At 41.6% G+C, this 144,179-nt stretch overlaps 2 protein-coding genes across 7 annotated transcripts; both read left to right on the top strand.

Annotated features, from left to right (window-relative positions):
* The first annotated feature begins 14,032 nt into the window (after window positions 1–14,032).
* TCP11X2 (t-complex 11 family, X-linked 2) lies at window positions 14,033–25,572 on the top strand. The gene is given in 11 exon segments (XM_054472438.1): window positions 14,033–14,199; window positions 14,564–14,701; window positions 16,705–16,837; window positions 20,487–20,607; window positions 21,336–21,556; window positions 22,317–22,453; window positions 22,700–22,771; window positions 22,774–22,919; window positions 23,018–23,199; window positions 23,961–24,124; window positions 25,281–25,572. Coding segments are annotated over 11 exon segments (1,554 nt in total). The 5' UTR covers window positions 14,033–14,192; the 3' UTR covers window positions 25,514–25,572.
* A 30,537-nt stretch (window positions 25,573–56,109) lies between these two features.
* LOC129025009 (nuclear RNA export factor 2) lies at window positions 56,110–128,966 on the top strand. Of its 6 annotated transcripts, XM_054472433.1 has the most exons (24): window positions 56,153–56,222; window positions 56,325–56,422; window positions 64,810–64,917; window positions 109,265–109,360; window positions 119,185–119,374; window positions 119,601–119,751; window positions 120,054–120,137; window positions 120,249–120,353; window positions 120,469–120,549; window positions 120,701–120,770; window positions 120,927–121,015; window positions 121,136–121,243; window positions 121,423–121,532; window positions 123,239–123,275; window positions 123,665–123,733; window positions 123,820–123,875; window positions 124,016–124,123; window positions 124,244–124,302; window positions 124,441–124,556; window positions 124,652–124,694; window positions 125,311–125,383; window positions 125,918–126,100; window positions 128,510–128,570; window positions 128,717–128,966. In XM_054472433.1, exons 4-24 carry the CDS (start codon window positions 109,318–109,320, stop codon window positions 128,759–128,761), a joined length of 1,881 nt encoding a protein of 626 aa, XP_054328408.1. In that variant the 5' UTR covers window positions 56,153–56,222; window positions 56,325–56,422; window positions 64,810–64,917; window positions 109,265–109,317; the 3' UTR covers window positions 128,762–128,966. The 6 variants fall into 6 exon arrangements, with proteins under 6 accessions (XP_054328407.1, XP_054328410.1, XP_054328408.1 ...); XM_054472432.1 differs by lacking the exon at window positions 56,325–56,422 and having other exon boundaries at window positions 56,110–56,195; XM_054472435.1 differs by lacking the exon at window positions 56,325–56,422 and having other exon boundaries at window positions 56,118–56,222.
* The last annotated feature ends 15,213 nt before the right edge of the window (window positions 128,967–144,179 follow it).

Raw genomic sequence — 144,179 nt, 5'->3', positions numbered from 1 at the left:
ATTGTTAACATTTCATATAAATAGAATCATACAATATGTGGCTTTTTATGACTGGCTTCTTTCACTTGACATATAATTTTTTAAGGTTCATCCATGTCGTAGCATGTGGCAGAATTTCATCCCTTTTATGGTAAATAATATTGCATTGTATGGATATATGACATTTTAATTATAAAATCATTAATTAATGGTTATTTGTGTTTGTTTCAGTTTTAGATTATTATGAACAATGTTACGGTCAACATTCATGTACAAGTTTTAGTGTAAACATATGTTTTCAGTTCTGAATATATACCTATGAGTGAAATTGTTGGGACATATGGTAACTCTATGTTTAATCATCTGAGGAACTTCCAGACTGTTTTCCTGAGTAGCTGCACCACTTTACATTCCTACCAACGGTATATGAGGGCTCCAATTTCTCCACATCCTCATCACTATGTGTCATGTCTGTCCTTTTGATGATAGCTGTCCTAGTGGGTAAGAAGTAGTATTTAGTTGTGGTTTTCATTTGCATTTCCCTAATGAATAATGATACTGATCCTCTTTTATGTGCCACTTGTGTATCTTCTTCATAGAAATATCTATTCAAATCATTTTCTCAGCTTTAATTGGGTTTGTTTTTATTATTGAATTTTAAGGGTTCTTTATATATTCTGGATACTAGATTTTTATTACATAAAATATTTGCAAATATTTTCTCCTGCTCTGTGTTATCTTTTCATTATATTTTTTAAATTTAAATGTTTATTTTAAGTTCTGGGGTACATGAGCAGGATGTGCAGGTTTGTTACATGGATAAACGTGTGTTATCTTGATAGTGTCCTTTGATGCACAGAAGTCTTAAATTTTGATGATGTCCAGTTTACTTTTTCTTTGGTTGTTGCATTTTGATGTCATATCTGTTATGGACTGAATGCTTGTGTCCTCCCAAATTTATATGTTGAAATTCTAATTCCCAGTGTGATGTTATTGGGATGTGGGGCCCTAGGGGGTAATTAGCTCATGAGGGTGGAGCCCTGATTAATGGGATTATTCCCCTTGTAAGAAGAGACACAAAAGCTTGCTCTCATTCTCTCTGCTCTCTCCCATGTGATGATACAATAAGAAATTGGCAGTTTCCAACCCACAAGAGTGCCTTTGCCAAAATCTGATGATGCTGACACCCTGATCTTAGACTTCCGGCCTCCAGAATTGTGAGAAATAAATTTCTGTCGTTTATAAGCCACCCAGACTATGGTATTTGTTATATAAGCCTGAACTGACTAACAAAATATCAAAGAAACCATTTCTTAGTCCAAAGTCACAAAGATTTACATCTTTTTCTTCCAGTAGCTTATAAATTTAATTCTTGCATTTAGGTCTTCCATCCATTATAATGTTTTTTTTTTTAATGCAATGTGAGGAATGTGACCAAATTCATTATTTTGCAACCACTATGTGTATATCCATTTGTCCCAGGACCATTTTTGAAAAGATTATTGAAAACCAATTTACCATAGATGTATGGGTTATATCTGGGCTCTCAATTTTATTGTACTTATATATATCCTTATGGAAACATCAGTATCACACTGTACTGATTACTACACTTTTGAAATCAAGGAGTGCAAGTTCTCCAAATGTGTTCTACTTTTTAAAGATTGTGTTGGTTATTCAGGGCACCTTCTATTTCCACACTGAGATGATTTGGCTCTGTGTCCCCACTCAACTCTCATAGAATTGTTCAGTGTTGGTGAGAGGTGATTGGAGCTGGGGGTAATTTCTAATGGTTTAGCACCATCCCTCTAGTGCTGTCTCATGAAAGAGTTCTCACGAGATCTGGTTCAAAGTGTATAGCACCTCCCCCTTCCCTCTCTCTCTTCCTCCTGCTCCAGCCACGTAGGGTGTGCAGGCTTCCCCTTCACCTTCCGCCATGACTGTAAGCTTCCTGAGACCACCCAAGCTATGCTTCCCATACAGGCTGTGGAACTGTGAGCCGATTAAATCTCTTTTTTTTATAAATTACCCAGTCTCAGGTAGTTCTTTATACTAATGTGAGAACAAACTAATACAAACATGAATTTTAGCTTTCCCATTTCTGTGAAAATGCAGTTGGAATTTTGAAAGTTATTTTATTAGATCGGTAGATCAATTTAGGGGAGTAGCAACATCTTAATATTAATTTTTCCAATTAATGAACACAAATGCCTTTTCACTTATTTAGGCCTTCTTTAATTTCTTTCAGCAATGGTTTGTACTCTTTGGTGTGCAAGTTTTTACCTTCTTTTCTAAATTTTTTAGTGATTTTATTAATGTGATGCTATTTTAAATAAAATTGGTTCCCTAATTTCATTTTTAATTGATTATTTCTAGTGTACAGAAATACAACTGATTTTTGTATGTTAATTCTGCAACCTTACTGAACTCGTTTATTAGCACTAATATATTTTTGTGGATTTTTTATATAAAATCACGTTATCTGCAAATAGAGATAATTTTATTTCTTCCTTTACTATCTGGATGACTTTTACTTTTTTTCTAGTCTAATTTCCCTGGTTAGAATTTCCAGTACATTATTGAATAGAAGTGGCGAAGGTGGACATCTCTGTCTGGTTCCTGATGTTAATGGAAAAGTATCCAGCGTTTCATTAAGTATGAAGTTAGCTATTGGATTTTTACAGCTGCCCTTTATAATGTGGAGAAAGTTCCCTTCTAGTCTTAGTTTGTTGATTATTTTTATTATAAAATAGTGTTGGATTTTGTCAAATGCGTGTATTGAGATGATCATGTCATTCTGCCTTTGTGTTATTTATATTGTGTATTACACTGACTGATTTTCAGATGCTGAAACAACCTTGCATTCTTGGGATAAACTGCACTGGGTCAGAGTGTATACTTATTTTTCTATGATGCTGGATCTGTTTTGCTATAATTTTGCTGAAGAATTTTTATCTATATTCATGATACATATGTCTTTTACTTCTTTTCTTGTAATGTCTGTCTGGCTTTGATACAAGAGTGATACTTGAATCATAGTATTCCCTCTTTTTTTATTTTTGGAAAAGTTTGTGAAGTATTGGTGTTATTTCTTTTTAGAACTTTTGGTAGAATTAACCAGTGAAGACATCGTGTCCTGGGCTTTTTTTTTTTTTTTTTTTTTTTTTTTTGTGGTAAGGTTTTTGAGGAGTGACACAGTCTCTTTACTTGTTCTATGTCTGTTCACATTTTCTATTTCTTCTTGAGTTAAACTGGCTGAGCCAGGGGGTGGAGCTGTGGGAAGTGCTTGCACTTTAGGCATTGCTGTCTGGAGCCCCCAGGGAACTAGCGTCTGCTGGGTCCCATCAGCTTTTAGAAACACGAGAGATAGAAGCCAGTCCTTTGGGTAATACCCGGGAAAATTGGAAATCCAGATGTGTGGTGTGACTCCTTTGCTCTTTGAGGAGACACTAAGAGCCTGGAGTTCCCTCATGTCATACGATGCTGTGCCTAGAGTGGGGATTATGGTGAGAGGCTCTCCAATTTTCCTTCTCGTTTTGATGTGGCTGGTTTCAAACTCACTCAGGGTGCAGGAGCCTGTCAACTAGTTTCTGGATTTCTCACAAAAGAAATTGATCCATTTCTCACGAAAGAAATTGATCAATCATCTTGCTATTGAATCAGTGTGTCTATTGGGGAAGGAGAGTCCAGGACTTCTTATTCCACCATCTTGCTAACGTCATCCCTTGATAACAGGATATTTTATTTTATTTCTTATTGTATATGTTGAGGATGTGCAACATAATATTTTAACAGGTGTAAGATGACATCTTGTTGTGGTTTTAATTTGCGTTTCGCTGATGATTAGTCATGTTGAGCACCTTTACATATACTTACTGGCCACTTTTATGTCTTCTTTGGAAAAATGTCTATTCAGGTCCTTTACTCATGTTTTAAAGGGACTATTTGTATTTTTTTTTGCTATTGAGTTGTGTGTTTTCCTTATATATTTTGTATATTAACTCTTTATCAGATATATTGTTTGCAAATATTTTCTGCCAATCCGTAGACTGCTTTTTCATTTTGTTGATGCTTCCTTTGCTGTGCAGAAGCTTTTTAGTTTGATGTAGTCCCACTTATTATTATTCTGGTTGCTTGAGCTTTTGGTGTGATAACAAAAAAAAAAAAATCACTGCCAAAGCCAATGTAAAGGAAGTTTTCCTATATGTTTTCTTCTGGGAGTTATATGGTTTCCTGTTTTACATTTCGGCCTTTAATCCATTTTGAGTTGATTTTTGTGTATGATGTAAGAGAAGGGTCCAAGATAACTGGACATTGTAAATTATATAATTGTGGGGACCTTGGAAATCAGATTCTCCTTTCTTTCCAGGATATTCTTTTGTTCTGTTTGTTTTTATTGCTTGTTTAGGGACTTTCTTAAATTAATTCTGTTGTGTGTGTGTGTTGTTTGTCATTTGTGGCCACTAAAGTCTCTACTTGGTTAGCTTAATGGTCAGGTAATGATTGGACATAGATTTCCTTAAAAGCCATTAACCAACAAGTCTCCCAGACTTGCTTTCAAGGGACCCTGTATGTATTGTGGATAATTCCTTCAACGTTCAGGCAAACAGTTTACAACTCTCTCTTAGCCTTCAACTTGTGCTGGGTCTCAAGATCACCCAGAGGCGAAAATTTGGAGCCTTCTTGGATCTTTTGTAGATGTGCACACAGCCCTGCACATGTGAGTGGCCTCCTAGATTCATGGGTATTTTAAAGGCCTAAGCTTTTCAGAGTCCCCTATAAGTATGTTATTCCCCAGTTTTACCTTTTAAGCTTTTGTTCAGCTTCTTGTTTGTCTTAACTCTTATTGCCACCTTAGGGAGCTATTGTGTTATATGATTGCTATCATTTTCTTTAAATCAAATGCCCCTGTGAAAAAGAGTGTTCATACGGAGTGAGATCTGGGTCAGGTGAAATAAAGACAAGACTTGAAATGAGTGTTTCCAGGAAGCTGCCAAATAGTTCCTATGATGATGTTCCTCTAAGAATGATGTTTTGGACAGGTTCAAACCCTCTGCTCCCTCCCTTGGCTGTTGGTTTTCACAGTGATTATATAGCTGTTGAGTTTTATGACAACTTTGGACCTGAAGAAAAAGTGGTGGAAATAGAACAAGTTGAAATACCACAATGCTTGCTGTTGTCTCTGAAATTCAAACATTTTTCTTTAATAAACTCACCTTGAATTTTTCAAAGCCTTGGTTAATTTCCAGAGTTCTGAAAAAGTTGACTTTTACAATACTTGCCAGTGTACTCACTGTTCTTATGCAGAGAAGAATTTTCCAAGGTCCTTCCTCTGCCATTCTCACTAACATCATCCCATATTGGCCTTTTATGACAAGTGTGTCTTTACCGGAGTCAAGAAAAACGAGAAAATCTACAGACCACCACCTAAAAGGGTCTTTTTTTAGGAAAATCTGCTATGTAAAATCTTAGGTTTAGGAAACAAATTGGTGAATAATTATTTGCTTTATGAAAGAAGATTTGCTCAATTAAAGAGCTAATTTAAAAGTTCCTTTAAGTTGTGAATCCCATGGTTCATTTAATGAAATTATTGGAGCAAAAAAAATGTCCCTCGCCTTTCAAGAATACCCACTCTGTAAATGTATAAATGCATTACATTGTGTTTTAAGAGTGAAAATTGGTCGGACATGGTAACTCACGCCTGTAATCCCAGCACTTTGGGAGGCTGAGGCAGGTGGATTGCTTGAACCCAGGAGTTCAAGACAAGCATGGGCAACATGGTGAAACCACATGTCCACAAAGAATAAAAATTAGTCAGGCATGATGGCATACGCCTGTAGTCCCAGGTACTTGGGAGGCTAAGATGCGAGGATATTTTGAGTCCAGGAGGTTGAGGCTGCAGTGAGCCATGATTGTGCCACTATTCCATCCTAGCTGACAGAGAGAGGCCCTGTCTCAGAAAAAAAAAAGAGTAGAAATAAAGGAGATGGGAATTAATAAGTGGGAATTAAAGGAATTTATCCACTGACAAATGGATAGTTTTAGATTAGTTAACACAGAGGTAGCAAGTGAGTTTTCTTGGCTTTAACCCCCAAACAACTTTCTTCAAGAGCTCCCAGGGTTCATATGATTTATTTAAGACCAGAAAAGCCTGAGGCCTTTGATGTACTTATTTTGAGAAAAGGCATATACCAGCTTTGAATCAAAATTCTAACTTCTCCAACACCTTCCATAATTATGAAGGCATTCAGATATGTACAGTTGACCCTTGAACAACAGAGGTTTGAACTTTGTGGGTCTACTTATGTGCAGATTTTTTCAACCAAACGTGGATTTAAAATGCCATATCACAGGATTCAAAACTTGCATATATATGGAGAGCCGACTTTTAGTATAGTCGAGTTCTGCAGGACCAACTGCTGGACTTGAGTATGTATGGATTTTGGTATACGTGGGTGCTGGGGGAGGTCCTGGAATTAATATTCCATGGATACCAAGGGAATACTGTACTTAATTCCATTATGAGATGTCAGAAAATATTACCTGCTGCCAGAAAGTGGATTTTCTTTGTTTTCTAAGTAAAGATATTTTTAAAAATTTTTGGCCAGTAAAGATGCATTCTGGGGTCCACAAAAAATCTCTCTAGTTAAAAACAAACAAACAAACAAAAACCACAAATAAGCTACCAACTTTTGCCAGAATTCAAAACCAACTGAGTGTATTTTTGTTGAAACTGCTTTAAGTGTGTAACTCATTCATGTCCTGGAGCACCAGGTACGATTGTGGTGATGCAGCTCTTGGTAGGGCTTTAAAATCAGCCTAGTATCTTTGGGCTGAGGTCGCCTCTAACACCATCTTATAAACAAGCAGGACAGCGAATGAGAAAGAGCAAGAGTGAGGGTAATAGTGAGCGATCCCTTACCCAGGAATAGGCCTCTCTGAGTCGCTTCTGGGATGCTGCTGCCCTCTGCTGCCACGTGTCCTGGGAAAACCCCTGTGGTCTCAGGACCTAAAATGTTCTCTCTTTTTTCTCAAGCTGATGCTTTATTGGTTCTCGGCTTTAAAGACACTTGCTGGCATGGAAATAAATGAAAAGCAACCAAATGAGAATAAGCGAAGACTGTTTATTCGGAACTTACTATAGCAAATGAGTCAGCCGTCATCACTTGTGTTTTGGCAGAGACTCAAAGGCAGGCAGAGAAGTGGGAAAACTTTATAGTGGAAAAAAGGGAAGACTTCAGGTATTCCCTGATTAGAGGTTTTTCGCATAGGGAAGCTGTAGGTGGGCTAACTAGAAGCAGAACAATTTATGTGATTGGTTAGGAGGTTCATATTTAGTTTGTTAGGTGGATGCAGGAACAAAAATTGGAAAAGCTGTCAATTATTAATAAAGTACTTGCCATTTGGGGCCAATTGTTACAGAAGTGGTTTAGTTTCTTGGATTGTTACTAGAGAGAGCAATCTGACTTCCTGCAAATCTGATTTACAGCATGCTGTCTTCTTTGGTAATTATAGATAAGGGGATTAGTTTCCTGGGAAAGTTGTGGATCAGAGTTCTGAAGCCAAGAACTGAAAGAGACACAGAGAGGAAACGTTTGTAACACAAAGAAAGAAAGGCTGACTCTGGTAACTAAGATGAGTCCAGCACATTTGGCAGGGAGGGATGTTCCATTTTATGTCATTCTCCCAACAGTGTTGTTGCCCTGTGGGGTTAGGGCATTTATTCATATTCCACACTTTATTTATTGAGTATCCATTATGTTCTAGGCACAGTGAAGAGCCAAATGCACAGCCCCTGCCCTCAGAAAGCTTAGACTCATGGTGAAGTTCAATATTCAGTAAATACTAATTATGCAAATAAATGTATAATTACAAACTGTGGTAATTCCTATTATTAAAAAGTACAGAATGTTAAGAGAGGGGTTAATAGGGAACTCTTGTTTAGATTGGAGAACCATAGAAAGTTCTCTGAGGAATTTAGAATTTGAAAGCTGAGACTTGAGCAATGAGGAATCAGTTAGTCCTGGAAAAGGGGGTAAAGAAGGAAGAAAGCATCATAGGGGGAAAAAGTAGCGTGATTAAGATCTTGAGGTAGGAAGGCACGTGGCCTGTTAAGGAATAGGAAAAAAGGTCAGTATTGCCATATGCTAGGAATGAATGGCGTGAGATGTGAGTGTAGAAGTAGACACTAAATGCTGCTGTCAGAAGTTTCATCTTCCATTGCTTTGTATCTCCTTTCCTTGAAGATCTACACTGGTTTCTCCACCCATCATGCCTCACTTTTAGCTTGGAAGCCCCCAGATTACCTAGAACCTTCTCATACTCCTTTTGTGTTCTGTGAAGAAAACACATTGGTAAAAGATTAACATGGATAATGTTGATATGTAGTTTTGTACTGTAAAGGAGAAGTGTAATGAAATAAATCTATTTTATGACTCTGTGTGGTTTTATTTAAAGCTGGATATGGTGGTGTGCATCTGTGGTCCCAGCTACTTGGGAGGCTTCAGCCCAGTAGTTTGAGTTTAGCCTGGGCAACATAGCAAGACTTTCATCTCTAATAAGACAAAATAAATAAAGGTGCCATCCTGTATTTATGTGCCCCCACCACTTTAGTTAGCTGTTTATCTTCCACTACACTATACTGTATCTTGGGCCCCATGATAGTTAATATCAGGTGTGAACTTGATTGAATTGAAGGATGTGGCTGCTAAAGTATTGTTTCTGTGTGTGTCTGTGAGGGTGTTGCCAGAGGAGACTGACATTTGAGTCAGTGGACTGGGAGAGGAAGACCCACCGTTAATGTGGGTGGGCACCATCCAATTGGCTGCCAGCATGGCTAGAACAAAGCAGCCAGAAGAAGCTGGGATAAGTTTGCTTGCTGAGTCTTCTGGCTTCCCTTTCCCATGCTGGAAGCTTCCTTCCACTCCTACTGCCTTGGACATCAGACTCCAGATTCTTTGGCCTTTGGACTCTGGGACTTGCACCAGTGGCTTGCTGAGGGCTCTCAGGCCTTTAGGCACAGACTGAAGGCTGCACTGTTGGCTTCCCTGGTTTTGAGGCTTTTGGACTTGGACTGAGCCAGTACTGCCTTTTTTCTTCCACAGCTTGCAGGCAGCCTATTGTGGGACTTCGTCTTGTAATTATGTGAACCAATTCTCCCTAATAAACTCCCTTTCATGTATACATATAGCCCATTGGTTCTGTCCCTCTGGAGAATCTTGACTAATAAGGTCCCATTTAACTTCACCTCTTGATTTTACAATACATTGTGTATCACTTTATCATTTACATTTTTTTCTTTAGCAAATGTATATACTTAGTTAAATTGCTCTTGCATGGCTCTATATATTGTGGAATAAACAATCTGAGATATGGTTTCTAGTCCTGACTTTTCTGTAAACTGGTGACAGAGAAGTGATTTAAGTTCTCTGAGCCTCAAATGCTTCTTTCTGAAATGAAAGGTTTAAGTTTTTTATGTGTTAACTAAATTATTTTTACCCAGTATTCCTCTTAAATTCTGTAATTTTATACCACTTATGGACATCTATGAATATCTCTCTTTTACGTAGTCTTCTTTTGTGTCCTTATGGATAAGATTGACTCTCAGGATAATTTTCTTTTTTGGAGTAGTATACATAAAGTATAATTTAACAAATGGTAATTGATCACAGTATTGAGGTAGAGTTAAGGCACATCTGAAGGGTAAAAATTCCCTGCTGAAGGCATAAAATTCTCATAAATGACTTTGCAAACCGTGATATGTGTACTCAGAGTGGGTAACCCCAAGTGCGCCAAGAAATAAAAGAAGCCAACAGATATATATTGAGGAGTGCAGATATCTCTTCAATATACCAATTTTCTCTCTTTTAGAAATATACCCAGGAGTGGTATTGGTGGATCATATGGTAGCTCTGTTTTTAGTTTTTTGAGGAACTTCCAAGTGTTCTCCATAGTGGTTATACTAATTTACATTCCTGCCGACAGTGTACAAAGGTTCCCTTTTGTCCACAACTTTGCCAGCATTTGTTATTGTCTGTCTTTCGGATATAAGCCATTTTAACTGGGGTGGGATGATACCTCATTGTAGTTTTGATTTGCATTTCTCTGATGATCACTGATGTCGAGCACCTCTTCATGCGCTTGTTTGCCATTTGTATGTCTTCTTTTGAGAAATGTCTATTCAGATCTTTTGCCCATGTTTTAATTGGATTATTAGATTTTCTCCTATAGAGTTGTTTGAGCTCCTTATATATACTGGTTATTAATCTCTTGTCACGTGGGTAGTTTGCAAATATTTCTCCCATTCTGTGTGTTGTCTCTTCATTTCGTGATTGTTTCCTTTACTGTGCAGAAGCTTTTTACTTGATGTGATTCCATTTGTCTATTTTTGCCTTGGTTTGCCTGTGCTTATGGGATATTACTCAATAATTTTTTGCCCAGACCAATGTCCTGGACAGTTTCCCCAATGTTTTCTTGCAGTAGTAGTTTCATAGTGGTGAAACAATGGGGGTGAAAGTGGGTATCCTTGTTGTATTCCAGATCTTACAGGAAAGACTTTCACTTTCTACTCATTCTTATGATACTAGCTGTGGGTCTCTGTTTTTTATGGCTTTTATTATGTTGAGGCGTGTTCCTTCTATACACAGTGTTTTGGGGGCTTTTATGATAAAGTAATGTTGAATTTTATCAAATGCTTTTTCAGCATCACTTGAAATGATAATATGGTTTTCGTCCTTCATTCTGTTGGCATGATGTATCACACTGATTTATTTGTGCATGTTGAACCATCCTTGCATCCCAGGGATAAATCCTTCCTGGTCATGATTAAAGATCTTTCTAATGTATGGTTGAACTGGGTTCGCTAGTATTTTGTTGAGGATTTTTGCATCAATATTCATCAGAGACATTGGCCTGTAGTTTTCCTTTTTTGATGTGCGTTTGTCTGGTTTTGGTATCAGGGTAATACTGGCATTGTAGGGTGAGTTTGAAACTACTTTCTCCTCCTCTATTTTTCAGAGTAGTTTGAGTAGGACTGGTATTAGTTCTTCTTTAAATGTTTGGTAGAATTTAGCAGTGAGGTCATAAGGTCTCGGGCTTTGCTTTACTATGGACGGAGACTATTTATTAAGGCTTTACTGTGTTACCTGTTATTGGTCTGCTCAGGTTTTGGATTTCTTTGTGGTTCAATCTTGGTAGATTGTATGTGTCTAGAAATTTATCCATTTCTTCTAGATTTTCCAATCTATTGGCATATACTTGCTCATAGTAGCCACTGGTGATTCTTTGAATTTCTGTAGTATCAGTTGTAATGTCTCCTCTTCCATCTCTGATTTTATTTATTTGGGTCTTCTCCATTTTGTTCTTCTTGAGTCCGGCTAAGCATTTGTCAATTTTGTTTACCTTTAACAAAAAAGCAACTTTTTGTTTCATTGATCTTTTGTATTGTTTTCTTCATTTCAAATTGATTTATTTCTGCTCTGATCTTTATTGTTTCTTTTCTTCTAATTTACTCTTATTTTTATAGTTCTTTATGATGCATCACTAGGTTTTTTATTTGAAGTTGTTCTTCTTTTCAATGTAGGCATTTACAGCTATAAATTTTGATATCAGTACTGCTTTTTCTGTATCCCATAGGTTTTGGTATGTTGTGTTTCCATTATCATTTGTTTCGTAAAATTTTTCAGTTTCCTTTTTAACTTCTTTTTTGATCCACTGTTCATTTACGTGCATATCGTTTAATTTCCTGTGAGTTGCCTAGGAATTGCAGTCTTTGTGTCCTAGGCTTCCCTTCAAGTTTACCTGGGACCCCAGAGCACTTTGGCCTGTAGTGGCGTGGATTGCCGAGAGACTCAAGTTCTCCACCCTGGGATGGGTGAATCCCCTCTAGCTAGGTCTGGTCCAGATGCTCCCTCTGTGAGTGGGCACTGGCTGAGCCCAGCACGGCTTTGCTCTCTGGTATGGCAGGGTAGCACTGAGTTCAATGTGAAGTTCCCCAGTCACTGCCCTCTTCTTCTCCCAAGGGTACAGACTCTCTGGGCTGCACAGCTGCTGCCAGGATATGGGGGAGGGGTGGCATCGGCGATTTAAGACTGTCTCTGACCTCTTGAATGCCTGTTTCAACAATATGAATTTAAAACCAGGCACTGTGATTGCTCACCTGATTTTTGGTTCTCATGATGATGCTTTTCTGTATGCAGATGGTGGTTACAATTTGGTGTTCCTGCAGGGGGTACACAAGGTATAGCCTTCTGTTCCACCATCTCTCTCTGTTCCAATAGTTGGTTCTTGACAACTATTGATAATACGTATTATTAAATACAGTATCTGGGCCATCCCTAGGCAAAATGTGATTTGCTGTTTTCCAGTAGTTCTCTCCCTTTATTTTTCCCACACTTCTATTTCCCCTCATTACCTCTCCCAGGGGATTTCAATATTAAAAGACACTTCAAAAGACTATTTCACCATTTGAATGAAGTGCTAATAGAATTTTAGGTATCACTGGGTAGAGTTTTTTTTTTTTTTTTAACAATGCGGTTTTGTGAGAAGATGAATTGGTGTCATTCTGGAAGGTTTTTCTTAGAAAGAAATACGATAGAATTCTGAGTTTTTAAATGAGAAATGAACTTCTAGTATAGTGAAACATATGCCTTATGAATGTATAATTTTATGTTCAAATCAAGAAAAATATATTTAAACATTTATCCTGGGGTTGATGTGAGAGCAATTTGTTTCACAGCTGATATTACTGAAGGAAATACTAGGAGAGGATGAGGAGGAAATTCAGATTTAGTATTCATTAGTAAAATAAACTCTTTAGCTAAGCGCTAACTTTACTAGCCAAGTCCCCTCATATCCTCCTGTGCCTGGAAGTTAAGGTGGATTTTTCCTAGGCTGGAAAGTTCTTGGACCTCTTCCCCATAACTTTCTTCTTCAAAATCCCCATGTTGTGCAAGATATTCACACTGTACTATTGCCACTAACAAGGCAAGGATTGTGGTGAGAATCTGGTCAAAGTATAGTCTTGATTTATGAAAGAAACAAGTTAATGTGTTAAGAAATTAAGTCAGGGTAAGAGAGGGATCAACTAGTACAGTGTGGAAATGTATATATGCTGGAAATAGGCCAATCCAGGGGTCCTCATATCACTGTGGTGACTGGCCAGTGGAGCGACAAAGTAGACTAGGACTGAAGAGTGAACAACATGAGGCCCCTTAGGATCGTCCGTTCCCGTGCCCTGAGTTTACAGATGAGCTCCAAAGCTCACAATTGGATTGCAATGAAGAACATGCCAAGAATTGAGCTGAAAGAACCCAAACCAAAATGTAGGATTCCTCTCAGGCCTATGGTCTTGCCCCTTTACCACACAGCTTCTGTGGCTAGCCCTTTAAAATGATTCTTGATTTCCATATTTGTAAAATGAGAGTTTAACAGTTCATGTGTCTCTCCTTACTTTGTGTGGAGGATTCACTTATACAAAAGATAAAAGAAAACCCAAAACAGACTTCTGGAATTTTGTAGCCCTGTTGGTTCTTCATTTGTAGGGGCTGTATGAACAGCATGAAGTGAAACAAATAAACAACAAACGCTTATTTTTTCCCCCTAAATAGTTGTTTAAATGCTATTTTTGTTTCTGGGTCATTAGGGATAAAAGCTTTGAACAGTTCGTTCATGAGGAGCAGGGCTTGAGAAGATGACTTCCAAGCTCCTGAGGGGCTCCGAGCCTGGGCGGGAGGGTATGGACATGAAGCCTCCTTACGTCTATCTCAGCCTCCTGCCTTTATCACCCAATGGTGAGGCTCTGCTTGCCTTTTCTGCTCTCTTGGTTTCCAAGGCACCCTGGGCAAGTGATACCACCCCGCTACCCTGGAAACGGATCACCCTTTGTTTTCATGTTTGGACTCTCCTATCTTGTGTCACAGGTAGGGGTGCACTCCAGGTGGACCTCATAGTCTCCATGGTTCCGTCCTACTCCTCCCTGATGATCTCCCCTCTCTTCCTGGCTACAATGGTACTTCCCAGGACCAGGTTGGGGAGGCAGAGGGGCTTTGCTAGCAGACGCAGAGGCGAGGCCGCCAGTCGAGGACGAGGAGGAAGTGAGGGACCGGGGTCGCGAGGGCTGTGGGGGATACCCTGCTGCCTGAGTCCAGGCCGGCAGAGCCCCTTCAGGAAGGTCTGGAGCAGTAGCTAAGGAGTTAGAAGGTATTCCAGGACCAATGAAAGGTAGCCAGAGCCGAGGAAGATTGCTTTCCTAGCTTGGTCAGTAATGTGCAGTGTGCCCCGCTTCTGGCGAGTTATTGTCCATCTCTGGGCCTTCTTTTCCTCTTCTGCTTGCCCAACACCAAATCAAGCTTCTTTGATTTCAGTAAAGGAAGTGCCGCTAATTTCCCTTCCCCTCGAGGCTTGTTTGAAGACCCTAGTTGTTCCTTTGAGAGCCTTTGAGCCCTGGTACTTAATCCTTTCAACTGACGGCAGCGGATTCAGTCACCAGGACACACAATTGTAGTTGAAGAGGGCTCTTTCTTTTTGTCCCTGGGCCAGAGTCAGGTCTTACACAGCTTGCCTCTTCTTTTCTCTCCAATTCCAGATAACATCAAGATGCCAAAGACTGAGGAAACTGTGCTCCAGAGTGATGCCAGTGTAGCAGAGAATGGGGCCCCTGAGCCTAAAACACCAGGGCAGAGCCAGAAAAGCAAGAGTTTCTGTTTAGATGACCAGTCTCCTGGTAGGTCTAGAATCATGTCATCACTTCTATGGACAGCAATTAGGCTAAAGGAATAGACAGCCTGTGATTTAAGGGCCTTTAAGGGATATAGAAGGCTCTTGCAACCTTGCATTTTTCCTTACTAATCCTTCTGTTAGTCCTCTTTTGGATTATTCTTTCTCTTGTCTTTCTGCCCCCTCTAATTTTTACATGCAGGACTTAGGCCCCTAATTGGTAAGTAAAATTAAAAGAGTTTGGTTTTAGAGAAAGAGACAGACAAAGCAAGTTACTTGTGTTTGACAATAGTCGAGAGTGATTTAGTCAGTTCAAAGCCTGGGAAATAAATAGCATTCTTGTATTTTGAATTTGCAAAGTGTAAATGGTAGATCTAGGACAGATCAGAAGTGATCCAAATTATCTGTTGCTTCAGTTGTGTTCTGTCCTTTTCCAGGGGTGCTTTGTTGACATAAAAATTACCGCTGCTCTGGGGTAAAATTATTTAGGTCTTTAATAATAGCATTTTTATGTGAACATTGGGACTTTAAGTCTTTTTCACACCTTATGTTAGGCATTTGAAGCTTTGGCTTGACTAGTCCAACCTCACAGGAACTCAAATTGCAGCTCTTTTACAATAATCTCCAGTGAATTTAACCAAAGGTTAATCTGCAGACCTCTCCAGATGTAGCAATTTGATCTAACCTCTTGAACACTGAAACGGGAAAAAATATGAAGTTGAATCACGTGTGTTTCTCTGGTGGCCACTTGGGGTCACTGCTAGTAAGCAGAATGGCACAATTCATACTTCATAGTATCTCTCAAATAAATTATGTCTTAATGAATTAATTAGATGGTATATTTTAACATATGTAGCTTTTAGTTAGGATAGAAAGGAAATATCAGGATATTTCTATAGGATAGAGAGGAAAGATGAGACCAACTTTTCAACAAAAGTCTCATCAACTGTTTTTTAAATGAAAAATAAATGGGCATAAATAGACCATCTTCTTGGAGTGAGTTTTAGAATTCTTATATGTGAGTTTTATTGTATCTTAAGGATAAATCGTTCTCTCTGACCACGTTATGAAACTACATTGAAATTGAGTTACGAAATAGTTTTATTGCATATTTTATTTTACATATCAAGTAATAATTGTGGCTACTATATATACTTTGTTTCACTACTGAAAGTACTCTGTATGATGAATTTAGAACATTGGTTCCCAAATTCGAATGCTGGGCTATGACATAGTTCTTACCAATATTGAATGAAATAAAACGATAAAGACGTTGTAATGAGTTTTTAAAATAATATTAAATTGATTCAATTTAAAAGAGTACTCTTAATGCTGACTGTGTTTTCTTTATACTTTCTGAGGTGTTAAAATATGTTTTCTTTTTATGAAGTGATTATTTTGATGATGGTAGGGTAGTTTCATTGCTTGTTTGTTTGCTTTCATGTCCATATGTGGAAAAATAAAAATTGTCAAATCATTATCTGTCACTCATGTTGTTTTGAAATGTTGTCTGTTGAACACCCAGATTTGGAAACTACTGTTTTAGGAGCAGGATTCAGCTTTAGAGCCATCTAGTAAGATTCGTGTGGTATCTATAAGGAGATTTTAGCCTTCATCTTGTGTGTAGCCCCTGAGGTAGGAAGAGAACAGTGGGAACACAATAACTTTTAGATACACATTAATTTTACAAATCACAACTTATTCATTGTTTGCTGTGTTTTGCTTATGGTTTTACATTTGAAGTGGAAGGTTTTCAAAACTGTTTTATGTTTTTCAAAAACTAATTTCTTCCTCCCATGTCTGACTTCTCTGAGATGTTCAGTGTTACTGAAGAGCAAAGAGTTTAGAAAACTTCTGATAGTAAAATGATTCAATGAGTCTGTGTAAGATCCGTTTGATGAATCTAAACTTGGGGGCCTTACTTGGCAGAGTGAATCTCTAAATAAAATAAAAATTCTCTTTGTGTGGGTTCCCTGTTGATGATGGCTATGCTTTTTTTTTTTTTCCCAGAGAGCAGACCTGATGTCTTTTCTGTCACAGATCTGATAGAGACAGTTAATGAAGTTTCCAAACTGAGCATTTTGCACGAAATTGTAGTAAACGAAGATTTCTATGTGGAAGAGACCATTTTGCCTCCAAACAGGTACAGATTATTCAGTTTTTTTCCATTTTACTCTTCAGGGCGTAGGTACATAGCACAAATGACTTTTGGTCAGACTTGAAGCATCTTATTAATAAATTTAATGGTTGAGTGTGTCTTATATAGTACCAACAAATTAGTGTAATTATTACTTTAAAAGTGTCAAAGCAGCAAATTATATTTAAACAGGTAATAAACCAATGCAGTTACAGGTTGAACATCCCAAATCTGAAATCCACGATGCTCCAAAATCCAAAACATTTTGAGCGCCAACATGATGCTCAAAGGAAATGCTCATTGCGGTATACAAGTATGCTGCAAATATTCCAAAATCCAAAAAATCCGTAATCTGGCTAGGCGCAGTGTCTCACGACTGTTAAGTTCCAACACTTTGGGAGGCCAAGGCAGGTGGATTGCCTGAGTCCAGGAAGTCAAGGCCAGCCTGGGCAACATGGTGAAACCTTGTCTATACAAAAAATACAAAAATTAGCCGGGCATGGTGGTGCATGCCTGTAGTCCCAGCTACTCAGGAGGCTGAGGTGGGAGGATCCCTTGAGCCTGGGAAGCAGAGGTTGCAGTGAACTGAGATCGCGAACACGCCACTGCACTCCAGTCTGGGCGACAGAGTAAGACCCTGTCTCAAATAATAATAATAACAATAATAATCCGTAATCCAAAATACTCCCGTCCCAAGCATCTTGGAAAAGGGGTATTCATTCTGTATTGCAAAATGTTCATTTCAGGATCTTAGTTAATAATGAAACATAGAGTGATTTTCAGATCTTTTCAGACAGACTTGGAAGAAGTAACTCCTAGCCGTTCAACTTTTAATTGTCTGCAGATTAAACAGGCACAGATGAGCAGATTTTCTAATAGTGGTTTTGTTCACTCTTCAGGAGTAGGAAATTTCAGGGGACATTTCTGCTTCATAATCAGTGTAATAAAGATTCTGCAAATCAAGATTAGAACCCCATCGATAAATAGTGTGCTTCTACAATTAGGCTTTATATTGGTTTCTCTTAATTATATTGATATAACAATATATGATTAAGAATCATCCAGCATTTATGGATTGAATGCTTCTAGTGTTTATTAAGAGTTAAATGGGTTGATTTCTTTGTCAGAATCTGTATTTTGTGGTATTTCTAATTTCCCACCTTAAATGCTTCTGTTATTTTGCCACTTTTGGGATTCTGTTACATAAAGCAACTTGCTTTGTCAGTGGTTCTCTTGATCTTCACACTTCTTAGATTTTCCTTTGTCTGTTGCCAAGGATGCCTTACCTGAAGGAAGTTTTTACCAAAACACAGGTCTCGTAGCATCTCCCTCATTGCCTTTATAGTCCCTGCGGCCCGAGTTAGATTTGTTTTTCTCCTGGTAGGGGTGCAGAAAAAAAGTGAAACTAAGAGAATGAAGGTCTGTTAAAGTGGCTAGGGATCTCAGGGGGTGGATAGATGAAGCAGGAGGAATAATATTATTTAGGGCTTGGATTTCACTGTGTTTTTTAAATTAACAGGCTTTTTCAAATGTAGTAATACAAAATGTATACTGGATAAGAGGTTGAAATAGAGTTTGGGGTTATCCATTATCTACAGATAATTGACAATTAGTTTTCCCTTTGGACTTATAAAATTACACAGTTATCGGTTTTTAGGGGAAATCTCATAATCAGACATTTATTCAACAAACATTTATTGAGTACTTATTAGGTGGAAGGCAGAATGCTGAAAGCTGAAGACATATAGTTGAGTGAGTCACTGTCTTTGCCATCAAAAAGCTTCTGTAGGGAAGATAGTCAAATAGCTACTGTGCAGAGTGATAAGTTATCTCATATCTAGTGTGTGGAGTTCGATGCACTGCTCAGCTACCTGGGGAAGGTCAGTGAAGGCTTTCCTAATAAGGTAACACTTGAATTGAGTCTTTTCAGGTGGTTTAGGGGAGAAGGGACTCTTCTGGAAGAGGAAATGTCATTTCAGAGCCATAGAGGGATGGAAGACAATTATATATTATTTATAAGTGGACTTTTATTGTTAGAGCACAGGATGTAGGAGGAGAAAGAAGGTTAAGGTAGGAGAAGTGGCAGAATAGGATCGTGAAGGGACTTAAAGGCCACGTACACTGCTAGAGATAGGTAGCTTCTGAAAAACTTTAAATGAGTATGCTATTATGATCCGATTTGTGTCTTAGAAAACTCATTGATTTTATCAAAAATATGTACCATTGTTGGGGTAAGGTTTTGTGGGTGTAAGGTGGCCATTTAATAGACTATCGCAATAGTTCAGGAAAGAGATGACAGTGGGTGGGGACTGATTCCAGAGATATTTAGGAAGCAAAATCTCTGGAATTGGGTGACTGAGTGGATAAAAGACATGAGGGGAAAGGAATTAAGAAGGACTACAGTACACACCAGATAGATAATAGTTGAACTTTCACAGGTTAGATTGTTGTGTTGGAGGAGAAACTTTGAATTTTTGTTTCATATATTTTTTAATCACTTGTATTTTTGTAAACAGAAAGCATACATTACTATTATATACATACGTGTATATACACACACATATACATATATACAATGCATGTATACATATATACACATGCATGTATACATATATACACATGCATGTATACATATATACACATGCATGTATACATATATACAGACACATATATGCATGTATGTATGCATGTATGTATGCATGTATGCGTGTATACATACACGCATACATGTATACATGCATATACATATATACATATATGTGTATATATATGCATATATATGTGTGTGTGTGTATATATATATTTTTTTGTTTTGTTTTTTGGTTTTTTTTGAGACCGAGTCTCACTCTGTCACCAGGCTGGAGTGCAGTGGCACTATTTCGGCTCACTGCAAACTTTGCTTCCTGGGTTTAAGCAATTCTCGTGCCTCAACCTCCCGGGTAGCTGGGACTATATGCACCCGCCACCACGCCCAGTTAATTTTTGTGTTTTTAGTAGAGACGGGGTTTCTCCATGTTGGCCAGGATGGTCTCAAACTCCTGACCTCGTGATCCGCCCGCATCGACCTCCCAAAATGCTGGGATTACAGGCGTGAGCCACCGCGCCCGGCCTACTATTATATTTTTTAAAGAGAAAAAGTCTCAGATTTCTGGTTACAGAACTAAGTATACATGAGGAACAAATTTAATGAAGGAAGATAAGGCATTCAGTTTTGGGCTTGCTGAATTTAAAGTGTCTCAAAAGACCTTCAAGTATTATCAAGAGGTAAAATCCTTTCCTAGATTTCAGGCCTGAAGGAAAAATAGCATCTGGTTCAAAGTTTTAAGTCTATGGCAGTGGAAACTAAGTCACACATGCAGGCTAGGTGCAGAACTAGGGTTAGAAGTCGGAGTCTCAACTCCTAGTTTATGGTTCTTCCTGCTGCAGAAAGAGAGCGTCTCTGGAACCTTGAGGTACCCTTCTGAGAGAATTTAGCCAGTGCTTTTCCATCTGAGACTACCTTCAGTTTAGTCAGCCCTTCTCAAGTCTAAACATAGGTCCTCCTAGCCTGTCAATTTAATGGTCTTTCATAATTTTAAATGCTGTTTGGGAAATTATGATCCCGTATCAATTCTCTAGGTAAAAGAGCAATCTGCTCATTTAACCCTTCTTATAGTGTAGAAGGCAGGTTTGCGGAGGCAATGTACAATGCTTTTTGGAACCATCTGAAGGAACAGCTATTGAGTACTCCTCCTGACTTCACTTGTGCTCTTGAACTTCTAAAAGATGTTAAGGAGGTGAGTAACCAACTCCCATTCGTGGATGGGAAGTTCCTGGGCATCTCAGAACCTTGGATTGTCAATGGCTATTAATATATCAAGTAGCATACTTTTTTTAATGTGACCTACTACTTAAATAGATAGGATGGGGCAGCTTCCATTTTATTTGTATAAGATGAAACTTGACCATTGGGCGATGACTATAACAATATATAACTCAATTAAATTCTTACTGAAACCCCACTATGGTCTATGTGTTTCAGAATCCCGGAGATGAATAGGCGAGCCCTTGCCCACAAGGAACTTACATGTTTGAGTCAAAAGGCTATTTCAAGGGAACCTTAAAGATTCCAAATTTGCTGTTTTATCCTCACACTTTGGAGTAAAACAATCTAAAAGTGTCCTTATCCTTTATTAAGAATGCCTCATCTCCTTGCGGTGGTGTGTATTTCATATTTCTTATATCCCACACATTTAAAACCACATTCTTATTTTTATTCATATTTTTACCTCATTCTACCTAAAAAATAATAATGACTACTACTATAACTGATCCCAGTGAAACCTTGAATGGTAATTGTCTTCCAAACAGAAAGAAATAATACTCTCTAAGAAACGTAGAGACTCAGTTTTCTGCCCCCCAGAAGACATAATCTGGGATGCCTTTGGCCTAAGAGCATAGTTCATTGGAGAAAGTTTGAGGTTCTAAACAGAACTTGGCTTCTTTGATTTCCTTTGTTGGGCAGACCTTGCTATCACTGCTATTACCATGGCAGTACCGCCTAAGAAATGAGATAGAAGCAGCTCTGGACACAGATCTCCTCAAGCAGGAAGCAGAACATGGGGCCCTGGATGTCCCTCATCTTTCTAACTACATTCTCAATTTGATGGCTATTCTATGTGCACCAGTTCGAGATGAAGCAATACAGAAACTAGAGACCATAAGAGATCCAGTGCAGTTACTGAGGTGAGAGTCTAGATGTGCTGTCCCTCAAATCTGCCTTAGACACTGTGTCGGAGAACTCTGAGCCAGCTACTGTGATATAGCCCCTGTCTTATCTAGCTCTTGTGTACTGACGACCTGACTAACATACCTTTTCTCCTTTCTGGATTATTGGCTTTCGTTTTCCAAGGACAGTCTCTCAGGGTTCCTTTGATGATCTTTAGATCAGTTGGATCTCCTTTATGTCATGATACTGTTAAGACATTAAGGTACAGTAATTCTTTCTCCTATAGATTGCAAATTGCCTTTTCCCAGATGTTGTCCTGTTTGTCCCAACTCAAACCTTGTGAGGGGACAGGAAAGAGGATTATCCGTGTTTCACAGCTAGAAGTACCAGGACCAGGAAAAGTAAAATGATCTGCTCAATGAGTTAGAAATTCAGTCACCCACATCCCAGCTACCCACATATAATTGTTAACACCTTGGTGTTAGTCAGTGGACTACCCTTTTTTCAAGGTGACAGAATGACTACAGGCAAAAGAGCTCTCATCTGGTTGTTAAAGTGTCAGGAGGTATAACTGTCCTTAGTTTTGCCATCAACTCACTCTATGGCCTTGGGTCACTGGCCACAGTACCATTATTCATAAGTTGAAGTAGGACTGTTTGTTTTTAAGGCTTCTTCTGACTCTCAAATACTCTGCTTTTATGGCTCCTTGCTTGGATTCCACCCTTTCAGAATAGATTTCCTTTAATAGTGTAAATGTTCTGTTTCTCCCTATGGCAGGGGCATCTTCCGTGTTCTGGGCCTAATGAAAACGGACATGGTGAACTATACCATCCAGAGCTTTCGACCCTACCTGCAGGAACATTCCATCCAGTATGAACAAGTTAAATTCCAGGAACTCCTTGATAAACAGCCCAGTATGTTTAAAATTTAAGGGCAGGAGAGGGGAGATTTGACCTCGGGTCTGCCTTCTTATAGCAATAGAGGCTATTTTCTATTTTTTGAATAGAAAGTTTCTTCCTTGGGCAAGGGGTAGGGAGAAGGAGTGTTTCTCTAAGATAGAAAGATCTACAAAATCACTTCTTTATAGACCAAGAGTATGTCTCAGAGCCGTCATTTTCAAGTCTTGGAATTTTAAGATGCATATTCCCTTCTCGTCGTAGGTCTCCTCGATTATACCACAAAATGGCTAACCAAAGCAGCCACAGACATCACTACACTATGTCCGAGTTCTCCGACTCACCTAGCTCCTCCTGCAGCATGGCGTGTTCACTTCCAAACGGGGCAGGTAACAACTCAGAGCCCCCCAGTCCAACAGTGGTGCTATACCAAGGCTACCTGAACTTCCTCCTCTGGGATCCTGAAAACGAAGAATTCCTGGAGGTAGGGATGTGTGTTTGGGCATTGCCTTGTTCTGTGGTATTCAGTGCCTCCATTCAAACCCTCCTCTTCTGATGGGCTGTCCTTCGCTCCCTCACCAGACTCTGCTGATGGACAGAATCCGGCTCCAGGAACTGGCGGTCCAGTTGCACCAGTTAACTGTCCTGGCCTCAGTCTTGCTAGTGGCCAGAAGCTTCTCTGGTGAAGTTTTATTCAGCTCACCTGAATGTGTGGATAGACTGAAATGCATCACCAAGGCCCTAACTGAGGAATTTATCTCCAGGTAAGATTCATAGATCTCTGTTAGAGAGGGAAATGTGTGGTATTTGGGACATAGGTAATATCAATACTATTATTGCTTATTCTTCATCACAAATGACACAAAGGCCCTTGGAAATGATCTGCAAAGATTTTGGTATCTTTGATAAGTTGCATTGGGGTTTGGGATACAGAAAATAAAACTTATTTTCCAAAGACGAGAGTGTGGAAGCCAGTTTGCTACAAATATTCCTCATGTGTTTGCTAAAAATGAGTCATTATATACTTGATTGAATGACAGTGGATTTGTGCTATGTATATCCAGAAGTTGATCAGTTGGTCAGTGATATTGACCATTCACTGCATGTAGGGGCAGGGATGTTATACCAAAGTACAAGGAGGAGTAGGAAGTCCAAGCCTCTTAATATATTTGCAATTTAATTGGTGGGGTAGGAGAAAAACCATGAAAAATATCCAATAGACTCTTAAAACAATATTTAAATACAGTTGATGGGACTGGAAAATGCTGAGTGGATCCAAGGATGGAGCCGAACCCTTGCCCAATTCACATTGTTTTCGTCGAAGTGGCATATGGTACTGTATGTCGGGATCAGGTGGTACCTTGCGGGTAACAATGAGTGTATTTCATCTGCCCAGTGGCTAATGCTGTCTTCTGGTGGCAGAGAGCCAGAATTCTTCCTGGAATAGGCCTAGCTTGTGGTATGAGGCTCTCTGGGCTTTGCCCCTCTGCCAGGCCCACTCTGCATTCTATCCCTTATTATGAAGGCCTGAAGAGACTATGCTGAGTGTGAGTGAACAGGTGTCTCAGGAAGTCCATCAAGGCCTTAAGGACATGGGCCTCACTACTCTGAGCAGTGAAAACACAGCATCTCTTCTAGGCCAACTCCAGAACATCACCAAGAAAGAGAACTGCATTCGTAGCATTGTTGGTAAGAATCTCCATGGTCGTCGTGCAGAAAAGTGGCAAGAATGTGGGGCGTGGGTGGGTAGACCTTACCCTGAATGTGAGTTACCTAACCATTTAAAAATGAAAAGGCATGATCATTTGGAAAGTTTTTTAGCTTTAGTTTCCTCGTCTATAATGTGCACTGTTCAAATAGATCTTTCTCAATTTGGAGAATGCATGTATGGTTTGAAGACAGCTCTGCACCCAAGATATGTCACTCACAGGTGTTGGATACTGTCACACTAACCCTATGAAATCATTCCTGGTATTTTCTTTTTTCTTTTCTTTTCTTTTTTTTCTCCTTTTGAGACAAAGTCTCACTCTGTTGCCCAAGTTGGAGTGCAGTGGCGCGATCTAGGCTCACTGCAACCTCCACCTTCCGAGTTCAAGCGATTCTACTGCCTCAGCCTCCCGAGTAGCTGAGACTACAGGCACGCGCCACCATACCTGGCTAATTTTTTTGTATTTTTAGTAGAGATGGGGTTTCACCATGTTGTCCAGGCTGGTCTCGAACTCCTGACCTCGTGATCTGCCTGCCTCAGACTCCCAAAGTGCTGGGATTACATACGTGAGCCACCACGCCCAGCCCGTTCCTGGTCATATTCTAAATGTCGGCCAAGATATATGGAGAAACCCTTTCTCTATCCTATGCTTGAAGCTACCATTTGGGCCCCTACGCCTCTCCATGGAAGTGATGCTGAGTTGGGCTGTAGGACATGTTCCATGCTGGAATGGAAGCAGTGAACTTGGCCAGCTTGCTTTGAACTTTACCATCTGATCATAGCCTGGATTGGGTGTACGGGACTGAACTTGGTGCACTGGCTGCAACACGTGTTGTTACTTTCAGGTACCGGGTCTACCCTAGGATCTCACGTACAGCTACATAAAGTAATCTTATGAACCCCCAGAAATTTACTACCTCAGCATCTTTTGATCATGCATTGTCCTTTGGGAGCTTGATGGCATTCCATTCCCCCAAACAAACAAAAATCTCATGTATACGGTTTACCCAAATGAGCAGAGAGGTCAGTGAATGACTCGGTTAATGCAAAACTTTGGTGAGCAGATAGAGCAAAGGCATTGTGAATTTGTTCTGTACCATCTTTGTTCCTCTTTTCATTGTTTTTCCCTGCTCACAGATCAGTGGATCCGTTTGTTTCTCAAATGCTGTTTGCTTCATGGCATGCAGGAGTCTCTGCTACACTTTCCTGGAGGCCTCATTCTCATTGAAAAGGAGTTGGCAGAACTGGGCTGGAAGTTTCTCAATCTGATGCATCATAATCAGCAGGTATTTGGCCCATACTATGCGGAGATCCTAAAAAACATCATCCATCCAGCTCAAGCACAAGAAACAGATGTGGAGCCTAACTGATAGTGCTGGACCCCAGCTATGGCGACAGGGACTCAGGAGAGAGAGGTCAGCATGTTCCTGGGAGGACATCACCTGCAGTTAGTCGAACAGTCAGCCGTCTTCCTCGCTATAGCCAGGACACAGGGATGCAGGGGTCAAGCATGTAAACACCAACTGGCCCAATCCCCTTCACTAATAAACTTCTGAGCTGCAATAAAATTTCAGTTCCTCCTGTGTTCTAGCTGAAGTCAGGTTCTGCAGCCTCATCCCCTAACTAGCTGAGTGAGAATCCAGTGGGCCCTCTGTTTTCCCTTCATTGGCTGATCATTCTTCAGTATGCTTGCCTGAGCCGAATCTGAGCATCAGGTACTGATAAGGGAGAGTCCTGGGACTGTATAGAATAATGCCCCCTGAAAACTGGGAAGGAGCTAAGAGACCAAAGAATGACCCGGACAAGTCCGGCTTGATAAGCAGATGAATTTATTGGGACTTACGTATAGGGCATTCCTGGGTGGCAGCAGGACAGCTCTGGGGATCTGCCCTGACACTCCTGTGCAAGCTGCTTTTAAGCTAATTTTCTGGCTCTTTGCATTCCGTATGCAATGAGACTCTTTTTCTTGGTATGTTTCCCAGTATGCTCTGGGATGTTTTGGTTCTCACAGACACCTCGGCTCCTAAGCTGGGCACCATGCATGGCCTTAGACCACCACCTGGCCTTCACGGTTCAGGCAGCAGATGTACAGCCTTAAGTAATCTGGTGGGGGAGGGGGGAACTCATTAACCTACAGTCACTAGCGTTATTTTCTCCAGTGAAAAATCATTTCCTTGAGGGCTTTGAAAACTCTTTGTGAGATTATCCAGAGAATGAATATAAGGGCTTCTGGAAGTCAGAAATTCACTGAATTGCAGATGAAGAGAAGACATAGAACTCCATTTCTAGCACCACATTTCCCTATAATTTTCAAGGATACAGCAATAGCAAGAGTTCCCAACTCCCGTTCTAGTGTCTGGTTTGAAGCAGTATGAAAACTGGGGATTGGTTGAAAGTTGATATTGTGAATATCAACTTTGTGCCAACAAGCATTCGGCTAAGGACAGGTCTCAGCTTCCATGGGATTTCTCTTTCTTTTAAGTGATTCTAGGGGTCAGGCTTGGAATCTCTGATAATGACAGTAAACTGAAGCAATTAGGTCAGTGAGTATCATATCAAGTTCACCCCAATCCTATTTCTATAGCTGAATTAATCTTATCTTTCCACATCTCTAGGCTTAGAACGTCTCATTCTTCTTGACAGAATCGTTGTGCGTATTCAAGCGTGGGGCAGCTGCCATGCTTTTTCCCACTCCTAGTCTGGGACTCCAACTGCCAAGTTATGAATATTAGCTGACTTGGCTGATATTCACAAATGATAAATGTTCTTGGTCCACAAGGACTTGGGCTTGTTTTTAGAGACTGCAGAGGTTCATCCCATCATTCTCAGGCCAACTGCAGCAGACAAGCAGCAATCTAGAAAATTAGGAGAAAATTTAGGTTTGGATTTGGACTAGGTTTGGATTCAGAATGGACAGGGGACAATAGAAAGTTACTTATGGGACAGACCCAAACTGGGTGAAAAAAATCATGTCCTCATTATTTCGGCAGATGGAAGGAGCTGAGTACAATTTACTCAGCCCAAGAAAAATAACAGATGAGATTGGAGTTCCATTAGTCCCAGGGGAACCACGTGATTGATTTCCCTAGAGGGCAGATACCAGATGGGTGACATAGCTGGGTAAACAGAGTTCTACTTTTACTTTGGCTGGAGATGAGGCACACAGAAAAGCTGTGGAATGGATCATTCAAGTGTTCTAATCTCGTGACTAGATAGTCTCCGGACAGAGACCATGGCAGATGAATGTTTTATAATTAATAAATAGGCAGTGAGCCTGGCCTAGTTAAATTTTCTAATCTGATTAGACAATACTAATACAATTTTTTTAAAAAAATATTGATTTTGGGAGCCAGATTATCTTACAGACAAGTGCGTTCTGAAGTGATCCCTGTGAAGATGACTGAGTAGTTGACAGATACTGACTTCGGGCTGCAATGAAACTTTGCTTTATACTTTATAATTAAAATCTGACTTGTGCTGATTTCTTGGAGATTTTGAGTTTATTGATTCTCTTGTGCTTCTACATGGAGGAAATGGGAATCCTGATCCTAAACAAGGAAAGATAGCTCCACTCAATTCTGTTCACCATTTAGGGATGGATGGATGCACATGATTAAAAATGACATGCAGTACAGAGAAAATTCGTTTTTTTCCCCACCCCTGTATCTCATTTATCCTACTTAGAGGAAACTATATCCAGGTTTTTGTGCATACTTCTAAAGATATTCTGTGCATATGCAAGTACATATTATAATTATAACTAATATTTGTGAGTGTGTATGCACCAGGCACTCTTTTAAGCACTCTACATATATTATTTCAATTATTCCTTAACAATTTATCTCCAATCTACTTTTCCAATTCTAGAACAATGTTGTACAGAAAGCTGTAACTGAGGGTAAGAACTGGTGTTTGTTTGTTTGTTTGTTTATATATTTATTTATCTGGTCTTCTTTGAGTGAGTAAATCATTTCACTTTCTTGGGCTTTGTCTTCATCTATAAAATTCTATACTTGACTAAATTACTGATTTTCTTGTTCAATTCTATAGAGTCATTTTTCAAAAAATGAAATCTTTCCGGAAGATCACGAATAAGAGAGATCAAAGCTAGGCAGCTTGAGTTGAAGTAGAGCTGGAAGAAGGAGTTTTGAGGACTGTTTCAAAACCCCTGGACTAGATGATCTCTAAAGGTTCCTGTATTATTTTCTTCTTTTCTTATGGCTGTTGTAACAAATTACCCCCTGAACTTTGTGGCTTAAAATAACATGCATGTATTCTCTTATCATCCTGAGCGTCAGAAGACCAAAATCAGTTTCAGTGGGTGAAAATCAGGGAGTCAGTAGGGCCAGGCTCCCTCTGGAAGCTCTAAGGGAGAATCCATTGCCTTGCCATTTTTAGCTTCTGAAGCTGTATTCTTTATTCCTTGGCAAGGCAATGGATTCTTCCCTGGAGCTTCCAGAGCTCCCATTCCTTTATCATCCAAGCCAGCATCATAGCGTCTTGTGTCAGTCATCACATTGCCTCCTTCTATGTGAAATGTCCCTCTCCTTCCCTCTTAATAAGGAAACGTTCTTACATTTAGGGCCAGGCAGGATAATCTCCCCACCTCAAGATCCTTAGTCACATTTGTAAAGTCCCTTTTGCCATATAAGGTGACAGTCAGGGGTTCCAGAGACTACAACATGGATATCTTTGGAGGCCATTATTTAGCTTACCACAGCACACCCTCTAACTCCCCAAAATTCATGTTCATTCTACATGCAAAATATATTTGCCTCACCTCAATATCCCCAAAAGTCTTAACACCAACTCGAGTTGAAAATCTCATCTGTAAATCATCTAAACCAGGTGTGAGACAGACGCTGGGTATGATCCTTCTTGAGGCAAAATTTCTTTTCATCAGTGGCCCTGCGAACTAGAAAAAAAAGTTACCTCTTTTTTATTACAGTGGTGACATGGACATAGGATAATGGTTATAGACAGTCCCCCTCCCAACGGGAAAAAATGAAAGCAAGCAAAAAGTTACCAGCTCCAAGCCAACTTGAAATCCAATCAGGTAAACTCATTTAGGTTTCAAGGCCTGGGAATATTCCTCCGTGGCTAGAGGCTCTGCCCTCTATGCCCGAGGCTCCACCCTTTAAGTGAACAGAGCCAGGCTCTGTCCTCAGAGTCATCTTTTTTTGTTTTTGTTTTTGTTTTGAAGAGTAGTACATGTTTGCAGCAGAATACTTTTAACTGCCTGTTTCCTGCCTGTAGAACTTTGGAAGTCCAACAGCCTTCTTTTATTTCATCCTCTCTCTGTCACTTTCAGTTCAAGTTGGCAGTGTTTCTGCTGGCATGGCATTCTTTGAAAACCTCATGGGTCTACTCTATGTGTTGAGGATTCTCTCCATTGGACAAGAGGTTACTTGACAGATCTTTCCCGGATAATCTTATCTCTATTGCTGGATTCTGCTGAGAAGATCGAGGGGATCCATGAGTCACATGCATAATTTCATTGAGCCCTGCGAATATTCTGATCTTTTCATCCTTTCAAAGCTTTAGCAAAAGATTCTCCAGCCATATCCTTGGCTTTCTCCTTAGTGCATGTTTTCCTGAGAGTAAATCTCCTAATTTTAGCATTTTGTGCGGTCTGAATAGGCTGAGAATTTCCCACATCTTAAAGTCTTGTTTCCTTTTTGCTTAACAGCTCTCATCCCTCAATTTCTCCCTTTATTCTCGTATTATACTGTAAGCGCCACTAAGAAACCAGGCCACAGCTTCAACATGTTACTGGGAAATCTACTCAGATAAATAGTCAGGTTCATCCTTTTTAAGTTCTGCTTTCCACACAAATGCAAGGCACAATTGAGCTGAGCTTTCTGCCCCGATGTGACAAGAATACCCTGTCTCCCAGTTTCCAAAAACATGTTTCTTACTTCTTTCTGAGCCCTCAACAGCAGTGCCTTTTATCATCCATATTTCTACCAACAGTCTGTGATAATTTAGGTATTCTCTAAGACAGTATAGGCTTTCTTTGCTGCACGAGTCACTCCCTTCTGCTACATTCTTTATTGAGATATAATTTACACAACAAGTTTCCTATTTTAAAAGATACAATTCAGACTTTTTTTTTCAGTGCGCTGGCTGTGTTGTGTGCGATCATTCCCACAATCTATTCTGATAACATTTCCATCATCCTAAAAAGAAATCCTGCACCTATTAGCAGATCCCTGCCCTAACCCCTAGTGGTTACTAATCTACATTATCAGGGGCTCCTATGTGAGCGGTATTCCTTGTGGCCTCACAGTGGCTTAGCCCTGGGATAAGTCCAGCAAGGGGTGGGGGAAGCAAAGCAATGCACTGTGCCTGACCACTGTCTACCTGGTGCTAGAGTGGTGGCTGCCCTCCCAAGGCAAAGACCTTGGCAGCAGAGAAAGTAGTTAAGAAGGAAGTTTTTTTTGGAGGCGCAAAGTCTCTAGAAGTGTGGGAAGACCCTCTCTGCATGCAGTCCCACGTAAAGACCTCAAATTCCAAGGCTAGAGAGGAGGTACAGAGCCTTGGTGACTGGAATCTATGTATTTCCAATTTCCTCATGCCAACTTGAAGCTTAAAGACTGGTTTGGAAGATTTTGTTTCAGTTTCCCAGCTGCAAAATCTTCCATCGGCCTGGACTTCTGGGCCTTTAGGGCTAGCTGATCGGCCACCTTACATGCCCGCCCCAAAGTCAGGATGGTCTCCTGAGTCAGATCCTGGGAGGAAACAGATTACAACCGCAATAATTTGGGGGTTTAGGGGCTGTTTCTTCCCTTTCTGATGCCTGTCCTGTGTCACCATGCCCCTACGCAGAGCGCCGGCACAGGCATAATCTGGACCAGAGAGATTATTATACTGGCAATGTGAGCTGCAGTCACACAATGTGTAACTAAGTTGCCCCATTTAGTCTTCAAAAGAAGCCCTTGAGATTGGTTGCACTATATCCCAGTTTTTACAGCTGAGGAACTAGGCACAGTGAAAGTTGTGCAAGATCATATAGCTAGTGAGTGTCTGAGCCCAGAATCAAACAGAGGCAGTCTGTTACCAGAGCCTCTACTCCTAAGCACCCCACTGCCACCAGGCAGGTGGTAAGGTTTGGGACACACATAAGGTTCCAATGACGTTGGGAGTGCCAAGAGTTGTCTGGGTTCCAGAACCACACATCTTGTGGAAAACACCATTTTCTCTGACACCTAACAGCAACATCCACCCTAGTACTGAGAGGGCAGCAGGGAGCTCTGTGAAAGGTGGATTAGCTTGCTGGGGCTGCCATAATAAAGTATACAAACTGGGTGGCTTAAACAACAAGCGTGTATTTTCTCACAGTTGTGGAGGCTAGACATCTGAAATCAAGGTGTCAGCAATGCTGGTTCCTTCTGAGAGCTGAGAAGGAAGGATCTGTTCCAGGCCTCTCTTCTTGGCTTACAGATGGCTGTGTTCTCCCTATGTCTGTTCACATTATTTTCACTTTGTGCATGTCTTGTACAAATTTCCCCCCTTTTATAAGGACCCCAGTATGACCTCATCTTAATTAACTACAACTGCAGCAACTCTATTTCCAAATAAAGTAACATTCTGAGGTACTGAAGGTTAGATCTTCAACATACGAATTGTTGCAAGGGACATAATCCAACCTGTAAACAGACAGCATCCTCACTTCACAGGCTCTGTCATTACTTCTCTTCCATCTCACTGTGGACAGTGTATGTAAGGACGTGCTCCCTCTTCAGAGGCCAGTGGTGTCCATAAACAAACTGGAGCAGAACCTCGAGGAAAGAGAAGCTATTGCCCGGGAGAGCATAGGCGCCCCAAAGAAGAAAATTGGGAGGATGTCACATAAAGTATTAGACCAAAGGTTTGGTAAATAGGACCTCCATGTCGACAAAGGAGGAAGGCTGGGCAAAATGCAGACCTTGCCTGACCTAGGAGAACCTGTCACCGAAGTGTTGGGCAAGCCCCTTCCTTCCTTCCTCTGTGCTTTAATGTCACCAGTTGTTATGTACTGAATTGTGGTCCCCCAAAAATCACACGTTGAAAGCTTAACCCCCAGTGCCTCACGATGTGATTGTATTTGAAGGTAGGACCTTTAACAAGGTAGTTCTGTTAAAACGAGGCCACTCGTGTGTGCTTTCATCCAGTCTAATGGGTGTCCTTGTACAAAGAGGCAGTTAGGACATACAGTATTAGAGATACTAGGGATGCACTCACACAGAGGGACTACCTTGTGAAGAGGCAGCAAAACGGCAGCCATCTGCAAATGAAGGTGGGAGGCCTCAGAAGAAACCAAACCTACCAATACTTTGATCTTGGACTTCTGGTTTCTGGAACTGTGAAATAATTAGTTTCTGTTGCTTAAGCCACGTAGTCTGTGCTATTTTGTTATGGTACCCCTAGCAAATTAATACACCGTTGAATACAGAGGAATTAGACTGAGTGATAGCTAAGACTTCACGTACACACCAAGCAGTTGCTAAGTACCAACAAGGTACTGGCAGAGTGCTGTTGATGAGTCCAGCCTGCAGATCTCCTGCTCAACAGTGACATTCTCCTGGGGGGCAAGCAGTGTCCTGGGATTCCCTGACTACTGGTTTCCCTCAGGGCGTGCCTATATCACCTCCCTCCTCAACCCCTAGAAAGTGCGCCCTCTCACCGTTACATCACCAGCTTTCCTTCATGCAGTTTAGGGTGCTAAGAACACCCAGACACCACTTCTCCCCGCTTTATTTTATTTTGGTGTGGGTGAGGAACAGTGATCTAGGTTTGAGGTTCCTGCTCTTGGATATGGCCATTGAAGGGGTGAAGGGTTTACATCCAACTACTGGCTTTCTTTAGCATGGGGGTTACAGGAGGGTGGGATCTCAAGGAGTGCTGCGTGGAGGGGAATTCTGAGATCATTAAGGGAATGATGCCATTAAAGCCTCATGAGCAGACAACTAGGATGATTGGAATCCATATTTGCAAAGATCAGCAGCAATTATGCACTAGGGCTGAGGGCAGGTGCTATAAGCAGGGACTCTAAGGGTAAGGATATCAGTTCAGAGGCAAGTTCTGGGACAAACTCTTAGGAGTGCAGAGTAATAACAGGAGCCAGAGGTATTCTGAGGGAAGGCACACAAGTTAGTTGGAGATGAGGGATGGAAAAGGGCCTGAAGGCTACTCTCCTCGGGAGTTTCTGCAGCTGCTTCTGGGCTCATTCCCCACAGAGGCTCCTTGTGAGAAGCACCCCTTGTTGGAGGTGTTTAGGAACTTGATGCCTTTGTATATGATGGGCAGGAAGAGAAGCAACATATGGGGAATAATGCCTCCTCTCAGAGCTAAGTCCTCATGAATTCCATAATCCAGGCCTCCCTGCCACCGTATCCCTAAGCAGAGTGCTCCAGGGCCCGGATGGCTGTGGCTGCCGTTTGCTGCCCTCCATCCTAATCAGCCCTTACTTACACCTCACGCTCCTCACCATACCACAGATAATCTATCCGCAGCTTGGTACAGGCATCGGCAGTGGGCGCTGTCCCTCACAGGTTTTTTTGAGCAGCGTGGAGCCCAGATACTGTGGAAACAAGGAGTGACGAGGCTTAAGAAACTCTGCGTCACCACCCCTGGGTGGCTAGCCAATTCAGGACCATGCCTCTGGCAGTGTTCTCTATCCAAAAGATCGCCAGGAGCACACCTGGAGCCAAAGAAACGCGGCTTTTGACTCACTGCAGTGAGGGAGAATGTGAACCAGGGAGACCCACGGGGGATCTCCCAATAAGAGGGCGTTAGGGATGACTTATTTTAGGATTTGGGCTTGTGTTTATTGACTTTTGTGGTGGATTTAAGGAAGTCAAGGTTTGCTCTGGATTGGATTGCTCTTAGGAAGTGGGGATAAATCTAGAAAAACGAGTAGAAATGACAGGGTGCAACTTGAGAGACTGGCCGTGGCCCGCCACACTCGCTCTTGCTCATCCCCTCTTCTGGAGGCTTTAGCTGCCACGTTGTGAGGATATTCAAGCAGCTTTTGGTGCGGCCTACGTGGCAAGGAACATAGGTCACATATTTCGAAGTCAGAGCAAGTCTGAACAGTGTTTGTTAGTTGTTTGTTTCAATTCCTTAAATATTCAGACAGATCTTTGCCTGAAAGGTTTAATCATAACTCTATCAGCTAAAGAGGTCTATAGAGCAACAATCGTCTTCAGTTTTTCACAATTAAATGGCACCTGCATCTTCAGGCAGAAGAGCCAGTGGCTCACTTTCCGGAATTCAAGGTAGAGCATTTGGAAATGTTAACAGCTTTAACAAACCTCATCATCTAAAGTGCCAGGCCCTAGTCTAAAGTGCCAGCACTAGTCTAATTTCCCAGCCCACTCTTCTCTCCTGAGCCCCAAAGTCTTATTTACAGCTCTGTGTGGCACAAGGTGAGTGGTAGTACCCACCACCCCATGCAGGCTGTGATCTGTGAAATGTCTGACAACTAGGGCCCTCCGACACATATCTGGACCACTATGAATACACCTGCACTTTCACCGAGCATGAACTCCCTTGTCTCTCATGTCTGCCTCTCCATCTGTGACTTTGTATGTCTGCAGGGGAGGCACAAACTAAGTATCTTCGTACAGTGACAGGAGTTTTAGTTTCAGTGAGTGCAGAGCAGGGTCAGTTTGCACGCAAGGAGATAAAGCTGCGGCCATTACTGACGACAAACTCCACTGGGGCCCTAAGTATAGAGTAAACTGCAAATTCAGAAAAGTCACCAGGGAAGAGGTTTGTGAGGCTAGAGGCTCTGGTGTAAAGGAATACACAAGTATGGAGCCGTGTCTGCATGTCTGAGGATCAGCCTCTGTATGGGGCCTTCCACACAGAATTTCTCATCAGCACACTGGGAAAAATTTTAACCCCTAACCCTTAGCAGCAGGGTCAGTGAGGGGCAGAGATATTGACCAAAAGGAGAAATTCAAAAGGGACCCCATATTATGCTGGGCCCTCATCAGCTCCCTGGCGCTCTCTCTACACCAAGGGCATAAACATTTTAAATTTCATGCAAATAGTATGAACATCTTAAATTTTAACGGATTCTGCCAGGTGAAACTTAAAATTTTGACATGAAAACCCACAGTACATGAGAAGAGCCTGTTTCCTGACACCCTTCCCATCGGGGGAAAAAAAAATAGGCTATTCGATGTCCCAGCCTTCGCACTTCTGAAAATTTATCTTTTCATTTAGTACATTATCTCAAGTTTTGAATTACAACTTCTGTAGTTCCTGTAACTGGGAGCATTTTCATGGCATTTTATTTGGCATATTTGTTGCTCTTCATGATAATTCCAGGTTGACATCATTTTCTTACTCTTCTATAAAGTTATTTCTGTATCAAGGATGTTAATGTCTCACCTGAGATATATTTGCCAAGTTGTCTTCCCAATTATTTCAGATGTCTGTTATTTTTTTGCAAGTAATTTATTTTTTAATTATAATAGATTTTTATGATTGAAGAAGTAATATGGTTTAGTGTTTAAAAAGTTAATGAAGAATACCTGGAGGTCTTAGAACTTCAGCCTCTGGATTGATCAGTGTTAAAGAGCAGCCCCAGCAGGCAAGTTATTAATCAGCTCTAACTTTTCCCCTCCTTGTAGGTAGGACAGTGGTAATACCTATTGTGAAAGGTTTCACGAGGATTGAAGGAGATCACATAACAAGTTTTATCCACAAAGAAGCAGGTAGGTGACTTTATATATGTCCTTTGGCTCTTCCACAAGCCCGAACTTGGGCTTGTCCCTGCACACTACAGCTTCTCAGGAACCAGCCACATGGTGATTATTGCTGAGTAGGGTATTGATCACGACTTTTCTTTTCTTATGTATCATTCATTTATTTCCAGACTACAGAAAATATTTCACTATCTCAATAAAAATCACATTTCTGCCGTCTTTGCTGTGACCCCAACCCTGTAATAGCCACTAGCCCCCTCAGCCGAGTGTGTAAGGGAGGGGAGGGATAAACTAAGTGTCTTAGTGCAGTGATAGGATATTTAGTTTCAGCGAGTGCAGAGGAGGGTCACTTTGATAGTCATGTGTGTCACAATAAAGAAGAGAATTGCTGAGTAAGGAGATTTCATCATGATTGCATTTTACGTTCTTTCAGCATTTGTGAGAAAAACCATTTAGTAAGTATTGTTTTATTTTTCCAAATATTTTTCACTGAAGAAAACTTAGAAATTGGAGGTCACTAACCACTGACGTCAAGAAAGCTATATGGGGTATGGTGTATGCATACACACACACACACACAGATATATGCGCGGTGGGACATAAATACTCTGTGTGTGTGTTATCTTTTCATATCCAGAAGTATATTTACACAACATTTTTGTGATGAAATTCGTAACCCAGAATCTATCACAAAATTACAAAAATTGTATGTCACTCTGGATGATTTCAAAATTAATACATTTGTTCTACAAACGCATTAAATTATAATACATTTGTTCTATAAACGCATTAAATTATAATACATTTGTTCTATAAACGCATTAAATTATAATACATTTGTTCTATAAACGCATTAAATTATAATACATTTGTTCTATAAACGCGTTAAATTATAATACATTTGTTCTATAAACGCGTTAATTTATAATACATTGTTCTATAAACGCGTTAATTTATAATACATTTGTTCTATAAGTGTGTTAATTTATAATACATTTGTTCTATAAGTGTGTTAATTTATAATACATTTGTTCTATAAGTGTGTTAATTTATAATACATTTGTTCTATAAGTGTGTTAATTTATAATACATTTGTTCTATAAGTGTGTTAATTTATAATACATTTGTTCTATAAGTGTGTTAATTTATAATACATTTGTTCTATAAGTGTGTTAATTTATAATACATTTGTTCTATAAGTGTGTTAATTTATAATACATTTATAATAATTATGTAAATTATATATATTTATAATATATTTAGAATAATTATTATAAATTATTAATTTATAATAATTTGTAATGTATAAATAAATGAAATGGAAAAATATGTCCTTATTAGATAAATTTTCTTGTATCTTCCTTTCAGCCCGTTAAATTAAATAAGCAGGTGTTCATTGGCTTGAGTCTGTTTTCCTACTTTGAGTTCCTAGGTAACAAATTGAAACCTAACTTAGTTTGTAAACAAATTGAAAACTGAACTAGGAGTATACGAAAAACAGAACCTTAGCCAAACACAGGAGGCTGAGCTTCAGCCCATCACAGGCTGCCAACTGATTAGACCATGTCCAAATAAATCAGAAGCCTAGCTGTAACCAATCAAGTTATTTGTGTATTTTGCTTCTATGTTCTGTCTGTAAATACTGCTCAAGTTCGGGAGCAGAACTCACTGAACCACTTCTGGTACTGACTGATCCCTGATGTATAAATTGTTCTTTGCTCAAACAAACTTTGTTAAATGTAATTTGCCTGAAGCTTTTCTTTTAACAATCGTTTTGCACAACAAGATGTCGGCTTTTGGTAATTTAGATTTTATTTTCTAAATATATTTCCATGTGTATGATATTGTAAAGCTAGTTTTATAGGAACATATATACTCTTCAAAGTCTGGTTCACTATATATGCACACACTAATCTTTAATTTGCCTTTATATTTATATATCTCATTGCTTTTTTTACTTTTATCTTTACCTTTGGTCATGATGTATACTTCTTCTCTGAGTTATTTCACTGTAGAGTTTGAACAGTACTGTTTTAGGTAATCAGATGTATTTATATACCAAGCATTTGCTTAAAAATATGCTCCAAATATTTTTCTCAATAATTCACATTTTTATATGTGACTTCCTGTGGGGGGAGGGACGCGGTGTAGATGGATGTCTTTTTAAACTTTGCCTTAATTTATCTGAATAAATTTGTAATATAACTAAAAGCTTTTCCAGGGTCATAGGTCTAGTTTTAAGTACCCCTGGTGTCTACATCATGCCCACAAGGTACACAAACATCCCCCTCACTTGATGGCGAAGATGATGGTGGAGATGAAATCCTGCCCCTTAGTTCTAGAGGCTTGGATATAGGGACACATGGATTGGTGGTGTGTGGAGTTCAGGCAGAAGCACAGGAAAATGACCTCCAGGGAGGGAAGGAAATTAACATTTACAGAATTACTTTAAGCCAGAGGCAGTATACATGGTATCACTTTTAAGCCAAACACGCATTCAATTATCCCCATTCTTCACAAATGTAGAATTAGGTGTAAAGCTTTTTTCCATTGTGTTCTGAAGCCTTCAAGCCTTTGAAGGCTGGAATCTCCAGTGGTTGAGTATCTGATGCAACACAATAGCTCAGTTTTATGTTTTCTACCACGAGTTGCATAATTTTTATATTTAAAAAATCAATGAATAAATTAAAACATTTTTTGCACCACCAGAAGAAAAAAAACTAAAAGTGTGAAAACCTGTGAGTAAATATTTGTGAACAGTATTACAGACTTTGATCCTAATATGCTTGACCACAAAGGACTTTTGCTAATCAGTAGAGAATGGGGCAAAAGATGTCAACAGATACTTTGCCTAAAAAGCAAAATGATTTTCCAGTAAACCTCTGGACACATGCTAAACTGTCCCTGAACCAAACGAGAGTCGGGCTGCTTATTCTTGAGGCCCAATAATGAGATGCCGACGAACTGGGAGAGAAGGGAATTTTTATTTCTGCAACAGGTTACAGGGAGAAGGCCAGGAAATTATCGCCAGACCAACTCAGAATTATAAAGTTTTCCAGAGCTTATATACCTTACAAGCTATATGTCTACGTGTAAGTGTGCATTCATCGAAAGACGTAAGTGATTAGCTTCTCCTAATCTATAACTAAGATGTGAGTCCTGAAGACCTTCCTCTGCAGCCTCAGTACATTTACTTAATCTAAATGGGTCCCTGTGCTGGGGTGATTACCCTTATCTTGTCTCTTGATAAGCCATGGAGGTATGGAGAGTTCCCTGAGTCCCCAATAAAGCTCATTTGTGGAGACCTGGGGAGTTTCTTCAGACCCCCAGTGAAACTCGTTTAATCCGGAACGGTTCCTGTTAAGAATTCCTTCATTATCTTGTCATGCTTTAAGGCCCAGGAAAGGCCTAGGCAAAACTCTTGGTGGGCTTTTGTTACATTCCAGCTTTTGGATAAGAGCACTGGCTCTTTCAGTTTTTAATATTTATTTATTTATTTATTTATTTCTTCATTTATTATTATACTTTAAGTTTTAGGGTACATGTGCACAACGTGCAGGTTTGTTACATATATATACATGTGCCATGATGGTGTGCTGCACCCGTTGACTCATCATTTAGCATTAGGTATATCTCCTAATGCTATCCCTCCCCCCTCCCTTCACCCTACAACAGTCCCCAGTGTGTGATGTTCCCCTTCCTGTGTCCATGTGTTCTCATTGTTCAATTCCCACCTATGAGTGAGAACATGCGGTGTTTGGTTTTTTGTCCTTGCGATAGTTTGCTGAGAATGATGGTTTCCAGCTTCATCCTTGTCCCTACAAAGGACATGAAGTCATCGTTTTTTATGGCAGCATAGTATTCCATGGTGTATATGTGCCACATTTTCTTAATCCAGTCTATCATTGGTGGAAATTTGGGTTGGTTCCAAGTCTTTGCTATTGTGAATAGTGCCGCAATAAACATACATGTGCATGTGTCTTTATAGCAGCATAATTTATAATCTTTTGGGTATATACCCAGTAATGGGATGGCTGAGTCAAATAGTATTTCTAGTTCTAGATCCCTGAGGAATCGCCACACCGACATCCACAATGGTTGAACTAGTTTACAGTCCCACCGACAGTGTAAAAGTGTTCCTATTTCTCCACATCCTCTCTAGCACCTGTTGTTTCCTGACTTTTTAATGATCGCCATTCTAACTGGTGTGAGATGGTATCTCACTGTGGTTTTGATTTGCATTTATCTGATGGCCAGTGATGATGAGCATTTCTTCATGTGTTTTTTGGCTGCATAAATGTCTTCTTTTGAGAAGTGTCTGTTCATATCCTTCGCTCACTTTTTGATGGGGTTGTTTGTTTTTTTCTTGTAAATTTGTTTGAGTTCAATTTAGATTCTGGATATTAGCCCTTTGTCAGATGAGTAGGTTGCAAAAATTTTCTCCCATTCTGTAGGTTGCCTGTTCACTCTGATGGTAGTTTCTTTTGCTGTGCAGAAGCTCTTTAGTTTAATTAGATCCCATTTGTCAATTTTGGCTTTTGTTGCCATTGCTTTTGGTGTTTTAGACATGAAGCCCTTGCCCATGCCTATGTCCTGAATGGTATTGCCTAGCTTTTCATCTAGGATTTTTATGGTTTTAGGTTTGACATGTAAGTCTCTAATCCATCTTGAATTAATTTTTGTATAAGGTGTAAGGAAGGGATCCAGTTTCAGCTTTCTACATATGGCTAGCCAGTTTTCCCAGCACCATTTATTAAATAGGGAATCCTTTCCCCATTTCTTCTTTTTGTCAGGTTTGTCAAAGATTAGGTACTTGTAGATATGTGGCAATATTTCTGAGGGCTCTGTTCTGTTCCGTTGGTCTATATCTCTGTTTTGGTACCAGTACCATGCCGTTTTGGTTACTGTAGCCTTGTAGTATAGTTTGAAGTCAGATAGTGTGATGCCTCCAGCCTTGTTCTTTTGGCTTAGGACTGACATGGCAAGGCGGGCTCTTTTTTGGTTCCATATGAACTTTAAAGTAGCTTTTTCCAATTCTGTGAAGAAAGTCATTGGTAGCTTGATGGGGATGGCATTGAATCTATAAATTACCTTGGGCGATATGGCCATTTTCATGATATGGATTCTTCCTACCCATGAGCATGGAATGTTCTTCCATTTGTTTGTATCCTCTTTTATTTCATTGAGCAGTGGTTTGTAGTTCTCCTTGAAGAGGTCCTTCACATCCCTTGGAAGCTGGATTCCTAGGTATTTTATTCTCTTTGAAGCAGTTGTGAATGGGAGTTCACTCATGATTTGGCTCTCTGTTTGTCTGTTATTGGTGTATAAGAGTGCTTCTGATTTTTGCACATTGATTTTGTATCCTGAGACTTTGCTGAAGTTGCTTATCAGTTTAAGGCGATTTTGGGCTGAGACGATGGGGTTTTCTAGATATACAATCATGTCGTCTGCAAACAGGGACAATCTGACTTCCTCTTTTCCTAATTAAATACCCTTTATTCCCTTCTCCTGCCTGATTGCCCTGGCCAGAACTTCCAACACTATGTTGAATAGGAGTGATGAGAGAGGGCATCCCTGTCTTGTGCCAGTTTTCAAAGGGAATGCTTCCAGTTTTTGCCCATTCAGTATGATATTGGCTCTGGGTTTGTCATAGATAGCTCTTATTTTTTTGAGATACGTCCAACGAATACCTAATTTATTGAGAGTTTTTAGCTTAAAGGGTTGTGAATTTTGCAACAACCCTTTGCATCTATTGAGATAATCATGTGGTTTTTGTCTTTGGTTCTGTTTATATGCTGGATTACGTTTATTGATTTGCGTATGTTGAACCAGCCTTGCATCCCAGGGATGAAGCCCCCTTGATCATGGTGGATAAGCTTTTCGATGTGTTGCTGGATTCGGTTTGCCAGTATTTTATTGAGGATTTTTGCATCAATGTTCATCAAGGATATTTGTCTAAAATTCTCTTTTTTTGTTGTGTCTCTGCCAGGCTTTGGTATCAGGATGATGCTGGCCTCATAAAATGAGTTAGGGAGGATTCCCTCTTTTTCTATTGATTGGAGTAGTTTCAGAAGGAATGGTACCAGCTCCTCCTTGTACCTCTGGTAGAATTCGGCTGTGAATCCGTCTGGTCCTGGACTTTTTTTGGTTGGTAAGCTATTAATTATTGCCTCAATTTCAGAGCCTGTTATTGGTGTCTTCAGAGATTCAACTTCTTCCTGGCTTAGTCTTGGGAGAGTGTATGTGTCCAGGAATTTATCCATTTCTTATAGATTTTCTAGCTTATTTGTGTAGAGGTGTTCATAGTATTCTCTGATGGTAGTTTGTATTTCTGTGGGATCGGTGGTGATATCCCCTTTATCATTTTTTATTGTGTCTATTTGATTCTTCTCTCTTTTCTTCTTTATTAGTCTTGCTAGCGGTCTATCAATTTTGTTGATCTTTTCAAAAAACCAGCTCCTGGATTCATTGATTTTTTGAAGGGTTTTTGTGTCTCTATTTCCTTCAGTTCTCCTCTGATCTTAGTTATTTCTTGCCTTCTGCTAGCTTTTGAATGGAATTTCTCTTGCTTCTCTAGTTCTTTTAATTGTGATGTTAGGGTGTCAATTTTAGATCTTTCCTGCTTTCTCTTGTGGGCATTTAGTGCTATAAATTTCCCTCTACACACTGGTTTGAATGTATCCCAGAGATTCTGGTATGTTGTGTCTTTGTTCTCGTTGGTTTCAAAGAACATCTTTATTTCTGCCTTCGTTTCGTTATGTACCTAGTAGTCATTCAGGAGCAGGTTGTTCAGTTTCCATGTAGTTGAGCGATTTTGAGTGAGTTTCTTAATCCTGAGTTCTAGTTTGATTGCACTGTGGTCTGAGAGACAGTTCGTTATAATTTCTGTTCTTTTACATTTGCTGAGGAGTGCTTTACTTCCAAGTATGTGGTCAATTTTGGAATAGGTGTGGTGTGGTGCTGAGAAGAATGTATATTCTGTTGATTTGGGGTGGAGAGTTCTGTAGATGTCGATTAGGTCCACTTGGTGCAGAGCTGAATTCAGTTCCTGGGTATCCTTGTTATCTTTCTGTCTTGTTGATCTGTCTAATGTTGACAGTAGGGTGTTAAAGTCTCCCATTATTATTGTGTAGGAGTCTAAGTCTCTTTGTAGGTCACTAAGGACTTGATTTATGAATCTGGGTGCTCTTGTATTGGGTGCATATATATTTAGGATAGTTAGTTCTTCTTGTTGAATTGATCCCTTTACCATTGTGTAATGACCTTGTCTCTTTTGATCTTTGTTGGTTTAAAGTCTGTTTTATCGGAGACTAGGATTGCAACCCCTGCCTTTTTTTTGTTTTCCATTTGCTTGGTAGATCTTCCTCCATCCCTTTATTTCGAGCCTATGTGTGTCTCTGCACATGAGATGGGTTTCCTGAATACAGCACACTGATGGGTCTTGACTCTTTATCTAATTTGCCAGTCTGTGCCTTTTAATTGGAGCATTTAGCCCATTTACATTTAAGGTTAGTATTGTTATGTGTGAATGTGATCCTGTCATTATGATGTTAGCTGGTTATTTTGCTCATTAGTTGATGCAGTTTCTTCCTAGCCTGGATGGTCTTTACAATTTGGCATGTTTTTGCAGTGGCTGGTACTGGTTGTTCCTTTCCATGTTTAGTGCTTCCTTCAGGAGCTCTTTTAGGGCAGGCCTGGTGGTGACAAAATCTCTCAGCATTTGCTTGTCTGTAAAGTATTTTATTTCTCCTTCACTTATGAAGCTTAGTTTGGCTGGATATGACATTCTGGGTTGAAAATTCTTTTCTTTAAGAATGTTGAATATTGGCCCCCACTCTCTTCTGGCTTGTAGGGTTTCTGCCGAGAGATCAGCTGTTAGTCTGATGGGCTTCCCTTTGTGGGTAACTTGACCTTTCTCTCTGGCTGCCCTTAACATTTTTTCCTTCATTTCAACTTTGGTGAATCTGACAATTATGTGTCTTGGAGTTGCTCTTCTTGAGGAGCATCTTTGTGGCTTTCTCTGTATTTCCTGAATTTGAATGTTGGTCTGCCTTGCTAGATTGGGGAAGTTCTCCTGGATAATATCCTGCAGAGTGTTTTCCGACTTGGTTCCATTCTCCCCATCACTTTCAGGTACACCAATGAGACGTAGATTTGGTCTTTTCACATAGTTCCATATTTCTTGGAGGCTTTGTTTGTTTCTTTTCATTCTTTTTTCTCTAAACTTCTCTTCACGCTTTATATCATTCATTTCATCTTCCGTTGCTGATACCCTTTCTTCCAGTTGATTGCATCGGTTACTGAGGCTTGTGCATTCATCACGTAGTTCTTGTGCCGTGGTTTTCAGCTCCATCAGGTCCTTGAAGGACTTCTCTGCATTGATTATTGTAGTTATCCATTCATCTAATTTTTTTTCAAAGTTTTTAACTTCTTTACCATTGGTTCAAACTTAGTTTGATCTTCTGAAGCCTTCCTCTCTCAACTTGTCAAAGTCATTTTCTGTCCAGCTTTGTTCTGTTGCTGGTGAGGAGCTGTGTTCCTTTGGAGGAGGAGAGGCACTCTGATTTTTAGAGTTTCCAGTTTTTCTGCTCTGTTTTTTCCCCATCTTTGTGGTTTTATCTACCTTTGGTCTTTGATGATGGTGACATACAGATGGGTTTTTGGTGTGGATGTCCTTTCTGTTTGTTAGTTTTCCTTCTAACAGCCAGGACCCTCAGCTGCAGGTCTGTTGGAGTTTACTGGAGGTCCACTCCAGATGCTGTTTGCCTGGGTATCAGCAGCGGTGGCTGCAGAACAGCAGATATTGGTGAACCGCAAATGCTGCTGCCTGATCGTTCCTCTGGAAGTTTTGTCTCAGAGGAGTACCTGGCCGTGTGAGGTGTCAGTCCGCCCCTACTGGGGGGTGCCTCCCAGTTAGGCTACTTGGGGGTCAGGGACCCACTTGAGGAGGCAGTCTGCCTCTTCTCAGATCTCAAGCTGCGTGCTGGGAGAACCACTGCTCTCTTCAAAGCTGTCAGACAGGGACATTTAAGACTGCAGAGGTTATTGCTGTCTTTTGTTTGTCTGTGCCCTGCCCCCAGAGGTGGAGTCTACAGAGGCAGCAGGCCTCCTGGAGCTGTGGTGGGCTCCACCCAGTTCGAGCTTCCTGGCCGCTTTGTTTACCTACTCAAGCCTGAGCAATGGCGGGCACCCCTCCCCCAGCCTCGCTGCTGCCTTGCAGCTTGATCTCAGACTGCTGTGCTAGCAATGAGCGAGGCTCCGTGGGCGTAGGACCCTCTGAGCCATGTGCGTGATATAATCTCCTGGTGTGCTGTTTGTGAAGCCCGTTGGAAAAGCGCAGTATTAGGGTGGGAGTGACCCGATTTTCCAGGTGCCCTCTGTCACCCCTTTCTTTGACTAGGAAAGGGAATTCCCTGACCCCTTGCGCTTCCTGGGTGAGGCGATGCCTCTCCCTGCTTCGGCTCACGCACGGTGCGCTGCACCCACTGTCCTGCACCCACTGTCCGGCACTCCCCTGTGAGATGAACCTGGTACCTCAGTTGGAAATGCAGAAATCACCTGTCTTCTGCGTCGCTCACACTGGGAGCTGTAGACTGGAGCTGTTCCTATTCGGCCATCTTGGCCCCACCCAGTTTTTAATATTTAACTTCACCACTGAGTCAGAACTGAAACAGTTGATATGGAGGCCTGTGTTAGTGAGACTTTGGCTTGCCACAAAACCACACTAATTGAAGAAATGAAAATCTGTTGTCCAAGTAAGTAATGAAGCCAATTTGAATAAAGTTATTTATATGATTACAAATTTTAAAAGGAACCTACAAATGAATACTTAAAAAAAAATTTAAGGTAGTGCTATGCTTTGAATATGTCCTTCAAAGTTCATGTGTTGGATACTTAATTGCTGTTGTAACAATGTTGAGAGGTAGGACCTTTCAGAACAGACTAGGTCGTGAGGGCTCTGCCCTCATGAATGGATTAATGCCGTTATTGTGAGACTGTGTTAGTTATCATGGCAGTGGGCTCCTGATAAAAGGCTAAGTCCAAACCCCATTTTCTCTTTGTCTCACACACTCTATCACCATGTGACACCTTCAGTGTCCCCTGCCAGATACTGGTGCCATGCTCTTGAGACTTCCCAGCCATCAGAACAGTGAGCCAAACAAAATTGTCTTCTTTATAAATTGCCTAGCCTGTGCATTCTGTTATAGCAGTAGAAAACAGACTATGACAGGTAGGTAGACCTATTACCCAAAGAGAAACACATCTGAAAAATATACACCAATCTTTTTACATTGAATATGTATGGGTCACAGTGATGGGATCATATAGATGGAAGATGTAGAATGATTTCATCTGCTAAATATACATTTATAATGTTTAGTATTTTTTAATTAGGAAAATTTCTTGAGAGAAACAGTTGAAAATATGTAACAGCAAATTAACAAAAAAGCAGATAAATATTTTTCTTTTAAGAAGTGTTCATGCTATGCTGTTTTTTTTTAAAGAAAGATTATAATAACTCTTGACTTGAGAGTTACCCCTATCTATGTAGATGTGTGATTTGTATATCACAATTCCATCGTTTAGAATGTTCAAACTCTCAGTGTGCAGACTTATCTTCTGCTCTCTCAGGGGTTGGATGTCTCTCGGGGCATAGAGACACAAGAAGGGATTGCTGTTAAAGGATGGACAATTATAGAAATTTCTGGTTGATGCACTGCATATCAGTCCCTTTTATCACTCCCTTCCCCTTGCAAACTGATCTGTCCCGAGACTTTTGGGGTTATAAGTCTGACTCTGACAAACAGATGGCATCTACGTACATTCAATACTTTAAAGGGAAAAGGTGTGATTCTTTTTTTCTACTCTCATTCCAGTGGCCACTAAATTATCTTTCCTATTTCCTTTATACTTTCCATGTCTGTCTCTAATATGCCCTCTCTGAGATGGACTGAACTTTTTTTTCTGTCATTCAGTTATTTTCAGATATTTTTATAACTTTGTCCTTCCTTAAGAATATGTGATATGCAAGAGTTTATTGAAACTATGTGTGGTGAAATCATGCCCATCTAATAGAGCTCAGTTCTAATGCTGGCAATTTCATGTAGCATCTGAATGAACCCTGACAAGCTTCTACAACTCATTAAGTCTCAGCAACCTAAGACAGGCCAAGAAGCTGGTAATTCTGCCTACCAGAATCCTGTTATGAGGAACACATGGAGGAAGAAAATGTAATGTAATGTAATGCAGCAAGCACAGAGCATGGCATGCAGCAGGCCCTCAGAGTTCCCCCATGTCCGTAGCTACAAGTACCTGGGTTCCAGGTCTCCCGACTATAGTTAGCTTGCTCTGCAGGGGTGACTCAATTGGAAACAGCTTCCTGGGTGTTGGTGGCAAACTCAGGGGGCACTAAGAACAGGAAGTAGAGCCTCTTCTGGCTCCCAGGGCTCTCCTCACTATGCCCTTCGGGAAAGGACTTATTTTGAAAACTCCACCTTGCTCACGTGAGCCTGACAAAATGGTCTGAGGCCTACTCTTGCCTTGTTTGACAGATCCCCTCAATTTTCTCTGAACCCCAGCTCCAGATCTCACAGATTCTCCTCACAAACACCATGTGAAGACAGTGGTGACAGGTCACTTCCCACATGCCACACCATGGGTGAATTGGTCAGTGCCAATCCTTGGCCTCAGGATCTCACAGGGCATGAAGGGTTCTGGGCCCCCTCTCCCACTCCAACCCACAGGACACCCAGCAGACTCACTTTCAGTTAGAGCTGGTAGGTGGCAAGGGCCCAGGCTGAGTGTTTTCCATTGTCCTGAGGATGAGGGTGAAGTGAACCCTGAGATACCTGTCTTAGTCCATTTTGTGCTATTATAAGAGAACACCCAACACTGGGTATGTTAGTCTGTTCTCACACTGCTGTAAAAATACTACCTGAGACTCGGTAATTTATAAACAGAAAAGGTTCAGTTGACTCACAGTTCCACATGGCTGGGGAGGGCTCAGGAAACTTACAATCATGGGAGAAGGCGAAGGGGAAGCAAGGCTTGTCTTATATGATGGCAGGTGAGAGAGAGAGCGAGGAAGCGCCACACTTTAAAACCATCAGCTCTCGCGGGAACTCCATCACTATCATGAGAACGGCATGGGGAAAACCGCCCCCATGATCCAGTCACCTCCCATCGGGTCCCTCCCTCCACACGTGGGGATTACAATTCAACATGACGACTTGGGTGGAGACACAGAGCCAAACTGCATCACTGAGTGGTTTATAAAGAACAGCAATTTATATCTTACAGTTCTGGAGGCTGGGAAGTGCAAGGTGGGGGGGCTTGCATCTGACGAGAGCCTTCTTGCTGTGTCATCCAATGGCAGAAGGTGGGAGGGCTAGAGTGCACAAGTGAGAGAAAGCAAGAGATCAAACTCATAGACTCAAGCCCTTTTATAATTGGTATTAATCCATTCATCAAGGTGCAACCCTCATGACCTAAACACCTCCCATTAGGCCCAACCTCCCAACAGTGTTGCACTGGGGATTAAGTTTCCAACACATGCTTTTTTGGGGACACATTCAAACCAACCATTGCATCCTGCCCCTGGCCCCCCAAATTTATGTCCTTCTCACATGCAAAATACATTAATTCCATCCCAGTAGCCCCAAAGTCTTAACTCACTCCAGCACCCAAAGTCCAGAGTCTCATCTAAATTAGAGATGGGTGAGACTCAAGGCAGGATCCAGACTGAGGCAAATTTCCTCTAGCTCTGAGTCTGTGAAATCAAAACAAGTTGTCTATTCCCAAAATACAGTGGTGGGACAGGCGTAGGATGGACATTCTCATTCCAGGAGGGAGAGACAGGCAACAGAAAAGACATAACTGATCCTGAGAAAGTCCAAAACCCATCAGAGCAAACAACATTAAATTTTGAGGCTTGAGAATAATGTTCAAGTTCTGCCTTCTGAGGCAGGGATTGGGCCCCCAGATTCTCAGGCAGCCATGCTTCTATGGCTTTGCTAGGCTCAGTCCATCCAGCAGCTCTCACAGGTTGGAATCTTGTTCCTCCAGCTCTCCCAGGGTATCATTAAATGCCAGTAGCTCTGAAATTCTGGAATCTTAGTAGCAGTCCAGCTCCCACGCCTCTACTAGACATTACCCGAATTGGGACTCTCTGCAACTGACTTGTTCCCACAGCCCCATCAGGTGCTGGCCTGATGGGGACTCTCTCTGACAGCTCTGCCCCTGTGGCAGGTCTCTACATGGGTCCTCAGGCTGTCTGCAACATTCTGCGAAATCTAGGTGCAGGCCGTCACAGACCCATAGCTCGTGAATGCTGTGCACCTGCAGAATTAGCACCATTTGGATGCCGCCAAGGTCCACCGCTTGAGCCTTCCAGACCGGCAGCCTGTTCAGCACCCGGCCCCCCTTGAACTATGGCTGGGACAGCCGAGGAGTGCTGCACGAAGGTGCGGGCAGCAGACACTTAAAGCAGCAGGGGGCAGCAGATGTTGAGGTCCCGTGGGCGTCTCTCTGGAAACTTTGCCTTCGCATTGTGCACTGGGCATGTGACTGGAGGAGCAGCCTGGAAAACTCTGAAATGCTGTCAGGGCCTTTCTCCAGTGGTCTTTGTCTTACTGAATAGCACCTGTTTCCCTTCTATCCGTGGTAATCTCATTAGCAAAGTGGTCACTTGGCCATGTCTTTAGTTTGCACTCCTAAACACGCTTTTTCATTCTTTACATGGCTAGGGTGAAATTTTTCAACATATTTACCTTCTTCCTATCTTTTAATTTACAAATTCCGTCTTTAAAGCATTTCTCTCTTCTCTCATTTTTGTCTAAGTGGCCGAACAAAGTCACGCAGTACCTTGAATGTTTTGCTGTTTAGTTATTTTCACTGCCAGATATCCTAGTTCATTACCCTGAAGTTCTTTTAATTTTTTTTCATTTTTACATTTTTGTGGGTACATAGTAGGTGTATATATTTATGGGGTATATGAGATATGTTGGAACAGGCATGCAATGTGTACTAATCACATCACATCCCCTCAAGCATTTGTTATGTGTGTTACAAACAATCTGCATCCTCTTAGGTACTTTAAAATGTGCAATTCAACTATTACTGACTTTAGGCAACATGCTGTGATATCCCACCTTATTCATTCTTTTCGTATTTTTTTGTATCCATTAACCATCCCCACCTACCCCCTGCCTCCACACTACCCTTCCCAGCCTCTGGTAACCATCCTTCTACCCTCTGTGTCCACGAGATCAATCATTTTGATTTTTCAGGTCCTACAAATAAGTGAGAACATGCGATGTTTGTCTATCTGTGCCTCAACATAAAGTCTATCTCACTCAACATAAAGATCTCCAGTTCCATCCACGTTGTTGCAGATGACCGGATCTCATTCTTTTTATGACTGAATAGTACTCCATTGGGTATATGTAGCACATTTTCTTTATCCACTCATCTGTTGATGGACACTTAGGTTGCTTCCACATGTTGCTATTGTAAACAGCGCTGCAACAAACAGGAGTGCAGATATCTCTTCCATATACTGATTTCCTTTCTTTCGGGTATATACTCAGCAGTTGGATTGGTGGATCATATGGTAGCTCAAATTTTAGTTTTTTGAGGAACCTGCAAACTGTTCCCCATAGTCGTTGTACTAATTTCATTCCCACCAACAGTGTACGCGGGTTCCCTTTTCTCCACACCCTCATCAGCATTTGTTATTGCCTGTCTTTTGGATATAAGCCATTTTAACTGGGGTGAGAAGATATCTCATTGTGGCTGTGATTTGCATTGCTCTGAAGATCAGTGATATTGAGCACCTCTTCATCTGCCTGTTTGCCATTTGTACGTCTTCTTTTGAGAAATGTGTATTCAAATCTTTTGCCCATTCTCTAACTGGATTATTGAATTTTCTCCAATACAGTTGTTTGAGCTCCTTGTATATTATACTGGTTATTAATCCCTTCTCAGATAGGTAGCTTGCAAATATTCTTTCCCATTTTGTGGGTTGTGTCTTCACTTTAGTGTTTGTTTCCTTTGCTGTGCAGAAGCTTTTTAAGTCGTGTCATGCTTGATCCCGTTTGTCCATTTTTGCTTTGGATGCCAGTGCTTCTCGGGTATTACTCGAGAAATTTTTGCCCAGAACAGTATCCTGGACGTTTGCCCGGTGTTTTCTTGTAGAAGTTTCATAGGCTGACATCTCAGATTTACGTCTTTAATCCATTCTGATTTGATTTTTATATAAGATCAGAGATAAGGGTCAAGTTTCATTCTTCTCCATAGGGATACCCAGTTTTCCCAGCACCGGCGCCATTTATTGAAGAGACTGTCCTTTTCCCAATGTATGTTCTTGGCACCTTTGTCAAAAATGAGTTCACTGTGGGTGTGTGGATTTGTTCCTGGGTTGCCTATTCTGTCCCATTGGTCTATGGGTCTGTTTTAATGTCAGTACCTTGCTGATTTGGTTACTATAGCTCTGTAGTATAATTTGAAGTCAGGTAATGTGACTCCTCCAGTGTTGTTCTTTTTTGCTCAGGATAGCTTTGGCTATTCTGGGTCTTTTGTGGTACTATATACATTTTAGGATTGCTTTTCCTATTTCTGTAAAGAATGTCACTGGTGTTTTTGTAGGGATTGCATCGAATCTGTGGATTGCTTTGGGTATGATGGACATTTAAACAATATTGATTCTTCCAATGCATGAACATGGAATAACTTTCCATTATTGTGTCCTCTTCGATTTCTTTCATGAATGTCTTATAGTTTTCGTTGTGGAGATCTTTCACTTCTTTGGTTAATTCCGAGGTATTTAATTTTATTTGTGTCTATTGTAAGTGAGATTAATTCTGATTTCTTTTTCAGGGTGTTCGCTATTGGCATATACAAATGCTAGTGATTTTTGTAGGTTGATTTTGTATCCTGCAACTTTACTAGATTGGTTGATCAGTTCTAATAGTTTTCTGGTGGAGTCTTAAGGTTTTTCTAAATATAAGATCATATCATCAGCAAACAAAGGTAATTTGGCTTCTTCCTTTCCAGTGTGGATGCTCTTTACTTCTTTCTCTTACCTGATTGCTTGAGCAAAGACTTCCCGTACTATGTTGACTACCAGTGGTGAATGTGGGCATCCTTGTCATGTTTCAGATCTTAGAGGAAAGGCTTTCACTTTTTCCCCATTCAGTATGATACTAGCTGTCAGTCTGTTGTATATGACTTTTATTATGTTGAGGTATGTTCCTTCCATACCCAGTTTGTTGAGAATTTTATCAGGAAGGAATGTTGGATTTTTATCAAATGCTTTTTCAGCATCAATTGAAATAATCATATGGTTTTTATCTTTGATTCTGTTGATGTGATGTGTCACATTGATTGAGTTGCATATGTTGAACCATCCTCGCATCCCAGGGATAAATCCCACTTGGTCATGACGAACGATCTTTCTGATGTATTGTTGAATTGGGTTTGCTAGCATTTAGTTGAGGATTTTTGCATCGATATTGATCAGAGATATTGGCCTGTATTAAGAAGTCACTGTAAGAAGATGCCTGAGAGTGGATACTTGGTCAGTGTAATGATTTTAATATGCGCCTTTTCTAGTCTTCAGAAAATAGTCTCTTTTCTTATTTACTTTAGAATGTCATGACCCCCAACCTACGGAATTAATTAAACAAAGAAACATTTCCAATACACTATTTCACATTCAGAAGATTTCACAGTCTTTCAGCGTCAAACCTTGTGAGCAAAGCCAGGACAACAGGCTCTAAGCTGACAAAAAAGTTTACCAGTATCTTCCATAGAGATGTCCTTTTCATTCATATAGATTCCATCCGCAAGTCAGGCCAGATCTTTCAGACTCTGACTTGTAAAAAAGTCTTGTGTAAGGAAAACTTACCAGCTTGCAACTAGTGTTTGGTCACTGCTGAGAGAAACAAATATTAAAAGATAAATAAATACGTCTCAGAGAGTTAAATGGGCATACTTGGAAACACGAAAGCTTAGAAAATGAATTTAATATGGCAGATTTTATTGAGAATGCATCATGAGTCATAGGAGTTCAGAAATCAGGAAGTTCAGGAAGAAGAAAAAGATCACAAAGGCAAGTTTATGATTACATCTACTAATCGAGGAACTGCTTGCTCTGCAACCAATAGATGATCAAGAGATGGTCAGATCTTGGTAGGCCCACAAGAGACGTCAAAATAAAATTCTCAGAAATAAACATCCTAGAGACCTCCAGTTCTGGCCAAGCTGGAGTTTGCCCTTTCCTCCCAGATGGTCCCTCTACATCAGAACACGCTGAATATAACAGCAAACCAGCAAAGAAAACTCTGAAACGTGGAAAGGGGAAAGCAGACTGACTCGTGCTCTCAGGACTCGAGCAAGAACACAGGCAGTGCATTCCCTTGGTTTTTCTATTTCCACCCAATATCCCAGACAGGGCACCGCAGAAGCCCCCAGTCCAGAACCACCAACAGTGGCAGACACAAAGCTCCAAGAAAAGCCTATTCCCTCTGCCAAAAGACCAGAAAAAACGTGATCTAAAAACTGAAAAACCTTTGTGACAAATTCCCCTCCCCTACACTAGACAAACAACAATGGAAAAACCTTACCTCCCCCACCCCCCGAGGTTTCAGGGAACAAGAAGGAAACTTGTCTTCTATCCTGCCTCTCTGAGACAGATGGTGATGATCCAATTCACCTGTCAGGGTAGTGTCAGTGGTGTCCAGCAGCAAGATGAGCCTTCACCTTCACCTGACATCAATAACACTGAACAAGGCAGTCCAAGTTGGGACTAGGAAGCATTCCGTTTATCCCCATCTCTGGTGTCAGTGATGCCCAGTGGAAAGTTGAACCTTTACACTCATCCAAACTCAATAAAGCGGTGTGAGGTGGGGCTAATAGACACTCTGCTTTCCCCCTCAGGCATTCTGTGTAAGCTAGGCCCTATGGAGAGCTGTGCCTCCTTGTCCACCCATCATCAAGATGGAATCAGGTGGTGGGAGGCAGGGTTTGTTGGCAGTCTCCTTTCCCCCTCCTTCTCCTGATGTTCTCAGAGACCAGTGGGGACCTAGGCTTCTGCCCCACCACACTGCAGCAACAAAACATTGAGTCAGCCGTCCAGTTCCCCTTTCCCTGAAGCCTAGCAAAGAACTGTGCCTATACTCCCCGACCCCACCTCTGAGGTAACAAAGTGTTGTGAATTGGTGCCCCCTTTTTTATTGGAAATGTTCTCAGGGGGGCTAGGGTAGAAGTTCAGGTCCCACCCCCAGCCATCTGTGAAGAGGCAAGGTGAACCAGCAATCTAGTTTGCTAGGATGGTATCAGAACAGGAATCTGCACATATCACCTTATGATATGATGGGACCACCATCATATATGTGGTCTATCGTTGAACAAAAAGTCATTATGTGGTGCATGACTGAATATGGACTGTCTTAATGAAATGTCATCACAGCCTTATGAGGTTAAATTTATTACTATTCCCAGTTTAAAGATGGATAATAAAAGCTTGGAAGAGTTTACCTGGCCAAGGTTATTTAGCTACAAAGTGGTAATGCCACGGATTCAATCCTAAGATACCTGATGCCCATTACCCCATCTACTGAAAGATGACACCGTACTGCAAAAATTAAAACAGGCATAGCTGATCTGCTTCTTTACCTGTAATTAGAGTAAAAGAAAACAACAAAGCAAAACATAAAAACAACACAGTGACATGCTAACTGTCATGAAGAAAAGTACTACATGTCTGATAAGGTGATCAGAGATGTACACTAAGTAAGGAAGGTAGCTATAGGGATATCTAAGGCCAGGCTGTTACAGAAAAACACTTAACGGTATGGGAGTGTGCTTGCTGAGCTAGTGTTAGAGCAACAAAAAGGAGGCTAGTGTGGCTGGAGAAAAATCCATTTATTCATTCAAAGTATCCACTGAAGCAGGCATTGTTATAGGCACTTAGGATACATTAATGAGCAATAGACAAAGATATTCGCCCTTCTGGAATTTGTATTTTTCCACCATGGGAGACAGACAATAAAAAACAAAAACAGCATATGAGTGAAATATATTGTATTCCAGAAGATGACTGTGGGGGGAAAAATCAAATAGGGAAGAAGTGGAATCAGGAGTGTGGGCTGAGGGTTGGACATTCAAACAAATATTGCCTGCTTTGCAATTGATAGTATTATTAGATGGGTGGAAGTTTTCTCCTTTGTGCTGCCTTTGCCAGGCATCAGTGTAAATGCTCTATTGGCTTCACTGCAGAGGACAACACATTTTTCCTATCTTTGGTCAGGACTCATTTCCTTCTTTAATATATCAGAGAACCAGAGACACTAATATCTGACAGCCTTTTGCCATCAAGTGGCCACGCGTTTTTTAAGCAAGCATCCCCTGCTACACGTCCACTAAATTTGAGCTTTTAACTGTCTGTGTTTAGACGTGGCCTGGTAGAAACCCTCGCTGGGGCCAGGCGCGGTGGCTCACGCCTGTAATCCCAGCACTTTGTGAGGCCGAGTCGGGCGGATTATGAGGTCAAGAGAGGGAGACCATCCTGGCTAACATGGTAAAACCCCGTCTCCACTGAAAATAGGAAAACTAGCCGGGCGTGGTGGCAGGCGCCTGTAATGCCAGCTACTCGGGAGGCTGAGGTAGGAGAATCGCTTGAACCCGGGAGGCAGAGGTTGCGTGAGATGGGATCCTGCCAGTGCACTCCAGCTTGGGCAACAGAGTGAGACTCCCGTCTCAAAAAAAAAAAAAAAAAAGAAAAAAAAAAAAGAAAAGAAAAAAAGAAAAAGAAAGAAAGCAAAGAAACCCTGACTGGCCAGTGCCCAGGCCATACACAAATGGCATTGTGCCTCACTTTTCACCTAGACGAAATCAGCAGGTGGGGCAGGCTTATAATCAGAACACCCCTCCCTTTCCACCTCACACACTCCCACCCGCCTGTCCCACAATCCTTCCTGCCCCTCCCGCTCTCCCACCCTTGGTTTCTCGAAACCCCTTCTCCTTCCCTGCTCCCTGTCCCCCCAGCTCCAGGAGGGGGAGGGGCAGGAATCTGGCTCCTCTTCCTGCCCCTCCCGCTCTCCCACCCTTGGTTTCTCGAAACCCCTTCTCCTTCCCTGCTCCCTGTCCTGCCAGCTCCAGGAGGGGGAGGGACAGGAATCTGGCTCCGCCTCCCAGTATGGAGATGATTGGCCAAAGGAGGTCACCTGACCAAGCTGAGCCAATTGAAGTCCTCTCCCCGCTGCTTTGAGACGGAACCCTTAAGACGCTGGGCCCCACCCGCAAGATTGCGTCTTGTTTGTGGCAAGATTCTGAGGGGAAGTGTAGCTCCCAGGTTGGTTCCAAGTCTTCTTCCAATTAGGTAAATTACAACAATATCTTTTCCATGAATTTCCTTTCTTTTCTTTTTTGCCTTTTTTTTTTTTTTTTTTTTTTGAGACGGAGTTTGGCTCTTGTTGCCCAGGCTGGAGCGTAATGTCGCGATCTCGGCTCACCACAACCTCCACCTCCCGGGTTCAAGTGATTCTCCTGCCTCAGCCTCCCAAGTACCTGGGATTACAGGTATGCGCCATCATGCCAGGCTAATTTTTGTATTTTTAGTAGAGAGGGGGTTTCTCCATATTGGTTAGGCTGGTCTCCAACTCCCGACCTCAGGTGATCCACCCGCCTCGGCCTTCCAAAGTGCTGGGATTACAGGCGTGAGCCACTGCGCCCGGCCCTTCTATAAATTTTATATAAACTAGGCCTTTTTTGGCCTACATTACCTAGGGTCAAGGTTTAGGGATTCATAGGAAAGGCAAATCCAGCTGGATTGCTCGGTGGTCCACTCTCCACTCCACTCTCTATGTATCCCTTATCTTCACGTGTGACTAGCTTCAATTGTATGGCTAATCACTTCATGCTCTCTCTTTGCAATTCCTCAGGCAGGTTTTCTCTTCTTCGTCAAAAAGTTATATTTCTCTTTTGCATCTTAGTTTTGTTTATAGTTAATTTTGATATGGTGGGCTTTAAATTGTAAATATTGGATTGTATAGATATTTTTCTTTCTATTGTATTTCATTCCTTTTATGCTTAAAAATGCTTTCCTCATCTGAAGAGTAAATACATATTCACCTATGTGTTGGAGATGACTGGGCTTTCATCTCTTATAGTCTTTTTAATGAATGATGTGGTATGAGCATGTATGCATCCTTCTAACTATGTTTCAATTGGTTATCGTTAAGCAGTGTGGTTTATAGGTTGCCAGCCCTTTAGCCACTGATTTTGTCTTTTAAAATTCTTTACTCTGAAATAACTTTGGACTTACAGAAAAGTTACAAAAATGATTATACAGAGAGCCCTTGCCTGGATTTCCCTAATGTTAACATCTTATATAACCATAGAAAAATTACCAAAACTAACTACTACATTACATTGATGTACTAATTAACATTACTACATCGATGTTAATTACCAACAGTTAACATTGATGTGGTACTATTAACTAATCTACAGATTTTATGTGAATTTCACCAGTTATCTCACTGATGTCCTTCTTCTATTCTAGGATCTTATCCAGGACACTTCATTGCATTTGGTCTTCATTTCTCCTTAGTCTCCTCCAGGCTGACATTTCCTCAATCTTTATTGGTCTTCCACAGCCCTGACACTTTTGGAGATACCAGTCAGGTGTTTTGTGGAATGTCTCTCAATTTGTGTTTGTCTCATGTTTTCTTATGATTAGATTGAAGTTGTGCATTTGTAGCAAGCACACCTGTTTTATTCTCCTCCCTTTCCCAGTGGTGAGGGAGGGATTCCCACCCTAGTGTTATGGGGGCGGCTGAACACATGGTACCCTATACTGGACAGACGGAATCCACAGCAATTTATTAGTAACATTTACTCACAACCAGAGAGAGGAGGGCACCTCACGCCAGGTAGAGCCACACAGTGTCACACTCTGGAAGAGAGTGAACAAGCAGGGGCTTTCAGGGGGAAGTCTTTGTAGTAACCAGAGGATGAAGTGACCGTTGTTTCAGGGGAGGACGATTGGCTTGTTTGAATAATTCTGCAGGCTGGTGGGGACCTGAAACATGCTACCCAGAGATAAGCAGGCACTGTGTCTGTTCAACATGATAATAAGGAGGGTACTTTGGCCAGGGGGTCTTTCTCCCTGGGAACCCAATAGGGAAGATAACTTGTGGTGAGGCCAGTCAGTGTCCTCCTGTTCTACCCCAGATGTCAAGGCATCCATATAATTGGGCCTCTAATTTTAGGTCTTATGCGACATTACCGCAAACGTGATTTCGTTCCCTTCTACGTGGATCATGTCAGGGGTACATGACATCCATAAGTTGTATTACTGGTGGTCCTCACCTTGATCACTTGGTTAAAGTGGTGGGAGTTATGCTGCCCCAGTGTAATGCTACTATTTTCTTCTTTGTTAGTAATAAACATAGTGTGAAAAGTTCTTTAAGAAGAAACACAATAGGTCCTCTTATATTCCTGTTTCTTCGCAGACTTTGACCCACTACTGTTAAAATCTGTCTAGGGATCTTGCCTACAGCAAATATTACCTAATGGTGATTTTCTGTTTTCCTAATTTCTGCTACATTTATTAATTGGAATTCCTCTGTAAGGAAGAGCTATCTTTACTCCCTCATTTGTTTATTTCTTCAATTTATTTATCTCAGTATGGGCTCTTGAATAATTATGTTATACATGCCAGGCTTAATACCTAGGTGATGGGTTGATGGGTGCAGCAAACCACCAGGGCGCAGGTTTACCTATGTAATGAACCTGCACATCCTGCACATGTATCCCAGAACTTGCAATAAAATAAAATAAAAATTTAATCTAATTATATCATTATTTTGTTCTTTGAACTGTTCTAGCCTTGGCCATTGGGAAGTCATTTTGGTTGGTTCTGTGGTCTTTTGATATGACCCTATCGTTTTTTGGTACCTTTTTCTGGCACAATAAGATGTTCAGATTCATCATGTGTGTGCCCCCCTACCCTCACACACACACACCCCTTATAGCCCTGGATTAAAACAACTTCTACAAGGGGCCCCGGTTCCCTTTCTTGGGGAATGACATTTACCAACCAGTATCTCGGTGTGTGTTCATTATTAATGGCGTTTCATTGCTGCTAAGGCTCTCTCTATGGAGAGGGTTAGGAAATAACGTATGTATACACCCATGCCTATAGACACATCTGCATTTATTTTGGTATCTATCTGTATGCATAGCTATTAAAAGCCAGGAGCTTGTATTGATACTTTCAATTCCAATCATTCTAGACTTATTTGTAGATTCGTTCTCCGACCTGGCTTTCATTATCAAATAGTTTACATACCTGTTTATTTCTGGTCAGTAGATACATAAAGTAGCGTCTGAATTGCTAACAAATAAATGCCCCTGTTGCAAACATATTAATAAGTTATATTTTTGTACAGTTGTTTTTGTCTTTGGCCTTAGAGGATATAGTCAAAATACTGCTCTCCAAAGTTATGTATCTTAGATCTTTTCTTCCTCTCTCCTTCAGCGTGGTTAAGACACTCATTTGTAATATTGTTAGTTGAACCTGTTTCTGTTTGATTTGAGGTACCCTCACCCCAATATCCTGGTTGATTTCAATTTTTTATTTATATTTTGGGTATGTGCAACATTACTATGATCCAAAGAGTCAGGGTTATACAAAAACCTATACTCGGGGAAGTGTCACTCCTTCGTCATCCCTTCTACCCTGTTCCCATTCCCCATTTCTTTCCACTTCTTTCCCTGGCCCTCCCTGTAGGGTAATCAGTCCCTTTGGTTTCTGGTTTAACCTTTCCTGTATTTACTTTGCCCAAATGAGCAGATACATACATGTTTTCTCATATTCCCTTCTTACACGAAGGATAGCATACTATACATGTTCCTTTGCACTTTGCCTTTCCTACTTAACAGCATTCTTGGAAATCACTCCATATTGTTTCACAGAGATCTTCATCGTTCCTTTTTACGGCTGCATTGTACTCCATTGTGTGGCTGTGCCACACATAGTTTGTTCAACCACTCGCCTATGTTTGGGCATTTTGTTTTTAATACAGAAACCAGGTCTCGCTCTATAACCCAGGCTGACTGAAGTGCAGTGGCACAATCATAGCTCATGGTAACCTCAAACTCCTGGGCTCAAGCAATTCACAACTGCCTCAGCCTCCCAAGTGGCTAGGACTACAGGTGTGTGCCACCATGCCTGGCTAATTAAAGACAATTTTTTTTTTTTTTCGATACGGGGCCTCTCTATGTTGCCCAGACTGGTTGGATCTCCTGGCCTCCAGTGATCCTCCCGCCTTGGTCTCCAAAGTGCTGAGATTACAGGCATGAGCCATGGTGCCTGGCCTGTATGGGCTTTTAAATTCCTTCCAAGATTTTGCAGTTACAGACATTACTCCCGCGAATAACCCTGGACATGATTTTTTTTTTTTTTTTGTATTGGTAGAAATGTACCTTCAAGGTATATTCCCACTAGTAGGATTATTGGGCCAAAAGTTAAGTGCACATGTAGTTTTCTTAGGTGTTTCCAAGTTTCTCTCCAGAAGGATTGTACTGGTTTTCATTTCCATTAGCAACATATGAGAATGACAATTTCCCCACAGCCTCACTAACAGAACATGTTGCCTTACTTTGGAAACTTTTTTCTACGGGTTAGGTGAGAAATGGTGTCTCGCTGTTTCTGTAATATACCTTTGTCTAACTATGAGCAAGTTTTGACACTTATCATATATTTGAGGACTGTTTTTATACTCTTTGTTGGAATTATCTGTTCGTATCTTTCCCCCATATTTCTATTGCTGTTGTGGTCCTTCATCCCTCAATATTTAAGAGTTCTCTATATATTTGGAATATTATCCAGTTGTCTGCGATATATGCTGCAAGTACTTTATACCAATTTGTCAGTTGCCTTTTGATTTATTTATGATGCATTTGCATCACTTTCGTTTATCCTTATGTGGTCAAATCGATTGATTATTTCTTTCTTTCATTGCCTCCGGAATTTGAATCCTAGTTAGAAAGCCTTTCCCTACAGTGGGATTCTGCCATGTTTTCTTTTCTTTTCTTTTTCTTTCTTTTCTTTGGTTGACATGGAGTCTCGCTCTGTTGTCCAGCCTGGAGTGCAGTGGCGCGATCTCGGCTCACTGCAACCTCTGCCTCCCAGGTTCAAGCAATTCTCCTGTCTCAGCCTCTCGAGTAGCTGGGATTACAGCCGCCCGTCACCTTGCCCGGCTAATTTTCGTATTTTTAGTAGAGACGGGGTTTCACCATTTTGGCCAGGCTGGTCTCAAACTCCGGACCTCAGGCGATCCACCTGCCTCAGCCTCCCAAAGTGCTGGGATTATAGGCGTGAGCCACCCCCCTCCCCCGGCCACTGCCATGTTTTCTTCAAGAACTTACATGGTTTCATTTGTTATGTTTAGATCACTAACCCATTTGCAGTTTATTCTTGTGCATGCTGTGTTATATGGATCTACCTTTATTTTCCCAGACGTCTCAGTTGTTCCAGGACCATTTATTAAATGTCCATCTTTGCCCTAGAGAGTTTATGTGCCATCTTTATCATGTACTAACTTTCATATGATTTGGTTGTATTTCTGAGTTTTCTATTCTAGTCCACTGGGCTATTAGTCTATTCTTGCACCAGTGCCACTATGTCGTAATTACAGAGGCTTTATAGTGTGCTTTTCTGGCTGATATCATAAGTCCCCTCTCATAGATTTTCTTTTTCACGCGTTTCCTGGCTATGCTTGCATGTTTTCAAAAATATATTAACTTTATTATCAATTTGCCTAAATGCATAAAAATGTGTGCTGGCGTTTTTGAGACTGAATTAAATTTATACACCAACTTAGGAGAACCGACATCTTTTTAATGCTGGATTATTCCATCTAGGACAGTGACTTAGTCTGTTTGGGCTGCTATTACAAAATACCATAGACTAGGTAGTTTATAAACAACAGAAATTTATTTCTTGCAGCTCTGGAGACTGACAAGTCCAAGATAAAGATGCTGGCTGATTTGGTGTCTGGTGAGGGCCCTCTTCCTCATCGATGGTACTTTCTAATTGTATCCTCAACATGGTGGAAGGGACAAGGCAGCTCTCGGAAGCCTCTTTTATGAGAGAACTAATCCCATTCATAAGGGCTCCACCCTTATGACCTAGTCGCCTCTCAAAAGGCCCCACCTCCTGATGGCATCACCTTGCGGGTAAAATTTCAAGATAGTAATTTTGGGGGTACACAAACATTCAGACCATCTCGGATAGCGTATGTGTTTCCATCTGTTGAAGTCTCCTGTGGTGTCATTCAGGCGTATTTAACAATTTTTCTTGTATAAATGTTGTTATCAAGTTTATTCCTAAACTTTAATCCTTGTTGCTAGTGTATGTGGGGCTTTGTCTGTGAGTGTGTCCTCCAGCTGCTTATTTTTTTGTGTGTGTATTAAAAGACTGCTGATTTTTTGTATGTTAATTTTATATTTTGCTACCTTAATGACTTCTTTTACTGGTTCAGTTGATTTATCATTGTTTCTATAGGGTTTTTCAGGTATACTATAACATCATCTGCACATAGAGATGGCTTTACTTCTCTTTGTAAAAAGTAAGTTTTATTGTGTATATCTAAGGTATACAACACGGTGTTATGGGACACGTATGGATAGTAAAATAGTTACTATAGTGGAACAAATTAACATACCCATTATGTCACATAGTGACCCATTTTTGGTTTTGGTAGCAGGAGGCGCTAAAATCTATTCATTTAGCAGAAATCCCACATCGTATCTAAAATCTATTCATTTAGCAGAAATCCCACATCATATTTAATAGTACAATTGTACAAACTGTATTCCAGCATGTTGTGCACTAGATCTCTAGTCTCTTTCATCCTACATGACTGCTACTTTGCATCCTCTGACCTACATCTCCCCCTTTCCTCCTCCCATCCCCTCCTCACCACCCCGACCCTGATAACCACTGCTTTATTCTGTATCTCTGTATATTTGAGTTTTGTTTTACTTTTATTTTTTAAGATTCCACATATAAGTGAGATCATGCAATAGTTCTCTTTCTGTATCTGGATTATTTCACTATTATTTCACTATTATAGCATAATGTCCTCCAGATTCATCCATGTTTTGGCAAATGGCAAGATCTCCTTTTTAAAGTGTATACATACAACACATTTTCTGTATCCATCTGTCCCTTGATGGACACCTAGGTTGTTTCCATATCTTGGCTATTGTGATTAATGCTGCAGTGAACATGGGAGTTCAGATACTTTTCAAAGATCAGCTGCTTTTAAAAGGTGGTGATTTTATTTCCTTTAAGTAGATACCCAGAAAAGGAGTTGCTGGGTCATATGATAGTTCTGTTTTTCACTACCATATTTTTTTCTAAAATAGAAAAATGTATAACTACCATTTTATTTCTAAAACAGAAAAAAAAAAATCTATTTCTTTAGGTACCTCCATACTGTTTTCCATAATGGTTGTCCCTATCTACATTCCCATCAACAGTGTACAAGGGTTCCCTTTTCTCCACACACTTGGCAATGTTTGCCATCTCTTGGCTTTTTGATAATAGCTATCCTAATGGTTGTATGGTGTTGCCTCATAGTAGCTTTTATCTGCATTTTCCTGATGATTAAATGATGTTGAGCACTTTTTCATATACCTGTTAGTCAGTGTGTATGTCTTCTTTGGAGAAATGTCTATTCAGGTCCTTTGCCCATTGTTTAAATTTGATTGTTTTTCTGCTATGGAGTTGTATGATTTCCTTACAAAATTTGGATGTTAACCCCTTATTCGTATATATGTTTCGCAAGTATTTGCTCCCAATGTGTAAGTTGCCATTTCATTTTGTTGATTGTTTCCTTTGCTGTGCTTTTTAGTTCTTCTTATTCATTCCTAGGAAAATGATCGATTTCTCTGGTCAGTTGACTAATACTTGTAATGCAAGATTGAATAGGTGTGAGGTAGTAGGCATGCTTTCCTTGTTCCTGATCCCAAGCGAAAACTTTGAGTGCCCCCCGCCAAACCCCATTAAATAAGTTACTAGCATTAGGACTTAGGTATAGATGTTTTATCATGTTAAGAAAGCATCCCGTGGTGCCTATTTTCTTAAGGCTTTTCTATTTTTTAACATAAAGAGGTGTTGAATTTTTCCAAAGGCTTTTTCAACATCTGTGGTGATAACCATATGATATTTGTCTTTAAGTGTATTAATATGGTGGATGATATCAAGGTACTTTCTAATATTGAACCAATCTGTATTGATGGGATAAATCCCACTTTGCCAAAGTATATTATGATTTTTTAAAATATGTTGTTGGATGTTGTTTGCTAATATTTTATCTAGCATTTTTGCATCTACACTTATCTATCCATGTCACACTTGCTTCATAAAGGAAGTTATGAAGATTTCCTTTATAATGCTGTTGAATAATTTATAGAGCATTGGCACTCTGGTACTATCTGATCTTTGAAGGTTTAGTGGAATTGACCTGTAATAGCATCTGAGCCAGGTGCTTCTTGGGAGTTATTCCTTAATAACTTTTTCCATTTTTTTCTGTGAAAATTGGCCAATTTAAGCCTTCCAGCATTAGAGTAAAAATCTTGATAATCTGTATTTTCCTAGGAAATTATTTATTTCATGTGTATTTTTAATTTCTTTATACACAGGTTTGAAAAGTAACCTAATTTTTTCTGTTTAAATGATTATCATTTGTCATTTATTATTTTGTATATTTGTGCTCTCTCCCTTTCTTCCTTCATTAATCTACCTAGTGAGTTTGTCCATTAAAAAAAAAACCCAGGATTTTGATTTAATAAATATACACACATTGTTTTTCTACTATGTATCTTATTAACATCTGCTTATGTATTTATTTATTTATTCATTCATTCATTCATTCATTCATTCATTTTAGTGACCGAGTCTCCCTGGATCACTCAGTCTGGAGTGCAGCGTTGTGATCATAGCTCACTGCAGCCTTGAGCTCCTGGGCTCAAGCAATCTTCCCACCTCCGCCTCCTCAGTAAGTAGGACTACAGGCATGTTCCATCACGCTCTGCTAAAGAATCATTATTATTATTATTATTACTGTAGAGGCAGGGTCTCCTTATGTTGCCCAGGCTGGTCTCAAACTCCTGGCCTCAAGTGATCCTCCCGCCTCAGCCTCTCAAAGTGGTTGGATTACAGGTGTGAGCCACCAAGCCCGGCAATTTCTGCTTTTATGTTATTTCTTTATTTGTGTTTCTTTTGGTTTCCCGGGTTGTTCTTTTATTAGATTTTTGAGGCAATGCTTTAATTTGTTTAATTTTATTCGTTCATTTTCATTGATGAGAGTATTTAGTGCTCTGAATCTGCTTCCAATCACTGCTTTAAATATCTTCTACAGATTCTCATATGTAAGCTCTCATTATCACTCCTCTTAAATATTTCTGTAACTTCAGTTTGTATCTCCTCTTTATCTCGACATTTGCTTAATAGAAGGCTTAACATTTTTTCCAGGTAGAAGAGCCTTTGTGCTTTCAGTTTGTGTTAGTAAGTTCTACTTTTGTTGCATCGTGATTGCAGAGGGTTGGTTGTAATATTTCCACTTTATGGAAATTAGCGAGGCCTTCACTGTGAGGTAATCATGATCACGTTTTGTTAACGTGCCATCAGCTTTTGACAAGGTGGTATATTCTTTATTTCCAAGGTGTAGATTTATGTGTGTGTATGTATGCCTATGTGTGTATACACACACTCAATGTATCTTATTAATTGTGTTGTTTACATTTTCGGTATAGGTCTCTTTATTGTACCACTGGATTTGCCTTGTACTGAGACTTGCCATATATTAAATCTCCTATTATTATTGTGCTTCGATGTCTCCATACCTTTTGGCATTACAAAGGTGGTTGCTATGTTATTTGGTGCATAAGTATTCCTAAGTATTATATCTTCACTGTGAATTTTCAATTTTTAATGTTAGCATGTAAACTTTGTCATTAAAAAAATTACTTTTAGCACCTGCTTGCTTATTGAACATTTTACTCTCTGGTCCACCAGTTTGTTTTTAACCCCCAGTCTCCTTTTAACACTCATCTACCGCCTTATGAAAAAAAAAAGTTTATTCTCTTTTTTTCTATCTCTCTCACTTCTCTTATTTTACTTGCACTATTTTTTTTCCACAATATAAAATAAATGCACGTTAGTCGTTTTCCTTGCTTCACCTTCATTTTAGTATTAGATACCAAATGCTTGCCATCAGATGTTGTAGGGAAGATTTTCCTGTCATTACCTGTGGAATCACAATCCCAGTTTACCCTTTAGAATATAAGTTAGCAAATGTTTTCTGTAAAGAGCCATATAGTAAATATTCCAACCAGTGGGCCATAGTTTGCAGACCCTTGCTCTAGTGGAGTCCTCAGGAAGGGCTGATGGGTACATAATTTCCTAAGTTCCTGTCTGTTTTTCTATAAGCTGTGATATTAGTGAAGGATCGGCTGGGCTGGATATCAAATCATTACTTCAGACATTTTTCTAAGCCCATTTCTGAGTTTAGAGTTTTAAATGATATTCTAATTCAAGGCAGGTTTTATATCCTCAAATGCTTGTTTGAATGGAATTAATTCTGTTTGCAGGGTTGACGTACAGTTTCCTTCTGTTTCATGGTTGTTTAATATGTGTGAAATTTTGTCTTCTGCTCTTTTTCTCTGTCTGGAATGTTTTTGTAAGGAATTATCCTTCCTTTTGTTCATTTTTATGATATTGGATTGTTTTACCAGATTCCTATTTTAATGGTGCTATTTTCTGTCAGTGTAGAAAAATTCAGGCCTGAAATTTACTGATTTCGTTTGCTTGTTTTGGTAGCAGACAAAGAAGTTATGAGCGCTCTGATTCTGTGGTTCTCTTATGTCTTGCAAGATTCTTCATTTTCTCCTTTTGTTTCTTTTCCCCATCATTACCAAAGTGGCAAAGCATGCTTCTCCCTTTCTGTTTGCCCTTACTCTTACCCAGAAGCTGTGGATTTCAAAGGCTACTTTTATTTTATTTTATTTTATTTTGAGATAGAGTCTCGCTCCGTCTCCCAGGCCAGAGTGCAGGGGTGTGATCTCGGCTTACTGCAACTTCTGCCTCCTGGGCTCCAGCGATCCTCCCACCTCAGCCTCCCGAGTAGCTGGGACCACAGGCGCACACCACCACACTTGGCCACTGTTTTAAGTTTTCGTAGAGACGAGGTCTCACTATATTGCCTAGGCTGGTCTGAAACTCCTGGGGCTCAGTGGTCCTCCTGCCTCGGGCCTCCCAAAGTGATGGGATTACAGGCGTGAGCCACTGCACCCAACCCAAAGACTACATTCTAAGATCATCTCTACCTCTTTAAATTACACATATTTTAGAGGTCCTTCCCTATAGTCCCTGCTCTTATTATCTGGGACACCTTCTTGGTATTTTTTAGACTTAGTCTGGGCTCAGTCATTTTAACTGTAGCTTCAGACCAACTTTAAGCCCCTTGCCTCTTCCTTTCTCTGTGTCTCTTGCAGCTTTTCTTGGTCTGTCTTTGCTTGCCACAAAGCCTGGTGATGAGAGCATGACAGATCCTGTGCTGGGATTTCATGCCTTTTCTCCTTTTACTCACTACTAAAGATTTGGCATTATCTGTTTCTAAGTAACGATGAGGATGTGGCTTCTGTATAGATTTACATCTTCCTTTCTGATTGGTTTATATCCTTTTGACACGAAACATTGGGAGGCAGGTGCCTGGGTGGTTGACATTGCCTTATGCTGACTTACAGCTGATTTCAAATGGCATTTTATCTTATCTAAATATATATGTGTGTGTATACACACACAGACACACACACACACACACACACACACACAAACACAGACATTTATACACACATACAAGTCTATTTCTATTCCATGTCTATAGTAGAGGTCTCTTGAAGTGGTTGTTTGATTCACCATATATTTGTTCAATACATATTTCATTTATTGCTATCTTTGGTGGCAGGCAAGAGACTGTGAAAATCTTCTCAGGACTTGTTAATGTTCCTCACCCTAAAGCAGGTTCATGTCGATGGGCAAAAAGGTGCCAGCCACACTGCTAGAGCTTGCTGCATGGAGTCTGCTGAGTGATGAGCCTGCAGCTATCCATGCTCTTGAGGAGCTCCCATGAGACCTCTTTGTTTCATTGTTCATCACTGCCTTCTTGGGTGGGCAGAAGATGAAACTAAAGGCCATGGTGAGGATTTGGCCCTCCTGTTGTCTCCATGTTGGACCGTTGAGCGTAAGGGAGTCACACTACGAAATCTTGGGAGCCACGATTGATGGTCTGCAGATCTTCCCTGCCCAGAGCTCTTCTCCTTGGTAACCCTATGTACACTAGAGACATAGTGAGTCATCAGGAGGGTATGCTGCAGCCTGAGGCAGGGGGTGGCCTAACAGTCTCCCAAAGGTAGTTGATGGTGAATGCTGAGGATCTCTGTGAGGTTGTTGGTCCAACACTTGGGGTCACCTTAAGGACTCTAATGTCTTACAGAGGTGATTATGGAATAGAGGTGATTGAGAATACTATTGATGGATTCACCTACTGGGTATGATTACATAGAAGAACAACATGGACACCAGACTGGGGAGGATCGGAGGAGAAGGAAGGATGGGAAAAACAATAAAAGATGTTGAGTTTGTACGGAAAAATATTTGTTGGTAGATTGTTTACAGAGTGAAGAGCAAAGATAAAGGGTTTGTCCCTCCTTCCCCTCATTGGTGTTGCTGGATTATATTAAAATCAGCCACCTTTCATATTCTGTCTCTTCCTCTTCCTGCAGACGGCCAAAACGGAGGGTCCTGGATTTAAAGCAGGACCCAGACAGCAGAACCACATGCTCTGAGATCAGGAGCACATTCCCATTTTGTTTTCAGTCTTGTGTTTACTCTCAGCACTCTATCCTGAAAATAGAAGAAGCCAAGCGAAGTGTTAGGTGCCTGGAAATTGTACATTTAGAGTCTCAGTCTCGGCCCATCCAGGGAACGCATGGGATTGTTAGCGGACATTTCCCTTGATGGCACCTTGAGAACAAGGCAACTCTTTTCTTTTCTTTCGAGTAAAGTTGAGCAGAGCCTTGGGTCCTTGCATCTCTGCTGTAGAGATTTGCAAATTCTCTACAGACAGACAGACAGACACACACACACACACACACACACACACAAACACAGACATTTATACACACATACAAGTCTATTTCTATTCCATGTCTATAGTAGAGGTCTCTTGAAGTGGTTGTTTGATTCACCATATATTTGTTCAATACATATTTCATTTATTGCTATCTTTGGTGGCAGGCAAGAGACTGTGAAAATCTTCTCAGGACTTGTTAATGTTCCTGTCAAGTGTCTGCCCACAAAAGTGTCCTGTAGTTTCTGGATCTGGGATGCACTGATCACCTGGAAGTAGGTCAGGCTTATTTGAGTGAAGTCAGCACCCTTTTGGCACAGATGATCCAGCAGGACAGACTTAGTCTATCTAAAATCCTTTTAAAATCCTGTAAAGGGAGAAACTTCTCAACTTTTCTCACTCATCATGAGCAGATGAACAACCTCCAGGAATTCAGCTTGTCTTGCTTCTGCCCCACAGATCAGCTGGACAAAATTTCCAGGTGAGAGGTTAGGGAGGGACCTGGGTTCCCTGAATGCCCCATTACGAACAAAGGAGTGCGACTATCCTTAGATACTCTTAAACACTTTGTAACCTATTTCTCCTTCCACATCAGCACGGGCACTGCTGGGTGTTTTAAACGAGCCAAGCTAGAGAGTGTGGTCCCTCATGCTGAGGAGAAAGACAGGATTAGAAAAGTCAGCTGTGCCCAGTCAGTCAGTCAGTCAGTCAGTCAACCAACCATGTGCAGACACTAAGATAAGTCTGTCGACATATTGGCGAAAAAGACAACAGTCCTTCTCTTATTGGAGTGTGTAGCCTTCTAGAGAGGAAGGGGAGGCATTCAGTTGGAGAAATAACTGACGCTGTAGCACTGATGCACATCCCCATGGGCTGGTCACAATAGGTAATACCGCCAGATCGTTTTGTTCCTGTAGTTTTCCCGAGGCTTAGGACCTGAATGGAGAACTTGTCATTTGGAAATTCGTCAAAGGGAATTCTCAGTCGGCTGCTTTCCCAGACGCATCCCCATCAAATAACTGAACTAGATACACTGCTAATTATACTGTAGGCACTAAGTTAAACTCTTTTTCCCTTAATCTGTCCCACAACCCTCTATAATAATTGCTATTGTGCACATTTGAAAGATTAAAAAACTGTATCTCAGTGTGGAAAAGTAACTTTCTTAGGGTCACAAATCTATTAAGTCTGACTGTAAAGTCCACAGTGTTAACTGCTGTTGCAATGGACATACAGATTACTTTATTCTAGAGTCATAAGTATCTATAATTCGGGACTGCTTGCTCTAATCCAACCCTCATTCTTCAGAAATGCCTTCCTTTTTTCTCTCTACAGAGCCCTGCCATCTCATTTGTATACACTGTATGTGTCTTTCTGTGGACTTTCTACCAGAGAGACATCACTGTCCTATCCCAGAGCTCTGAGGTTACCCGCCTAAGACTGTTGAGTCTGAGTAACAATCAGCTATCCTGGGAAGTTTCTGAGCCATTCCAGGCTCTGCTGGAGACGGTCTCAGGGAACCTGCAGCATCTGGAGATAGACAACTGCCTGATAACTGATTCTACTTTCTCTGTTGTCATCCCAGCCCTGAGCCTCTGTTCCCACCTCTGTGTCCCTAGCTTTGTCTTCAACCCCATTACAATGCCTATGCTCATGAGTCTTCTGCAGCACTTAACAGCGTTGATGGAGCTGAAGCATGTGATTTATCCTGTCCCTGTCCATTGCTATGAAGAATGGCATTCACATGGCAGTTTGGACATACAAGCTTGCTAAAGTGCAGGCCTCATTGAAGGTGATGCTGCAGGCAAGTACCACAGAACGACATGAACTAGACCACCCATTCTGAGTGATTTTCACAGGACAAGGAGTTGTTTCATCACTGATGTGTGGCCACTAAAACACTGAGTGTTCTTGCCTGAAGCCCAATTAGTAAAGACACATAATGTACCATTCTGCTATTCCAGGAAACTGGTGTTAGGAAGATTGGATATGTAACTGACCTCTATAAAAGAAAAACTCTAAGAAGGAAACAGCAGACTTTACGAAGTCCTGTGGGTCTCTTGCCCATTGTCCTCTACGTCCTCCTTCTTGTTACTGACCACAGTGTTGGGTACGTGACATGGGCTGACCCAGTCGTGGCACACCATTTCCCTGTCCACACTGATCGGTTCACTTATGGGTACTTGACGCAAGTCAGGACAGTTGAAACCTTTCCTGAATGTTTTTCTGGAGTAGGTGCTGGTTACTGAAGCCAATAATATTACTCACTGAGGTCCTTTAATCTTCTTGTATTCATGATTGCCTTAGGTTGCTTATGACAAACCATTGGCAATTAAAATGAAAAACAACAACAAGAAGAAACAAACTATCCCCACTACCTACTGGTGTCTTTATCAGTATATTGCTATCTCCTTTCCTAGGTGTCAGAAGCCTGGGGTTCAGTTTGCCCTTATTTCACACAGATTCACCAAAGATCTGTTATTAGCTAGGTACTGTTCCTGGTGCTAAGGATGAATAGGCAAACAAGACCCTACACCAAGTCACTCACAGTACAGATCTTCCTATGATTTGTCTGCTTCCCCGCTCTTTTCTTAGGGGATTTGGGAAAGTTATTTTGCCCATCTATAGCCCAGATTTTTTTTTTTTTTTTTTTTTGCTTTGCCCCTTGCATACTCTGCTGAATCCACATTGGCCTCTTTATGCTGTTGGATAGCTCATCAAGTCTCAGGCCGTAGCTTAGATGTTACGTCCTCCGAGACGTTTTTCTCTTACTTCCCCCTCCTTACTTACCCCACTTCTCTCCCATTACTTCCCTTACTTCACCATGCTGTTTTTAAATGTACCATGTACATTTCCTTCGTGGTACACATCATTCCATATGTATTTGCTCCCTCTGCTCCTCCCCTAGAGTTGCACTATTCAGTATAGTAAACACTAGCCACATGTGGCTACTGAGCACTAGAAATTTGGTTACTCCAAAATGTGATGTACGATAACTGTAAAACGCACACGGTATATTCAAGACTTAGTGAGAAACAAAAAATGTAGAATAACTAACTAATAACTTATTTGCATTGTTTACGTGTTGAAATGATAAGTTACTGCAGATCAAAGACATAGTAAAAAAAAGACAGAGTACTAATGTGTTTATATTGTTCAACAAGTTGAAATGATAGCACTGCGGCAAAGACAATCACTCTCAGCATTCCTATTGAATACCTCCTTGGAAGACCCAACCGGTACAATAAAGCAAAGGAAAGCACTAAAAGGCACACAGATTGGAAATGAAGTCATGAAAAAGTGTCCCTATTTACTGACATGATGGCTATGTATAAAACTTCTAGGAATTTGTGAAAAACCTCCTAGAACTAATGAGTGAGTGTACCTAGGTTGTCATATACCAGGTCAATATTAAAAGTAGGTCAACTCTATTTTTATATACAGTCCTCCCTTTGCACAGTTCTGATATGCACTAAGGTCATTTACCGTGATTTAGTTAAATAACACTAGTCCCTTCACAGTATGGGTCAAACTTCAGTTACCATGGTAAACTAACTGTCAGTAACTACATAAAGACCAAACATTGCTGCTGGCTCTTCAGTCCACAAATCGCTACTGAAATAACAGATGAGAATCATGATCAGTGGCCAGTCATGTCACTTCTTTCAAATTCTGTTTGTGTCGCTCCACAAATCACTATTTAAATAATAGGTGAGCATCAGGATCAGTGACCAGTCATGTCACTTTTCTTTTAAAATCTAATCATGTTTGGTCACTGAGTATCTATTATTTATTTCATGCATCAACAGCCAAGAATGAAGCTGAGTTTCCTCCTTGCCTCCCAGTGAACTACTCATATGACATTTTACCAAAGAACTGGATAGTTTAAAAAGGTAATTGGCCAACAAAGACAGAAACATGCAAACAAATGACAAGAGATAATGCTGGAAGTGGAAATTGCAAAAACGGTTTTGATGGAAAGGATTAAGATATCCCAGTGAAAGTGACACTTGCAAAAAACTTTACACTACAGGATTCCTTGAAGATATTCATGACATAGAAAGAACAAAGAATAAAGTTATGGAAGCTGATGAACACTCAAAACTGAGAAACAAAATTTGCCAAGTCACAGGAAAAAATGTCTACTCCATATCACAATTAATAAGATGAGAAGAAGGCAAGAACTGTTCATACTACTCTTTTTTTTTCCATGAGAAATTCTGGATTTAGTTTTATTTGGAATGTCACCAACTTCTCTGGCATAATATATGGTATAATTACTTTTAGAATGTGATTATTAATATCTGGAGACATTTTTATGTTTTGAGCACTTTTCTGAAACAATAGCTTCTGTTTTAGTGAATAGTAGTGGACAAGGCCAGAATCGATGTTTTTCTGTAACATTAAGCTAGTATTGGTAGAAGCAGTTAGATAAATTCAAGTCCCTTGACTCCAGTCACAAGACTTTCTCTAAATTATTGTGACTTTGTAAAATATTCTTAATTTGAATTTTCTTATCAATCCAATAGTTATTTACATTGATCTTAAGTCAAATTTGTATGTGGCGGCCAGGCATGGTGGCTCACGCCTGTAATCCCAGCACTTTGGAAAGCTGAGGCAGGCGGATCACTTGAGATCAGGAGTTCGAGACCAGCCTGGCTAACATGGTGAAACCTTGTCTCTACTAAAAAAGAAAAAAAAAAAACAAAAAACAAAAAACAAATTAGTCAGTTGTGGTGGTGGGCGCCTGTAGTCTCAGCTACTCAGGAGGCTGAGGCAGGACAATTGCTTGAAACCCGGTAGGTGGAGGTTGCAGTGAGCCGAGATCGTGCCATTGCACCACAACCTGGGCAACAGAGTGAGACTGTGTCTCAAAAAAAAAAATTGTATGTGGCTAGTTATTGTTAATTTCACTTTCATTGACATTTCTACTTTCACTTCACAGTACTTTAAAAATAGGCAGGCCAACATTCAGACTCAGGAAATACAGAGAACACCACAAAGATACTCTTCGAGAAGAGCAACTCCAGGACACATAATTGTCAGAGTCACTAAAGTTGAAATGAAGGAAAAAATGTTAAGGGCAGCCAGAGAGAAAGGTCGGGTTACCCACAAAGGGAAGCCCATCAGACTAACAGCTGATCTCTGGGCAGAAACTCTACAAGCCAGAAGAGAGTGGGGGCCAATATTCAACATTCTTAAAGAAAAGAATTTTCAACCCAGAATTTCATATCCAGCCAAACTAAGCTTCATAAGTGAAGGAGAAATAAAACACTTTACAGACAAGCAAATGCTGGGAGATTTTGTCACCACCAGACCTGCCCTAAAAGAGCTCCTGAAGGAAGCGCTAAACATGGAAAGGAACAACCGGTACCAGCCACTGCAAAAACATGCCAAACTGTAAAGACCATCGAGGCTAGGAAGAAACTGCATCAACTAACGAGCAAAATAACCAGCTAACATCATAATGACAGGATGAAATTCACACATAACGATATTAACCTTAAATGTAAATGGGCTAAATGCTCCAGTTAAAAGACACAGACTGGCAAATTGGACAGAGTCAAGACCCATCACTGGGCTGTATTCAGGAAACCCATCTCATGTGCAGAGGCACACATAGGCTCAAAATAAAGGGATGGAGGAAGATCTACCAAGCAAATGGAAAACAAAAAAAGGCAGGAGTTGCAATCCTAGTCTCTGATAAAACAGACTTTAAACCAACAAAGATCAAAAGAGACAAAGAAGGCCTTTACGTAATGGTAAAGGGATTAATTCAACAAGAAGAGCTAACTATCCTAAATATATATGCACCGAACACAGGAGCACCCAGATTCATAAAGCAAGTCCTTAGAGACCTACAAAGAGACTTAGACTCCCACACATTAATAATGGGAGACCTTAACACCCCACTGTCAACATTAGACAGATCAATGAGACAGAAAGTTCACAAGGATATCCAGGAATTGAACTCAGCTCTGCACCAAGTGGACCTAATAGACATCTACAGAACTCTCCACCCCAAATCAACAGAATATACATTCTTTTCAGCACCACACCACACCTATTCCAAAATTGACCACATACTTGGAAGTAAAGCACTCCTCAGCAAATGTAAAAGAACAGAAATTATAACAAACTATCTCTCAGACCACAGTGCAATCAAACTAGAACTCAGGATTAAGAAACTCACTCAAAACCGCTCAACTACATGGAAACTGAACAACCTGCTCCTGCATGACTATTGGGTACATAACGAAATGAAGGCAGAAATAAAGATGTTCTTTGAAACCAACGAGAACAAAGACACAACATACCAGGATCTCTGGGACACATTCAAAGCAGTGTGTAGAGGGAAATTTATAGCACTAAATGCCCACAAGAGAAAGCAGGAAAGATCTAAAATTGACACCCTAACATCACAATTAAAAGAACTAGAGAAGCAAGAGAAATTCCATTCAAAAGCTAGCAGAAGGCAAGAAATAACTAAGATCAGAGCAGAACTGAAGGAAATAGAGACACAAAAAACCCTTCAAAAAATCAATGAATCCAGGAGCTGGTTTTTTGAAAAGATCAACAAAATTGATAGACCGCTAGCAAGACTAATAAGGAAGAAAAGAGAGAAGAATCAAATAGATGCAATAAAAAATGATAAAGGGGATATCACTACTGATCCCACAGAAATACAAACTACCATCAGAGAATACTGTAAACACCTCTATGCAAATAAACTAGAAAATCTAGAAGAAATGGATAAATTCCTCGACACATACACACTCCCAAGAATAAACCAGGAAGAAGTTGAATCTCTGAATAGACCAATAACAGGCTCTGAAATTGAGGCAATAATTAATAGCTTACCAACCAAAAAAAGTCCAGGACCAGACGGATTCACAGCCGAATTCTATCAGAGGTACAAGAAGGAGCTGGTACCATTCCTTCTGAAACTATTCCAATCAATAGAAAAAGAGGGAATCCTCCCTAACTCATTTTATGAGGCCAGCATCATCCTGATACCAAAGCCTGGCAGAGACACAACAAAAAAAGAGAATTTTAGACCAATATCCCTGATGAACATTGATGCAAAAATCCTCAATAAAATACTGGCAAACCAAATCCAGCAACACATCAAAAAGCTTATCCACCGTGATCAAGGGGGCTTCATCCCTGGGATGCAAGGCTGGATCAACATACCCGAATCAATAAATGTAATCCAGCATATAAACAGAACCAACGACAAAAACCATATGATTATCTCAATAGATGCAGAAAAGGCCTTTGACAAAATTCAACAACCCTTCAAGCTAAAAACTCTGAATAAATTAGGTATTCATGGGACGTATCTCGAAATAATAAGAGCTATCTATGACAAACCCACAGCCAATATCATACTGAATGGGCAAAAACTAGAAGCATTCCCTTTGAAATCTGTCACAAGACAGGGATACCCTCTCTCACCACTCCTATCCGACACAGTGTTGGAAGTTCTGGCCAGGGCAATTAGGCAAGAGAAGGAAATCAAGGGTATTCAATTAGGAAAAGAGGAAGTCAAACTGTCCCTGTTTGCAGACGACATGGTTGTATATCTAGAAAACCCCATCGTCTCAGCCCCAAATCTCCTTATGCTGATAAGCAACTGCAGCAAAGTGTCAGGATACAAAATCAATGTGCAAAAATCACAAGCATTCCTATACCCCAATAACAGACAAACGGAGAGCCAAATCGTGAGTGAACTCCCACTCACAGTTGCTTCAAAGAGAATAAAATACCTAGGAATCCAATTTACAAGGAACGTAAAGGACCTCTTCAAGAACTACAAACCACTGCTCAGTGAAATAAAAGAGGATACAAACAAATGGAAGAACATTCCATGCTCATGGGTAGGAAGAATCAATATCGTGAAAATGGCCATACTGCCCAAGGTAATTTATAGATTCAATGCCATCCCCATCAAGCTACCAATGACTTTCTTCACAGAATTGGAAAAAACTTCTGTAAAGTTCATATGGAACCAAAAAAGAGCCTGCATTGCCAAGTCAATCCTAAGCCAAAAGAACAAAGCTGGAGGCATCACGCTACCTGACTTCAAACTATACTACAAGGCTACAGTAACCAAAACAGCATGGTACTGGTACCAAAACAGAGATATAGACGAACGGAACACAACAGAGCCCTCAGATATAATGCCACATATCTACAACTGTCTGATCTTTGACAAACCTGAGAAAAACAAGAAATGGGGAAAGGATTCCGTATTTTGGAAATGGTGCTGGGAAAACTGGCTAGCCATACGTAGAAAGCTGAAACTGGATCCCTTCCTTACACCTTATACAAAAATTAATTCAAGATGGATTAGAGACTTACATGTCAAACCTAAAACCATAAAAACCCTAGAAGAAAACCTAGGCAATACCATTCAGGACATAGGCATGGGCAAGGACTTCATGTCTAAAACACCAAAAGCAATGGCAACAAAAGCCAAAATTGACAAATGGGATCTAATTAAACTAAAGAGCTTCTGCACAGCAAAAGAAACTACCATCAGAGTGAACAGGCAACCTACAGAATGGGAGAAAATTTTTGCAATCTACTCATCTGACAAAGGGCTAATATCCAGAATCTACAATGAACTCAAACAAATTTACAAGAAAAAAAAAACCCGATCAAAAAGTGGGCAAAGGATATGAACAGACATTTCTCAAAAGAAGACATTTATGCAGCCAAAAGACACATGAAAAAATGCTCATCATCACTGGCCATCAGAGAAATGCAAATCAAAACCACAGTGAGATACCGTCTCACAGCAGTGAGAATGGCGATCATTAAAAAGTCAGGAAACAACAGGTACTGGAGAGGATGTGGAGAAATAGGAACACTTTACACTGTTGGTGGGACTGTAAACTAGTTCAACCGTTGTGGAAGTCAGTGTGGCGATTCCTCAGGGATCTAGAACTAGAAATACCATCTGACCCAGCCGTCCCATTACTGGGTATATACCCAAAGGACTATAAATCATGCTGCTATAAAGACACATGCACACGTATGTTTATTGCGGCACTATTCACAATAGCAAAGACTTGGAACTAACCCAAACGTCCAAGAATGATAGACTGGATTAAGAAAATGTGGCACATATACACCGTGGAATACTATGCAGCCATAAAAAATGATGAGTTCATGTCCTTTGTAGGGACATGGATGAAGCTGGAAACCATCATTCTCAGCAAACTATCGCAAGCACAAAGAACCAAACACTGCATGTTCTCGCTCATAGGTGGGAATTGAACAACGAGAACACATGGACACAGGAAGGAGAACATCACACACTGGGGCCTGTTGTGGGGTGGGGGGACGGGGGAGGGATAGCATTAGGATATACCTAATGTTAAATGACGAGTTAATGGGTGCAGCACACCAACATGGCACATGTATACATATGTAACACACCTGTATGTTGTGCACATGTACCCTAAAACTTAAAGTATAATAAAAAAAAAAATGACCTGTTGGATGGATTTCTACTTTCATGAAGTTAATGTCATTTTTAGGCCTAAAACTTTTTCTTTTCAAAAAAAATCTTCAGGTGTTTTTAAATTTTATTTCATTTTATTTTAAGTTCCAGGATACATGTGCATGACGTGCAGGTTTGTTATATAGGCAAACGTGTGTCGTGGTTTGCTGCACCTATCAGCCCATCATCTAGGAATTAAGCCCCGCATGCATTAGCTATTTATTCTGATGTTCTCCCTCCCCCGGTGCCCCCGACCAGGCCCCACTGTGTGTTGTTCCCCTCCCTGTGTCCATGTGTTCTCGTTGTTCAGCTACCCCTTTTAAGTGAGAACATGTGGTGTTTGGTTTTCTGTTCCTGCATCAGTTTGCTGAGGATAATGGTTTCCAGCTCCATCCATGTCCCTGCAAAGGAAATGATCTTGTTCCTTTTTGTGGCTACATAGTATTCCATGGTGTATATGTACTGCATTTTCTGTATCCAGTCTATTATTGATGGCCATTTGGGTTGATTCATTGCCTTTGGTATTGTGAATAGGGCAGCAATGAACATACGCATGCATATATATTTATAATGGTATGATTTATATTCCTTTGGGTATATACCGAGTAATGGGATTGCTGGGTCAAATGATATTTCTGTTTCTAGGTCTTTGAGGAATCACCACACTGTCTTCCACAATGGTTGAGCTAACTCACACTCCCACCAACAGTTTAAAAGCAATCCTATTTCTCCACAGCCTTGCCAGCATCTTTTGTTTCGTGACTTTATAAAAATCGCCATTCTGACTGGTGTGAGATAGTACCTCACAGTGGTTTTGACTTTCATTTGTCTAATGATCAGTGATGTTGAGCTTTTTTTATATATGTTTGTTGGCCGCATAAATATCTTCTTTTGAAAAGTGTCTGTTCATGTTCTTTGCCCACTTTTTAATGGGGTTGTTTGTTTTTTCTTGTAAATTTGTTTAAGTTCCTTGTAGATTCTGGATATTAGACCTTTGTCAGATGGATAGACTGCAACAGACACTCTGTAGGTTGTCTGTTCACTCTGAAGATAGTTTCTTTTGCTCTGCAGAAGCTCTTTAGTTTCATTAGATCCCCTTTGTCAATTTTTGCTTTTGTTGCAATTGCTTTTGATGTTTTTGTCATGAAGTCTTTGCCCGTGCCTATGTCCTGAATGGTATTGCTTAGATTTTCTTCTAGGATTTTTATAGTTTTGGGTTTTACATTTAAGTCTTTAATCCATCTTGAGTTAATTTTTGTATAAAGTGTAAGGAAGGGGTCTGGTTTCAATTTACTACGTATGGCTAGCCAGTTCTCCAAGCACCATTTATTAAATAGGGAATCCTTACCTCATTGCTTCTTTCTGTTAGGTTTGTCAAGGGTCAGATGGCTGTAGATGTGCGGTCTTATTTATGAGATCTCTATTCTGTTCCATTGGTCTATATGTCTGTTTTTGTACCGGTACCATGCTGTTTCACTGTCAAGTGCTGGAAAAAGAACAAAAGGAACTGTCTCTCATTGTCGATGGAAGTATAAAATGGCCCAGACACTTTGAAAAACAATTTGGCAGGTTTTCATGAAGTTAAAGATACACTTATACAGCAATCGCACTCCAGGGTATTTACCCAAGAGAAGTGAAATCCTTCTTCCCAGGAAACCTTCCAGCAAAACGTTCTTAATTGCTAAAAACTGGAAATATCTCAAATGCCCGTCAACTGGGGAATGGATAAACAAATTGTGGTATGTACCTACACTGGAAGACTACTCGACAACAAGACAGGTCTAAGTACTGATAACATAATATGCGTGCCACAGAATGGATGACTCTCAAATACATTATGCCAAGTGAAAGAAGACATACTCAAAAGACTACATACAATGCCATTTCTTTGGCTTTATAGAAAAGGGAAAACTAGAGAGAGAGAACAAATCAATCAGTGGTTCTCTTGGGCTATAGAAGATCAACTTTAAAAGGGCACGAGGGCACTTTATGGAGGTTTGGACATGTCCTAGATCTTCATTCTTGGGTTGATCACATGGTTGCGTGCTTTTGTCAAAATGCACAGAATGGTGGACTGAAAAGGGGAGAATGTTATACTATGTCTCAAAACTCGGCACCTTGATTGTTATTTTGTAACCTGCCTTTCTCCCCACTGTGTCCTGAATCAGCAAAAACTCTATCGGTTCTAGGGTGTGATTCCTGCTGTAATCCCCAACTCTGACAGACTGTCACCCCTGTATTCCTGATTCTGACCTGGTTTGCCTCTGATTTGGAAGATATGCTTTCTCAGACCCTCTGCCACTCTTACTCATTAACCTTACTCAGAGCCTTCTGAAACTCACTCAGTGCAATGCAAAGGAGGGATCCACAGCTGCACAGAAGGTGGTTGTCAGTTTCTGGCTTTTCCATGATTCTTCTGAGATGTGTTGACTAGGAGTCCCTGGGCTTCATGCATAGATTCATTCTTTCACCAAATACGTGTTGAATATTTTCCATATGCGGTGGATTCTGTCATCATTTCCTGTTTATTCTCCACTGCCTAACCCAGAACCAGATGTTCACGATGTCCAGTTAACAAACACTTCTGGAGCACATATGATGTTCTAAGCCCTGTGCCTGGCACCAGAAAGACAGATAAATTTGAAAAGACCCTCTTTGTCATCTCTAGCCTCACATGCCCTCCGTGGTGGACATAAAGATCTATTAAGCATGTCTTTTATTTTCTGTATCATGATGCTTTGACATCCTGGGCCTTGCTGACCCTGGAAGGCTTGCTCCTTCCAGGCCTGGTAAGGCAATTCTTAGAAATAGTAAACACCTTGCCCTGGAGCGTGCTTTTCACATGCAAACACATCAACGCGGATACAATACCTCCCAACTGTGTCCTTTATAGGGCTCTCACACCCTGGGTCACTATCCACCTGCCCTAATCACCCCAAGGCCAGGTACCAGGCAACTAGGGACAGCCCCTATGCCCCAAGGCTGCTTAAATTATTCAAACTAGCCAATCCTAAACTGGTTACTCTGCCTTGCCTGTTCCTTCCCACAGAGGCAGAGACAACAACAAATGCTCTGGCTTGCAGTTCTCCCTGTTCTCTTGCAGTTCTCTCTGGCCCAGACCAACCATGGTGCTTCGCCATGAGATTTCCCATGTCTGGGCATCCTGTCTTCTCTTCGGAACTGTGACTAACAATCTGTCTCTCCAAGGCAGTCATTTCCTGATCTGTTTCAAATGTTCTAGTAATCCACTCTATTTTAAAACACTCTCAGATTCCCCTTTAGGATGTTTTCCTCACTCTGCTGGGAGTGCTGTCCGCAGACAGCCTTGAGCTACCAGCTTCCTTGGAGAGCACCTTGGCTCCGGAGAGCCTCCTTGTTTTTCCAGAGTGGCCCACATTCAGTGACTGGTGGAGGCAGGAGTATAAAATCAGACATTTTTAATCAACGTAAGAAAACCCCAAGGGTCATTTTTAGCTTCAGAGTACCCCGTGGAGCTGGCTGAGGGTAATGAGACCTCATAGTAGCTCATTTCCTTCCTTTTCCAAATTCTGTGTTCTGACTCTGCTCTCCACAGGTACTCATCCCATATGTACTCTCACATAAACATCCTGCACAATAAAATCAGTCACACAGACTATCTGTTGCAGTGCTTCAAGCATTTGAAAAATATGGTGGAGATTGTAATGGATAAATAAGATTCTATGGCTACTGCTAAGCTCAACTGACACTCTAGAAAAAGACAAAGAAATCAGAGAGAAATTATTATGCACTTGAAAGCCGACTGCGAAAGCCATAGGGCTTCCTTGGGATTATAGGGAGACTTTCATCTCCTGGCACAGGATGGCAGAGAAAGCTTGTGATTTGATAATCATAGAAGTAAACCTCCAAAGAAGGTTAAATTTCCACCCAAAGTAGGACTGTTTCTCCAGGTTCAGGGCTCGCACTGGGCAAAATTGAGACCCATAGTGTAGTTTGGAGTGAGACCTCTAGAAACCTGAATTTCCGCAAATCTGAGGAATCTCCTGAACTGCAGAAGTGAGCTACTCCATCTTATCATGAGCTAGCATTTCTTCTTGCTTGAAGAAAATGCACAGGTTTCTCTCTCAAGTCAACATATCACCCCTTCAGGATGTACCTCCCAAACATCCCCTTGCCATAGGCCATAAGTAGGGTTAAATCACAGTAAGAGAAGAAAGTACAGAAGTAGGCCCCCAGATAGAAATGGAGATGACAAGACCCTGAAACTATAGAAGGCAGGTGTCAGCATTTGACTGTCAGCAGCCAGGTGGATTAAATTACTGTAATGAGCCCCAAGGAAACCTGACAACAGAGAGCTATGGAAATTGTTAACAGAATGTGTTGCCACCTTACTCTTGAGTAAAACGGAGTACTTCTCAACATGTGCCATCAGAAGAAATCAAGACTGACGACAAGTAGACTGAAGAGTTTCGCAGCCCTTCCAACCCCTGCCACAGGAAACTCGGGATCCTTTGTTCAATTTCTGGACCTGAATCAATTTTTTACATCTGGAACTTTTTGACTGAAAAGGAGGTTGGGTACCCAGGCAGAGAAGGTCTGTGCAGCACCACAGCCTGTGGACACAGTAATGATTCACCCCTTGCTATGGCTGGGCTGGTATCCCAGATGCAAGACACAGTCTTCACCACTCTTTTCTTTCTCCCCTCCTCAAGTGGAAGGAAGGGGTCTCTTTTGGAGCCACAAGGTGTGCAGCCTGGGGTTAGGGGACGGGTGATGCCAGCACTCCCTTGGCTGCCCCAGCTGGTATCTCAGTATGTCGTGTGACCCCCCCCCCCCCCACCCCTGGTCCACTGTCTCTGGGCCTAATTCAACACTAGGACTCACCTAAGAGTTGCAGTTCATTTTTGTTTGTTTGTTTTTTGAGACGGAGTCTCGCTCTGTTGCCCAGGCTGGAGTGCAGTGGCGCGATCTCGGCTTACTGCAAGTTTTGCCTCCCGGGTGCACGCCATTCTCCTGCCTCAGCCTCCCGAGTAGCTGGGACTACAGGCGCCTGCCACCACACCCGGCTAATTTTTTTTTTTTTTGTATTTTTAGTAGAGATGGGGTTTCACCGTGTTAGCCAGGATGGTCTCGATCTCCTGACCTCGTGATCCACCCGCCTCAGCCTCCCAGAGTGCTGGGATTACAGCCGTGAGCCACCACGCCCGGCCAGAGTTGCAGTTCTTATGGCCCAGTCTGCCTTTCAAATTTACTTGGAGACGCAGAGTGCTATAGCCTGCCATGGTGAGGTTTGTGGGAACTCAAGTTCTGATCACTGGGATCAGTGATTCCCCTCTGGCTAGGGCTGCTTTAAATGCTCCCTCTGTGGGGGGGGGGGGGGGGGGGGCATCAGCTGAGTTTGGTCCGGTTTTCCTTTCTGCTCTAACAGGATAGCACTGAGGTCATTGCTTCACAAATGCTGTGGTCTCCCTCCCGCTGCACCCAGAGATGCTCTCCGCACCACGCTGCTGTGGCCAGGGGTGGGGGAGGGGTGGCGTCGGTAATTCAGGACTATTTTTTGGTTCTCAGGGAGAATGCTTCCAGGTTTTGGCCTTTGAGTAGGATGTTGGCTGTGGGTTTGTCCTAGATGACTCTTATTATTTTGAGGTATGCTCCTCTGATGCCCAGTTTGTTGAGGGTTTTTGACACGAAGGGATGTTGAATTTCGTTGAAAACCTCTTCTGCATCTATTGAGATGATATGTGGTTTTCGTTTTTAGTTCCGTTTATGTGATGAATCACATTTATTGATTTGCACATGTTGAACCAACCTTGCATCCCAGGAGTAGGGCCTACTTGATCGTGATGGATTAGTTTTTTGATGTACTGCTGGAATCAATTTGCTGGTATTTTGGTGAGGATTTTTGCATCTAGGTTCGTCAGGAATATTGGCCTAAAGTGTTGTATTTTCACTGTGTCTCCGTCAGGTTTGGGAATCAGAATGATGCTGGCCTCGTACAGCGAGTTAGAGAGGAGTCGTAGTTCCTCAATTTTTTGGAATAGTTTCATTAGGGATTGGTTGCAGCTCTTCTTTCTATGTCTGATAGAAATGGACTGTGAATCCGTCTGGTCCAGGCTTTTGGTTGGTAGGTCTTTTTTATTACTGATTCAAGTTTGAAACTGGTTATTGGTCTGTTCAGGGATTCAGTTTCATCCTGGTTCAATCTTGGGAGGTTGTATGCTCCCAGGAATTTATCGATTTCTTCTAGGTTTTCTAGATTATGTGCATACAGGTGTTCATAATAGTCGCTGAGGATTTTTGTTGTTGTTGCTGCATTTCTGTGGGGTCCGCAGTAATGTCACCTTTGTCATTTCTGATTGTGTTTATTTGGGCCTTCTCTCTCTTTCTTTTCCTTGTTTGTCTAGCTAGCAGTTTGTCGAGCTTATTTATTTTTTCAAAGGACCAACTTTTGGTTTCTTTGACCTTTTGTAGGGTGGTTCACATCTCAGCTTCTTTCAGTTCAGCTCTAATATTGGTTATTTCTTTTCCTCTGCTAGCTCTGGGGTCACTTTGCTCTTGTTTCTCTAGTTCCTCTAGGTGCAATGTTAGATTGCTAATGTGAGATCTGTCTGACTTTTTCCATGTAGGCACTTAGCACCATAAACTTTCCTCTTAACACTGTTTTAGCTGTGCCCCCAGAGATTCTGGTATGTTGTACCTTTGTTTTCAATAGCTTCAAATAATTTTTTTGAATTCTGCCCAAATTTTTCTCTTTACTCAAAAGTCATTCAGGAGCAGGTTGCTTAATTTCCATACATTGGTTTGGTTTTGAGACATCTTCTTGGTATTAATCTCTATTTTCATTGCACTGTGGTCCGAGAGCGTGGCTGGTAATGATTTCAGGTTTGTTTTTGAATTTTTTGAGAATTGCTTTACGGCCGAACATGTAGTTGACCTTATAATATAATTGATTGGTTTTGAAAGATCTATATATAATTGTTTGCCTCTGAGAGATCTTCCTGTTACGGATGTCTAATTTTATTGCACTGTGGTCTGAGAGTGTGGCTGGTATGATTCCGGGTTTGTTTCTGAATTTTTTGAGAATTGCTTTATGGCTGAGCATGTGGTCGACCTTAGAGTATGTGCCCTGTGCAGATGAGAAGAATGTATATTGTGTTGTTGTTCCGTGCGATGTTCTGTGGATATCTGTTAGGTCAATTTTGTCAAGTGTTGAGTTTATGTCCCGAATATCTTTGTTAGTTTTCTGCCCCAGTGATCTAGCACTGTCAGTGGGGTGTTGAAGCCTCCCACTATGATTGTGTGGTTATTTAAGTTTCTTTGTAGGTCTCTAAGTGATTGTTTTGTGAATCTGGGTGCTCCAGTGTTGGGTGCATATATATTAAGGATAGTTAAGTCTTCTTGTTGAATTGAACCCTTTATCATTATGCAGTGCCCTTCTTTGTCCTTTCTGATCATTGTGGGTTTAAAGTCTGTTTCGTCTGAAGTAAGAACAGCAACCTCTGCTCTTTTCTGTTTCCCATTTGCTTGATAGATCTTTCTCCATCCCTTTACTTTGAGCCCGTGATGGGTGTCATTGCATGTGAGATGGGTCTCTTAAAGACAGCATGCAGTTGGGTCTTGCTTCTTTATCCAACTTGCCACTCTCTGCCTTTTAAGTGGGGCGTTTAGCCCACTTACATTCAAGGTTAATATTGATATGTGAGGATTTGATCCTGTCACTGTGCCGTTAGCATGTTGTTATGTAGACGTGATTATATAGTTGCTTGGTAGTGTCAGTGGGCTGTGTACTTAAGTGTGTTTCTGTGGTGACAGGCAACGATCTTTTGTTTCCATGTTTAGCACTCCCTTAAGGACCTCTGGTAATGCAGATCTAGGGGCAATGAGTTCCCTTAGCATTTGCTTGTCTGAGAAGGATTTTATTTCTGCTTTTCTTATGAAGCCTAGTTTGGTTGGATATGAAATTCCCAGTTGGAATTTCTTTTCTTTAAGGATGCTGACTATTGGCTCCCAATCTCTTCTGACTTGTAAGAGTTCTGCTGAAAGGTTCGCTGTTAGCCTGATGGGGTTCCCTTTGTATGTGACCTGCCCCTTCTCTCTGGCTGCTTTTAGTAGTTTTCCTTTCACCTTGACCTTGGAGAATCTTATGACTGTGCATCTTGGGGATGGTCATCTTCTGTAGCATCTCACTGGGGTTCTCTGACTCTCCTGAATTTGCCTCTCTACCTGTCTAGTGAGGTTGGGGAAATGTCTGTGGACAATAGCCTCAAATATGTTTTCCAAGTTGCTTGCTCTCTCCCTCTCTTTGTGGGACACCAGTGAGTCATAGGTTTGGTCTCTTCACATAATGCCATATTTCTCGGAGGTTTTGTTCATTTTTGTTAATTCTTTTTTTCCTTGTTTTTGTCTGATTGATCTGATTCAAACAACTGGACATCAGGATCTGAGATGATTTCCTCAGCTTGTTCTAGCCTGCTGTTAATACTTCTGATTGTATTATGAAATTCTTGTAATGAGTTTTTTAGCGCAAGCAAGTCAGTTTGGTTCTTTCTTAAAATGGCCATTTAATCTTTCACCTCTTGTATTGTTTTATTGGATTCCTTAGATTCCTTGGCTACCATGTCAACTTTCTCGTGAATCTCAATGATCTTTGTTGCCATCCAGATTCTAAATTTTATGTCTATCATTTCAGCCACATAGGTCTGGTTAAGAACCATTACTGCAGAGCTAGTGTGGCCATTTGGAGACAAGAAGACACTCTGGCTTTTAGCATTAACAGAGTTCTTGGGCTGGTTCTTCCTCATCTGTGTGGGCTGACGTTCCTTTAATGTTTGAAGTTGCTGTCCTGTGGATGGGCCTTTTTGCTTTTATATTCTTTGATGAACTTGAGGTTTTGATGTGGTATAAGTCAATTTAGTCAATTGGCTTCATTTCTGGATGATTTTGGGGAGCCAAGACACAGCTCAGCGCTCCTGGGCTGCATGCTCTACCCCTGGGGGCTGGGACGTGTCCACGTTTTTTTTTTTTCCCTGGACTCTCAAGGTTTACTACCTGCTCTTCTGGAGGGGCTGAGGTGTTCCCATTCCGCTGGCAACAGCACTCTGATGGGATGTGCCAGCCAAAGTACTTCCGTGGGGCAGCGGTAGGGCAGCAAGGGCCCCCAAATGCATGGGCTCACCAGTGAAGCAGTGCAGGAAGGCTACGGGTGAGAGTGCATCGGTGGAGGACGGCTGCCGGAGGGCGCACTTGTCTGCAGGGGACCGCCTGCAGAAGATCCCCAACTGCTAGGCAACGTCTGCCAGTGAAAGAGCTATGGTGGTGGCTGCTGGCAAATGCCTCATCTGGGAAGCTGAGGCTGCGCTGCAAGCGGGTGTGGGCAGGGAGGGACGCTGGGATAGGCCAGCAGACAGCGGGACACTCAGATCAGACTGGCCCTATCCCATGGCCAAGATTGCCCTGCTGCGTCCAGGTCCAGCAGCCAGCAAACACTAAAGCCACAGAGAGGAGTATGGTGAGGCTTGGGGTTGGGTGCCCATGGCCGTGCTTCAGTGCAGCTTTTCCCATGCTAAACCCTCTGGACTCCATGCAGGCAAGAATTCTATCTCTGCCAGCTCTCCCGGCAATTCTCCCTGCAATCTCCAATGTCTGTGGGGGTCATGGGGTCTCCTGCAGCTTGGATTCCAGAGGTCCAGGGTAAGAATGAGCCACTCTATGCTTGTTTTACTCGCCCCTTCCCCAGGAGTCACTCAGGCCCCAAAATGAGTCCTGGTCTTCAGCAACCTGATGCAGGGTTCCCAGCTTCCTCCCCTTTCAGCTCAGGGTCTGTGTCCTTCCTCCATCCATTTTCAATGCCTTCTTTCCAAAGATCTGTTTGGAATGTGCTGGTCTTCTTGACGATCAGGTCTCTTATTGGGAGGAGCTCTTCCTGTCTGCATCTGGTCAGCCATCTTTGCCCCAAAGCCTTCAGTAATTTTTAAATCTGAGAATGTGTTAATTTTCCCCTTCATTTTTGAAGGATGGTTTTGCTGGATATGTAATTCCTGATTGACAGGTTTCTCCTTTTTTAGAACTTTGAATATATCGTCTACTGCTTGAGGACTACATATCTCTTATGACATACAGTCTCCTTACTAGTTATAGTAAGGAGTTATCAGTAATAGGAATTATCAGTAATCAAAACGTTCCAACAAAGTCAAGTCTTGGGCCAGATGGCTTCATTGGTGAATTCTACCAAACATTTAAAGAAGAATTACCACCATTCCTTCTAACCCTCTTCCAAAAAATTGAAGAAGAGGGAACACTTCCTAACTCATTCCATAAGGCCAATGTTACCATGATACCAAAGTCTGCCAAAGCCACAACAAGAAAGCTACAAAACAATATCCCTTATGAATACCAATGTTCAGAATCGTAGATGAAATGCTAGCAGGCACAACCCTGCAGTATATTGAAAGGATTACACACCATGACTGAATGGGAATAATTGCTGAAATGCAAAGATGATTCAACACATGAAAATAAATCCATGCACTATATTAACAGACTGATGATAAAAGACCGCATCACCATGTCAACTGATGCAGAAAAAGCACCTAACAAAATCCAACATGGTTTTATAATAAAAAACCCTCAACAGATTAGGAAGAGAAGGATACTTCCTTAGCGTGACATAAACCATGTATGGAAATACGCATAGCTAACGTCATACTCAATGGAAAAGACTGAAAGCTTTTCCCCTAAGATCGGGAGCAGGACAAGGATGCCTGCTTTTGTCACTTCTAACTCAACATACTATTGAAAGCTCTAGACAAGAGTAATTAGGCAAGGGTAAGAAATAAAAGGCATCTAAGATGGAAAAGAAGAAGTTATCCCCTGTCACAGCTGACATGATCTTCTATGTAGAAAACCCTAGAGATTCCACAAAAAAAGCTGTTAGGGCTAATAAATGAATTTGTCAAAGTTGCAAGATAGAAAATCAACACACCATAACCAGTTGCATTTGTGTGCACTGACAATCAACAGTCCAAGAATAATTAAGAAAATAATTACATTTACAATAGCACGAAAAGAAAAGAATACTCAGGAGTAGACGTAATCAAGACACTTACCCTGAGAACTACAACACTTTGCTTGAAGAAATTAAAGAAGACATAAATAAGTGGAAAGATGTCCTGTGTTCATGGGTTGTGGTTACTTTTGCGAAAAAGTCTTTCCTGCTCTGAGGACATAAACTTAGTCACTCTCGTAATTGTTCTAACATTTTTTTAAACTTCAATAGTTTGGGGGCATACAGGTGGATTTTGATTACGTGGATAAGTTCTTTCGTGGTGATTCCTGAGATTTTGGTGCACCCGTAACCTGAGCAGTGTACACTGTACCCAATAGATAGTCTTCTTTTACCCCTCACCCTCTTTCCACCTTTCCCTCCGAGTCGCCTAAGTCCATCATGTCATTCCTATGCCTTTGCACCCTCATAGGTTAGCTCCCACTTATAAGTGAGAGCATACGATATTAGGATTTCCATTCCTGAGTTACTTCACTTACAATAATGGCTTTCAGCTCCATCCAAGTTGCTGCAGAGGCCATTATTTCGTTCCACTTTATGGCTGAGTAGTATTCTGTGGTGTATATATGCCACATCTTCTTTATCCACTCGTTGATTGATGGGCAATAAGGTTGCTTCCATATTTTTGCAGTTGTGAAATATGCTGCTATAAACATGCATGTGCTTGAGTCTTTTTGATATAATGACTTCTTTTCTTTTGGGTAGATACCCGGTAGGGGGATTGCTGGATCGAATGGTAGTTTTACTTTTAGTTCTCTAAGGAATCTCCATACCGTTTTCCAGAATGGTTGTACTAGTTTGCATTCCCACCAGCAGTGTAAAAGTGTTCCCTTTTCACCACATCCACTCCAACATCTATTATTTTCTGACTTTTTAATTATGGCCATTCTTGCAGGAGTAAGGTGGTATCTCATTGTGGTTTTAATGAGCATTTCCCTGATAATTAGTGATGGTGAGCATTTTTTTTCATATGTTTGTTGGCTGGTTGTATATCTTTTTTTTTTTTTTTTTTTTGAGAATTGTCTATTCATGTCCTTTGCCCACTTTTGGATGGGATTTTTCTTTTTTCTTGCCGATTTTTGTTGAGTTTCTTGTAGATTCTGGATATTAGTCCTTTGTTGGATGCAGGGTTTGTGAATGTTTTCTCCGACTCTGTGGGTTGTCTGTTTACTCTTCTGAGTATTTCTTTTGCCGTGCAGAAGCTTTTTAGTTTAATTAGGTCCCACTTGCTTACTTTTGTTTTTGGTGCATTTGCTTTTGGGTTCTTAGGAAGGAATTCTTGTAAATTTGTTTGAGTTCATTGTAGATTCTGGATATTAGCCCTTTGTCAGATGAGTAGATTGCAAAAATTTTCTCCCATTCTGTAGGCTGCCTGTTCACTCTGATGGTAGTTTCTTTTGCTGTGCAGAAGCTCTTTAGTTTAATTAGATCCCATTTGTCAATTTTGGCTTTTGTTGCCATTGCTTTTGGTGTTTTAGACATGAAGTCCTTGCCCATGCCTATGTCCTGAATGGTATTGCCTAGGTTTTCTTCTAGGGTTTTTATGGTTTTAGGTCCAACATTTAAGTCTTCAATCCATCTTGGATTAATTTTTGTATAAGGTGTAAGGAAGGGACCCAGTTTCAGCTTTCTACATATGGCTAGCCAGTTTTCCCAGCACCATTTCCAAAATACGGAATCCTTTCCCCATTTCTTGTTTTTCTCAGGTTTGTCAAAGATCAGATAGTTGTAGATATGTGGCATTATTTCTGACGGCTCTGTTGTGTTCCGTTGGTCTATATCTCTGTTTTGGTACCAGTACCATGCTGTTTTGGTTACTGTAGCCTTGTAGTATAGTTTGAAGCCAGGTAGCGTGATGCCTCCAGCTTTGTTCTTTTGGCTTAGGATTGACTTGGCAATGCGGGCTCTTTTGGTTCCACATGAACTTTACAGAAGTTTTTTCCAATTCTGTGAAGAAAGTCATTGGTAGCTTGATGGGGATGGCATTGAATCTATAAATTACCTTGGGCAGTATGGCCAAAACAACCTCATCAACAAGTGGGCAAAGGATATGAACAGACACTTCTCAAAAGAAGACATATATGCAGCCAAAAGACACATGAAAAAATGCTCATCATCGCTGGCCATCAGAGAAATGCAAATCAAAACCACAATGAGATACCATCTCACACCAGTTAGAATGGCGATCATTGAAAAGTCAGGAATAACAGGTGCTGGAGAGGATGTGGAGACATACGAACACTTTTACACTGTTGGTGGGACTGTAAACTAGTTCAACCATTGTGGAAATCAGTGTGGCGATTCCTCAGGGATCTAGAACTAGAAATACCATTTGACCCAGCCATCCCATTACTGGGTATATACCCAAAGGATCATAAATCATGCTGCTATAAAGACACATGCACATGTATGTTTATTGCGGCACTATTCACAATAGCAAAGACTTGGAACCAACCCAAACGTCCAGCAATGATAGACTGGATTAAGAAAATGTGGCACATATACACCATGGAATACTATGCAGCCATAAAAAAGGATGAGTTCATGTTCTTTGTAGGGACATGGATGAAGCTGGAAACCATCATTCTCAGCCAACTATCACAAGGACAAAAAACCAAACACCGCATGTTCTCACTCATAGGTGGGAACTCAACAATGAGAACACATGGACACAGGAAGGGGAACATCACACACTGGGGCCTGTTGTGTGGTGGGGGGACGGGGGAGGGATAGCATTAGGAGATATACCTAATGTTAAATGACGAGTTAATGGGTGCAGCACACTAACATGGCACATGTATACATATGTAACAATCCTGCACGTTGTGCACATGTACCCTAAAACTTAAAGTATAAAAAAAAAAAAAGGAATGAATTCATTACCGAAGCCAATGTCTGCAAGAGTTTTTCCATGGTATCTTCTAGAACTTTTGTGGTTTCAGGTCTTAGATTTAAGTCTTTGATCTATCTTGAGAGTTGATTTTTGTAATAAGGTGAGAGATGAGGATCCAGTTTCATTCTTCTACATGTGGCTTGCCCGTTTTACCAGCACCATTTATTGAATAGGGTGTCCTTTCCTCACTTTATGTTTTTGTATGCTTTGTCAAAGATCGGCTGGCTGTAAGTATTTGGCTTCATTTCTGAGTTCTTTATTCTGCTCCATTGGTCTACATACCTATTTTTATGCCAGTACCATGCTGCTTTGGTAACTATAGCCTTGTGGTATAATTTGAAGCCGGGTAATGGGATGCCTCCTGATTTGTTCTTTTTGCTTAGTATTGTGTTGGTTATGCGGGCTCTCTTTTGGTTCCACGTGAATTTGAGGATATATTTTTTTCTAGTTCTGTGAAGAATGATCATGGTACTTTGATTGGAATTGCATTGAATTTGTAGATCGCTTTGGGCAGTATGGTCATTTTCACCATATTGATTCCACCCATCCATGAGCATGGGATGTGTTTCCATTTGTTTTTGTCATCGATGATTTCTTTCAGCAGTGTTTTGTTGTTTTTCATTTAGAGATCTTTCACCTCCTTCTTTTTCCACTAAGGTTTCTTTTTTTTTTTAATTTCTGGAATTTATATTTGTGTATGGAGTGAGATAGCAATCTCCTCTCTAAAAAATGGGTATAACCAATGGATCCAGCACTATATATTGAATAGCCTGTCTTTTCTTCAGCTAACCTTCAATGGCAAACCTCTCATGCCAAGTTTTCCTATATTTAATGGGCTCTCTATCCTATCAATTGTATTGGCCTAGATGTCACGTAAGTGAACTATCTTAACTATCTTAATTATTAAAACTTGGTATCTTGTAAGCCATGTCCCTTCTGATCCCCTCTACTTTCTTTTAATATTCTTGGATATTATGTGCCCTTGGTCCTTCAGTATGCATTCTAGAGTCATAGAGTCTATTGTTCCATAGAAAGCTGTGTTGGATTTTTTATTGGAATCACATCAAATATACAGGTTAAGTGGAGAAAACCATCATCTTTATCACAGGGATTCTTCCATGAGCATGCTTTGTATCTGCCTAATTTGGAACTAATAGCTCTCGATAACATTTGATAATTTTCTCATTTAAAGTCTGAAGCATCTTTGTTAGACTTATTTCTATGTACCTTACTATTTTGTGGCAGTTATAATTGGTGTTCATTGAAGAGTTGTTTTTCCTCTAAGTGGTTGTTGCTGGTTTGTAGGAATACAATTGATTTTCTTCTTAGCTGTAATTAGTGCTGAGAGTTTGTAGATTATCTCAGGTTTTTCCATACAGGTAAATAATATATTGTCTATATAGATATGATCGTTTGGGTGTTTTTAATTCCAATCATTATATCTTTTATTTATTGCACTGGCTAGAATCGCCACTGTTGAGCAGAAATGACAATATTGAGCAATCTTGTCCTGTTCTTGATTTTTAAGGACAATCCATGTAAATCTTCACCAGTGTGCACAGCTGTTGGTGCAGACTATTTTGTAGATATGTGTTTTCCATCCATTGTTTCCCAGTTTGGCAAGAATTGTGTTTTGGTTTGTTTTTGTGTGTTCCATGAACAGGCACTGGATTTTATTAAATGATTTTACCCCGTCTATTAAAATGATAGCCCAATCTTGTTTCTTTCCATTAATGGGATGATTTACATTAACATTCCTTTCTAATGTTAAGGCATTTTTACACTGCTGTGATAAACCAAACTTGTTCTGGTTTATTATCATTTCTGTGCGTTACTTAAGTCTGCAGTATTTAATTTAGCATTTAGCTTGAATTATAAATTTCCTTTCTCCTATTATACTTATTTTAGAGTCAAGATTATCCTCATAAAATATGCTTGGGAGCATATGCTTTTATCTTGGTCTTTGGTGAAGTTTGTATGAACTTGGAATTATCTGCTCCTTGAACGTTTAGTGGAATTTTCCCCGTGTTCCTGGTAGTTTTCTTGACATTGTTTTGTTTTGTTTTTTGAACTAAAGATCTATTTTTTTTTAATGTCAACTTTTATTTTTAGATAGAATGGTTACACATACAGGTTTGTTACATGGGAATATTGTGTGATGCTGAGGTTTGGGGTGTGGATCCCATCACCCAGGTTGTGAGCATAGTATCCAATAAGGAGGTTTTCAACCCATATCCCCTCCCTGCCCCCTCAAGTAGTCCACAGTAATTTCTTTAATCATTGTTAAGTCTAGTCAAGTTTTCTATTTCTTCTATAGTTAGTTTAGGCAGGATATGTTTTTCTTTCAAAATTTCTACATTGTCTAGGCATTCATTTATATCAGTATGAAATTGTTTTTGGTATTATCTTGTTTATTGTTTATGTCTAATCATGTTCTGCTTTTTAATTTTTAATATTGTTCCTTTGTGTTCTCTCTCTCTCTCCTCCTGTCCACTGCTCTCCATCTTTCTCCCTTCACCAATATTGCCAACGTTGGCTGTTTCGTGTCTTTTCAGAAACCAACTTTTGGTTTGGTTGATTTTGTTGATTCTCTCTATTGTACTTTTCTTTCTCTCTTTCTTTCCACATATATATATATATATATGGAATATGTATATATATGGAATATGTATGTATATGGAATATACATATATAGGGAATATATATATAGGGAATATATATATATAGGGAATATATATATAGGGAATATATATATATAGGGAATATATATATAGGGAATATATATATATAGGGAATATATATATATATAGGGAATATGTATATAGGGAATATATATATAGGGAATATATATATATAGGCAATATATATATAGGGAATATATATATATAGGGAATATATATATATAGGGAATATATATATATAGGGAATATATATATATAGGGAATATATATATATAGGGAATATATATATATAGGGAATATATATATATAGGGAATATATATATATAGGGAATGTATATATAGAGAGGGAATATATATAGAGAGGGAATATATATAGAGAGGGAATATATATAGAGAGGGAATATATATAGAGAGGGAATATATATAGAGAGGGAATATATATAGAGAGGGAATATATATATATAGGGAATATATATAGAGAGGGAATATATATATATAGGGAATATGTATAGAGAGGGAATATATATAGAGGGAATATGTATATATAGGGAATATGTATATATAGGGAATATATATATAGGGAATATATATATAGGGAATATATATATAGGGAATATATATATTTAGTTTTGTTTGTTTTTTTTTTTTTTTTTTGAGAGACAGAGACTCACTCTGTCGCCCAGGCTGGAGTGCAGTGGCGCCATCTTGGCTCACTACAACCTCCGCCTCCCTGGTTCAAGCGATTCTCCTGCCTCAGCTTCCTGAGTACCTGGGATTACCTGCGCGTGACACCGCGCCTGGCTAATTTTTGTATTTTATTAGAGACGGAGTTTCACCATGTTGGTCAGGCTGGTCTCGAACTCCTCACCCCGTGATCCGCCCGCCTCAGCCTCCCAAAGTGCTGAGATTACCATGCCCGGCCTCTATTGTACTTTTCTTTTATACCTCATTGCTTTCTCTCCTCATATTATTTTTTCTTTTTATTTTTCTGCTTTTCTTTTGCTCTTCTTTCAAGCATGGATATGACTCTACACAGCCGCACCCAGGAGTGGCCTTTAAAGACAGTGCAGAGAAAAGTACCTCCCTGTTGTGGGGTCGGGGGACGGGGGAGAGGTAGCATTAGGAGATATACCTAATGTTAAATGACGAGTTAATGGGTGCAGCACACCAACATGGCACATGTATACATATGTAACAAACCTGCACGTTGTGCACATGTACCCTAAAACTTAAAGTATAAAAAAAAAAAAGAAGTCTGTTGAAAAGATACACTATGGACCTTGGGCTCAAAGACCTGCGGTAGGAAGCTCTGAGTAGGATGTGAGAAAAACCAATGTGACAGTGAAAAACAATTATTATGTACAACTCTTTTATATTCTAAAGAAGGGGTTTAAGAGTAAAGATCCTTGATGTGCTGATCAGGGTGATGAGTCTGAAGATTCAGTCATCAGAATCTCACAGAGATAAATGGCTCCACAGAGAAAAGAGATTTGAAGGGAATGATACTGTTCAGGAAGAACAGGAGCTGATGCCCATTCATCTCATGAGGGTATGAGGAAGAGAGGCAAGATTGTCTAACGCAGACTGGTGACATTTCACTGGGACACGTGCCATTGAATCTCCCCCGTTTGTCCCCATGAAGTCGTCTACAAATGCGCATTGAATGTTTTGGTAATCAGATTTATCATTGGTTTGGGGGTCGGGGGTGAATTTCAGCATCTACTGTCAAAGCGGGGCAAGAGCAAAGGTAGCTCTTGGCGCCCTAGTAGTACTCTGCTTCAATACGTTAGCTGTGGTCATTGCAAATTATGTCAGCAGAAGTTGAGTGGTTAAACATGGGCTTTACCTTCAGAGAAATGGAACAATTCTGAAAAAGAAGAAAAGAGAGAAGATCCAATCTCGCCACAGGCACATGCAGCAGGTTCTCCAGTCCTCTTTAGAGTCGTTTAGCTGTTTAAAAACATTGGGTGGGTTCTGGCACGTGCCTAGTGTTTTCCACTCTTACCCTGTTTATGCACCTCTGTCCTGCTTCTTTGATCAGCTGCCCACCAGTCCTGAGATTCTCCCAACATGGATCACTTCTCAGTCATAGAGAAGGGAATATGAGAGGAGGTCTAGATCATTATGTTCTTATTTGGCAGTTTAATTGTGAAAAGGAACATTCACCAATATACTCCCACCTCGACACCCACAGAATGTAAAAATAAACTGTTGTAGGATGTGGTACAGTGGTTCTTACAGGGTCTACTAGAGAAGAATGAGGATGTGAAGAAAACTGGGGTTCACATTGAGCCTGGGGTGGAAATCCTGGCTGTTCAGGGTGGTGGAAAGTGTAGGGCTGATTGCCGTTCCTATGATGCCTTCCTTGAATCCTCCGGTAAGTATCCACATCTTCTAGTCTCTGACTTCGACCATATTTATCACCTCTAATACCAGAGTTCTGGAGTTTGTTTCTTGCTGGATTCGTTTCTGTGGTCTTCTAAGGACTTATGACTTATTCGTCTGTTTTCTAGCTTATAAAATTTTGCTAACATATTTTTCTTGGTATGGTGTCGTTGTCTGATACCTTCTGATTTTTTGTCCCGCTTTGCACCCCCCGACCCCCACTTCGTTATTAGGGGTTTTCTGGTGGGAGCATAAAAAGCATTTGCACTCAGTATTCCCGAAGTAATCAGAAGTAAATTGATAGATTCTCTAATGTTCCACTACCCTTTCATTCCTGGAACGAACCCTTTTTTAATAGACATACACTAGTTAAGTTTAGTAATAATTAATTTAGAAGTTTTGCATCTGTAATTATATATGCTACAATTTTTACTGCTCATATTGTCCTTTTTGAACTTTTAGTGTCTAATTTTACCAGCCTCACGATAGAGACTTTAAAAATAATCTCATTGACTTTACTGACAAATGTCTTATTATGTCTGAAATATAATGGATCTAGAACCTGAAAAAATTAGTTAATGAAATGCACTGAAATGAATGGAAAGTAGGATACTCTTCTACGGTTTTTAAAAATTGAGGCATATACTGAGTCATATAGTGGCCCCTGCCAAATTCCTGTCCACCCTGAACCTGTAAATGTGGCTGTATTTGGAAACAGTGTTTTTTCAGACGCAGTCACATTAAGATGAGATCATATTGAACCAGGGTAGGCCCTAACTCCAATACGACTGCTGTCCTTATAAATAGAGGTAAATTTGGACAAGGAGACACAGACACATAGGGGAGTCGCGTGGAGACAGAGACGGAGACTGGAGTAAGGCATTACAAACCAAGGAGTGCCAAGGAGTACCAGCATCTACCAGGAACTAGGAGAGCTAAGAAAGGCTTCTTCCGTCAGGTGGAGCATGGCCCTGCTGACATCTTGATTTTGTACTTCTAGCCCCCAGAACTGTGTGAGAATAAATTTATCTTGCTTTTAGCCACCCAGTTTGGGTATTTTGTTATGGCAGCCCTAAGAAACTAATGCAGATTTTAGTGCTAAGACGTGGGTTGTTCCTGTCACAAATGCCTAAAAATATGGAAGTGGCTTTGTAATTGGGTAATGACTAGAGGCTGGAAGACTTGAGGCACATGATATGGAAACCCTAGATTGCCTTGAAGAGACCGTTGGTAAAAATATGAATGCTAAAGGTGATTCTTGTGAGAGCTCCAGAAGGAAGTGAGAAGAGTTGTAGAGGAAGTGCTTATCATCTTAGAGAACACGTGTATCATTATGAACAGAATGATGCTAGAAATATGAATATTCTAGCTGCTTATGACGCGATCTGAGATGGAAATTAGACACATGTTAATGAGCACTGGAGGAAAGGCGACCCTTGTGATAGAGTGTCAGAAAACTTGAATGAATTGTGTAGAAAGCAGGTCTTGTAAGCGATGAACTTGGATATTTAGCTAGGAGATTTCCATGCAAACTCTGGAAGGCGTGGCCTTGTCTCTTTATAGTAAAATGTGAGAGTAAAGAGATAAGTTGAGGAAGGAACTGTTAAGCCAAAAGGAAGCACGCTTGATGATTTAGAAAATTCACAGTCTACCCAGATAGTGCACTATGGAAACAGGGCCAAAGGTGTGGCTGAACAGCCATTTGCTAATGAGACTAGCTAGGCATGTGGACCCAACCCACCACCTTGGCCCTAAGCCAGGAAACCAGATAGGTTAATCCAGGAAGGATCCACACAGAGCCTACATATCTAGTTATGTGGATCCCCTTGGCATCCGCAAAAACATGGCAAGGATTTTGAGAGTTTTATACTAGCAGAAATGCTGCCAGCCTGGACTGAAATGGCCAGAGATGGGACAAAAATGAAAGAAGAATGTCTCTGAAGGCAGAAACATGGAAGACCAGACCAGAAATGGCATTGTCATTACCCTGGAGGGCTGGATGGACTGAGTCCCTGACCCAGAAAGCCAGGAAGATGGGGCTGCCTCCCTGGAGGGTCCTAAAGTTTGGGGCTGCCTCCCTGAAGGGCCCGTGAGACAGAAGATTGAGCCATGGAAGTTTACTCTCGGCCGGAAACTTAATGGACTTTTTTCCTGCTGGGTTGTGAACTTGCCCCAGAGCGACAACCCCTTTAATCTTTCCACCTTCTCCCTTTTGTGAAGGGGACGTCTAACCTACGTCCCTCCCACTGTAGTATTCTGGAAGTAGATAACTTGTTTTCTAGCTTCATAGGTCTGCAGACAGAGAGGAACATTGCCCCAGGGTGGGCCTTACCCAAAGTCTACTCGGTAAGGTCCTGACAATTTTAGATGAGATTTTGGATTTAGGGTTAATGCTGGAATAGGTGAAGATCTGGAGGATTTGGAGATGGGGTGAATATAGTTTACTCACGGTAAGATTGTAAATATTGGGGAGCCAGAGGGCAGACTCTATTGGGTTGAATAGTGCGTGCATCCCCCTCCCCAAATTTATGTCTACCTGGAATCTGTGAAGGTGATTTTAATTGGAAGTAAGGTCTCTGTAGATGTAATCAAGTGACGATAAAGTCACACTGGATTAGGGTGTGCCCTAATCCAATGACTGGTATCTTTATCAGAAGAGGAAAATTGGGACAAAGAGACAGACACACAGGGAGAATGCCATGTGACAACCGAGGCAGAGATTAGGGTTAAGCTGCCACAAGCCAAGGAATGCCAAGGATTGCCAGCAACCACCAGAAGCTAAGAGAGATGTGTGGTACAGTTTCTCCCTTTAACTACCACCCTCACCACAAGGTACCAATCTTGCTGACACCTTGATTGCAAACATTTGGCCAATAGAAATGTGAGAGTTTAAAATTCTGTTGTTTCAAGCCACCTGTTTACGGAAATTTGTTATAGCAGCCTGAAGAAACGAACACAGCACTTGAGTCCTGTTTAGCAAGGATCAAGCTACAGCTCTTTGGTCACTGTGTCTAGCCCGGTGAACATCAGTGGCTGCTTGGGGCAGCCATATGGACATTATTTGTGATTGTGCATCCCTGAGATGGGCCTGGGGATGAGCCCTTGTGAGTTATGCAAAAAAAAAAAAAAAGGAAGGACCCCAGCACCCCAGGGAGACTTAAGCATGGCATCAAGTTGCCTAACAGTCATTGTTTTTCAGGCATGGGTACCACAGTTGCTGCCGTAGCATGCATTCTCCTTACCCTCAAGCGTATTCATGTGCTTAGCCGTGGCAGCCGGTGTCCCAGGAACTGATGATTAAATAAAGAGCGTGGTGGAGGAGGAGCGTTTGGCACTCAGCTGCTCCCACAGTGCTAAACCACTTAGCCCTTATTCTATGCAGAGCTATATCTAAGTTTCATTTAATTCTCACGCCAAATTGGGGGTCATGATGAAAAATTTTGTCTATAGCTAAATAGAAAGCTGAAACTAAGAAAGGTCAAGTATCATGAAGTAAAAGAGAGGTTCTATTAGTAATAGCAAAAAGTTAGACTTCAAGCACTGTGTTGCTTTCATTTGTTTTTAAATTTTATTTATTTTTTAATTCGACAAAATTGTATATATTTACGGGGTACAATGTGATATTTTGATAAGTGTATACATTTAGAAAGACTAACTCAAGCTAATTAATATATCCATCATCTCACCTACTATCACATTTTGTGGTAAGAATATCTAAAATCTACTTTTAAAGCAATATCGAAATATATGATACGTTATTATTAACTCTGCTCACTATGCTGTGCAATTGATCACCAAAACATATTCCTCCTGTCTAACTGTGCGCCAGTCCCAAATCCTCAGCAGTAAATGCCCCTGTCTCTCCTCAGTGAAACCACTCTTGATTAATAAAGTAGTCTTAGTGTAGTCTTACCTGGGGCTTAGTTGTCCCAGATCTTTCCTGCCATCCACCAGAACCTCTTTGCCTGTAGAGAGTCTTCTGAACTTGAGAAGCTGCAGGATTATGAAAGCCCAGCATGTCATACACTTGCCTGCTCATTGACCCTTCTCTCACCTTGGCTCTCTTGTCTCTCATAGCAATGTCATCTCAGTATCGGGCATCATGAACATAACTCTTCCGGCCTGTCACAGAAATGAAGCAAATAAAGTGATGGAAAAAAAAAATAAAAAAATTAAAAACCCACAATACCAGTCACAAGTCAAACCATTTAAAACTGTTACTTTTGTATTAGTAACAGACAAAATAGACGTTAAGACAACAATAATTATTTGGAATAAAGAAGGCCACCATGTAGTCATGATAGAACATTTATCAAAGAGCTAAAAAGTCTGAACTTACATGCACTCAAAAACATGGCCAAGAAATATATAAAGCACGATGTTCAGAGTTACAAGAAGGTTGCCACAATAAAATATAAAAGTGCACTACTTTAGAGTTGGGGCAGTTCCAAGAAGTAGCAAGATCCAGGGAGTGCCCATGAGCATGGCAGTCAAATAAGAGGTCTTGCGACCATGAGGCTTGGAATCAGACTGGTTTTCTACATGGACATTGAAATCACCCAGGACCGTGACAAGATTAGGTGTAGAAACTCTGAATGAGACATAAAAATCTTTGACCAAAAGACCAACACGTTGGCTTTATTTTAGAAAGCCATCTTTGTAAGATGCCCAGGATGGCCATAAAATTGAATGTGTATTGGTCAGGGATATTTAAACTACAACTAACAGAAAGTGCAAGTCTCGCTGGCTTATCCAATAAGTAAAGACACTTGCTTATATAACTGAGAGTTCAGAGGCAGAGTGAGTTTCATGGTTAACTGAGCCAGTAACTGAAAGATTTAAAGATCCAGGCTAAATCTTGACCCAACCACTGCTGGATTGGGCATTGGATTATTGGATTAGATTAGACTAATTCTGGGCCCACTCTTGGAGCTAAGAAAGTGGCCATATATCCTCAAGCACATGACTCTATTGGGAGGAGATACACTGATGGAGGCCTGAGCCCAGCCAGGAAGGTGAGGAATGTATATTGTGTAGGTAAACAAAAATGTCACCTGCAGGTACAGACTCAAATTATATATACTGCTATGAGCATAGTAACCACAATATTCAAGTCCTTCTTGTTTCCTAATAGAGTGACTCTTCGGGTAACAAAGACGGATATTTTATTCAGGAGCTACCTATATTGAATTCATGAATAGGCAGTTACAAAGCATGAGAGCTCTCCCCTGTGCAGTATATGTTTTGGAAGAACCTCAACAGGCATCCACTGTGGGATGCTTAAATCCCATTTTCATTCTTTTTCAATTCGTCGGCAAAGTTTTCTATTCGCTCTTGTCCTGAGGTGATGCTGTGTCAGGATTATTTGACCAGAGGTAAATGAATTCTTCATATTTACTGTTAAGTTTTGTCTTTCTGTAAACACGCGACACAGATTTCACAAAGATAACAAAGATCCTCAGATTTCAGTATGGAACAACCTTAAAAGCCCTGGGTCTTTAGAAGAAAGTCAGACTCAGCCGGGCGCGGTGGCTCACGCCTGTAATCCCAACACTTTGGGAGGCCAAGGCGGGGTGATCACGAGGTCAGGAGATCGAGACCATCCTGGCTAACACAGTGAAACCCTATCTCTACTAAAAATACAAAAAAATTAGGGCTTGGTGGCACACGCTTGTAGTCCCAGCTGCTCAGGAGGCTGAGGCAGGAGAATCACTTGAACCCGGGAGGCGGAGGTTGCAGTGAGCCGAGATCACACCACTGCACTCCAGCCTGGGCAACAGAGCGAGACTCCATCTCAAAGAAAAAAGAAGAGAGTCAGACTCCTATAATGTACCAAAATTAAAGAACAACCTTTTCCTCTAATGCACACATTTATTCACGCTTTGAAAAGAATATGTTTCCATAACGATACCAAATATGCATATGAAAAGAAAATTAAAAATAAGATAATCACCCAATCTGCGAATATGCAGATTTGAAAATTAATTATCAATATATAAATGGAAGCTCTTAATAAAGACGTTGTAGTATCACATAGACAAGATATGTAATGTGTTATTGCTCATGTTTTGCCTTAGTCTGCATCTACACTGTCAAATGAGCTTAATCGTGTTCACTGGTTCATTATTTGCTAACTCCTTGATTGACTTAGCCAATTGAGCAGTCCAGCCAGTGAGTCATTCTATAACTGTTGATAAACTACGTGATGTTTTAAATCCAAGGATTAAAAGAAAACCCAAACATTATGTATCTTGCATTTTTTCACAGGTTCTAATCACTGATAATAATTTATCAGTGATAAGCTGATCACAAAAAACAAGGTATAAATGCTTCAAACACTAAAAAAAAAAAACAATGTGGCTGACTATGTTTTAAAAATTATCTGACAGTATTTTCCAACAGAGTATCTAGAACTATTTCTTGAATTGCAAAATACAGTTGCCTTGAGCAGATAACAAGAAGCAATCTGGGAAATTTAAAATTCTCTACTTTTAATACATTAGAAATCTTTGAATCGTAATTGCTCATTGTTTTAAATGGTCTTCACAGTGGAGGGGGTTTGGACCAGAGAGCTGCATCTTCACAAATGGCACTGCTCTTGAGTAAACACCCTCTATGGAATCCCTACCTTTTCACTCCTCTCCATCCTTTGCCTGAAGGAAGTTTTCATTGTAGATGTAATTTTGTATTTGTATGTTGTGGTAGTCCTCAAAGAGTGAGCCTATTACCTAGAGCTGTTGAATTTTACCTCGCATTGAGGGGTTGGCATATTGAGCAATTTGCCAAGGAGCACTATCTGCAACTGCTTCTCTTTTTTTCCTATTGCTTGGCACTGACATAAAGTTACTTCTAGCTACGTTAATGAATTTCACAAAGGAACACAGAAAAATAGGTCTTGGATGTAATGCCCGTAATGATAGAGTCCCATCTTATGCTTTCCCTTGTATGCTGTTGCTAGGTCAGTCATTTTTACTTTCTGAAAGTTAATTTACATAGGACACCTAGTTCAGGTGTATGTATCTGTTCAAACCAAAAGCATTAGAGTATTTATGTTTAATTTAACAACGTCGCAACCGTTCTGATACTTAGGGGAGTTCTGAGTAAGTAAGTTCTAGAAAGGCGAGTTCCAGTACTCCCCTTTCTCTCTTTTCTGTGTTAGGTAAAGCCACTCCTCCTAAAGCCACTAGCATGGATCCCCAAAATGTCCACCACAGAACGAAAAGGTAAAAGAAGGAGAAGTTGTTCCCGTTAAATCCTACCATATCACATGCAAGAGAAATGGCTTATCAACCTGCCTCACCCCAGTGAACACAGCGCCTAATAAATTCAGTGCCTAAACTGGACCCCGGACATATGAATCTTTGTCCACAGAGTTACCTCCCCCCACTGTTTGTGTATATTAGAGCACCGACAGACTTCCATTGGTGTAACTTAAAAAAAAAAAAATCCTAACAAAGTCCTGATAATCATCTCAGAGAAAGAGTGAATGCTATGAGTATCAGGTCTGACAGGAGCAAACTATGACTTAAAGTAAGAGTTATAATTAGGATTTGTCTTTTGGTGAAAGAATTTGACCATCATCAATACCGTGTAAGTTCCAGTTGAGCATAGGTGGGCTAGATAAAATTCTGCTGTGCCTTTTACTGGTGATCTGTTCATCTGTATGTAATGATAGAAACTGGGGCCAGGGCAGGTACCAGGTCTTGAAGTAGGCTTCCATCCTGTGACTTTGTGTAGATACTTCCTAAATCCAACTTGAAATTTCATAATAGGCCGTTTCATAAATATGTAGCCCCATTTTATATCCTCTATTTACATGTGTCCCATAAATAATTCTCCAGAATTATCCGAGACCCACTGATTGGCACTTCCTAGTCTTCCATTCCAAATATCATGACTTCAGTCTATGGCCATACCACCCTGAACGCGCCCGATATCGTCCAAATATCATGACTTCCTTTGATAACCTTAGAGCCACAAACACAGCCTGTTGTCCTCACTAGTACATTCAACTTTAACTGTGGTGGAAAATTTGGTCTGTTGAGTTTTCTTCTGCTTATTTATGTAGCCAGGCCACAGTGCGGGAACCTAGCAAAGTAATCCCAACGCTTGTATAGCATTGTTTGCCTCTGCAAGCAAACCAGAAAGACTCCACTCCGCCAAATTTATTTTGGACATGCAGATGAAGCTGCAGTTTCCCACACAAACCAGCAAAACAGGTGGTCGTGAAATTGCGATTAACAACAACTGCAATGTGTACGCTCCTTCTCTTTTCTCTATCCTTTCTGGGGAGACACAGGCAGAATAAAAATACAGTAAAATCTAATTATAATTCAGATTCCATTCATACAAAATTGTTGCAGTTCAGGCCAGAGCCAGGTATGATGTTTTAAAAGTGCTAATCTTTCTCTTTTCAGTAATTTTTTTAAAGAAGGAAATGTTTTCAGCTAACCTCAAACATTTTATACTGACTTTCATATATGCATATTTTATATATTAATGGTAGGTTTATATGTATACATTTAAATGAATCTCCTGAGGTCCTTAATTAGATTCAGCATTGACTGATGCTAATTACTGATAGTACTTGAAATTTCTTAGTTGGTATTTCAAAGAGAACATCCAAGACCTCAACTCTTCAGTAACTGGGTCTGGCTTCCAGTTTGTGTGAATTAATAAGGCTGAACTAAAATTAATTTCCTTTGGAAAACCCGGGGGTGCTCAGAACAGTCTAGCACCATACTGCCTGGGGGAGACAGCTGGTTTGCCACCTGCAATGTCTGTGACCTCTTAGGCAAGTGCTTTAACGCCTCTGTGCTTCAATTTCCTCGTCTGTAAAATTCTGTTATCCTACCTACTCCATAGAGTTAGCACTCTTAAATGCGTTAACCTTTTGGAGTGTGTGGCACATACTAATCACTATACACATTTTCTTTTTCAAATGAACAGCTAAAATTTATTAGGTTTGCCCTAATTTCCTTTGGCCCTGTATGAAATTAAGTAAACAGTGCTTACCTGTGCGGACTGCTTAGGCTCTTGCAGTAGTGTCTACGATTATGGTTTTAGTGAGGACCTTTTTCATTGTGAAGTATTAAATTTCACGTGTTGTTAGAAATGAAACACATAAAATATATTAAAGAGGGATGGGGGGCCGGGAGCGGTGGCTCATGCTGTAATCCCAGCCCTTTGGGGGGCCAAGGCGGGCAGATCACCTGAGGTCGGGAGTTCGAGATCAGCCTGGCCAACGTGGTGAAACCCCGTCTCTACTAAAAAAATACAAAAATTAGCTGGGCGTGGTGGTGGGCGCCTGCAATCCCAGCTACTTGGGAGGCTGAGGCAGGAGAATCGCTTGAACCGGGAGGCGGAGGTTGCAGTGTGAGCCGACATCATGCCGTTGCACTCCAGCCTGGGCAACAAGAGCAAAACTCCGTCTCAAAAAAAAAAAAAAAAAAAAAAGTGAGATGAGAGTAGCAAAAGCTCAAGTTTGTGTGCTGTGGAAGGTTATCTGGAGGACCACCATCTCAGTAATATGGGCAGTCTCAGAGCTCCAGGCCTCATGAACAGAACGGTCTCCTGAAACATGCAGATCAGGAGAACTCTACAGTGGGTGGATTCTACTGTCAGGAAGTTGACCCAAGCTCACCCACCTATCCTGGGTACTTGAGTCTTGCAGGATCCTAAGGCTGCAAGCCACGTGGATGCCACCATCATGTGAACACTACAATTATGAGCCCTACTGATAGGGCCCTACTGGTCATATCAGCACCAAGGGCTCTAAAACTTTGAGGTCATGTGGCCTCTCTTGTCATGTTGCTCCTATGGTCATGTGATGGGCCCAGATCTTCCAGTCACTACAGTATGGTGGACTCCTGAACCCTGTTGCTCACATGGATTCTTCCCTCACCTGGCCATTACTGGCTACCAGCATGTGGAAGTCTCAGCCCTCGAAGTCATATAGATGACCTACTGTTTCGGGTCATGTGGACTGCTCCCACTCACCCCTCCCCACGGCCACAGCGTCAGGCTCATTCCTCTCTGTCACGTGAAGACTGTGAGCTGCCAAACTCTGCAGATGCGTGTGTGGGCAGCCAAGTGGCTCCTGTCATCTCGTGGCAGGCAAAGCCTTTGCGGTCCTGTGAGCACCGCAGCCAACCAATGGCTGTTGTACATGTGGCTCTTATGGTCACGTGAGATTCTGCACCCTCCCATTCACGTGAAGATTGAGTGCTCCGAATCCTGTCAGAGAGGTGCTTCCGGCTCCACACCCTGACTCAGGCGGAAGTTTTACTGGACTCCCGCTCAGATCTCCAGCCTTTCGGCAACTTTCATATCCTGCCGCGCTGGAAGGAAGTCTGGTACGAGTGGAAGCAGCCGGTACTAGAAGTTTACTGAGAATTGGGCTTTAAGGCGTGGCTGAGCAATCTCCAAATAGCAGAGGCTCTGAGGGGGTGGGGTGGGGGGGTGAGGGGGGTGGAGGGGTGGGGATGTGGGGTGGGGGTGGGGGAGGGTGGGGGGTGGGGGAGGGTGGGGGAGGGTGGGGGGGTGGGGGAGGTTGGGGGGGTGGGGGAGGGCGGGGGGTGCGAGAGGGTCGGGGGGTATGGGGGGTTTGGGTGGAGGTAGCGGAGGACTTTCCTAATGTGGCCGAACTTGTGAACACCTGGCAGAGAAACTGTGTGTGCGTGCGTGTGTGTGTGCGCGCAGCCATGCATCTATGTCTGCCATCCGCCTTGATCCTGGACTCACAGGAGCTGTTGTTGGTAGAGAGTGAAGTGAAGGAGGAGAAAACACTGGGGCAGAATGTGGGGCTAGGGGGATAGGGGTAGGGTTGGTAGTGGGGCGGCAGGGATTCATAAACTTGTAAGTCGTTTCTCAGGGGCAGGGCTGTGGAAGCCTGGTGGGATCCGCCCCCCTTCCCGCCCCCACACTAAAAGCCCTACCCTTGCCTGTCACTCTGCCCGATTCACCGTCTGTGCCAGGTGATTCTGTCCTCTGCCGCTCCTCAGACCACGTTGTTATTAAGGACACTCGAGACTGCCTAGATCCCAGTTTGTATAGACGATTCCAGACCCAATCTTAATTTCCGTCTCTTATTTGATTATGTAAAGATTCTCTTTGTTTCCATGATTTATTTTTCTACTAAACCTTCTAAACATGGGCTCAGGGGGGTGAGCGAAAGGGAGAGAGGGGAATCGGGAATTTTTTTTAAAAGAGAATTTGATATTTCAATAAAAGTGTCCAAGTCGTCATGATGTGAAGATTCAGAATTTACTTGTTATACTTTATTTGAACTTCATTGGCTTTAAAAAATACATTTGGGAGTGGGTGACAATTTTTGTGTGTGTGCGCGCGCACTTAGGATCTCTCAGTAGCTTATAGTAGTATAGCTTCACACTCTTTTGTTTCTGATTCTCCCCTCATCAACCCCTGATTTTCTAATGATTGCTTCTTAGATTCCTTCCTGAAAACTCTCTCCTTTTCTTCCTGTGGAAAAGTATAGTGAATGGATTTAAGGTACAATCATGGGTGATAACGTTTGGTACATCATGAAAGCGGTACTGGGTGAATGAAGTTGAGCAAATAGCAAGATTGTGCTTAAACTTACGGGGTTTCAAATATTGCTTGGCAGATGGTTAGAGAATATTGTCACTTGTGATATTTGATATTACATGTAGCTTGAATAATCTATTTTTCTCTCATTTCAGCATTTCCGAGTTCGTTCTATGAGACTCTAGCGTCAGGACAAAGCAACAACAAAATGTGCTCTACTCTAAAGAAGTGTGGGACATACAGAACTGAAGGTAAACGAATACTGTAGGAATTTTTTAGGTGATATGCTAATAAACAACACGAGTCTCAAAGGGAGGGCTACTTTCCCCAACTTGTATGGGAATGGAACATTTTTTTCCACAGAGCATTTGAGGTACCAGTGTTCTTCAGAAAATATTTGGGGAAACCCTGTTCAGACTACATCTTCTAACACTTTAAAACCTTGTGCCTTTGTTTACTCAGAACAATGGAATGTGGGTTTATAATCGTTGTAATCTGTTCTGCTCATTAAGACATTGATTATTGTTCTTTAATTCATTTTATCTTATGTCGTCAGTCGGTCTCTCCTGCTGGAATCTTGCTACCTTTTTACTCTTCAGAGATACTGCCAAGCATGAGTCTGATACCATGGTGGTGGCAAACAATATGTGCATAAATGCAAGTCATTAGGAAGCGTTACCTGTGGCAGCAAATAAAGTGTCCCACTCTTGAAAACAAGATACAACTTACCTGTCAGGACAAGCAGATGCAGTACCGCTCATTTTACACAACAAAAAACCACACTTCTTCAGAACCATTTTATTATTACTTAATAATTACAGCTGCCGTAGTTTGAGCCCCTGTCATATGTCAAGCACTGTGATAACCTCGGCTGTCATGCAAGTTACTGCATTTAACCCTCAGGAAAATCCTGAGGGGGTGTTATTTTAATTGACAGATGAGATATATGAGTCAGGAGAGGCTCAGTGTGTAACGCTGTGCTTATAGGCAACCCCCAAACCTCAGTGACTTATTTCTCACTCCTGCTGCATGTTTATGCCAGGTGCATATCCTTCACGGGATGGTGGATGTTGGGTTTGAGCGATTCTTACTGGAATGACTCAGAGACCCAAACTAACGGAGCAGCCACCATCTAGAAAAGGGTTACTCACTGCGTCAGAGTGGGAGAGAGCCGTAGAGGGTCTCAAACCAACAACCAAAGGTTCTGACCCAGAAATAACCCATGTCACTTGTCACTCACAACCCATTGGCCAGAGCTAGTCACATGCGCGGCCCTGCCCCAAGGAAGGCAGTCGGGTTGGGCAGTCCTGCCAGGTGCCTGGTACAGGGGAGAATGTAAACACTTGGTAAATGGCAGCACTGACTACTGCATGAAGGAATCAAAGCTGGGAGGGATTAAGTACTTGCCTAACATCACATCGGCCGTAAGTGACAGAATCAGGATTTGAATCCACCCAGGCGTGATTTCAAAGTCGATGTCCTTTCTGCTTCTTTCTACGCTGCCTGCTCTTCTCTTAAAGGAAGCTTATAGTAAAAATTCTTTTACATCAATGATGCAATGCCCTCTTCCTTAATCATCTGATAGTTTAATTGAATAGACACGATGGCGCTGGTTAAAAAGACCAGCATTGATAAGCCAGAGGTCTTTTCCAAATGAGGGAATGTATTGGATATTTGAATATCCATTGTATTCAATTATAAAAATAAAACCAGGTGGTAGATGAAAGGACTTTTCATTGATCATTTACTTAATATGGAATAATCCCCATGTCTTTCCGCTATGTTAAGGAAAAATGATAAAAAAAATAGAGCCTACCTTGACGAAAGTGAAAACAGATGTGAGAGAGTCGAACAAAATTGCTAGATGTCAGTGTTTCAGAAGCGCAGGATAATGACAAAATCTCTGGCCACATGGGCAGAGAAAATTAGCGAGATGGTGCGGGTCAGCCACTTTTGGAATGAAGATAGTGTCACACTTACAGTGACAGAAAAGATTGAAAAAGATCACATTATGAAAAGGATGTGAAAATTTGAAAATTTAGATTAAATAGGTGAATTCCAGGGGAAAAAATATATGTAACTTTCCAAACTGAAGGAATAGAAAACCTTGGTTTATTCAATGTATTCTTGACAAGGAATACTTGCAAAGGCAAAATTACTAGCCAAGCCGAATTAGTTACATGAACACAAATAATATAAATCAATTAATAGCAAACTAAACCCAACAATGGGTAAAGCAGATAATACAGCATGACAAGGTTGTGTTTAATCCCAAGCATGCAAGCTGAGTTTAACATTTTAAGAGATCCATAATGTAATCTAACACATTAGCTGAATAAAGGGAGGAGGACAGGACAAATACCACAAAAGATACAGTTTAAAAAAAAAAAGTGTGCAATAAATTAACCAACCGGGATTGAACAACAACAATACCAATAATTCTCAGCAGATCGGTAATATAGAAAGCTATCTCTTTAAACTGACAATGGGTATCAAAACAATAGACCCCATCAGACACCACCCCTAATAGTAAAACATTAGAAGTATTCTCCTTACAATCAGAAAAGGGATAAAGATGACTGGTATGACGAATTCTGTTCAATGTCGTACTGAGTCTAGTGCAGTAAGCCATATGTCATACTAGGCAGTGCGGTAAGCTGTGATACATGCATGCCTACATACATAAATTAATACGTGTATAAAAGTGAAAATAAAGCTGTCAACGTGACTACCTTCATATGAAACTCAAGAGAAGCTACAGAAAATTAAAATTAATAATGGAGATTAACAAGTTTGTTGGATATAAGACGAATATACACAAACCATTGTAACAAAGAAAATACCATCATTATTGTAAATATACCATTTACAACAGAAAACATGTCTTGAGAAATATACGATGAATCTGCTTACTTGGCAACTATTCTAACACTCTTAAACATTCTTATATACTTTCCTGTACTGTGGAGACTAGAAAGTTGGAACATGAAAGGAAACACACATGCACATGACCACACGCATGTGCGCACACTCTCTCTCTCTCTCTCTCTCACACACACACACACACACACACACACACACAGATACACTCTCACACACATACAAGTTACCAGAGTCCCTTGCAGTTAGGGTCCCAAATGGGATATCTGTCGCATCAAGCGTATGTGCCAACATGAGACTCAGAGGTGGAACTGAATAACATGGGAGCCATATGTGGGGTGGAATACCTGTGATGAGGGAGGTCTCCAGTTTTCATGCGGCAGCCATTGCAGAGTTTCTAGAATTCAGTCTCTGTCATGCATGTCAATTAACGGGCAGGCAGCAGTGGTATTTCAGCTGTAGCAGTTCCATCACGTGGGTGGACTTCTCCTGGCTGTGCAGCATCCAGGCCTGCTTTTCTGGCCCTCACAGAGTTTTTGTAAGCTATGTAATATATTTTATTAGAGATATCTTGTTTGTATAAAAGAACTAGAGTGAATTCTGGCATAGGCAAGTTGGGACCTTGATTAACAGAGTACTTGGCAGCAAAATTGGTTGCAAGCAAAAGACCTTGAAGGAAATGGGGATCTGGGATAGATTTGGCCCACAGGGCATAGTTGCTGACCTCTAAGCTAATAAGTTGCTGACCTCTAAGCTAATAGACTCACTAGGTCCCCAAAATGGTGCTGAGTGGGAAGTCAGCAAAATGAGGAGGCAGCTATTGGTAGGATCCTCTGGCAAGCATAAGCCAGAAACTGAGGCTTTAACACAGTTGTTTTCAACCTTGGTTGCACACTGCAATTCACATGGAGAGTTTAAAAATGTGGTTGCCTGGATCTAACCACGGTTCTGCTTTGATTGTTCTGGGTGTGTCCTGGTGCTAGTGAATTGTCTCAGTGTCCCCAAGTGGCTCTAATGTGTAATCGTGGTTGAGAACTGCTTGAACAATTTAAATGATAAGAATGCAAACCTTTTACAATATTTAATTTTAAAATTTTATAATTGTGGTTTCAGAATGATAATATTACAGTAATAATAAATACATAGTTACACTGGAAAATATGAAATAAAGATTCCCATGTAAGACATAGAGAAGATTGTCTTTTTCAAAGAGAAAGGAAATGGGAAAACACAGTGGTAAAGCCGGGGCCACCACAGGTTGTGTCCGGCTTGAAGCTAAACTGCCGGCAAGGCCAGAGCAAGGTATGGATTAAAACTAAGTGTCTGTGAGCCCAGGGCTGATTCAGCAGTGGAGCTTCCTCTGCAGAAGACAGCCACAACCCAGGATGAGCAAGGAAGGGATGGCACAAACTCAACAAATCCAATAATTGGCACTGAGGGAACAGAAAAAATGGAAGAGGCTGAAACAGACATTAAGATAATATTTCCCCAGAGAGACAAAGGAGTGATAAAGGATGAAATTGTGTCTATTATAAAAGAACAGAAGACTGCCCAAGAAAGATGGCTTTTTGAAGGCAAGGATCTCCTTTCACTTCCTCCTGAAACTTCATTAAAACAACATCAAAGGTGAACGAATTATGGTATATCCATCAAGGGGCTTTTACTCAGCAAGGAAAGGTCAAGAACACGGATGGGTCTCAGAAACATTACGCTGAGTTAAAGAAGCCAGACCCAAAGGGGTGCAGCATGTACGAGTCCATTTGTGTGAAATCCTAGAACAGGAAGACGAATATATAGTAACTGAAAGTATATCAATGTTTGCACGGAGCCAAGGGATGAAGAGGAGATCGACTGGAAACCTTTTGGGTTGTGTTATATGTTCTATATCTTGACTGAGGTGGTAGCTAGCCCTAATCTCTGATTTTTACATATAAGGAACCTGGGATCAGGAGAAGTTGAATGAGTCGTCAAAAGTGAGGTTAGCTTATTAATCAGAGAGAAGATATTCACACCTGATTATCAGTAATAAACGGTTTCCATTATGCTGTATATGGGTCGATAGGAAAAGTGTTTCTCCCCAAGCACTTGACAAAACCCTGACCCAGCCATAAACATCCTCTTATACAAGTATAAAGCGTAGGTGTGAAAGTATAACCATTCTGCATTCCAGCCACCTACTTCTACACGTGGTTGACATTCTCACGTGTCCCTTTACCCTGACTTGTTTGTGTTTATATTTACAAATGAAAACAACTTCTCATTAATATTTTCTCCTGAGGAATCATACTGTAATATACAGTTTTATAACCTGACTTTGTTTTTCTTTCCCTTTGTATCATGTGGTGTGACGAGTATTCTCCCTTGTTGCTTATAGTCTGCCACTTAAACCTGAAACATTTCTTGCATAATAATACATTTTTTTTTCCTGAAAGATCGGAAACGGGAACTTAAGCTCCCTACTGAATCCTTCCACATAACCTGTTTCATGCTCTGAGCTTTCTATTTTGGTTCCCTTAACCCATATGTCAGATGATTCCCCACTGGAGCCGGGGCTGCCCTGTTTTACTACTGCCGCTTTGTAAAATACATTAATAGCTGACATGGCAACCGGATGCCACTCACTCATCTCTTTTCCTTTTCATTTCCAGGAGGACCAATAACAACGAATGCAACTAACACGTATTTCTCCCTCAGTAAACGCCAGATGTTGTACTACGTTCTCGACATAGTAATAGACAACTTATTTATAGTGCTTGTTAGGTCACGGGCATTTCTCCAGGTGCTTTTCACGTGTTTCCATGTGTTAACTCACTTAATTTTTACAGTAGCCCATGAGGTAGAAACTGTTACTATCTTTGAGTTAGGGGGAAAACAAGCAAAAAGAACTTGAGTCGCAGCGAGGTCAGTTAGTTGCCTTGGATCATAGAATTTAGCACCAGGATTGAAATCCTGATGGATCTGACCTCAAATCCTAGGCCCATAACCAATAATGTGCGACTCTGTGTCAAGGCTGAAATGAGCAGTACGACAGGGCCCACTCGAAGTCTGCTGGGCAATGATGGGTGTGGTTTCTGGAACCAGTGTCCCGACTCCAGCCTTCTGTCCAAGAGACTCATCATTGCACCCTGTTGCCCTATACCATCTCTCCTTTTCTCGGACTGTGTAGGAACCGTTTCTCTGGTGTTCAACTTGAAGTGAAGTAACAGGGACAGACAGACAAGATGTACATGGACAGGAAGGAAGGAGGGTTTTCAGAGGGGAGCATATCACCAGGATGAATTCAGTTCCCTGGAGGTGTTTTCAATGTGTGTTTCTTTGTCTTCTGTGTACTCACCCTCTTCTTTCTGACCCACACAGCCATCCCTTGGCCTTTTCACCCTGTATGTCAGGTACTCATGCCCTTTCCTTGCCATGTCTACTTCATTGCAAGGGCAGTCATTTCTACTTCTCCCTTTGACAATATCAGCCACTCTCTGGTCCCGTCATCCTTCTGTCCCAAAGAACCTCAGCCGTATAATTATATGTATATATTTAGACAGAGTGATTTATGTAATAAATTCGAAAAGTGAAATGTCTGGATCAAAGTGTAAGAATGACTTCTGAATGGTTAGGCATATTGTAGAAAATTAGACTCACACACGGTTAGTGGAAGTAGGTATTGGTGTAAATATCATTGAAAATCCTTACGAAAATATCACTTTATGCTTAAAAGTACTCGTGTGCTTCTCCTGGGAAACTGTAGAGCAGGGACTCAAAATCTTAAACCCACTTTGAAGCCCTGGCTGTGTACCACTGGGTTTTTTGGCCACCCCTGCTGGGGGTGCTCTGTAACCCTGGTCAACCTGTGGATATTGTTCCATTACTTTTGTGTACAGGGAACTCTCTTACTTTCTTATTTTAAAACTATCAGTTGAAATATTAAAACACCGAGAGGTAAAAAAGAAAAAAAGCACTAAAAGGCATATTCTGAACAAGAAACAAAATTTGGCCATATATAATACATAACACAGGAAAAGAAATGTGCAGTGGGATCCAGTGTTGTGTGGCAATGTGTTTACCAACATGATTTGGAGTACATGTATCTGTAACCTAATTGTAGAAGCACGTAATACAAAACACTAATACTTGCTCGCGTGGGCAACACGGACACACAGACCACACATTCTTCCCTTTCTCTGAGACAGGGATGATGCTTCCTGTCTGTCACAAGGCTGAGTGAACACAACATGCCTGTAGGTCCAGAACATTCTTCCTACAGAGACCAGATGTCCAGAAAGCTCTGTCTGCTGGATTCAGGGAACGCCTCTCCTCATTTCTGTCAGCACTATTTGCAAAAGCCTCCTTCTCTGAGATCTTCAAAGCTGCAGTTCTAGCCACAGTCTGCAGGGAGGTACTCAGTTCTATTTCTAAGGATACATTAATGAAAAAATATTAATGTTGCAGAAGAAAAAATTAACTTGTTCTAGTTTTGCAGTCGGGTTATGAAATAGTTCTGCAGCCCGAATAGCTCTGGAATAAATATAAATAGAGGTTGGTAGAAATGGTTCAGATGGATGTATTCTCAAAAGTGGTTTTGTCGATGATCCCAAACCTACATCAAATGCATTCATTTAACAAATATTAATTAGGCCCTTATTCTATGCCAGACACTACCAGCCCAAAGTGACTCGTAATCTGAAAACCCATGACCCAAACAGACTACACCCATCTGGTCCAAGACAGAGATCTCTACCTTATCCAAGACACCTGGTTCCCACCCCAACAGGAGTGACTAGCACAAAACATCATCCCTGGCCTGCTCACAAAAAAATCTGTCGATGAGACCTGAAAGCTTGCCATTTAAGGGAGAACCAGTGCAGTCTCTGGAGGAGCACTCAGGGTATAGAGGCAGACCAATATACGTGAGGACATAATTCCTGTTCTGCCACTTACCTGGCTGGGAATTGTACTCAACATCTGTGAACCCAATATTCATGATCTGAAAAGGGACTGTGGATGGAATTCTCATGGGATTTCTGTGAGGAGGTCAAGAGAAACCTAGTGAGTCTGCCCAACACTGAGGAGATGTTGGTTGCCACTGGGCAAGGGTTGGTTTTCTTCTTATCCCGTTCTTTCCCTGCCGTAGCAGGGATGCTGATGCCATGTACTCAGTGGCATGGCAGTGATGTAGGCAGAATTCCAAACTAACACAGGAAGTATGAGTAGGAACGCACGTGATGTCATAAAGGTTACTCACTACTATGTCTGTGTGGGGGGATCAGCCAGTACATGGTGGGGCTTGAGGGGAAACCCAGGCGGTCTGGGTGAGAAGTACTAGCTGCTTTATAACACTCTTGAGATCGCCCGTAATTCTGGCAGCACAACTGCGAGACAGGGATTGTGCTGAGATGCCAGAGTTCAGCAAGTGGATGTGCGCCTGTGTGTGTTTTGTCTTCGGCATCTCTCTCTGTCCGTTCCCTCTGTGGCTTTTTATCACATGTGCTCTCTTCCAACACAAGGCCTTGCCTGAGGCTGTAGCTGTAGCTGTTGGCTAGCTTACACTTTTACACCTTCTTCCCCTCAGTGACGTTATTTCTGAAGTAACGTGTGTTCTCAAAAATGACTCTGACTCTTCCTGTGCTCCATATATTGACCGTGTGCCCTTAACCCTCACTTTAATCTTTGATTGTTTTCCCTTTCATTTATGGACTTTCATGAAAATGAGTTGGTTTCTGGACATCCTCCAAATGTCACCAATAGGGGTCTTTGTTGTTGTTGTTGTTGTTGTTGAATATTGTTATGGACTCATAACTTTTTAACATACTGATGGGCTCCAAACCCTGGTTAAAGGATTTTGAGTAAAGGAATGACAAGATTTGACTTATGCCTTAAAAAATCACTCTGCCTCCTGTGTTGAAAATAGATGGTAGGGGAGTCAAGGGCAAAAGCAGAAGGACAACTTGGAAGGCAGCATAATCCAGGAGACAGATGTTGGTGACCTGGCCAGGGTAGGTAGCAATGGAGGGGGTGAGAAGTGGCCAGACTCTGGATATATATTTAAAGGTAGAGCCAAGAGAAGATACATCCATCCTGATCGGTTGGATGTAGAGTGTGAGAGAAAGAGAGCACTCCAGCCCTACTTCCAAGTTGTAGGGACCAAGCATCAGGAATGTCTAGGTCTGATGCTCTGCCCACATTTAATTTCACTTCTAATGGCACACAGGGAAAGTCCCAGCAGTCAAGAGGAGCAGGACTGTCCTGACAGTGGGTCACACACAGTGAAAGCAATGACGCCCCCTACAGAAGTTCATCTGAGGCCTGGCCATAATCGGTACATTGCACAGAGGTCAGCAGTGACCGAAATTTTATTCGTAAGAGTGCCCTGAGACAAGGTGTACATTTTGAAATTGGTTGAGGTCTGTTTGATGGTCTGGGAGATGGTCTACCTTCGTGAATGCTACAAGACAGTAGAGGGGGAAAAAACATACATGCTCTTGTTTTTGTTGTTGGGTACAGTGTGTTGGGTACGGTGTTTTATTTATGTCATTTACATCCTGTTACTGTAGTGGTTTTCAGTATCTGCTGATTTTCTTTCCAGTAATTCTGTCACTTGCTTAGGAAGAGTTGTCTCTTGGGCTGAAAGCATTTCGGGCTGGGCAAAAAGAAAGCTTGCTCTGGATATTTCAAACTGAGTATTGTTGAGGGCAAGGCTGGAGGCAGGAGGGCAGCTTGGGAAGCTGTTACATCAGACCCACCTGTCATTAAAGCTTGTACTGCACCGGCAAAGAAGTATAGCTTGCTGATTGTTCACAGAATGCATTTGGGGATTGGATGTGGGAGGTGCGAGAGAGCTTGTCTCCCAGGTGTTGGTGTGGTTGTTAGATTAGAGAAGCCTGAGAGAAGGCAAGATTAGGACCCCTTCCAGGTGTGTGGCTGGTGTCTAGTCTAACCCATGGACACACGCACCTCTGTTCTTTATAATTCCTGCTCCATTTCTTAGGAGGTTCAACACAGTTGCTTCCTCTCCCAAGATTCCTGCCCTGATTGTGCCACCTTGTGAGATAAGGCTCTTGTATCTGGACAGGCAGAGGAGTTTGTTTTCTGGGGCTTATGTGGCGGGTTGGCACTTTGCCAGCCCTACCATGGAGTTAGCTCACGACGTGGTACATGGTAAGTGGACCATTGATGTGTCTCAAACTTGTCTTTTTGTTCTCAGTTGCAGAATGCCATGACCATGGTAGCACTTTTCAAGGAAGAAAGAAAGGTGGGAGTTCTTTCCGGGATAATTTTGACAAGAGGAACTGTCATTATGAACATGGTGGGTATGAGCGCCCGCCTTCACACTGCCAGGAGAATGATGGAAGCGTGGAGATGAGGGATGTCCACAAGGACCAACAACTAAGACAGTAAGTGACCAGGCAGCCTGGTTTGCACGTAGCAGCCCCCGGGACTGTGCAACCCTTTCATTCTCTGTGGTCTTCCTTTTCTTCTGTCATTAGAGAACTGAAGAACGCTGGAAGTGGAATAGTGGCTGAGCAATCCTAATTGTAGCCCTGGCGTCAGTGAGTGGAACATGTATAGAAGACTTTCTTAGATTTAATGGATACCCGCCTTCTCTCCTCTTCCCCACAGCACTCCTTATAGCATCCGATGCGAAAGAAGAGTGAAATGGCATGGTGAAGACGAAATCTGTGTTACCACGTGGAGAAATAGAAAACCTCCAGAGAGAAAAATGAGTCAGAACACACAGGATGGCTACACAAGGAACTGGTTTAAGGTCACGGTGAGTATCTTGGTGGGGTCTGCATTAGGTAGACTATTCTGGAACCTGATAGAAGGAAGACCACTTAAAACACCCTAAGTTGATTATTTGGAGGAGAGCTTCGGAATGGGGGAAAGGGGGTTTAGGGCATCTATATTTGGCACAAAAATAAGAAATCATGTCAGCGGTCCTTTCTTTAGAAGTCTAAGCTAAGTAGAAGGTTGGAAAAAAAGAAAAAAAAAACCCAGCTGGTTGGTTCTGTTCTCCATCCTTAGTTCCATGTTGTCTCTCCCTTCCCTCCTATTTCTTCTTTTTACCCTTAGATTCCTTATGGGATAAAGTATGACAAGGCGTGGCTAATGAATTCAATCCAGAGCCATTGCAGTGACCCCTTCACTCCGGTTGATGTAAGAGAGGATGGTGAAGCCAGATGAGTGGGCATGGGGGACAGGGAGAGGCCTGGCTCAGCAGGGGCCATTGGCCTCTGACGCTGTTGCTCTTGCCTTCACTCCCTGTAGTTCCACTACGTCCGAAATCGGGCATGCTTCTTTGTCGAGGATGCTAGTGCTGCCTCCGCGTTGAAGGATGTCAGTTATAAGATTTGCGATGACGAGAACCAAAAGGTGTGTGCTGAGGGCATGCCCTGTACTTAGTCTCTGGGCAGGAGGACAGGCCAGGGGGCTGGTCATCCTCTTTGGGATTAGAGGTCCTGGTACTTACCACCCTGCCTCCCTGCAGATATGTATATTTGTCAATCATTCTACTGCGCCCTACTCTGTGAAGAATAAGTTGAAGCCAGGCCAAATGGAGATGCTAAAGGTAATACAGACTCAAGGATCATTGTATGTCCACTTCCTGGACCCATCTCTTCTTCCCCTGGCCCCCTCTTTCCCTGTCACCACCACCACCACCACCAGAGCCCCAGAGCCCCAGAGCCCCAGAGCCTCTGTCTTCATCTCTATCTCTGCAGCTGACCATGAACAAACGGTACAGTGTCTCCCAGCAAGCTCTTGATCTCCAGAATCTCCGCTTTGACCCAGGTAAGGCTGACAGCAGCAATTCTAAGACAAGCGGGGGCAGAGAGGTCTGCCTGGGAGGGAGACTTAGGAATGGCAATTAAGAGAGGGGTTGGTGCTGGCTCTGGTCCAGCCAGGGCCCTCCCAGCCTTCCAATTCCCTTCTCTTGGCTTCTTCAAGACTTGGTGGGCCGTGACATTGATATAATCCTGAATCGAAGAAACTGCATGGCTGCCACCCTGAAGATCATTGAAAGAAATTTCCCTGAGGTGAAGCCTTAGGCTCAGTGCTGGTATTTAGTTAGAGGGGTGGAAGGGATAAGGTGGAGGGCAGATTTGTCTCTGAGGCCCAAGATAGTGGCCGCCACTCTAACTCTTCTTGACCCAAAGCTGTTGTCTTTGAACTTGTGCAACAACAAACTGTACCAGCTGGATGGCCTTTCTGACATTATAGAGAAGGCTCCCAAAGTCAAGACCCTGAACCTCTCCAAAAATAAGGTGAGAAGGGGGAACCAGATCAACTTTGGGTGGAGGGCAGGACACAGCAGGATAATGGCAACAGGCAGGCAGTGGCACCTGTGGGTGACTGTGAGGACTGGGGGAATTCGGGACCCAGGGTTCCAGGTGTCTCTCTTTCCCTGGCCCTCCTTCTCCAGTTTCCTCCCCATCTTTCTTAGCTGGAGTCGGTGTGGGAGTTGGGCAAGGTGAAAGGGCTGAAGCTCGAAGAGCTATGGCTAGAAGGGAACCCGTTGTGCAGCACCTTCTCGGACCAGTCCGCCTATGTAAGGTCAGTGGCAACCCCTGTCACCCTTCCTGGGCACCTTTGCTCCCTGGGTGACTGAGCTGTGTCTGAAGGTGCCCTTCTGCAGGAAGAAGCAGCTTTGGTCCTCTGGGAGGACCACAAACCTCTCCTCTTACACATACACACACACACACACACACACACACACACACACACACACACTCCTCTCTCTGTGTCACTCACTCATCTGTGCTTAGAGGTCTCCTTTCCTTCCTCTGACATGGCCCCCTTTTCACCTGCTCTGGGGTGTGTTTCCCGCCTGTCTCCACCAAGCCTCCTCCAGTGTGCCCTCTGTGAGTGTGCTCCAGGAAGTGTGGCTCCCCCACCTCCCCAGGACCAGCAGTATTCAGATGCTGGTGCCCTGGACCGAGAAGAGTCCTTTAGTCCGGGGCCTCATGCTGAGACAGGCCTTCCTGCCTCCATGCTGATATGGGGCTTCCCTCCCCTGTCCCGAGAGGGGTTCTCCTTCTCTTGCTCCAAAAAGGTCCCCCCACCTGTCCTGGGCTGGCATGGGGGCTTCCCTGCCCCATACTGAGGGCTGGGGCCCTGGGTGGCTGCTGTCATGCCATCTCTTCCTCTGGCCCAATGCCAGGAGCTGGGCCCTCCTTGGGGAGAAACCTGGGTTTCCTGAGTCAAGGGGCCAGAAGCGGGCCACGTTCCTGAGGCAGGAGTGGAAGGCAGAGGGCAGAGGAGGTTGAGAAGACAGAAGGACAGGCCTCTCAGGGCACTTCCCCACCTTCCCTCCACACCTCACATCGTCCTGCCTGGGCCCTCAGAGGAGCCCTGGGTAGCCCGAGATGGGTAGCATTCCTCGGTCAAGGCATCAGCACGGAGGGGCACAGGAGTCAGGGACCATCAGAAGAGAATGCAGTGGTCTGGAGAGGGGGTCCCCAGACTCTGAACCCCATGCTGAGCTGGGGCTTGACTCTTCACTCCTCCCGGGAGAAGGTCTCCTGTCCCCGTGGCTGCTCTGTTTCCCATGCCCAGCTCAGACTGAGCTCACACAGGTAAGGAAGGCTCCAGCTGCATCCAGTGGGCCCCAGCCCAACAGGCGCATGTTTTCCTTTCCTGCCTCGGTCCCCAGGGCCAGCCAGGGAGCAGTGAGGGAAAGGGCTGCAGCAGGGGAGCCCTTTTCTCCTCTATTCCTCCCTGAACTCCACCTCCGCGGTAGAGAGTCTTTCCCTTCCCTTTGCATTGCATCCTGTTTCTCCCTCGTCTCTCCTCTCCTATGTCTCACCCATCCGTCCCTCCCCTACCTTCACCCCGTTTCTGTTGTCGTCCCCTCTGCCTTCCCCTTCCTGCCTCCTGAGTCCGGCCTCACTCACCTCCGTGTCCCAGCATCCTGGGCCATCCCTAAGGGCTGACCTGATCTTGGCCAGGGCCTGGTCAGGCAGGTTGATGGACAGCCAGTGAGGTAGCAGAGCCCTGGGCTCCCACCCCATTTCCTGCTCCCTGCGGAGCCTTCCATGGTGACTTGGGCAAAGGGGAGGGAGGGAAGGAGGGAGGGGAAGAAAGCCCTGGAGCCTGGGCTCCCAATGCTGCTTCTTGTGGCACTGGAGAAAAGGGAGTCAGGACAGTCTAGATGGAAGCTAACCAGGAGGAAGGAGAGGGAGGAGTGTGAGAGGGAGTGGGAGAGAGACTGTGCAACCCTGAACTGTCAGTCACTTCATTCAATTTTTGGTTTTGGACAGTGCCATCCGGGATTGTTTCCCCAAGTTGTTACGCCTGGTAAGTATGTATAATACCGTCATCATTGTCTCCTCTTACTCAAGAAAATGACCTCCACGCCTGCCCTCAAGTCCTTTGGGTCTTGCCTAGATTACATGCTTGTATCAGACCCTCATCCATTTTATAGGCGTGGATTCCTGAAAAAGACAAGAATATTCTCCCTGGAAAATGTGTCCCCCCGCCGCCACCGCCCCCCCCCTCCCCCCACACACACATTTGCATGTAATAGTAGAGATGTCCAGCACCCCATGAGAAAGCCACCCACTGGAATTTCCAGGGCCATTTCCCACCTGGCCTCTGATGCTTGTCTCCCTGGGCATGTTCATCTTATCGGTCATCCAGCTCCACCTCCTTGGTCTCCACTGCTGACTTCCTCTTTCCTTCTCCAGGACGGCCAAGAGTTATCCGCACCAATGATTGTTGACATTGACAGCTCTGAGACAATGAAACCCTGCAAGGTGAGGAAGAAGGACCAAGCAAGATTTGGGTTGCTGTAAGGGAGGCTTTGTCCACCGCATAGATCCAAATTGTCTTTTGATTTCAGGAAAACTTTACTGGATCTGAGACCCTAAAGCATTTAGTCCTGCAATTCCTGCAGCAGTGAGTATCCCTGGGACCATGAGGAAGGGGAGGGCTGAGACAGGCTGGGCCACCCGTGCACAGGTCAGCTCATGGGAGTTTTCAAGTCTCATCTGGGGCCCAGGCCACAGAGATAGCCTATCCTCACTGCTTCCCCACAGGTATTACTCGATCTATGACTCTGGAGATCGACAGGGTCTCCTTGGTGCTTACCACGATGAGGCCTGCTTCTCCTTGGCTATTCCCTTCGACCCCAAGGACTCAGCCCCGTGAGTATCACGGCTCAGACCCTGCTCTGGGGCTGTGTGTCTCCCCAGCAGACACAGGCCAACTCCTGGAAATGCCCGCACTGGCCGGACCACCCACTCCTGCTCCTCTTTTTCTCCTAGGAACAGCTTGTGCAAGTACTTTGAGGATAGCAGGAATATGAAAACACTCAAGGACCCCTGTAAGTGTGTGATGGGGAAGAGTGGGCAAAGTGAGGGGATGTGATGGGAACAATCACAGGGGCCAAGGACCAGGATGTGGTAGCCCCCCGCCCTGCCCCGCCCACCCTGCCATTCCTTGCTTCTCTTCTCCTCTACAGACCTGAAGGGGGAACTGCTGAGGCGCACAAAACGTGACATTGTGGACTCCCTCAGTGCGTTGCCCAAAACTCAGCATGACCTCAGCTCCATCCTGGTGGACATGTGGTGCCAGACGGTGAGCACCTGCTTCCTCCCTTGGGCAGGCCCAGAGAGCCAGAGGTGGGTAGGAGGTTAAGGAGGATCCTGAGCACCTGAGCGCTTCCTTTTCAGGAAAGGATGCTCTGCTTTTCTGTCAATGGGGTTTTCAAGGAAGGTGAGTGTCTGTATAGTCCCCTCCCCAGATCCCCCACTGCTCCCTCCCCCTGGCTGGGCTCCCTCTCAGAACTCCCCCAGCTTCCCTGCTTTCGTTCCTTTCCCTTCCTTCCTCTTCTTTCTTCCGTGTTTTCCCACACCCACTCTGCCCTCAAACCACCCTGATCTGACCTAGGCCCATGCCTGTCTGCCCTGCACAGCTCAGGCGTGCGTTAAGGACACAGACTGTGGAGTTTGACAGCTCTCATCCCAGGTCCTTACTCTGTGAACTTGTGCTGGTTACTTAACCCTTCAGTTTCCTCATTTGCAAAATGGGGCTAATAATCTATCTCTTGGGCTACTGTGAAATAGGAATTAAGTGAACTTGTGGTTTTCACAGGGCCCCACACATGATAGGGGCCCTGTCACTGGGAGCGGATTGTTCCTGTTGCTGCCCTCCCCATTCCTGCCACATCCGCCTGGCTCCAAGTGAACAATTGTCCTGGTCTGCCCGCCCCCCGCCCCCCCGCCCCCCCGCCTTCTGTGTGAGTGTCAAGCAAGACTCTGACTGGGGATCACCGTGTGAGCATGTTAAAGCCTGTGCAACTCTAAGGTGGTGGTGTTTGTTGTCTTTGAAGTGGAAGGACAGTCTCAGGGTTCTGTTCTCGCCTTCACCCGGACCTTCATTGCTACCCCTGGCAGCAGTTCCAGGTTAGTGCTGTGTTGTGGGTGGGAGCACCCATCCAAGCTTGGGGCCAGTGTTGTGGAAATGTAGTGGGTGCAGTCCTCCGGGTGTTCTCAATATTGTGGAAGGCCGACAGGAAGATCCAAGGAGCAGTCTAGCCTAGTGTTTAAGAGTGTGGGCCCTGGAGTCAGAATACAGATTCTGTTCCTCACCCCAATACTCACAAACTGTGTGACCTTGATCAACTTATTCGACCACTCTGTGATTCAGTGCCTTTTTCTGAAAATCGGAATAAGACTATCCACTTCCTTGGGCTGTTGTATAGGGTAAATGCGTTGGGGTTGGATCTAAAAATCTAGTGAAGCTGGTAGGCAGTCTCTCCAAAGGTGGACTCTGTGGGAGGGTTAGAGGGTACCAGCCAAAAAATCTGGGAGGCAGGCACAGTTAGGGATATGGAAGGAATTTGGTTGTTGAGTGGCGGTGGTTAAGAAGGATCCTGTTGTTGGGGGTGTGGAGTTATCTACTTGTCCAGTTTGAGGGAGCATTTTTCTTTCCTCCAGTCTGTGCATCGTGAATGACGAGCTGTTTGTGAGGGATGCCAGCCCCCAAGAGACTCAGAGTGCCTTCTCCATCCCAGTGTCCACACTCTCCTCCAGCTCTGAGCCCTCCCTCTCCCAGGAGCAGCAGGAAATGGTGCAGGCTTTCTCTGCCCAGTCTGGGATGAAACTGGAGTGGTCTCAGAAGTGAGTGCTGGGAGTACATGGGGATGGGGGGCGTTGGGACATCAGAGGAATGAGTAATGGAAACTCACATGCAATTTGGAAAAATAACTATCTGGGTATTTTGCTTCCAAAAAAAGTGGGCCTATGAAAAAGGTATCATGCTTTTATACTGGTATATGTAAATATTTTTTTAAATGGCATAATGCCCAAATGACATTACCTTCCATTTGTAAAATCTGAAAGAATCAACCACAACAAACTACTGATAAACCAGGTCAGCAAGGTTGAAAGATACAATATACAAAAATCATTTGTACTTCTATGTAGTTGCAATGGACAATCCAAAAAAATGAAATTAAGAAAATAAGTCCATCTGCAGTAGCACTGAAAAGAATAAAGTATGTAGGAACAAATTTAAGAGAAGAAGCGCAAATCTTATACTCTGAAATCTGCAAAACATTGCTGAAAAAAATTAAAGAAGACCTAAATACGTGGAAAGGCATCCCACGTTCATAGATTGGAAGACTTAATATCATTACGATGGCAGTACCACCCAGAACAATCTGCAGATTCATTGCAGTCCCCGACAGAATCCCAACTGACTTCTTTGCAGAAATTGACAAGGTAATCCCAAAATTCATGTGGAAATGCAGTGGACCCCAAACAGCCAAAACCATCTTGAAAGAGAAGAACAACGTTAGAAGACTCACACTTCCCGATTTCAGAACTTGCTACAAAACTACATTAATCAAGACTGTATGGTACCGACATAGGAACAGACGTGGGAATCAATGGAATATAATTGAGAGTCCACAGACAATCTCACGTATTTGCGTCCAGTTGATTATCTTTCAGGGTGCTGAAAAAATCCAGTGGAGAAAAAAAATAGTCTTCTTAACAAATGGTGCTGGGAGAAGTGGATATCCACTTGGAAAACAATTAATTTTGACCCCTAACTCACATCATGTGCAAACACTGGCAGAAAATGGATCAGTGACCTAAAATAAGAGCTAGAACTGTAAAACACTGTAAGCGTACAGCTTCATTACCTTGAATTAGGCAACCATTTCTTACATATGAAACCAAAAGCACAAGCAACCAAAGAAAAAATAGGTAAATTGGACTTCATCTAAATTAAAAGCTTTTGTGCATCAGCAGACACTAACAAGAAAGCGGAAAACTGACTGATGGGAACAAGGGAAAATATTTGCAAATCACATCGCTGACAAGAAGAACCCTTACAACTCAACAACAAACAGACAAGCCACCCAATTAAAAAATGGGGAAATGATTTGAATAGATGTTTCTCCGAAGAAGATATACAAATGACCAAGAAGCGCGTGAAAATCTTCTCGACATCATTAGTCATTAGGGAAAGGCATACCGAAACCACAGTGAGTTACCACTTCATACCCACTACGATGGCTTTAGTCCATAAAAGGAAACATTACAAATGTCGGTGAGAATGCAGAGAAATTGGAAATCTCATGTTACTACTGGGAACATGAAGTGGAGCAGTTGCTGGGGAAAAGATTTTGGCAGTTCCTCAAAATCTCAAACATGGAGTTACCACATGATCCAGTAATCCCACTCCTAAGTGTATACCAAAAGAAATGAAAATATATGCCCATTCAACAACTTGCACATGAATTTCCGTAGTGGCATTATTCCAAATAGCCAAAAAAATGGAAACACACGGATTGACCTTCAGCTGATGAATGGATAATGTGGTACACCCATACGGTGGAATATTATTAGAATATTATTCATCCACCAAAAAGGATGTAGTTGTGATATATGCTATGACGTGGATGAACCCTGAAAACATTATGTGCTAAGTGAGAGCACCCAGTCACAAAAAGCCACATAATTATATGATTCCATTCATACGAAGTGTTCAGAATAGCCAGATCCGTAGAGACCGAAAGCAGAGTAGTGGTTGCCAAGATCTGGGGAAGAGGGAGAACAGGGAGTGATCTCTAACAGTTAAGGAGTTTCTTCTTGAGGTGATAAAAATAGTTTGGAATTAGATAGTTGTGATGGTTGCACAATCTTGTGAATAGACTTAAAAGCACTGAATTGTACACCTTAAAATGGTGACTGCTACAGTATGTACATTATATATCAATAAAAAAGAAACGTATTATTGAATTTCCACTTGTTATTTCTTGAACATCTTTCTTTATTAATATGTATTAAGCGCCCTTGTTCATTTGAATACCCCTGTGTTTCTGATTTGAATTCTAGTGGGCATTAATGTCAGAGATAGGCGTTTTGGTTTTCCCTAGGCCTTTTTTCATTGTTACAATAGTGCTCATATTGGTACATGTGACCCAGCAAAAAGGTAACATAGATTAAGGGTGGCATCGCATAGTCAGCGTGTCTGTCCTGGGGTAGTAATGCAGAGCACCTGTTCTTCTCCCACCCCAGGTGCCTTCAGGACAATGAGTGGAACTATGCTAGAGCTGGCCAGGCCTTCACTATGCTCCAGGTGAGGTCTGGGAATCAAGTGGGTAAAAGACACCTGTCTCTGGGTCGTCAGGAGGGCCAAGAAGATGGAGGTCAGGTAGTGTGGGGATGGAACCCAGGGCACCTGGCTCTACTAACATCCCAACTCCTTTTCTTTACTTTCTCTAGACCGAGGGCAAGATCCCCGCGGAGGCCTTCAAGCAAATCTCCTAAAAGGAGCCCTTCGATGTCTTCTTTGTCTTCGTTCACATCCTTTTTGTTTCCTCTTTTCACCAGCCTAAGGCCTGGCTGACCAGGAAGCCAACGTTAACTTGCAGGCCACATGACATAACCACCCAAAGAGCCAGTTGCTCTGTGTATTCGCCCCACTCATGATCACCATTTTATTTTCATAATAAAGAGTGACGTTACACGTTGTACATTGTGTGCCCTGGATTGCTCTTCCCCTGCCCCAACCGTGAGCCAGCGGGGCCAGGACTGAAAGCACTGCATCCCTGTTCATCCCTGGCTGGCCTTAGTAGATACATGAATCTGGCTTGCCTTCGTAGGTAATTTTGTCAGTAAATCCTCATGAGAAAGGACACACGCTCCTTCCAGAGACTGGCCTTGAGAGACAGTGGGACTCTGTCAGATGCTCGACCTGGAGGCCCACAGAAGCAGGCATGTTACCTTGGCACACCAGGGGCTTCCATCCACCGTCCCGACCCCTCCCTTTCCCAAAGGTGCACTTTTTGAGAGGAGTCTCAGGGTAGCACCTGCGGCGGGGGTTGGGGAGGGGGGAGACTCAGCCCATCTACCCGGCGCACTCCTCAGAGAGCTGACACCGGGTGCTCCATGTCTGTGTTCTTGAAGGGGTTCAGCCATTTATTTTCACTTCTAAACAAACAGCGGTAGCACAGAATCTCACCTTATGGTCAGTTCTCAACAACTGGCATTTAGCAGTTGCGAATTGCAGGCAAGAGTTGAACGGAACATTTGCACAATTTATTGTGCACACTCCTGTGATGCTTGCACGTTAGACAATCAGCTGGCATACTTTTCGGAATTAAAATAATAGCAGTGTGACGTTTTCAAGTCACAGTCCTACAAATGGTGACACAGGAGAAGTACCACCAGTTTACAAATTATGCCTCCACTTTCGTGTTTGGCATACGTTATTTCCTACCACTTGCCACCTTCCTACCACTTGCCACTTTTCAGTTCTTTATGTACATGTACATTAGGGATCCATATGTTGGAGTGTGGATTTCATAAAACTAGGAACTAAGGGGATAGTTGCCATTACAAAAAGAATAATGCCAACCTTGTTCTTCCCTGTAGTGCCTCAATAGTCAAAGACAAGCTCCTATACCTCTCTAAGCCTTGGTCCTCTCACCCAGGGAGCAGAGACTACAATGTGTGCTTCTCAGTCTCATCGTGGGGACTAGAGATGGCCTCACATGTTACCCATCAACCACAGTGTCTGTTCAGCTCAGGCTCTCAGAGCTGCCAGGGCTCCTTTGTGGACAGGAACCATGGAACCCATCACATGGCCCCTCTGCTTCCTCTCTCTACATCATCAGGCTTCCACAGCTTGGACCTCCTTCCCTAGCCAGCTCTGACATCCTGGTCTTCCAGTCACTCATCCTCCTGCCAATTCCCACGATTTCCTGTGGTCCTATCCTCCCAGCACATGCTAACTCTGACACCTGAACTCACTCTCTCATCTCTCCTGCGCTCTACCTCTACACACACACACACACACACACACACACACACACACACACACACACACGCACATCTCTCTGCAAATGGTCCATTAGGACACAATCTTGGAAGTTTAAATGGTGAGGCAAAGTGTATGCTTCCCAAGATTATTTCTGAAGTTGGAGGGAGGAGATAAGGGTACTCACATACATTGCTTCCGAGCATGTAAATTGACATAGCCATTTTTTAGAATCATTGAGAACAATTCAGTCATAAATAATTGAATTAATATATATATGCACATAAATATATATGCACACTTTTTATATAAAAATCATAATGCAGATACAGTTTAATATCCATTTCATTTTAGTTAACAAAGTCATTAACATAAAGCTATTCATGTCATCATGCTATAATTTTATGTAGATCTGCAGCGATGACTTTCTTTTGTTCCTGACATTTTCCATTTATGTGCTAATTGTGCGGAGTGTGGAGGGGAAACTTTGATTAGGACAGAAAGGAGCATATGGCAGCCACAGCCAGGAGAGTCCATCCACAGCTGCTCTGTTCTTTTCCTTGGGCCTTGGCACACTCTCCTTAGGGATAGGGTGGCAGGGAGGCCGGGGCTGTGGAATTCATAAGGGCTCATCCCTGAGAAGAGGCATTATTTCCCGTATGTCACATGTTTTCCTGCCCATTGCATATGATGGCATCAAGTTTATAGACACCTCCAACAGGGTGTACTTTTTTTTAGAGTTGGGGTCTCATTATGTTGCCCAGGCTGGACTCTAACTCCTGGGTGCAAACTCTTGGGCTCAAGCAGTCCTTCAGCCTCAGCCTCAAGAGTAGCTGGGATTACAGTCACCCGGCAAAGTTGCACTTCTTACAAAGGTTGCTGGTGTGGGCGGGTGGTGGACCCCTCCCTGTCTTCATCAGAGCACAGGAACCTCCGTGTGGAAGGAGTCCAGAAGCAACTGCACGAACACCAGGGTGAGTGGCCTCGATGATGCCCTTTTCTATCCCTCATCTCCAAGTAAATTTTGTGCCTTCCCTGAGAATACCTCTGGCTCCTGTGTATTAGTCTGCACTCCTAACAGTTTGTCCCAGAACTTGCCTCCAACTGATTCCCTTGCCCCGGGGTTCCTGCCTATAGCTCCTGCCCTCAGCCCTACAGTAGCATAACTGCTGCTGATCTTTGCAAACGTGGATTCCATTCATCCTAGTTGTCTGCTCATGAGGCCTTAATGGCATCATTCCATTAATCTTCTCAGAATTCCCCTCCATGCAGCACTCCTTATGACCCCACCCTCCTGTTACCCCTGTGCTGGAGAAAGCCAGTGGTTGGATATGAACCCTTCTCCCCTTCAATGGCCACGTCCAAGAGCACGAACCTAGATATTTGGTCCAACATTATTCCAAATACCTTCCATTATGCTAAAAATACCTTCTGTGAAGGTATTTTTAGATGAGATTGCCATTTAGATCTGTAGACTTTGAGTAAAGCAGATTACCCTGCACAATGTGGGTTGGCCTTATCCAATCAGTTGAAGGCCTTCAGGAGTAAAAAGATTTACCTCCCTTGAGGAAGAGGGAATTCTGCCAGCAAAATGCCTTCAGACTTGAACTGCAGCTCTTCATTGGGTGTCCAGCCTGCCAGCCTTCCCTGCATGCTATCCAGGCTCCAGGTTCACGGGAGCCAATTTCTAAAAAAGTGCACACACACACACACACACACACACACACACACACACACACACACACACGAGACACACACACACACACACACACACACCTTGTTGGTTCTGTTTCTTGGTAGATCCCTAATATACCAGGTAATGCTGAAGCTACTATTTCATGGATCACACTTTGAGTAGCAAGAAACTAGAGAATATCTGGCATGTCCGTACATGGCCTCATCTGTAATCGTGGTACCTTCAGCATTGTCTGTGAGAGCAAAGCTGTAGGAAAAACAAAAATGTTCGCTACCATTAGTCCAAAAAAATACATTGTGGCTCATTCTTATATTGGAATATTCTATAACCATGAAAATAAATACCCTAGACCTACAAGAATCAGACCATATATTCGTATGAAAAACGTAATTTCAGATCATGATTATAAGGAGAATAAAGACACCTACAGTATGAAAATATATGCATACAACATATATGTAATACTTTAAGAATGCTTTTATTCACGATAAAATTATGAAACAATTTATGGAGAATATGAACACCACATTCTGGTTATGAGTTACATCTGAGGAGTAAAAGAAGGACAAGTGAAATGAGGGGATGGGCTCAAACATTCATCAAGTTTGTTGCTTAAGCTGGTTAGTGGATACACAAGTGTTCATTTTATAGCTCTCTATAACATTTTGCATATTTGATATGTTGGATTAGTAACAAAAATTTTAGAAGCTGAAGGTTTATTCTACCATAAACGTATACTCATTTTACCAAATGATTAAAATACAGTTAATTATAGAGATGAAAATATCAATAACCAACAATCCCATCATCGCTGGAAAAAGAACTGTTAACATTTTCCTGAACTTCATTCCCTTGTTTTTTGTTTGCTTGCCCATGTGCAAATGTATTGCATTGACATTTCATAGAACCGTGATATATACGCAGTTTTATGCTGTATTGTTTTGTTGATGTTTTAATTAATATTAAATAATTTGCTATGGGGAAAGTATTGAACTTCGATTTCTATCAAACCGTATATAGATGCGCCTGTCTCATTTCTAGAACCATGCATCTGAATGTACGGATTGGAAATGCCAAATCTGTCTTATACTAAATAATGTTACATATCTGAGACTGCTCCTGAGCTTTTTATAGTCTTCCTTTAAACTGTATGTCAACCAGTTTGTTCCCAACAAAGATGAAGTTGCAGCACCACAGAACAATTACATTGCCTAGCAATGCAAACCCCATTCACACGACTCTCCTTTTGGATGGTTGGGAGGAGTAACAATAAATACGATGAATGATGCAAACGTGTATTCATCACTAGAAGATGCTGGTCATTTGATATGGTTTGTCTCTGTGTCCCCCCACACAAATCTCATGTTAAATTATAATCCCCAAGTTTCAGGGGAGGGGCCTGGTGGGAGGTGATTGAATCAAGGTAGCAGATTTCCCCCTTGCTGTTCTCATGATAGTGGGTTCTCATAAGATCTGATGGTTTAAAAGTGTGGCACTTTCCTCCCTCTCTCTCTCTCTCTCTCTCTCTCTCTCTCTCTCTCCCTCCTGCCACTATGTAAGTTGTGCCTTACTTCCCCTTTGCCTTCTGCTATAATTGTAAGTTTTCTGAGGCCTCCTCAGCCATGCATCCCGTACAGCCTACAGAACTGTGAGTCGATTAAACCTCTTTTCTTTATAAATTGCCCAGTCTCGCGTAGTTCTTTATAGCAATGTGAAAATGGACCAATATATCATTGCTCTGCTTGCTTTCAATGCAGTGATCCACTTAATCTTCATGTCAACTCTAAGGGGCAAGTATCATCCCAATTCCCATATAGCCCAAGAAGAAAGGTGAAATCCGGAGAAAGAAATTGCTTCCTCGAGATTAAGTGCCTCTCAACTAAAGGACAAATCCACATGTATCTCACTCTACAAACTCCACACCCACAACCACTGTTTCTGTATTGTGTCTTCTTCTCTGTTAGAGCTGAGGCCAGCACAGGACGAGGGACTCACCCAAGGTCCTCTGGTTCACCATGGGTGCCAATATTGCTTTATTCTCATTTATGCTCTTTTTTAAAGACTTGGTGGGAAATGCTCCTCTGGTATCAAACTAGAAAGGAAATAAGAAGATTGGAAATCACCTGAAATAAAAGCAAATTATTTTCTTCTCCTTCTTAAAATTCCTTGCTTTTCCCAAGACACGGAAATGACACCCAAAACTCATACATTAGGTAAATATCTGTATATTTCTCTTTTCTGGCTATTATTTCCAGGTGTTCTCTAAGATAGATACGCTCTATAGCTTATTTGAAAGACATCTCTCTTATGGGAGGAAGTGAAATGGGCAGTATTTATGTTTTTCCAAGTCTTACAATGTGCCAGGCATTTCTATAGGGTTTCTCCTTTTTTCCCCACCAGAGCTCTCTGAGGAAGGTAACATTCCCATTTTACAGATGATCAAGGATAGACCCACAGAACACTGTACTTTTTCAGGGTCACACATCAAGTCATGAGCAGGAATGGGCTTCTCTCTCTTGCCTGCCTCACAATACGCCCATTAGCCTCCCTTTCAGATGATGGGCTTCCAAAGCTTAAGGAGTGATTATTTTAAGCTGTCCTAGAATTGTATCCACATGGGCACTCCCTCAACATGATATTCAGTATAGGAATAAAAACCTTGTGCCAGAAACCTGGGTGTAGGAGCCACATGGTTGAGCTGGTCCCTGAGGTGTTAAGCAAGGCTCACATGAAAACAGAGTTGTTGCTCTCTCTGGAAGGTGGCCTGAAAAAGATTACTCACGTTTGCACAAGGATTTTAATCCACAGGTAATTTATCTAATTTAGTTCTTACAGCTATTCAAGTTACTGTTCATTGTTGATATTATTCAGATCAGGGTACAGGGGTTATGGGAAGTTAAGCAACTTTACCTAGAGAAATAAACTTGTAAATTAATGTCCAGGAACTCAAAACCTATAATTACACAGAGTACCATTATTTTTCTGCTCCGTTATCTGGGAAGACAATCAATGAACCTAAGTGTGTTGTTTAGGGTTTCTCGTTAACAATGAGCATTACTGCTTCTCTCTCTCTCTCTCTCTCTCTCTCTCTCCACAATGTTTCAGTTAACGATGGACCACATATATGACAGTGGTTCTATCAGATTATCATAGAGCTGCCCTATACAGGTGACTATTTTGTATCTTTTATACCATATTTTTATTGAACCTCTTCTATGTTTAGATACACAAATACTTAGCATTGTGTTACCATTGCTTAAAGTATTCAGTACAGTAACATGCTGTACAGGTTTGTAGCCTAGGAGGAATAGGCTATAGCATATAGCCTAGGTGTGTAGTAGGCTATACCATCTAGTTTTGTGCAAGTACACTCTATGATGTTCATACTTTTACGGGATCTTTGGGGTGTCACTTTTCTGGCCGGAAACCTCTGTGGTCTGTGGCACCTTTGCTTGAGTTTTTCTTGGGCCCACTGGGCTCATTCCACCCACTCGACCTGGCAGACTGCGCTCAGCTCATGCTACCGGCCTGGATCACACGCCTGCCACGGGAGACTGCACAGAGCAGCGAGGGGTGTGTGAGCAAGTGTGTTGTCCAACCACTGCACAGTCAGAAATGTCGGCTGCTGCAGCGGGTGGGGAGCTCCAGGTGCCAGCACGGGTGCCAGCTCTCCACTGGGCTGCCGCTTGACCAGGTGCGCCATGGCTTCCACAGTTGGCACGAGGGAACGCTGTGGTGCCTGGAAGCTTGGAGACGCCAGGAACTGCAGTGCCTCAAAGACAGAGTCACAGCCCTGGCTCAGTGAGCTCCTCAGTCTGGGCTCCCAAACGGCCGCAGGTCTTCTTTCCTTCTCTTCGCCTGCAACATGATGAGCAAGGGGCATGTCTCAGCCCTGTTTGTGTTACAGATCCTTTAGCCTCATTCAGTGGGTCCTGAGTTCTTATCCTGTGCCCAGGAAGAATAAGGTATGCAGACAAGTGGAGGGTGGGCAAGACGAAGAGGAGCGTTATTGAGCAATAGAACAGCTCAGAGGATACCCGAAGGGGGCAGCTCCTTTCTGCACCCAGGGTGTCTCAATGACTGTTCAGCTGCTAGCATAGAGGGTAGCTTCTCTCTGCTAGGCAAGTCAACCCGACAAGTGTTCAGCTATCAGCAGAGAGGGTAGCTCCTCTCTGCAGCTGGTCATCCCATCATCTGCACAGCTCTCAGCAGAGAGGAGGCCCTAGAGAGTGGGTGGCTCCTCTCTGCAGGCAGGTCATCCCATCATCTCCCCATTGTCTCTTCATCGTCTCTGCAGCTCTCAGCAGAGAGGAGGCCCTAGAGTGGGTTGCTCCTCTCCGCAGCTGTTCGACCCAACGTCTGCTCAGCTCTGGCTTATCCCAGGGCTTTTATGGGCCTCGGAGGGGAGGAAGTGCATGCCAATTGCTCCATGGGTGGCCATGGGCGGGCCCAGAAAGGGCACCACAAGTTCCCACTCCAGTCCGAAGGACTGGCAGCCCAACCCCGGCCCAAGTCTGGTCCCGCTCTGGTCCATGGGACTGGCAGCCCAGACTTTGGGCACCGATGAGCATAGGAGGGAAGCCAAGGGGTGGCTGAGGGCAGATCAGTGCTGGCCTGCAGGGTGCCCCTTGGCACCTACAGCCTGGGCAACATGAACGGCAGCAGGAGGCAGACAGGTTCCTGGGCAGAAAGGGGTGGGTCCCCGGTCAGGGACTACAGATTTATCCGAGTTTTAGCCACTCCGCATGTAACCAGGCAAAAAGCCATAAAAGCAGGCGCCCAGAAACATTTCCTCTTCCAAATGTCAACTTCTCTCCAACCTCTGCTGCTTTCAATCTTTCTCCAGTGCTTTAAAATAATGAACAATAGATGTTCATTATTCTGTGACACAGTTACAGCAAGTAAGCACCACTAAATCTTAGCATGAAGCAACAAGAACGCAGAAATGTCATTATTAAGGTATCAAAATGTATACATCATACAGTACTCTAAGCAAACCATGATATAAAAATATGTACTATGATAATCTCATAAATATTCTAAGGAGACAAATAGGTACTAATGGGAAATTGTTTTTAAAAAAAGCTTTATTGACACATAATGATTACACACATTTATGGGGTACATGTGATATTTTGGTGCATAGGTATAATGTGTAATGATCTAATTAGGGTATTTAAAATATCCATTGCCTTGAACATTTATAATTTCTGTGTGTTGGGAGTATTTCAAATCTTCTAGCTATTTTGAAATATACAATAAATTGTTAACTATAGTCAGCCTACTGTGCTATCAAAACAGCATGGAGGTTTCTCAAACAACGAAACATAGAACTACCGTATGATCCAGCAATCACACTACTGGGCATTTATCCAAAGGAAAGGAAATTGGTATATCAAAGGGATACCTGCACCCCTGTGTTTATTGCAGCACTATTCACAATAGCCAAGATAGGGAATCAACTTAAGTGCCCATCAACTGACGAATGGATAAACAAAATGTGGCATATATGCACAATGGAATACCATTGGTTAAAGGGTACAAACACACAGTTAGATATAGGGAATAAGTTCTAGTGTCCTCAAGTGCTTTTAGGTAGTTATTTAAGTTGTTTCCCAGGGTTTATCATTGCTAGCTATGGGAGGTTTGGTTCAATGTGACTTACTTTGCCATTACTGGAAGTAAAACATGTACTCTGCGTTTAATTATGAAAAGAATGAGCCATTGACTTTCTTGCCTGAAGAGGTTGAATGCAATTTGATTGTGAAAGTGAGGGATGTCTACCTCAGTTGAAATGGAGAATGCAAATAGGGATGAATTCCTTAGTTACCATAGGCAAAAAAGTTTTCATATGTAGATCTATATATTTAGAAAAGTGAAACATTAATTTAAATAAATCATGTTCTTACCAGAATGCCTTAATTCGAAATATGTGAGCTCTTATAACAAATTATTGGAATTGACTTTCCTCCATAGCATACAGTGTCTTAAACCATAGCATGTTCCCTTCAGCTACACTCTCAGCTGAAATAACTTTGCATTTGTGTGTATACACACGTACGTATGTGTCAGGTATGAACATATAATAAATATATAGAGATATATTTTCAAAGGAAAATGTAATCTTATCATAACATCTCTTGGCAACATGCCTTTTTCACGTAACAGCATATTTTCCAAGTAATGGAACACATTTCTAACATGTTATTTTTTTGGTTTGCTTCACAAACAGGCTTATCCTGTGTTTTCAAAAATATTATTTTGTTTACTTTACCTGATTATAAAATTAATGTAAATTTTCTGCCCAAAACAAGTAATTGTTTTGTATTTTCCTCTTCCTCTATCTATGTTATGGTATTCATTCAGTTATGTAAATTATAAATCAACATATACATTGTGTGTGTGTGTGTGTGTGTGTGTGTATATATACATATATGTATATATATGTATACATACACACACAAGGAAAGAAAATGTTTCTAAATTTTAACTTTGTTTATCAGTAGGTGTCATCAACCCTAAACAACAGCTAATGTCCTTTCTGTCTCTATGGCTATGCTTATTCTGGACGTGTCATACAAATGGAATCATACAGTATGTGACCTTTTGCATCTGACTTATTTTAGTTAGCATAATGTTTTTAAGGTATGTGCCAGTAATTTTTTAATGGCTAAATAATATTCCATTGTGTAGATGTACCACATTTCACTTGTACATTTATCAGTTGATGGGCACTGGATTGTTTCCATCTTTTGACTACTATTTATAATGTTGCTGTAAATATTCATGTACAAGTTTTTGCTTGAACACCTGTTTTCAGTTCTCTTATGTAAAGACCTAGGAGTGGAATTGCAGGCCGTGTGTTCATTTTTAAACAAAGCTGATTTTACCTGTGCAAAATTGATTAAAACAAATAGACAAATAAATAAACAAACCTGTTTTTATGGTATTACCAAATGGCTGCCTGGGAGCAAAGAGACCATCAGGGAATATGGACAAATAAAATACTTGAACCTTTGAGAGAGGGTATTTACCAGGTAATGGTTTTCTACGGTTACACATAAATATTAAAAATGCAGAAGGCAGCAGGAGTTGCTTCTGTTACTGGAAACCCAAATCCATTAAATTCACTCTCTAGGCTTTTAGGCACTTAGGGTTATGTTGAGTATTTGTGACACAATTCTTACAAAGGCATAAAGCATACCATTCCGTAAACAGGCAAAGACTGTTCAGACAAATATCTATGTCTAATGTGAGCCGATTCAATTGAAATGCTGTCCCCACATCACCCATTGGGTCAGAGGAAAATATCATGGCCAGAGATAACCTGGCACAGAACTGAATTTATCCAAGATGTATTATCTTTGAATACCCCATTGTGACCTGCCAGCTGGAGGTCACACAAGAAAATATGACAGCACTAAATATGGCAAACAAAAGTTCATTCTATCCCATCAAACATTTTTCTAATGTGGTATTTAAAAGTTTTTTCAAATATGAATTTCCTTTATTTGTTTAAAAATGGAAAAATGTGCTTATTTATCATATTCACCTCAGAAAGTCTATGTGGCACATCAGTGATGTGACGTAGAAAACTTTTAACTCCAGGAAAGCCAAACTCAAAGGCCTATGGGGTCAAGTTGATAATGTAGATAATATAAGCAGGGCTATACAAAAATAACAAGAACTTTTGCTACCACAAGTTAGTACCCTCTCTCCAGTTTTACGGAAATGAACAGTAGTCTTCGTCTTTTTTTCACCCACTTTTCACAAATTTTATTTTTTAGCCGGGCATGAGGGCATGTGCCTATAGTCCCACCTTACTTCAGGAGGCTGAAGTGGGAGAATTCCTTGATCCCAGGAGTTTGAGACTACCCTAGGCAACATAGTGAGACCCCCGTCTCTAAAACAATAAATAAATAAAATGTTATTTTGAACAGAGAAGTAATAATTGTATTATTTATTAGGTACAATGTGATGCTTTGAGATACATAGATAGATAGGTAGCTAGATAGATAGATACACACAGACTGTGGAATGATGAAATCAAATGAATTAACATAGCCATCACCTCACCTATTTATCATTTATTTTTAGTCAGAATGTTTAAAATCTACTCTTTTAACAACAAATATTTTACTTTTTACTGTAAGAAAAACAACAGCAATAATAGTACAATAAAAACTAATATTCTGTGCATGTGTGGGGATAGGAAGTGACAGGAACCACAGTGACTGGGGATAAAGAAGCTGCTACTCAGCTCCAGCCAGTTGTTTCCTTAAGGGCATGCAGGAATGTAGGCCCTGTGTGGCAAAACCGTCTCATTTTTCAAGATAAGCCAAGAAGCCTTATTTACGTATGAAATCTTCCAATTTTTAGATGTTGGCAACTGTTTAAAATGAAATGTTATGTGGACAAAATTGTGTTCCCCAAATCATCAATTTTTACCCTCTGTTGTAAATTAATATTAATTGAAGGAATATGACATCTAAAACCAGATAAGCTAAAATCAAAAGATTAAAGACAGACATGATTAATATTTTACAATTATTTTTATATAAACAAAAAAAGTCCAATTAAAGAATTAGGAAAAGAAAGGGAATGAAATTAGGAGCAGACACACAAAGAAGCTTACATTAAGTGCTTTGTCCAGACATAAGGAGTTGAGAAGAGTTTTCTTTTTATTGCCGGGGTTATTATGGAGGTTAATGAAAATGTTTACCCAAAAGTTGGAACTATCAAGGATGAACATAATATTCATAAGAAAAATGAGGACAATATGATCAGTTCCCAAGAGCTTTTCTAAAATAAGGACGGCTCTCGTTTTTGGCCTGCCATGCTAATATCACTGCCTTGTGTTTTACAAGGATTTTCGGTTTATATGGACTCTTGTTTGGATGGCCACACTCCCCCTTTTAGCAGAGTGATGATCTGCATTTCATAGATCAGGAAATCAAGGGCATAAAACATGTTGCTGAGAAAAGACTAGGAATAAATAACCTTTTATTCGTGCAAATCTCAGTTGCAAGTTCACATAGTGGAGGCGGAAATGTCAACCAGATGTCTAGAATACAGAAAGAACTAGTCTTTGCTGAGCCTTGAATACTATTTTTAAAGTCTTATTAATGTGAAAGACTGAGGACTCCTTGTAACCTCATTTAAAAGTTTTATCTGCTAATACATGGACAGTGTTTACAGACAGAAACATATTTGTCATTTGACTTTAAAAAATATCCATCTACGCAAAAATCTCATTGTCAAAAGTAGGCAGAGAGCATAAAGACAACATAATTTTCCACTGAATGATTTTTCTTGAAATTAAACATTTTTATTTGAATGCAATCATCAACATAAGACTGAATGACAATATATTTGCTTATGAGTAATATAAATTGAAGCCACACAAATTGAGAACAAAATTAAGTTGCCTTGATAACTATTCAAACAGTGCTTGACCGAAACAAACTCCTGTCCCAGTATAAATACTCTCTATTAAATTCTCAAAATAAATATGGCTGAATACAAAGAAATCCTTATTATGCTGTCGAGATGACCCATTTTCATGCTCTGGAAAAGAAACGATTTGGCAGAAGACATGAGGATGGTGTGTTATTTTAAAGTGAAGACGTGAATGTCTATATGGAAAGGCAAGATTAATTAAATATTAAACAATAAACTGAGAATTCCAATTGGGTTCCCTTTTAGCACAGTGCTGCCAAAGCACTGCCAAGTGCATCATGCGCTTGGATGTGCAAATGTATCTCTGCATAACGGGTCTGATCATCCTCATGGCTCCATCTACACCTGCACTTTCTGTGTGTCCTTTTGAGAATACTCACAATCTCTCAGGTTGGCCTTGCCCTATGCCCAGCCATTTTTCCTCATGAGGTTTTGGGCACATGGGTGGTTGTGGGATGGGGAGGCAAGGGACAGTGGTAGCTTGCTTGTCCCTGTGGCACCAAGTTGTTCTCGGCACTGGGGACAGTTAACGTGTGATGAACCTTGGCCATGACCTTTTTGCTTTGTTCTCAGCCCTTTCATTAGCAGCGTGTTTTTATAGATAGTCAATAAATTAATCTTTATCATCATATATGCATGTATGTTATCATACATACAAATAAACGGAAAATAATATAGAAAGAATTAGATTATTGCAAAGTAGCAAAATTCCTGCCAAACAGGATTTTTAAAAGGAGAATATCAGGTAAACTGTAGACAGTGTCTGGTGATATGATTGTATACCTGGAAAACCCCATAGTCTCTGCCCAAAAGCTCCTTTATCTGATAAACAACTTCAGCAAAGTTTCAGGATACCAAATCAATGCCCACAAATCAGTAGCAGTCAGTAGCATTTCTATGTACTAATAACATCCAAACTGAGAGCCAAATCAAGAACACAATCCCATTCAGAATAGCCAAAAAAAGAGCAAAATACCTAGAATACAGCTAACCAGGTAGATGAAAGATCTTTATAATGAGAATTACAAAATGCTCCTCAAATAATTCAGAGATGACACAAATAAATGGAAAAACATTCCATGCTCATGGAGAGGAAGAATCAATATTGTTAAAATGTCCATACTGCCCTAAGCAATTTACAGGTTCAATGCTATTCCTATCAAGCTATGGATGCCATTCGTCACAGAATTAGAAACAAAAACTATTTTAAAATTCAAATGGAACCATAAAAGAGCCTGAATAGCCAAGGCAATCCTAAGGAAAAAGAACAAAGCTGGAAACATCACATTACCTGACTTCAAACTATACTACAAAACTACAGTAACCGAAACAGCATGGTGCTAGTACAAAAACAGACACATAGACCAAGGGAACAGAATCGAGAGCCCAGAAATAATGCCACACACCAACAACCATCTGATCTTCAACAAAATTGACAAAAACAGATAACAGGGAAAGAACTCCCTATTAAATAAATGATGCTGAGATAACTGGCTAGCCATACACAGAAGACTGAAACTGGACCCCCCTTTTACCCCATATAGAAAAATCAACTCAAAATAGATTAAAGGCTTAAATGTAAAACCTAAAACTATAAAAGCCCTGGAAGACGGCCTAGGAAATACCAATGTGGACATAGGTCCTGGAAAATATTTCATGATGAAGATGCCAAAAGCAATTTCAACAAAAACAAACACTGACAAATGGGACCTGATTAAAGAGCTTCTGCGCAGCAAAATAAACTATCAACAGAGTAAACAGACAACTCACAGAATGAGAGAAAATATTTGCAAACTATGCATCTCATAAAGAACTAATATGCAGAATCTATAAAGAACTTAAATCAACAAGCAAAAACCAAATAACCCCATTCAAAAATTGGCAAAGGACATATAGTAAAATGAACAAGCACTTTTCCAAAGAAGACATACCCACAGCCAACAAGCATATGAAAAAAAGCTCAACATCATTGATCATTAGAGAAATGCAAGTCAAAACCACAATGAGATACCATAACACACCAGTCAGAATGACTATTATTAAAAAGTCAAAAAATAACAAGTGCTGGCAGGGTTGTAGAGAAAAATGAGCTCGAACACTGCTAGTGGAAATGTAAATTAATTCAGCTACTGTAGAAATCTTGGCGATTTCTCAAAGAACTTAAAATGGAATGAGCATTTGACCCAGCAATTCCATTATTGGGTATATACCCAAAGGACTATAAATCGTTTTACCATAAAGACATATGCACAATTGCAAAGCACTATTCAAAGTAACAAAGACATGCAATCAACTTAAATGCCCATCAATGGTAGATTGGATAAAGAAAATGTGGTACATATACACCATGGAATACTACACAACCATAAAGAATGAGATCATGTCTTTTGCAGCAACATGGATGGGGCCGGAGTTCATTATCCTAAGCAAACTAATGCAGGAACAGAAAACCAAATACCACATGTTCTCACTTATAAATGGGAGCTATACATCGAGTACATATGGATAGAAAGAAAGGAACAACAGACACCAGGGTCTACTTGAGGTCACAGGGTGTGGAGAGGGTGAGGATCAAAATACTACCTATCGGGTATGATATGGTTTGGCTCTGTGTCCCCACCCAAATCTCATCTTGAATTGTAATCCCCATGTGTTGAGGGAGGAACCTGGTGGAAGGTGATTGGATCATGAGGGTGGTTTCCCCCATGCTGTTCTCATCATAGTGAGTGAGTTCTCACGAGATCTGATGGTTTTATAAGTGTTTGGAAATT

Source organism: Pongo pygmaeus, chromosome X (assembly GCF_028885625.2).
Source record: "Pongo pygmaeus isolate AG05252 chromosome X, NHGRI_mPonPyg2-v2.0_pri, whole genome shotgun sequence".
Taxonomy (NCBI): Eukaryota; Metazoa; Chordata; class Mammalia; order Primates; family Hominidae; genus Pongo; species Pongo pygmaeus.
Note: the sequence above shows the minus strand (reverse complement) of the source record. Positions and strands in the feature narration are given on the sequence as shown.

What these genes read in the sequence shown, in the direction of transcription:
- LOC129025009 (XM_054472432.1), top strand. Translation starts at nt 109,318, where the DNA reads ATGTGCTCTACTCTAAAGAAGTGTGGGACATACAGAACTGAAG. An exon ending in TTGAAAGAAATTTCCCTGAG is followed by an intron (nt 121,016 to 121,135) that starts GTGAAGCCTTAG and finishes CTTGACCCAAAG; the next exon opens with CTGTTGTCTTTGAACTTGTG. An exon ending in AAACTGGAGTGGTCTCAGAA is followed by an intron (nt 126,101 to 128,509) that starts GTGAGTGCTGGG and finishes CTCCCACCCCAG; the next exon opens with GTGCCTTCAGGACAATGAGT.